This window comes from Schistocerca cancellata, chromosome 3, assembly GCF_023864275.1.
Source record: "Schistocerca cancellata isolate TAMUIC-IGC-003103 chromosome 3, iqSchCanc2.1, whole genome shotgun sequence".
Taxonomy (NCBI): domain Eukaryota; kingdom Metazoa; phylum Arthropoda; class Insecta; order Orthoptera; family Acrididae; genus Schistocerca; species Schistocerca cancellata.
Genome location: NC_064628.1, coordinates 75,150,105 through 75,287,329, shown reverse-complemented (window position 1 = coordinate 75,287,329; position 137,225 = coordinate 75,150,105). Strand labels below are relative to the sequence as shown.

Below are 137,225 nucleotides of genomic sequence, written 5' to 3'. Positions count from 1 at the left end.
ACTAGCTCAAATGGCTCTGAGCACTGTGGGACTTAACTTCTGAGGTCATTAGTCCCCTAGAACTTAGAACTACTTAAACCTAACTAACCTAAGGACATCACACACACCCATGCCCGAGGCAGGATTCGAACTTGCGACCGTAGCGGTCGCGTGTTTCCAGACTGAAGCGCCTAGAACCGCTCGGCCACTCCGGCCGGCCAACCTGAACTGAATCAAATCTACATCTACATCTATATGGATACTCTGCAAATCACATTTAAGTGCCTGGCAGAGTGTTCATCGAACCACCTTCACAATTCGCTATTATTCGAATCTCGTAAAGCGCGCGGGAAGAATGAGCACCTATATCTTTCCATACGAGCTTTGATTTCCCGTATTTTATCGAGGCGTTCGTTCCTTCCTTCAGTGACAACAAAATATTTTTGCATTCGGAGGAGAAAGTTGGTGATTGGAATTTCGTGAGAAGAGTCCGTCACAACGAAAAAGGCCTTTCTTTTAATGATGTCCAGCCCAACTCCTGTATCATTTCTGTGACACTCTCTCTCATATTTCGCGATAATACAAAACGTGCTGCCTTTCTTTGAACTTTTTCGATGTAATCCGTCAGTCCTATCTGGTAAGGATCCCACACCGCGCAGCAGTACTCTAAAAGAGGACGAACAATCGTAGTGTAGGTAGTCTCTTTAGTAGGTCTGTTACATTTTCTAAGTGTCCGGCCAATAAAAGGCAGTCTTTGGTTAACCTTACCCACAACGTTATCTACGTGTTCCTTCTAATTTAATTTGTTAGTAAATGTAATACCTAGATATCTAGTTGAATTTACGGCTTTTAGATTAGACTGATTTATCGTGTAAGCGAAGTTTACGAGTTCCTTTTAGCACTCACGTAGATGACCTCACACGTTTCGTTATTTAGGGTCAACTGCCAATTTTCGCACCCTTAAGATATCTTTTATAAATCGTTTTTGAGTTTGTTTTGATCTTCTGATGACCTTATTACTCATCTGCAAACAACCGAAGACGGCTGCTCACATTGTCTCCCAAATCGTTTATATAGATAAGGAACAGCAAAGGGTCTATAACACTGGCTTGGGGAAGGCCAGATATCACTTCTGTTTTACTAGATGACATTCCGTCAATTACTACGAACTGTGAGCTCTCTGACAGGAAATCACAGATCCAGTCACATAACCGAGACGATATTCCATAAGCACCCAATTTCACTATGAGCCGCTTGTGTGCTACAGTGTCAAAAGCCTTCCGGAAATCCATAAATACGGAATCGATCTGAAATCCCTTGTTAATAGCACTCCACACTTCATCTGAATAAAGAGCTAGTTGTGTTTCACAGGAACAATGTTATCTAAACCCATGTTGACTGTGTGTCAATAGGCCGTTCTCTTCGAGGTAATTCATAATGTTCGAACGCAATATATGTTCCAAAATCCTGCTGCATATCGACGTTAACGATATGGGCCTGTAATTTTGTGGATTACTCCAACTACCTTTCTTTAAAATTTATGTGACCCGTGGAACGTTCCAGTCTTTGAGTACGGACCTTTCGTCGAGCGAACGGTTGTATATGATTGTTAATAGGGCAGTAATCGGAACAGCACCCGATTGCAATGAATGATGAAAGCTTCAGTGATAGCAACGATATTTTACCTATTAGCTGTTACACAAAATTTTCGCTGTGTGTGTCTAAACTTATCACATGCTTTCTACAACATACAACGAAGGTTATTTTATATTAAAATCTCACTTGCTGTGAGTTTTACGGAAACCCACATCAACGAATATGGTTTTCGCAAATAAGTTAAGCAGGGGTACGACTGCAGCTGGACCTGCAGCTCTCTGCGATATTAGGTGTTGCAGAAAAACAACTCACACAAGGCAGTAAACAAGAACCTCAGGTTGAATACCAGCGTGATACAGTCCAGGCGTGTTGTGACCTGTACACCCTGACCACCTGATGCAGGAGCCGGTGGAACCACAGAGAGCCTTGCTCGCTAACTGGCGGGAGGATATCCAGCATCCACGGCAGTGTGAGCATAATCACCGCCAGCGCAAATTGCACGCGCCCTGAGGAACAAATCTGCAAGCAGGCTGGCGCATTTGTAATTTTGTTGACAGTTTCGTATAATGTCGCGGCAGTACAGCCAGACGATTTTAATAAAATGCAACACAGTTTATTGGATTCTGAATAGACAGAAACTTATGAAGCTACTTTTAATTTTAATGAAATACCACTAATATGAATATCGTGTCCGCGGAAATAGATGACAAATAACGTAGCTGGATATATGTGTAATATTTAATTATAATCGTAAGAGTACTAGGTTCTCAAAAAGAACGATTTTAGCCAAATTAAATCATTTGTAAAAAAAGTTCCTCACATAGGTAAAATGATCTGGTAGAGTAGAGAAATTCAGAATTTATATTTTTGAAAAAGCTGCATTCTTTCAAAGCAGATCCACGGCTGACATACTGTAAACTACATATTATTTATGACACAATCACTTTCGCAAGACACGGTAGTAAATGGTTTTGGGCATGTATTGGCCATCTTCTGATACTATTGCTCATGCTGCTGAACAAAAAAAAAAAAAAAATCAAATGGCTCTGAGCACAACGGGACTTAACATCTGTGGTCATCAGTCCCCTAGAACTTAGAACTACTTAAACCTAACTAACCTAAGGACATCACACACATCCATGCCCGAGGCAGGATTCGAACGTGCGACCGTAGCAGTTGCGCGGTTCCGGACTGAGCGCCTAGAACCGCTAGACCACCGCGGCCGGCTGCTGAACAAAACATTCATTACATGCATAGAAACAACTGCACGCGAGACGTTGTAGTACTACGGCTATACACGTAGATACTTTTCTGCACTGACTGTTCAAATGCACCACTTGCCTGCACCTATGGCTTAGGGATAACTTCTTTCACTAGCAATCAAAACAACTTGGTTCCTGAGTTCAAATGGAGCAATTGAATAAATTTTGGATAACAGTCATCAGAAATGTATGCCGAAATCTTCCAGCCAATCGCCTCATCAAAGAGGGAGTAGAATCGGACAGAGGTTCAGGGCACCCTCTTGCATCTGGGACAGGAAACTGCATGAGGATGCAGAAGGTAATAGAAACCACCGCATTACATACACATAATGTGTACCCACGGGATGTACAGCTTGTAATTGATAAAGTGTCATAATGATTTCTCCGTCAGTAAATATTCCGGACGAATCCCCCATTCGCATCTCCGAGATGGGACTGTCAAGGGGGAGGTGACCATGAGAAAAAGATTGAATAATCAACGTGGCGTAGAGTGTCGAAGACTGATCGTCCTCCTGAAGCTAGAAATTCTGAAAAGGGAAATACTAAGGCTCAGTCTAAATACACTACTGGCCTTTAAAATTGCTTCACCAAGAAGAAATGCAGATGATTAACCGGTATTCATTGTACAAATATATTATAATAGAACTTACATGTGATTACATTTTCACGCAATTTGGGTGCATAGATCCTGAGAAATCAGTACCCAGAACAACCACCTCTGGCCGTAATAACGGCCTTGATTCGCCTGGGCATTGAGTCAAACAGAGCTTGGATAACGTGTACAGGTACAGCTGCCCATGCAGCTTCAACACGATACCACAGTTCATCAAGAGTAGTGACAGGCGTATTGTGACGAGCCAGTTACTCGGCCACCATTGACCAGACATTTCCTATTAGTGAGAGATCTGGAGAATGTGCTGGCCAGGGCAACAGCCGAACATTTTCTGTATCCAGAAAGGTCCGTACAGGACCTGCAACACGCGTTCGTGCATTATCCTGCTGAAATATAGAGTTTCGCAGGAATCGAATGAACACATCTGAAATGTAACGTCCAGTGTTCAAACTGCCGCCAATGCGAACCAGAGGTGACCGAGACGTGTAACCAATGGCACCCCATACCATCACGCCGGGTGATACGAACACGCGCTTCCAATGTTCGTTCATCGCGATGACGCCAAACACGGATGCGACCATCATGATGCTGTAAACAGAACCTGGGTTCATCCGAAAAAATGACGTTTTGCCATTCGTGCACCCAGGTTCGTCGTTGAGTACACCATCGCAGGCGCTCCTGTCTGTGATGCAGCGTTAAGGTTAACCGCAGCCATGGTCTCCGAGATGATAGTCCATGCTGCTGCAAACGTCGTCGAACTGTTCGTGCACATGGTTGTTGTCTTGCAAACGTCCCCATCTGTTGACTCAGGGATCGAGACGTGGCTGCACGATCCGTTACAGCCATGCGGATAAGATGCCTGTCATCTCGACTGCTAGTGATACGAGGCCGTTGGGATCCAGCACGACGTTCCGTATTACCCTCCTGAACCCACCGATTCCATATTCTGCCAACAGTTATTGGATCTCGACCAACGCGAACAGCACTGTCGCGAAATTACAAAACCGGAATCCCGATAGGCTACAATCCGATCTTTATCAAAGTCGGAAACGTGATAGTACGCATTTCACCTCCTTACACGAGGCACCACAACAACGTTTCACCAGGAAACGCCGGTCATCTGCTGTTTGTGTATGAGAAATCGCTTGGAAACTTTCCTCATGTCAGCACGTTGTAGGTGTCGCCACCGGTGCCAACCTTGTGTGAATGCTCTAAAAAGCTACTCATTTGCATCTCACAGCATCTGTAGCACGTCATCTTCGTGGTGTAGCAATTTTCATGGCCCGTTGCGTATATTGGGGGTCAGTAAAGTAAAATGGAAGGAAGGCAATTTTTTCTTGTCAGACGAGTATTGTATATTGTCAAAAGCACCAGAACATTGTATAACGGGAGTAGAATTTGTTGTGAGCGGTAAGGGGGGCATAGAGTGACTTAATGGGAACAGTTCAGTCACAAAATTTGTATTATAAGAATGGACATCAAACGAACACTGACGTCGCAAGTAAAGATGTGACATTGATAAATATATGACGATATTGAACAGGAAATTCGGTACTTGAAGGCAGGTGGAAATCTAATAGTGATAGGATATTGGAATGCGGTTGTAGGGGAAGGAGTAGAAGAAAGGGTTACGAGAAACTATGGGCTTAGTAGAAGGAATGAGAAAGGATGAACACTAATTGCGTTCTGCAATGAGATTCAGCTAGCAGTAACGAATACTCTGTTCAAGTATCACACGAGGAGGAGGGTATATTTGGGAAAGACTGGGAGACACAGGAAGATTCCAGTTAGATTGCATCAAGGTCATGCTGAGCTTCCGAAATACCCAGGAAAAGATATAGACTCAGATCACAAAGTAGTAACGATGAAGAGTAGGTTGAAGTTTATGAGTCTACTCAGGAAGAGATGGCGGTTAGGTGGAAACAGTGCATCCAAGGCCTCTGTGAGGTGGAGGACTTACGTAATTACGTGACAGCGGAAGGAACAGGGATTGATTGGGAAGAGACAGTTGATCTGGTATTAGAATAAGACTTTGAAAGCGCTTTGGAAGACTTACGATAAAACTGGCCAGAAGAAATAATTTCTAAGATCATTGCGGAAAGTGGCAACAAAACGGCAGTTCATGCAGGTGTGTAGAATTTAGGGGACTGGCTATATACCATAAGATTTTCGGAAGAATATCATCCACATACCTCCGAAGATATCAAGAGGCGACAAGAGGGAGAATAATCGCACAGTCAGTTTAACAGCTCATGCATCCAAGTTGCTGACAATAATAATATGCAGAGGAATGTAAAATAAAATTGAGGATGTGTAAGAGGATCCGTTTGGCTTTCGGAAAGCTAAAGACACTAGTGCTCGGATTAAAAAGGGTGTAATATTGTTCAGTATACAGGGTGGTCCTTGATAGTGACCGAGCCAAATATCTCACGAAATAAGCATCAAACGAAAAAACTACAAAGAAAGAAACTCGTCTAGCTTGAAGGAGGAAACCAGATGGCGCTATGGTTGGCCCGCTAGATGGCGCTGCCATAGATCAAACGGATATCAACTGCGTTTTTTAAAATAGGAACCCCCATTTTTATTACATATTCGTGTAGTACGTAAAGAAATATGAATGTTTTAGTTGCACCACTTTTTTCACTTTGTAATAGATGGCACTATAATAGTCACAAACGTGGTATCACGTAACATTCCACCGGTGCGGACGGTATTTGCATCGTGATACATTACCCGTGTTAAAATGGACCGTTTCCCAATTGCGGAAAATGTCGATATCGTATTGATGTATGGCTATTGTGATCAAAATGCCCAACGGCCGTGTGCTATGTATGCTGCTCGGTATCGTGGACGACATCATCCAAGTGTCCGGACCGTTCGCCGGATAGTTACGTTATTTAAGGAAACAGGAAGTGTTCAGTCACATGTGAAACGTCAACCACGACCTGCAACAAATGATGATGCCCAAATAGGTGTTTTAGCTGTTGTTGAGGCTAATCAGCACATCAGTAGCAGACAAACTGCGCAAGAATCGGGAATCTCAAAAACGTCAGCGTTGAGAATGCTACATCAACATCGACTGCGGCCGTACCATATTTCTATGCACCAGGAATTGGATGGCAACGACTTTGAACGTCGTGTACAGTTCTGCCACTGGACACAAGAGAAATTACGATGACAGATTTTTTGCACGCGTTCTATTTAGCGACGAAGCGTCATTCACCAACAGCGGTAACGTTAACCGGCATAATATGCACTATTGGGTAACGGAAAATCCACGATGGCTGCGACAAGTGGAACATCAGCGATATTGGCGGCTTAAAGTATGGTGCGGCATTATGGGAGGAAGGACAATTGGCCCCCATTTTATTGATGGCACTCTAAATGGTGCAATGTATGCTGGTTTCCTACGTAATGTTCTATCGATGTTACTACAAGATGTTTCACTGCTTGTACTTCCAACATGATGAAAGTCCGGCACATAGCTCGCGTGCGGTTGAAGTGGTATTGAATAGCATATTGCATTACAGGTTGATTGGTCGTCGAAGCACAATACCATGCCCCGTACGTTCATCGGATCTGACGTCCCCGGATTTCTTTCTGTGGGGAAAGTTGAAGGATATTTGCTGCCGTGATCCACCGACAACGCCTGACAACATGCGTCAGCGCATTGTCAATGCATGTGCGAACATTACGGATAGCGAACTACTCGCTGTGGAGAGGAATGTCGTTACACGTATTGGCAAATGCACTGAGGTTGACGGACATCGTTTTGAGCATTTATTGCATTTATGTGGTACTTACAGGTATTCACGCTGTAACAGCATGCGTTCTCAGAAATGATAAGTTCTCAAAGATACATGTATCACATTGGTACAAACGAAATAAAATATTCAAACGTGCCTACGTTCTGTATTCTAATTTAAAAAACCTAGCTGATACCAACTGTTTGTCAAAAATTGTGAGCCATATGTTTGTGACTATTACATCGCCACCTATCACGAAGCGAAAAAAGTGGTCCAACTAAAACAGTCATATTTCTTTACGTATATGTAATAAAAATGGGGGTTCCTATTTAAAAAAACGCAGCTGATATCCGTTTGACCTATGGCAGCGCCATCTAGCGAGCCAACCATAGCGCCATCTGGTTTCCCCCTTCAAGCTAGACAAGTTTCGTTCCTTGTAGTTTTTTCGCTTGACGCTTATTTCGTGAAATATTTGGCCCGGTCACGATGAATGGACCACTCTGTATACATACCGGTTGAGATTTATTGAACTATATGAAAAGATGTAAATTAGCTACAAACTACGTCGTGCACACACTTTATTCAACATATAAATGTCACTACAGATAGTCGGATTTATCTTCGATATGCCTGCCATAATTAGCGAAGATGTGGCGCAGACGAATAGCGAAATTCTGCATGACCCGCTGAAGGGTCTTAACATGGATGCTGTCGAAGATCTCCTGAATGGCTTTTTTCAGCTCAGAAATGGTTTTGCGGTTATTGCTGTACAACTTGGCTTTAACACAGCCCCACAGAAAGATTTCGCATGCGATCAGATCTGGAGAATACGGCGGCCAATCGAGGACAACGCCAGTGGCCTGTTGGTACCCCAGAGCCAGAATGCTCGATAGATCGAGCTCGGTCTTGCAAGAACGACATCTTGTCGAAATCAGGGTCACTTTGAGTAATAGGGATGAACTAATCTTCCAATACCATTACGTGCCGTTCGGTAGTCACCGTGCTATCAAAGAATATCGCACCGATTATTCCGTGACTGGACATTGCACACCACACAGTCACCCGTTGAGGGCGAAGAGGCTTCTCGATCGCGATATGCGGATTCTCAGTTCCCCAAATGCGCCAATTTTGCTTATTAACTGACCCATCCAAATGAATGTGGGCTTCGTCGCTAAACCAAACATGCATACGCTTACTGATTCCCATCATGCCTAGTGGCCAACCGTGCGGTTTGAACGTCCTAACGCAAACCGTTCAGAAGTTATGACGATTTTATTTCATACAGTTTGAAACGTCCCCTTAGAACAATTATATATGACTGTGCTTAAACTGACAAACAATAATTTTTAGCGCAACGAAATCTGACTTTCAAAAATCCCTACAAAAGAATGGCCCTGACTAACAGTAACCTATACCTTTCACAAATCACTTACCTCACAAAAATCTTCGTTACTCGAACTACCGCAACACAGCGAGCGCCACTACTGCCAGCTAAATAAAAGATTCAAACTACTGAAGGCACTAACAACTGATAAGCATAGTTAGCAAATGAAAGATTTTGATAGAGAACAAACAATGTATTTACCTCAATAGTGTTGAAAAATCATAATATACATAGCAGTTCATGACATCCAGTCTTACAAATTTCAAAACTCCGCCATCTCTCTCCCCACATCCACCACTGCTGGCGGCTCACCTCCAACTGAGCCACGCTACGCGCTGTTAACATCCAGCTGCCCAACACCACAATGGCAGACAACAATGCAAACTAGCCACAGACTGCACACAGCACAGCCAGTGATTTTCATACAGAGCGCTACGTGGCGTTACCAATATAAAAACCTAAACAGCCTACTTACAAGTTCAGCAATTGTCACCTTGTACAAAAAAAAAAAAAAAAAAAAAAAAGTTTCAGAGGTGGGATTAAATTTCAAAGTGAAAGGATATCCTCAGTGAAGTGACAAATAATTATGTTATGTGTGGAGTGGAATGAATAGACTAATGAGTGCAGTGTACGGATTGAGAGTAAATCGAAGAAAGACGAAAGTAATGAGGAGTACCAGAAATGAGAACAATGAGAAACTTATCAGGATTGTGGATCACGAAGTAGACATAGTTAAGGGATTCTGCTATCTAGACAGCAAAATAACCCATGACGAACGGAGGAAGAGGGGCATAAAATGCAGACTAACACTGGCAATAAAGGCGTTCCCAAGCAACTGATGTGTACTAATAACAAAGACTGTGCGGAAGTTGAAGAAGAAATTTCTGAGAAGGTACAGTACTTTACAGTAGTGACATATAGAACAATGGGAAAACGGGAACAGAAGGTAATCGAAGTGTTTTAATTGTGATACTGCAGGAGAATGTTGAGAATTATGTGGACTGATAAAATAAAGAATGAGTAGGTTCTTCGCAGAATCGGCGAAGAAAGGAATATATCGAAAACACTGAGAAGATAAAAGGATAGGATGATAAGACAAGTGTTACGACAACAGGGAATAACCTCCCTCTCACTAGAGGGAGTTTTAGTGGGTAAGAACAGTAGGGGAACACAGAGATTTGTAAAGACCCAACAAATAATTGAGGAAGTAGGCCGCATTAAACCAGCCAGAAGAAAAGAAAAGGAAACAGATGAAAAAGGAAAATAGTGAGATACTTGACTAGTCTCTCGTACCATCCACTGCCCGTTTATATAAATGGGTTAGTTCCGCTCTGTAAAAGGGTAAGCTTAATTTTTTGTAAATTGTTATATTGTTTGATGGCTATACATCTGGAATCGTGTATTATGAAAATATGGACAACCTTTACAGACAACAGTAGTTTCCCAGAATGAGTTTTACTCTGCAGCGGATTGTCTGCTTAACGGAAATATCGTCGCAGATTAAAACCGAGTCTCAGACTGTCAATGGAACCCACGACCTTCGCCTTTTGCAGGCAGGTGTTTGACCGACGTCTTTTTCTTTCTAGCTATCTCCTGCGTATTTAGCGGAACTAGCACTCCAGGAGAAAAGAATATAGCGGAAGTCTAGGGTTCCAGGCCTGTGTAGTTTAACACTTATTTTGCGAGTTGTCAGTACGGGGCTAGCTATGTGTGTGAGAGGACATCCGCAAATAGGCCACATCAAGTAGGTTGTCTGTGTATAGAAGACGCCATGCGGTTATGCTAGTATGGATTTGCTCACTGACGAAACTGGAGGTGCAGGCAACATCTTTCAACATATCGAAAGCTACAGTAACGTGGTGGAAAATAGCTTTATGACAGTTAAACAGTACTCAGTTATGTATACTGGCCACTCAACAACTACATACATATCACCAATGAGAATACAGTAATTTAAATTAATTTCATCTGTGTCTCTGTCCGTGTGGAATATTTTATCCAAGCCTAAAATCTGTTCGTCTGTCCTGAGTTATAATGGGAATCAGGAGGCAATATTTTTTCAGTGTTTAACCCTGGAATTATTCAAAACCCGTTCATGCAGTTACTGGCTCAAAATAATATAAAAGCTAATATTGCATTGCACTTTCAATTTGTACAGTGGAATTACTACATATTTTCTGAATTTACGTTTGCATATGTTTAGATGGCGTTGTTCTAGTCATTTGAGATCCATGTAGTATTATTGCAAGCATATGAATAAAGTTTGTACTGAGACGAACGTAAATGCTTCACAGAGCTCTTGCCACGTCGAACTAGTATCCAGTTCCCAGGCTTCGCCGACCAACTAAGCACCGCGTGTTCCAGGCGCGGTGTGCTGACTATGATCGCAGCACACCGCACCTCGTACACTCGGCGCTCGGGGACCACAGCACAGTTACGACACCTGAGGATGGGCTTATAACAGTCCGAAACCGGTCGTGTGAAAATAAAGCAATTTACAACTGAAGCGGTGTTTTTAACCTCTGCTATAATGCTCAGTTGCGGATGTTCCGGCAACAGGATTGTTTATAAAATCCAGAAAGAAAAGATGTAACTTCCTACAACATCTTTATGAACTCTCTAGAAACAACATAAGGCAACGGTGTTGCCGCAGTGGATGCACCGGTTGCCCTTGAGGTCACCGAAGTTAAGCTTTGTTGGGCGTGGCCAGCATTTGGATGGGTGACCATCCAGCCGCCATGCGCTGTTGCCATTTTTCGGGGTGTACTCAGCCTCGTGATGCCAATTGAGGAGCTACTCGACCGAATAGTAGCGGCTTCGGTCAAGAATACCACCATAACGACTGGGAGAGCGGTATGCTGACCCCACGCCCCTCCTACCCGCATCCTCCTCTGAGGATGACACGGCGGTCGGATGGTCCCGGTAGGCCACTCGTGGCCTGAAGACGAAGTGTTAGAAACAACATAAGATACAAGGTAGACAGCTAGTACTTGACAAACAGGCTACAAGCCAACTTGTGTGAACACTTGAATACACATGTTTACTTCCGCCGGTACTTCATCAACAACGATTTCCTACATGCTCGGATGATGATGATGATGATGTTTGGTTTGTGGGGCGCTCAACTGTGTGGTTATCAGCGCCTCTGCAATTTCCCAATCTTTGCTCAGTCCAATTTCGCCACTTTCCTGGATGATGATGAAATGATGAGGACAACACAAACACCCAGTCATCTCGAGGCAGGTGAAAATCCCTGACCCCGCCGGGAATCGAACCCGGGACCCTGTGCTCGGGAAGCGAGAACGCTACGGCGAGACCATGCTCGGCAATTGAACATTAGTACTTGGGGGGGGGGGCAACTGCGATATACTCAATAACACTCATTTATGGATCTGTATTCCGGCTGATGTTAGCCTCTCAGAAGAATTTCATGATTTCCTACATGGTGTTCGTTTATAACGTGGCAGACGCTCCTAACAATAGAATAATGAGTAGATTCTCCGACAATGGACGAAACTGACAACACACACTTTATTATCATTTGTGTGTGATGAAATGAAGGTAAATGAACGTACATTGGAATAAGGACACCACCAACTCTAAAATCTAATGTGAGTCTGCGAAGGGACGTGGGAAATAGTCAGTGCACTCTCATTTCGAACTGAAAGGCAAGCATAATCGAAGGCTGGATAAAGGCGCAGTTAACTGACTGGTTGGTGACATTGGCCTAGACTGAGGTGTCTGGCCGGGAATGGCGACCTTGTCTGTATGCAGCAGGCGTGGAATTTCTCGGTCGCCGTTGCGCAAGGTCGTGAGTTGGAGCAAGCGCGACAACGGGACAGCAGCTGAGTCACGACTTCTGCAGAATGACGACACTGTGGAGTTCCCCTCAAATCCGAAAAATGGTGGGTCGTTGAACGTTGTCAGCAGTATATATTACTCTGGACTGGCTTACAATTATTTGCGAATTAATGGCGGCCATACCAGCATTTGCCTTAAGTGGTTAAAGGAAACCATGGGAAATCCGAATCGATGTGTCCAGACGGAGATCTGGAGAACTGTCCCCCGAAATATGAACCCATTGTGTTTCTGCTGCGGCCACGCTCACTGTACACATCGTCTACCACAAACATAGGTAACTGAAATAGTGACACCATTCAAGTAACATATACGTGTGACATGCACTACAGCACGGCGAACGTAGAGACGTAGGTTCGACAACACACTGAAAGCATCGGGGAGCCACACTTATTCATGAGCTCTTAACTGACGCCCACCAGCCAACAAGCTGAGTGGAAGACGTACACTTCCAGCTCGATAACAATCTAGATGTACACATTAGGATAGATCTCAGTTGAGAAACTGGCTCCCATGAGGTCACCGCTGTTTATGCCATGTTAAACTGTGCTAACAGAATTCTGGAGTAATGGGACAGTGTACTGCTTTACTAAGATACAGAGCGCCTGCGGGAATCTACAGTTATAGTAGAACAAACGGCTCTAGATGATGGTATCTGCGTGTATCGTTTACTGGTAGGACTCCATGACAAACATGTGAGGTACCCGTTTTAGCTCACGTAAAAATTCCCCACATGAAAACACAACTGCCGTGTACCTCTGTATCTCAGTGGTTAGAGTGGCCGGCTGCCATTCGGAGGGCCCGGTTTCGGTTCCCAGTACTACCAGCCATTTTTCGGTGATGGAATGACTGGAACGATGTGCATTTAGCCTCGTGATGCCAATTGAAGAGTTACATGACTGTGTAGTAGTGGGTAGATGATAACGGCAGGGAGAGCGGGGTTGACCCCACGCCCTTCCACACCGCATCCATCGACGCCATAGGCGGAAGATGACGTGGCGTCGCTCGGCACCGGTGGGCCAGCCAGGGCCTTTTCTAGAAATTTATGTTCCTGAGCCACGTGCTGCAGAGAATCGGGATGAACTATCTGTGAGTAGGCTTTTTATGTTTTCTTATTGGTAACGCCACGTAGCGCTCTCTGTATGAAAATCACTGGCTGTGCTGTGTGCAGTCTGTGGCTAGTTTGCATTGTTGTCTGCCATTGTAGTGTTGGGCAGCTGGATGCGAACAGCGCGTAGCGTTGTGCAGTTGGAGGTGAGCCGCCAGCAGTGGTGGATGTGGGAAAGTGAGATGGCGGATTTTTGAGAGCGGGTGATCTGGACGTGTGTCCATCAGATACAGTACATTTGTGATAAGGGTTGTCATGAACTGCTATATATATTATGACTTTTGAACACTATTAAGGTAAATACACTGTTTGTTCTCTATCAAAATCTTTCATTTGCTAACTATGCCTATCAGTAGTTAGTGCCTTCTGTAGTTTGAATCTTTTATTTAGCTGGCAGTAGTGGCGCTCGCTGTATTGCAGTAGCTTGAGTAACGGAGATTTTTGTGAGGTAAGTGATTTGTGAAAGGTAAAGGTTAATGTTAGTCAGGGCCATTCCTTTGTAGGGATTTCTGAAAGTCAGATTGCGTTGCGCTAAAAAAATATTGTGTGTCAGTTTAAGCACAGTCTTGTATAATTTTTCTAAGGGGACGTTTCACATCTCCTGTCGTCTGGAACGTACCCCTATCCCACATCGGTGTGTAGCATTCCTTTTTTTGCAATGTGTACGTTTTACATTTTCACGAGTGACGATGAAAATCGTGAAAATAAGAAGACAGAATTCACCAAACATCAAATTGGCGTGAAATGTAGGAGATATCGGCATGGAAATGATTAGCATTTCAACGCAGCCACACAATGTACGCTAGACAGTAGTAATACCACATAAATTTTGTATAGACATAGAGATTACGGAACAGGTTTCTCATGTAGATCGCATTTGGAAGTTGATTGCTCGTGATATAATCATGATACGCTGATGTAAGGAGGTGACACTTATTCCACATCACTGAATTCAACTGCAGAAGACTCTTTGCCTGTTGATCGCATTGGTCAGCCTTCCACGACTGCATGCGGTTACTGAACTGAAGACTCCAGGGGGAACACACTCCATGCCATACAAGATCTCAACAGCCCCACGTCACTAGCGCCAGAGAGGACATAGAGGGAGTCCATAATTAAAGTTCTATATTCAAAACACTGTAGATCATGGATTCCAAAACTTCTGTTTGTCACGCCCCTCAACTTCAAAAAATGGACATTTCGTGCCGCCGTGGAAATATTAATACAGTATTACCTACAGCAAGCACTTTAAAATGCGACCGACTAGTTCATTGTATTAGGGAGGGGTGGGGGTGTTAAAAAGAAAACTAGTAAGGGTTTGATGAGAAAAGGGTTCAGTTTCCATGTACCATCATATCTTAAACATGCGTGCGTTTATGAACTGCCACAACACCAAAATTACACAATGAAACAAAAACCAATAAAAATAAGCACTATCAAAATTCAGTTTCAATGTTATGTTTACATTTACTTCACTTTGGCTCATGCTTTTATGCAAAACGGCTGTCGGGCAGTGGTTCCATTCCGTAGGAAGTGCACGCATTTGTGGGTTGGCACCATTGATGTGGTACCAAGTAAAGACCTTCCGTCTCACGAACACGGAGACTAAACAACTCACGTCATTTTGGGGCAAGGTCTCTGTGGTGTCACCGCCAGACACCACACTTGCTAGGTGGTAGCTTTTAAATCGGCTGCGGTCCGCTAATATACGACGGACCCGCTTTTCGCCACTGTCAGTAATTGCAGACCGAGCGCCACCACACGGCAGGTCTAGAGAGACGTACTAGCACTCGCCCCAGTTGTACAGCCGACGTTGCTAGCCATGGTTCACTGAGAATTACGCTCTCATTTGCCGAGACGATAGTTAGCATAGCCTTCAGCTACTTTTGCTACGACCTACCAAGGCGCCATTACCAATTGATATTGTGATTATAAAGCCAGTACAGTAACGAGAGCTGTTCTACAAATGTGGATTAAAGTTAAGTATTCCAGAAGCTACGTACTTTTCTTTATAGCATTCATTACGTATCCTGTTTCAGACCTCACGCCAGCCTGCGTGAGGTTACAGCGTGCACTTCGGTTTCCTCAACAAAACAGTGTTGGCACTTCTGCCGACACTTCAGTCTCATCTTGCAATACTTCGCAATTCTACACAAATTTATACTGATGTTCAGGCGTTCATCAGATTTTGAGTGGTAGAGTATTTCTTACATTACGAACATTTGGAATTAGTGTTTTATCTCAAGGACATGCGGTGAGGGGTGGCGTAAGAGGTGCCGTGACAGGTGGAGTGTTTTACCTGTCTCCGGTTCGGAGTTGCCAATCGACAAGTTCGCGTGCACCTTACTAAAAAGCTACAATGGTATACGAGGGCTATTCAGAAAGTTGGGAACGTTTTGGCATTAAAAAAATCTAGGTACAAGAAATACATTTTATTATATACATCTGAAAGAGCGACTGACATACTACTTTCCCACGTAGTCACCAAACATAATGAGACACTTATCATAGCGGTGTACAAGATCTGAAATACCTTCCTCGTAAAATTCTGCCGCCTGAGACTTCAGCCAGAGAGTCGTGCCCACCTGGAGTTACACGTCGTCATCAAAGCGCTGCGTTGCAAGCCTGTTCTACATCTTGGGAAACAAGTGGAAGTTGTTTGGTGCAAGATTGGGGCTGTAGGAGCGAATGAGGCAAAATTTCCCATTTGAATGAATTAAGGAGTTCTTTAGTGCGGTTTGCCGTGTGAGATCGGGCATTGTCGTGCAAAAACAAAATTTTAGACGTCAGCTTTCATCGGTGTTGGTTTTGAACCGCTGTTCTAAGGCTATGCAAAGATTGACAGTACCGGGCAGAATTTATGGTTGCTCCACGTTCGATAAAATCAATACGAAGCACACCTTACCTATGCCAAAACACTGTCGCCCTGAACTTTCTTGCTGACAAGGTTTTCAAACATTTTATTGGTTTTTGGGGGACCTTGTGTGCCCCCACTCCATGGAGTGTAATTTTGTCTCGCAATCGACGTGTTCCACCCAAGTCTCGTCACCGGTTACGATTCGATCCAGTAATGAGTCACCATGTTTGTGGAAGGCCTCCAGAAAGGTCAACGTTGCCCCTATTCGTTGTTCTTTATGGTGCTCTGTAAGCATTTTGGGCACCCATCGTGCACAAAATTTGTGGTGGTCTAGTTTTTGCGTGACAATTTCAAACAACAAAGTCCGTGAAACTTGTGGAAAAGAGAGCGAAAGCTCCGTTATTGTAAAGCGACGGTTTTCACGAACCGTTTCATCAACTTCAGCGACAAGATCGTCAATCACAATGCTCTGGCGTCCACTCTTCTCTTCATCCTGAACGATGGTTCGACCATTTTCAAATGAAATGCACCATTTCCGGACGTAACGTTCACTCATTACGTTGTTTCCGTACGCGTCGCACACTTCACGATAAATTTGTATGGGTTTTTAGGTTTTTTGCCAACAAAAACCGTATCATAGACCGGAACTGTCGGGATATTCGATTGCAGCGCACATTTCAAATTCGAATATCGAAAACACCAGACGCGCAGAGGCATTCCCGCTGTCACGGATGGATGCCGGCTGAGCTGCCGAGAACGCACATACAAAAATATACGCGATCGGCGAGCGCTAGCGGCGTCAGATGGAAACGTTCCATACTTGGTGTACAGGCCTCGTAAATTTGACACGGTTGAAACATAGATTCGATATTGTGTGTTATACAGATAGACACTCATCTTCAAATGCGTTACTCAGATGTTTTAAGGAAAGTGAAACTATTTTAAAGGTGTTGTAGCACTAATCAGTTAGTAGAGAAAAACGACATTTCAAAAACGTATTGAGCATTTTAGGTCTCCTCATACAAATGTATATTATTACAGTTATTACGACTAGTAATTAATTACTCATTTAATTATTATAAAGTAGCCAACGCCAAACAGTACACCACGACATGGCACCACTTTCCTCGCATCTTTAGTCCCACGACACTAAGATTCTGACGATCGCACCAATGGCAAAAAGAGGTTTATCGACACGAAATGTTCAGACTTCCAGAATGAGATTTTCACTCTGCAGCAGAGTGTGCGCTGATGTGAAACTTCCTGGCTTATTAAAACTGTGTGCTGGACCGAGACTCGAACTCGGGACCTTTGCCTTTCGCGGGCAAGTGCTCTACCATCTGACTTATCCAAGCTAGGAGGTAGGAGACGAGGTACTGGCAGAAGTAAAGCTGTGAGGCCTGGGCGTGAGTACTGCTAGGGTAGCTCAGATGGCGTCGGGCTCGTTAATGTCCGTATGCGAGCTGCAGCCTTGTACATGAGTACCATGAGAAAACAGTGGATGGGCCAGGGTACATCTCTAACACGCAGCTTGCTTGAGGTCCTCCTACCTGCTTCCACCTCATCACCGGTGTCTGTCGGCCATACCGCGCCTCATTTGTCCCATATTTCGACCTTTTTCGTCGACTACAGTTACATACATACCAGTCTCCCAGATACACGCCCACCTAGGACTAAGGATTTTTACAGCCTGTTGCTGCGCTGTGTTCCCCGGAATGTGATGGAGACCAAACACCCCTCCATCCAGTGGCCCATAGTGTGGACTACCGTCCACCAGCCCTTCTTCCCTACGAACGTCCGGGCACTGTGGTATCACATAGTCAACAGGAAATTTGCCACGAAGCAGCGCCTGCACAACATTGGCTTGTCAGAATCCCCTCTTTGTCTCCTTTGCCAGCAACTGGACACTGATGAACACCGTCTGACATGCGCCTCATCGCGAGATGTATGGCGCTTCGTGCAGCAAATCATTGCCTGCTATCTCCGGGTGCCACCAGACACAGTCGAGCCTCGCATGTTTCTATACCCGGAAGACCGACATTTTCCCGCCGCCAAATGTCATGCTATTACGTGGGTCAAAGGGTGGGCGGTCGCTTATCTCTTTCATGAGGGACCTAAATCCCGCCTCGACTTCTGGACCTATTTACGAACAGCCCATGCAGCTCTCGAAAACACGCCACGTTACCGAACATTATTTGCCAACTATCTTCGAGCGGTCTTTGTTAGACCTCCACTGAGTTGGGGGGTGCCTGGCACAGAGGGCACCCATCCCTCCTCCCCCGGCGGTGTCTGAGTTTCAACCGCCTACGATCTATTCTACTTCTGATCTCCGCGGATGGGAGAGCGCGTCGCAGATTGCGCGGATTTTATTTCTTTTTGCTTTTCCTTTTTCATTTCTTTTTCTTTACCCAGAATTTATATTTCATTTTCTTTCACATATGTGTTCGCATAATTTCATGCTATTAGTGAATCTTACAAAAACACATGCAAATAAATAAATAACAACGCCTTCCACTACTGTTGATTCCTGTTTCTCCCACTTCCCTAAGCACCACAAGCTCGGTGGTGGTGAGGGGGACACTGTGGCCAGGCCTCAGGTTTCGACCCCTGCCCACTTTGCCCCCCGAGCCCCCACCGGTCCACTTAAAAAAATAAAAAAAAAGTAAAAAAAAAGAAAAAAAAGAAAAAAAAGTGGTCTGTGCGACGGTAAAAAAAAAAGTGTAAGGTAACCTCTCGCGATAAGCAGAAAATCCGGGTTCGAGTCCCGGTCCGGCAAAAATTTTCATTGTCGTCATTCTATTATACAGCTGCTGCTTGTCTATATTCGTAACTGCGAATACATTTCATGTATTTTCTACTATTCAAACACTACATCATCATAAAGGAAAAAAAAATTCACACTCTGGATAAATAAAAAAAAAAAAAAAAAAGATGGTAGAGCACTTGCCCGCGTGAGGCAAAGGTCCCGAGTTCGAGTCTCGGTCCGGCACACAATTTTAATCTGGCAGGAAGTTTCATGTTCTGGCTTTTTTTGGCATGCTACTATAAATGTGCATACTGTACTTCCCTTATGCACTTTCCTTTGTGGGTGTCAAGGAAGCACTTTTGCTTTGTCGACTAATATCTTAACACAGACGTGGGAAGAAAATGGTTTAGGTCCACTGTGTTATGTCCTACACACAATTCTATGAAATAAAGCACTCCAAAAATTACCAAATTTTTTCAGTTCTAATATAACACTTAGTTCAACCAAATTACCACATTTTTTACATAATATTCAATTTGGTCATAATTCACATGATAAAAGCGAGTACCTATTACGCAAATACAAGTTATACAACACCTCCATTATGTCAGGAAAATTATTTGAATCCCTCATGTATTTCTAAATAGAAGGTATCAAATAAAAAATTCTCCGATATACGCATTTATTCCCTAAAATGGTCAATACAAGCGTTTGCGTGGAAATTCGTTCTCTACTCATTACAGAGGCGGACAGTTTCAAGCGCGGCCCGTATTTGTAGCAAATATTGCGAAAATAATTTGTTCGAATATATCGAAATTAAGTGAAGAAAAATGGCGACAGCTGATATATCGCTGAGGCTGAGAGCAGTCTGAAACGGAAGGCAGCTCACACAAAGTGCTTCGAATGGGGGAGATACTAGACGACCGAACTACGGCCTGTCGCAAATACTCGCATGCTTAAGTGTAATAAGAGGAAAATAAAAAAATAAATAAAATAGCAGACCACTCATAAACTTTATAATATAAATATTAAATTAGAGACATATACGATTTCCGCACATATTTGGCAATAAAAAAGAAATAAATCATTGAGATGGATAAGTTTTCACATTTTTGCAAATATTTTCAATTCTTGATTGAATAGAAGAAAGTGCACAATTTAAATCACTAGGAATACTGAATTTACTTCTGTATTTCGTTTTCATAGTTACAAGTGCTGAAAATACACTTTGGCAAAAATATTTGCAGTGCTTGCTTTGCTGTGCTGAGATAAACATTCAGATATTTTACCCGAAATAATGACTTATCCATCTTCTCAGCGTCACATTTGGCCTCACAACCGTTTTTAATTTCCCAAGCTTGTTCTTGCAGTATTTCCGTCCACACATCTATGTCAATATGAACAGTATCTGTAGCACGTCTGTAAATGTTATTATCACACGAACTAGGGACGTAGGGTTTAAATATGTCACTTAGATGCTGCAAATCATTTAATATTTTATTTGTAGCATTAGTCTCCTTAAAGACCTCCGTAAAGAGTGTTTCTTCGAGAATTCCAAATGATTTGGGAAAACAGGAGTAACTGCAGGCTGCAGTTTTACGTTTCCGAAGTTACAACCTGTCATAATGCAGTGTGATTGCATCCTGGTGTTATGTTGGGATCTCCTCCTTGCAGTGAGTTCAATGAGTCGAAATCAACTGACAGATAACCCAACACAACTCGAACACCTGGTTTTCGTAGTTACACACACAATTCTTTTCGCGTTTGAATTTCCGAAAATTAAGTCACTTTATCTCCAACTTCAATTAATCTAGCTAACATATTTCCTTCTTTGAGATTCAGCGTACTTCCGTATGAAATAGCAATTTCCTCTGTTCGGTTCCAAAATATGCACAAAGGGCGGAAAAAGACATCCAAGCGCACTGTGTTTGGCTTGTGCCATGACTGTTCATATCTTCAAAAGAATTCAAATATTGCTATCATTGTATGAAATCTTTTTGAAGTATCATTAGGTCTGTAGAAAATAGCAACTCGTTTTTAATTGTTTCGTTTCGTATGCATCGAACGAAAACTAACAGTTGAAAATAATCTGCAACATCTGTACTACCGTATTGAGAAAAATACTGATTCTTTTGCGGCCTGTAGTGACCGATTTGTTATGTCTTCGGCCATATCAACACCCAGACGTTTCGTAGCGTTGCCCGAAACAGGTATTTGTGAAAGGTTTTGTTTACTTTCTTGTCCAAGAACAAAATCAGCCACTTTCAACAAACAGGGGTTGGACAACCATTTCTCCATCAACATGACTTCTCTTTGGCTTTGCTGTCAGTAGCGATAACTCATAGGAAGCTAGCTTTTTCAGAAGACTGCGCAATGGATCCAGTACTATCCAACTTCGTCTGTTTCAAAATCACCCATTTTACAGCGAAAACCTTCATCGGCCCCCCCCCCCCCCCTTCTTAACGCGCTACATTTAGTCCACAAATGCCGTTCGAGATCCCAAGGCCTCGTCGCAACATTGCTGAATACTTCATAACAAACATGACGGCTGGTTGACACCCTTGTTCTGTACACCAGCAAACATCTACGTCTACATCCAAGTGATTACTTCTGTTACTCGCAATACGAGGTGCATTCAAGTTCTAAGGCCTCCGATTTTTTCTCTGGACTGTAAAGAGATAGAAACATGCGCATTGTTTTAAAATGAGGCCGCGTTCATTGTCAATACATCCCAGAGATGGCAGCACCGTACGGCAGATGGAATTTTACCGTCAGCGGCGAGAATGAGAACTGTTTTAAATACTTAAAATGGCGACGTTTTCCTTACTTGAACAGCGTGCAGTCATTCGTTTTCTGAATTTGCGTGGTGTGAAACCAATTGAAATTCATCGGCAGTTGAAGTAGACATGTGGTGATGGAGTTATTGATGTGTCGAAAGTGAGTTCGGGGTGCGACAGTTTAATGCAGGCAGAACATCGTGTGACAACAAACCGAAACAACCTCGGGCTCGCACAAGCCGGTCTGACGACATGATCGAGAAAGTGAGGAAAATTGTTTTGGGGGATCGCCGAATGACTGTTGAACAGATCGCCTCCAGAGTTGGCATTTCTGTGGGTTCTGTGCACACAATCCTGCATGACGACCTGAAAATCCGAAAAGTGTCATCCAGGTGGGTGCCACGAATGCTGACGGACGACAACATGGCTGCCCGTGTGGCATGTTGCCGAGCAGTGTTGACGCGCAACGACAGCATGAATGTGACTTTCTTTTCGTCGGTTGTGACAATGGATGAGACGTGGATGCTATTTTTCAATACATAAACAAAGCGCCTGTCAACTCAATGGAAGCACACAAATTCACCGCCACCAAAAAAATTTCGGGTAACCGCCAGTGCTGAAAAAAATGATGGTGTCCATGTTCTGGGACAGCGAAGGCGTAGTCCTTACCCATTGCATTCCAAAGGGCACTACGGTAACAGGTGCATCCTACGAAAATGTTTTGAAGAACAAATTCCTTCCTGCACTGCAACAAAAACGTCCGGGAAGGGCTGCGTGTGTGCTGTTTCACCAAGACAACGCACCCGCACATCGAGCTAAAGTTACGCAACTGTTTCTTCGTGATGACAACTTTGAAGTGATTCCCCATGCTCCCTACTCACCTGACCTGGCTCCTAGTGACTTTTGGCTTTTTCCAACAATGAAAGACACTCTCCGTGGCCGCACATTCACCAGCCGTGCTGCTATTGCCTCAGTGATTTTCCAGTGGTCAAAACAGACTCCTAAAGAAGCCTTCGCCGCTGCCATGGAATCATGGCGTCAGCGTTGTGAAAAATGTGTACGTCTGCAGGGCGATTACGTCGAGAGGTAACGCCAGTTTCATCGATTTCGGGTGAGTAGTTAATTAGAAAAAAAATCGGAGGCCTTAGAACTTGAATGCACCTCGTAAAGTGCCTGGCAGAGGGTTCAACGAACCACCTTCAACCTGTCTCTCTGCCGTTCCACTCAAGAAGGGCGCGCGGGAGAAACGAGAACTTAAATTTTTCTGTGCGAGCTCTGACGTCTCTTATTTTATCGTGATGATCGTTTCTCTCTATGTAGTTGGTTGCCAACAGGATGTTTTCGCAATCAGAGGAGAAAATTGGTGATTGAAATTTCATGAGAAGTTCCCGTCGCAACGTAAAAAGCCTTTGTTATAATGATTGCCATTACAACTCACGTATCATGTCTGTGGCCCTATCTCCCATATTTCGCTTTAGTACAAAACGAGTCACCCTTCTTTGAACTTTTTCGATGTCACCCGTCAGTCCCACCTGATGTGGATCCCATGCCGCACAGCAGTACTCCAGAAAAAGGCGGACTGGCGTGTTGTAAGCAGTCTCTTTTGTAGACCTGTTGCGCCTTCTAAGTGTTCTGCCGATGAGTGGTAGTCTTGGGTTTGCTCTGCCCACAGCATTATCTATGTGATGTCCGCCTCTGTCGCGTAGCGGTAGCGTTACCACCAACGACGCATGGGGCCCGGATTCGATTCCCGCCAGGGGACAGGGTGTTTTGAGTCCTTTATCATCATTAACTTGCACGTTACCGAAGTGACATCAACTAAAAAGGACTTGCAAAACGGCGCCAGGCCAACAATGCCATACGATCATTTCCATTTCATCTCCATCTATGTGATCGTTCCAATTTAGGTTGTTTGTCATTGTAATCCCTAAGTTGTTGTTGTGTTGTTGTGGTCTTCAGTCCTGAGACTGGTTTGATGCAGCTCTCCATGCTACTCAATCCTGTGGAAGCCCAGTACCTACTGCAGCCTACATCCTTCTGAATCTGCTTAGTGTATTCATCTCTCGGTCTCCCTCTACGATTTTTACCCTCCATGCTGCCCTCCAGTACTAAATTAGTGATCCCTTGATGCCTCAGAACATGTCCTAGCAACCGATCCCTTCTTCTAGTCAACTTGTGACACAAGCTCCTCTTCTCCCCAATTCTATTCAATACCTCCTGCGATCTACCCATCTAATCTTCAGCATTCTTCTATAGCACCACATTTCCAAAGCTTCTGTTCTCCTCTTGTCTAAACTATTTATCGTCCAGGTTTCACTTCCATACATGGCTACACTCCATACAAATACTCTCAGAAACAACTACCTGACACTTAAATCAATACTGGATGTTAACAAATTTCTCTTCTTCACAAACGCTTTCCTTGCCGTTGCCAGTCTACATTTTATATCCTTTCTACTTCGACCATCATTAGTTATTTTGCTCCCCAAATAGCAAACCTCCTTTACTACTTTAAGTGTGTCATTTCCTAATCTAATTCCCGCAGCATCACCCGACTTAATTCGACTACATTCCATTATCCTCGTTTTGCTTTTGTTGATGTTCACCTTGTACCCTCCTTTCAAGACACTGTCCATTCCGTTCAACTGCTCTTCCAAGTCCTTTGCTGTCTCTGACAGAATTACAATGTCATCGGCGAACCTCAAAGTTGTTATTTCTTCTCCATGGATTTTAATACCTACTCCGAACTTTTCTTTCGTTTCCTTTACTGAGTCCCTAAGTATTTAGTTGAATTTATAGCCTTCAGATTTATGTGACTTATAGCGTAATCGAAATTTTAGCGGGTTTCTTTTAGTACTCATGTGAATAACTTCACACTTTTCTTTTTTAAGGGTCAACTGCCACTTCTCGCATCTTATCTAAATCATTTTACAATTAGTTTTGGCCATCTGATGACTTTACAAGACCGCAAATGACAGCATTGTCTGCAAACAATCTAATAGGACTACTCTGATTGTCTCCTATGTCGTTAATATAGATCAGGAACAATAGAGGGCCTATAACACTTCCTTGGGGAACGCTGTATATTGCTTTTGTTTACTCGATGACCTTCCGTCTACTACTACGAACTGTACCTTTCTGCCAGGAAATCACGAATTCAGTCGCACAACTGAGGCGATATTCCATAGGCACGCAGTTAGGTTAGAAGGCGCTTGCGAGGAACGGTGTCCAAAGCCTTCTGGAAATCTAAAAAAAATATGGAATCAATCTGACATCCCAGTCGATAGCACTCATTACTTCACGAGTATAAAGAGCTAGTTGTGTTTCAGAAGAACGATGTTTCCTCAATCTGTGCTGACTATGTGTCAATAAATCGTTTTCTTTGAGGTAATTCATAACTTTCGAATACAGTATATCTTCCAAAACCTTACTCCAAATCGACGTTAGCAGATTACTCCAATTTCCCTTTTTGGGTATTGGTGTGACTTGAGCAATTTTCCAGCCTTTGGGTACGGAACTATTTAATCTAATCATCACTGTATTTGCGTTTCGTCGACAAACTCACGACGAAGAAAAGAAAAAGTATTGCTTTACAAGTCAAGAGGTTACTTTCAGATCAAAAGTAGACTTTTCTAAACTGCTTGTTTGATCGCTGCTGGCTGAACAACTCTGTCCAACTAAGAATCGAGCGCCAAAGAAAGCCACTACTGGCAACAATTTCTGTATCATTAAAGCAGTTAGAAATTTTATACAGTAAACAGTTGGCACGGAGTGATCCGAATCGGGCAGACGTTCGACGATCGGCAAAGTTTTCGCACTTCTGTTACTCTCAAACGCTACGAATTCCAGCGGTCGGGTTGGATACGGTCACTTACTGCGCTTGTATTCAGGCTGATAATCTAAGACGAAAGTTAAATTGGGAATACAAAGGAAATACTGGGTACCCAGTGGGCAGTTCCTCGTAAGTACTGCCGACCGCTGTGTACTGGGTACCCAGTTGGCAGTTAGTCGTAAGTACTGCCGGCCTCTGTGGCCGAGCGGTTCTAGGTGCCTCATTCCGAAACCGCGCTGCTTCTACAGTCGCAGGTGGCCCCGACTGCGTTCCGTTTACTACGCCCCCCCCCCCGCTCCCCCTCCTACAGCTCCCCAACTCCCTCCTTGGAGGTGGGGGGCGCCATTGCACGGTTTGAAAACCAATGCCGAACACAGAGAATCACTGCTCAGAACAACGTCAAATCTGAATAGCTTATTATGGAAGCAGAACGAAGCGTCACGGAACTAAAAAAAGTTAACTAGAATTTTACTAACATCACTCCAACGCTTCAACAGCGTGTATGTTTGAGTAGGATCAGTTTTATGCAAGATGACACTAAACCGCACATTGCAGAGGCAGTGAAGCGGTAGCGGCAGACGTGTCCCGGAAATGCTGGAATTATCAGCCCTCCCTGGCCATCCCGATCATCTGAACTTAATCCGTCTGACTTCTAGCTTCAGACAGACTACAGTTTACGTGCCAGATTTGCAAACGAAATGTTGCTGCATGACGATGAAGATTTTATGGATTGTGTCATCTCCAGGAACTAACCGATACTTCATCTAAGTAGAAGTGTGAACGTACGTAATGTACGCGTCTGAAGGTCAACAAATCCCCACGAGGTGATACAGATGCAACAAGACTCCCCTACATTGACTGTTTTTTGTGTCACATCGCAGCGGAAAGTTTACGAACCTTTCTTTTTCAGTGAAGCAGCTGTAACACGTGTTCCTTATCTCGATGCGCTAATACTATAGGTGTTTCGTCAGTAATGGAAGAAGGTGAAGCACAGAACTTTATTTAGGGGCAAGGTGGCGGGCCGCCTGAGTTATTGAATAAAGGACGCAAATGATTAAGGACGATGGAGTTTGTATCGCATGGCCTCCACCTCCACCCAATCTGACGGCATGCTAGTTTTGCCTTTGGGAATTCATAAAGGTTCATGTTTGTGACCCTCCGCTGTCGGGTGATCTGCCCGACTTAAGACACAGGATTGTAGCAGTTGTCCTAACAATCACTCCAGATACACTAACCAAGGTTTGGGAAGAATCCCGCGCGACTGCTACGGTCGCAGGTTCGAATCCTGCCTCGGGCATGGATGTGTGTGATGTCCTTAGGTTAGTTAGGTTTAAGTAGTTCTAAGTTCTAGGGGACTGATGACCTAAGATGTTAAGTCCCATAGTGCTCAGAGCCATTTGAACCATTTGAGAAGAATCCACCAGTCGACTCGATGTGTACTGTGTGAGGAATGGTGCTCACCCTGAACATTCATAACTGCTTGGGTTGCTCTTTCATTTGATTTATTATTTATAATTATGAGCTGACAGTAATAGATGAAACTAAGTCTTAAAATCACGATATTCATTTCCAAACGCCCAGCATTTTGAGTCTTTTGCTTTATTATTATTATTATTTTTTTTTTTTTTTTTTTGCGGCTTTGTATTCATCTGCAATCAAACAACGAATATGAGTGCACGTTACAGTTGCAAGCAATGCGACTTCGTGCTGTACATTGGATCTTTTGTTGCGATTTGTCATATGAAGATAGCTGTTTAAAAGTGAACCATTTTGGCTTATTTAGTCTTATTGGTCGCAGTAAAGGAATAAAAAGGTAAAGCAGCGACGCGGATTAAACAAACATATGGGGTAATGTCCATTATTATTATCCGGGCTGTTATGCCGTGGTCGGTTGATGAATTATGTGTCAGTTCCCAACGTTTCTTCCCCAACTGCGGGAGACATCTTCAAGGGGGTCCGTAGCTCGATGGAAGGTCCAACACACCCACTGCCCCCCCTTGAAGATGTCTCCCGCAGACGGGGACGAAACGTTGGGAACTGACACAGAATTCATCAACCGACCACGGCATATCAGCCCGGATAATAATAATAATGGACATGACATTTCCGGCCGTGAAAGTCACCATTTTAGTAAATGGGGTAATGTCGGAGGTGGGATGCGTGCACAGTCAAAGTGTGGTCATGGCGGCAGTTATCCTAGCTACGCCAGAGCTTCGAGTAGCAGATTATTTGTTCATTACTTAACATTAAAGGGTAATATCTGACAGAATGTTATAGATTTATAGCTAACCCTGTAAGTGGAATAACTGAGATACCCGTCGATGACCAGCTCGCTTGTCTGCTTTTATGGCTTGCAGCTAATGGGAATGACGCGTTTCGCGCAGACACGTGTTATAGCGCTCTAACTTGTAATTGATGTTTCCTCTACTAGTAGTTACCTCTCGTCAATCAAGATAATGTATTCTCGGCCAGTTACACCGATTTTAATTGTTTGAAATGGCAAGGACATAAATAATGTCAGTCATTAAACTGCTAATGTTAATGATCTACTCTACACAGCAAATATCGTAATTAGGTCCGTCACGTCGAACAACAAAAGTGACTCGCAGTATAGGTAGGCATTGACCAGATATTTTTGCTAGTAACTAAGAAGAACAGACCAACGAGGAAGTGTGGAGTGTGCTCGAAAAAACACATCTTACTGGTGTGCAGACCGTGAAGTCCCTCCCAGTGCGGAAGGACGACGGTTCAATCCCGCATCCGGCCATCCTAATTTTGGTTTTCCGTGATTTCCGTAAATCGCTCCAGGCAAATGTCGGGATGGTTCCTTTGAAAGGGCACGGCCGGCTTCCTTCCCCGTCCTTCCCTAATCCGATGAAACCAATGACCTCGCTGTCTGGTCTCCTCCCCCAAACAATCCAATCCAGTCCCTCTCAGTGAAGCCTCATATTTTAAAATATTTCACTCAGAAAACGACATGTAGTTATGTTAAAATTAAATTTCACTCTCTATTTTAATGCAAATATACCAATAAATGTTTTAATGAGTGAGCAAGGCACGTAGCGCTATTCCGGCAGCCAAAACTTCATACAAGTACCAACCGAGGCAGAAGAGCGCGCACAGAAAGGAACAGCTTAAGGGGTTAGTGAAAATAATATAAAATCAAAACGATAAAAGCAAAGTAGAACAATAAAGACAATAGAAAGGAACGAAGAAGAGGAGGAAAAGGGGACACGCTGTTAAAACGTACGCATGTTTTCAGGTAACAAGAGTCTAGAGACTGCAGATTGTACAAGTAGTACAGAGGTTAATTAGTGACAGGAATGCATGGTCCACCCATTCGCGGTACAAGGGGCCAAGGAAAGTAATTTAGAATTGAAGATCGAAATGCATCATGAATGTTTATATGGAACCATAAGTTTGGACAGAACATGTTGAGCTATCCTGGTGTCTTCCCTTTGTCCCCTACCGTTTGCGTAATCGGCCGGAGAATATCCTATTTCGGACTCTTAGAAAACCATAGCTCCCTTCAGATCCTAATATTTCCTTTCTCGAAAAAACAGTTGCCAGTCCTTTGCTGCATATTTCTTCCTTTCGTGTTCTTCCCGAAATGACTGTTCCCGTGCTGCAATAAAAAATGAATTCTCTGCAAACTATCAATGAATTATTGTCGATGAAAAGATCAGGAATGTATACGTGCGTTGGTTTTTGCGGCCGTCGGCAGCCACGTTAAAAAGAAAATACCTCTCCCGCACCTCTGTTGTGGCTACGGCTTGTCCTTGCAGCTAGTGGTCTGCGTCAGCTCGCAACTTGATCCACTTGGCAGTGTAGTGAACTCATGTCTTCCACGAGAGCAGCAGCCCACATCCGATGTCTTCCGCCCTGTCAAGCGCTGGTGTTCTATAACAGGTCTAGCCTTGGCTGCTAAAGCGGAGCTTAATATGTAGCAGCGAGTTAACGGTGTAGAGTATCACTGTCTGTTCACTACTCTTAGGTGTATCAGAATATCCGCAAAATTCTTATTGGTGTCATTGTTTGCGGACAGTCTCAATACGTTGTAACATTGCCCTCAGAAGTACTCTACTGGCCATTAAAATTGCTACACCAAGAAGAAATGCAAGTTGATAAACGGGTATTCATTGGACAAATATATTATAATAGAACTGGCATGTGATTACATTTTCACGCAATTTGGGTGCATAGATCCTGAGAAATCAGTACCCAGAACAACCACCTCTGGCCGTAATAACGACTTTGATACGTCTGGGCATTTAGACAAACAGAGCTTGGATGGCGTGTATAGGTACAGCTGCACATGCAGCTACAACACGATACCACAGTTGCTCGGCTACCATTGACCAGAAGTTTGCAATTGGTGAGAGATTTGCGGAATGTGCTGGCCAGGGCAGCAGTCGAACATTTTCTGTATCCAGAAAGGCACGTACAGGACCTGCAACATGCGGTCTTGCATTATCCTACTGAAATGTAGGGTTTCGCAGGGATCGAATGAAGGGTAGAGCCACAGGTCGTAACACATCTGAAATGTAACGTCAATTGTTCAAAGTGCCGTCAGCGCGAAAAAGAGGTGACCGAGTCGTGTAACCAATGGTACCCCATACCATCACGCCGGGTGATACGCCAGTATGACGATGACGAAAACACGCTTCCAATGTGTGTTCACGGCGATGTCGCCAAACACGGATGCGACCATCGTGATGCTGTAAACAGAACCTGGATTTATCTGAAAAAATGATTTTTTGCCATTCGTGCACCCAGGTTCGTCGTTGAGTACACCATTGCAGGCGCTCCTGTCCGTGATGCGGTGTCAAGGGTAACCGCAGCCACGGTCTCCCAGCTGATAGTCCATGCTGCTGCAAACGTCGTCGAACTGTTCAAGCAGATGGTTGTTGTCTTGCAAACGTCCCCATCTGTTGACTCAGGGATCGGGACGTGGCTGCACGATCCGTTACAGCCATGCGGATAAGATGCCTGTAATCTCGACTGCTAGTGATACGAGGCCGTTGGGGTCCAGCACGGCTTTCCGTATTACGCTCCTGAACCCACCGATTCCATATTCTGCTAACAGTCATTGGATCTCGACCAACGCGAGCAGCAATGTCGTGATACGATAAACTGCAATCGCGATAGGCTACAATCCGACCTTTATCAAAGTCGGAAACGTGATGGTACGCATTTCTCCTCCTTACACGAGGCACCACGACAACGTTTCACCAGGCAATGCCGGTCAACAGCTGTTTGTGTATGAGAAATGGGTTGGAAACTTTCCTCATGTCAGCACGTTGTAGGTGTCGCCACCGGCGCCAACCTTGGGTGAATGCTCTGAACAGCTAACCATTTGCATATCACAGAATCTTCTTCCTGTCGGTTAAATTTCGCGTCTGTAGCAAGTCATCTTCGTGGTGTTGCAATTTTAATGGCCAGTAGTGTATAAACGAGACTAGTTTCCGGACGCACTCGAATGATTTAGTTCCACGAAAGTAAGGATTCACCCGCACTATGACTGCAGAAGTACAACTTAATATCACGATAACTCGTCACGGTAGTGGTTGATCTGTACTTAAGTTTTTAATGACTCTAAATCTGAAGATGTTTGTAACCCTAGCCTAAAAGTGGTAGGTTACTTACTAAGGCATCCATGTTATTTCTAAGCGTCTACTTGATGTTGGCAGCGTGCAGTGGCAGCGAGGTTTCGGGCGTCATGTCACGGACTGTGCGGCCATTCGCGCCGGAGGTTCGAGTCCTCCCAGGGGCATTCGTGTTTGTGTTGTTCTTATAATAAGTTAGTTTAAGTAGTGTGTAAGTCTTTGGATCGATGACCTAAGTAGTTTGGTCCCTTAGGAATTGACATACATTTGAACTTGATGTTAGGTTTGCTTATTCTACAATACTTTACACAAATTGCACTCTTTTACTTTAGTTATTATTCAGATGGCTTTGAAACATCCATTAAACAACAATGCTTGTATTCACTACGGGGACGAGAAGCAGTGCGACTTTGCCTTTTGCCTTTTCCGTCTAAGAAAAAACGTACTGTTAGCTAAAGAATTAGATTGCCAGCCCTTAGGAACGAAACAGAGAATTTATTTTTTCCCCATATTAAAAATCATTAAAGGAATTTTTCTTGAAATCTTCCAACTCCACTTCAATGAAAAAACGAAACTACCCAGCACAAACCTTCCTACTTTCGCACACAGCATTTCCAAACTTATTCAAGGAGAAATGGAAATGGAAATTCGGTGTGACGAGGGTGTAGACCGTTCGCCTGGTGCAAGTCTTCAGAGTTGACGCCACTTTGGCGACTTGCGTGTCGATGGGGATGAAATGATGAAGATAAGAACAACACACTACCAAATCGCTGAGCGGAGAAAATCTCCGACCCAGCCGGGAATCGAACCCGGACCGTTAGGTATGACATTCCGTCGCGCTGACCACTCAGCTACAAGGGGCGGACCAAGGAGAAATGATATCAGCTGTTAATTTTCGTGTTTCACATTAATTTTGCAAGATCTTAATTGTCAAATTAACCACTGGCTTTCGCAAAATGAGCAATTCTACACGTAGGAAAACTTTTATCTTTAAACTGTGACTATTTAGTTACTATTCAGAATAAATCTAATAGCAATTTTCAATAAAATATCAACTAACCACGTTTTCTGTATGCTAAAGAAGTTTAATTAAGACTTCTATTAGGTCACTTCAGCAATAATGGACAAATATTGCTCTTTAAATAAAAAAATGACTTTGGAAAAAGGTATGGGAGGAAGGAAACGGTAAGCTTCGATTTAATAGTAACTCACTTTATTAAAGATTAAATCAGTGTATTGATCAGAACTAAATAACAGCTTTATCACATATAACTAATGTTACTGTTGTAATGCGAAAAGAAAACGTTCTTCCCTTTTAACTGAAGTACAGATATTTAAGTAGTGAGAAGTCCAGCTACAACTGACTCCCAGTTTCTTTCCCGCTCTCTGCGAAGAAAAAAGGCACCAAAGTAAAAGATGTCAGACATTTCCTACCGCGTTCAGAAATTATCAGTCCCTCGGGAAGAGATCAGTTATTTATGAACGTATTTGTGAACATTTAAAATGTAAAAAGTTTGATAAACTACACAGCTCCGACAAAGCAAATTATTAAGCACGTATTGCACAATTATCAACAGTTAATCAATAGCCTCACAGTTAAGGCATCCAAGATATAATTGATGTTGAATCATGGTGGCAAAAATACATGGTATAATAAGAAAATGTAGAGTTGTCTGACCTCTTCTGCGCCATTTTAATATCTTTCCTTTTTATATTACTGTATTTATGTATACAGCAGGTCGGCATCGTCACTATGAACATCTGTTACAGAGATGCTTGAAATTGCAGTATGTATACCATTTTGATTACTAGAGGGACCTACACCATCGATAGTGTCAATCAGTAATAATCATTCTCAGATCTGTCGAGAAGAATTTGTCACATACGAGTTTGTAACATATGGATATATCCAGCGGGTATGACCTAGCGACGAAACTCCTCCGTTTGCTTGTGCAAAGTGTTCCGCATTGCAATTTCATGGACAATGTTTGTCATTTAGTTTCATCATATAATTTATTCTATGGCGATTCCATAGTCCCCATGGTTACTCTGCTGTTCTAAATTACTGTCAATGATTATGTTTACCATACAGTAGCCTATGCTATAATGTTTTTTCCCCAGGGTGATGTAGTGTTCCAGGTTGATAGAGCCGATCTTCACATAGATCGCATCGTCCAGGACTCGTACATTTTTTAACACGAGGCTGGAATGTCGCATCATCCCTTGCTACCACAGTCTCCAGATCTCAATATTATTGAGCCTTTGTGACCTACTTTGGAGAGAAGACTGCGTGATCACTGTGTATCTCCATCGTCGTTGCTTGAACTACGCACTGTTACGCAATTTCGCAGGAAGAATCGCATAAGATTCCCTTGAAAACCACGCAGGACCTATATTCACCCATCCCGAGACAGCTGGAAGCTGGAAGCTATTTTGAATGCCAACGGGTTTCCTCCCTCGACAGTATTATTAGACATGGTTATGGGCTATGTTTTCGGTGCTTCCACATTTTTCTCCATCCCCTGTATGTCTTCTGTGGTTAGTCTAGCGTAATGAGCGTTGGGGCACATTATGAGTACAGAAGAGCATTTAAGCATAGTAACACAAAATACACTCCTGGAAATGGAAAAAAGAACACATTGACACCGGTGTGTCAGACCCACCATACTTGCTCCGGACACTGCGAGAGGGCTGTACAAGCAATGATCACACGCACGGCACAGCGGACACACCAGGAACCGCGGTGTTGGCCGTCGAATGGCGCTAGCTGCGCAGCATTTGTGCACCGCCGCCGTCAGTGTCAGCCAGTTTGCCGTGGCATACGGAGCTCCATCGCAGTCTTTAACACTCGTAGCATGCTGCGACAGCGTGGACGTGAACCGTATGTGCAGTTGACGGACTTTGAGCGAGGGCGTATAGTGGGCATGCGGGAGGCCGGGTGGACGTACCGCCGAATTGCTCAACACGTGGGGCGTGAGGTCTCCACAGTACATCGATGTTGCCGCCAGTGGTCGGCGGAAGGTGCACGTGCCCGTCGACCTGGGACCGGACCGCAGCGACGCACGGATGCACGCCAAGACCGTAGGATCCTACGCAGTGCCGTAGGGGACCACACCGCCACTTCCCAGCAAATTAGGGACACTGTTGCTCCTGGGGTATCGGCGAGGACTATTCGCAACCGTCTCCATGAAGCTAGGCTACGGTCCCGCACACCGTTAGGCCGTTTTCCGCTCACGCCCCAACATCGTGCAGCCCGCCTCCAGTGGTGTCGCGACAGGCGTGAATGGAGGAACGAATGGAGACGTGTCGTCTTCAGCGATGAGAGTCGCTTCTGCCTTGGTGCCAATGATGGTCGTATGCGTGTTTGGCGCCGTGCAGGTGAGCGCCACAATCAGGACTGCATACGACCGAGGCACACAGGGCCAACACCCGGCATCATGGTGTGGGGAGCGATCTCCTACACTGGCCGTACACCACTGGTGATCGTCGAGGGGACACTGAATAGTGCACGGTACATCCAAACCGTCATCGAACCCATCGTTCTACCATTCCTAGACCGGCAAGGGAACTTGCTGTTCCAACATGACAATGCACGTCCGCATGTATCCTGTGCCACCCAACGTGCTCTAGTAGGTGTAAGTCAACTACCCTGGCCAGCAAGATCTCCGGATCTGTCCCCCATTGAGCATGTTTGGGACTGGATGAAGCGTCGTCTCACGCGGTCTGCACGTCCAGCACGAACGCTGGTCCAACTGAGGCGCCAGGTGGAAATGGCATGGCAAGCCGTACCACAGGACTACATCCAGCATCTCTACGATCGTCTCCATGGGAGAATAGCAGCCTGCATTGCTGCGAAAGGTGGATATACACTGTACTAGTGCCGACATTGTGCATGCTCTGTTGCCTGTGTCTATGTGCCTGTGGTTCTGTCAGTGTGATCATGTGATGTATCTGACCCCAGGAATGTGTCAATAAAGTTTCCCCTTCCTGGGACAATGAATTCACGGTGTTCCTATTTCAATTTCCAGGAGTGTAAATTTCCGATTACTAGGAAAGCACGTACGATGCTGGGTATTTGGGTGGTGTAGTTAGTACCCTATAACCGTCTGACCACATATCTCTGCTCATTTTCCGTTTTATGTTACTACTACTACGTCTCACTTCAGGTGTCTCAATTTCGAGAGACCCAGGCCAAGGAACTAATCTGGCGTAAGAACTCCTGTTTTAGCGCTTGAGCTTGGGAGACGACATCCAAAGACTTGTGAGGCACTCAAGGGTGAGATTATTTTGTAAAACAGTGATGAATGGTGTATTTACAACATTGTGTAACATCAAGTGTCAAATACGAGGGACACTCAGTAATTAAAGAGACATATTGGTCTGGAGAAAAAAGCATTTGATTTTGCAATACAATACTTTTTCAACTCTTCAACATAATACCCTTGAAGATTTATGCATTTATTTCAACGGGCTACAAGCTTTTTTATTCCGGCTGCACAAAACTCTTTATCTTGATGTCTGAACCCATTTCCCACAAACTTTTCACGTCCTCGTTGTCCTGGAACCTCTTCCTACGTAATGCCTTCTTCAGGGCACCAAACAAATGTAAATCAGGACTGTAAGGGGGATGAGGCAGTACTTTCCAGCCCGTTTTGTCGATTGTTTCACGGGGCAGTAGACCAATATGAGGACGATCGTTGTCGTGCTGGAGAATCACACCTCTGAGATGCAGGACGTCTCTCTCTCATGGCAAAGCAAGTCCGAGTCTATTGTCTGTTGATTGCACTCTGCTCTTCGAGATAATCACAAATAACTGGATCTTCAGCATCCCAAAACACCGTCAACATGACTTTTCCTGCGGATGCTTGGGTTTTCAATTTTAACTTGACTGTTCAGTTGGTGTGCTTCCACACCATGCTTTGTCTTTTTGATTCTGGCTCATAACAGTGAACCCAAGTTTCATAACTAAAATTTTGTTGAGGAAGTGCTCACCATCTCTTTCATAACGTTCCTTTAGCCCTGTGCACACTCTCAACCTTGTTTCCTCGTGTAGCCGCGCCAACCCCTTTGGGACCCATCTTGCACATGCTTTGCAGTACTTCCGCTTGTTACAGATAATGTTATGAACTCTACCAGTACTAACTTCAACCTTATCAACTATCATTTTCACAGTCACACTGCGGTCGGCACGAATAATGTCATCAACTCGACTTTGAAGTGAAGAAGTTGAAACTGCAACTGGTCGGCCAGAACGGTGTTCGTCAGTCATTGAGTCGCGACCATTTTAGAAGTCCTCTGCCCACTTGTACAAATTTACACGATTGACAGAACCTTCACCATAAACTTTAGACATTCTAAGTATATATTCGCTGGTTTCTCGCGTTCAACAAGTAAAAAATTTGTTGTTCAACTAATGTCGACGTTTCAAGCGGCCTCACCATCTTGAAATGTATTTTTGAGGTTAAAAACAAAACAATGTTGATACATCAGCTGGTCAGGGCTCATCCCAGTGATGCCAACTTAAAGCCATGTAAGTACGAATCTTGTCCTACTATTATTTTTTCCCCAGACCAATTTGTCTCTTTAATTATTGAATGAACCTCGTAGAGCTGTATTGTGGAGAATGCATAACTGTAACTTGCCTTTGAGTGTGCAAACAAGAATAACACTGACTCCATCGTTCGTATGCTGCTCAGATCAGTTTATATACCCTTATACATGTAGCAGTATTAAACGATTCACATAAGCCATTACATGACATTGACATATTGTCGCTTATTTCTGGACTCTTACCAATTACGAAAGTTGGGCTCTAATTTCTCTTCGACCCGCTGTACAGTGCATGGCGGATTCAAATAGGGACTTATGCAGATACCTTGAAGCAGCAAATTGTGTACTTTTATACGTGTAGTTTCTTAGCACCTCAAGGAATTTTTTCATACCTTCTGTTTAGTGATTCGGCAGAAAGTACTGGTATGTAAAAAAACTGCCTGGCAGTGGATGCTGCTGGACCCCGTTTCGCTGAGGACATCTGAATTTCCTCGAGGGAATTGTGCGCTTTCTGTATTCTGCTCGAACCAAACTCGGCATCCTTTTCGCAGCTGTTTAATGGTGAAGGTTCAGAATGACATTCCAGAGCTGGAAATATCTTAAGGAGTCTGTGCTGTGGTGACTCATAGCAGCCATCATGGTGAAATGGCATACAAGGTTTTACTAGACATGCTTTGCTAATTTAGTTGTCTTCAAAGACTCTACGCTTAGGACGGATATTGGCAGCTGACCCTCAACATCAAAGTAACTTATTGCTCACAGTTAAGCGGAAAGACCCGTTATTGTTTGGTTATACAGTAGTCGAACAATCAGTGAAATCAATCGCAACCATTAAATATCTTGGAGCGATTCAATGTGGAATGACCATATAAAACAAATAATACCTAAGGCACATGGCTGACAAAGATTTGTTGGGAGAATCGAAAGTGTGGTCAACCCACGAAAGAGGTACCTTACAAAACTTTGGTTCGGCCGATACCTGAATACTGCTAGTCAGTCTGAGACCCATCAGGCTGACAGACGAAGTAGAGCTGATCGAAACAAGGGCAGCGTGTTTCGTCACAGTTGCTTTTATCAAGTGCGAAAGCATCATGTAAATGCTCAGTTAACTGTACGGCAGAAGCTGCAATACAAGAGGACCGTTGTGAACCATGGTGGAGAGGTTTATTGTTAAAACTCCGTGGGCGTACTGTCCTAGAAGAGCGAACCAATATATTTCTTCCTCCTACTAACAAATAGAGATCAGAACGTAACGGTAAAATTGGAGAGTTGCAACTCACAAGAAAGCTAACAAACAGTAGTTCTTCCACCTCACCATTCGTGATTGTGACAGGAAAGTAAGAAGTAACAGTGGTGTAAAAAGTACCATCAGCCACACATCCAAATGTTTCATGCAGAGTACTGACATATATCTCTTGCTGTCACTGATATACGTGATATACTAAAACTGTCCTAACTACTTCACCTGCAGACTTTACGATGAAGCAAGTGTTATGAGTTTGCCGAGCCTGTAAATACACTCCTGGAAATGGAAAAAAGAACACATTGACACCGGTGTGTCAGACCCACCATACTTGCTCCGGACACTGCGAGAGGGCGGTACAAGCAATGATCACACGCACGGCACAGCGGACACACCAGGAACCGCGGTGTTGGCCGTCGAATGGCGCTAGCTGCGCAGCATTTGTGCACCGCCGCCGTCAGTGTCAGCCAGTTTGCCGTGGCATACGGAGCTCCATCGCAGTCTTTAACACTGGTAGCATGCCGCGACAGCGTGGACGTGAACCGTATGTGCAGTTGACGGACTTTGAGCGAGGGCGTATAGTGGGCATGCGGGAGGCCGGGTGGACGTACCGCCGAATTGCTCAACACGTGGGGCGTGAGGTCTCCACAGTACATCGATGTTGTCGCCAGTGGTCGGCGGAAAGTGCACGTGCCCGTCGACCTGGGACCGGACCACAGCGACGCACGGATGAACGCCAAGACCGTAGGATCCTACGCAGTGCCGTAGGGGACCGCACCGCCACTTCCCAGCAAATTAGGGACACTGTTGCTCCTGGGGTATCGGCGAGGACCATTCGCAACCGTCTCCATGAAGCTGGGCTACGGTCCCGCACACCGTTAGGCCGTCTTCCGCTCACGCCCCAACATCGTGCAGCCCGCCTCCAGTGGTGTCGCGACAGGCGTGAATGGAGGGACGAATGGAGACGTGTCGTCTTCAGCGATGAGAGTCGCTTCTGCCTTGGTGCCAATGATGGTCGTATGCGTGTTTGGCGCCGTGCAGGTGAGCGCCACAATCAGGACTGCATACGACCGAGACACACAGGGCCAACACCCGGCATCATGGTGTGGGGAGCGATCTCCTACACTGGCCGTACACCACTGGTGATCGTCGAGGGGACACTGAATAGTGCACGGTACATCCAAACCGTCATCGAACCCATCGTTCTACCATTCCTAGACCGGCAAGGGAACTTGCTGTTCCAACAGGACAATGCACGTCCGCATGTATCCCGTGCCACCCAACGTGCTCTAGAAGGTGTAAGTCAACTACCCTGGCCAGCAAGATCTCCGGATCTGTCCCCCATTGAGCATGTTTGGGACTGGATGAAGCGTCGTCTCACGCGGTCTGCACGTCCAGCACGAACGCTGGTCCAACTGAGGCGCCAGGTGGAAATGGCATGGCAAGCCATTCTACAGGACTACATCCAGCATCTCTACGATCGTCTCCATGGAAGAATAGCAGCCTGCATTGCTGCGAAAGGTGGATGGATATACACTGTACTAGTGCCGACATTGTGCATGCTCTGTTGCCTGTGTCTATGTGCCTGTGGTTCTGTCAGTGTGATCATGTGATGTATCTGACCCCAGGAATGTGTCAATAAAGTTTCCCCTTCCTGGGACAATGAATTCACGGTGTTCTTATTTCAATTTCCAGGAGTGTAGTTTACGTGCTCCACAGTAGGTTCAGTTGTAGATAACAGGTAATGGAAAACCAATACCGTCCTCATTCAGACTTCTTATTGCTAGAGTCCACTACACTGTCTTGAGACTACTTAGTATCTCAGTACCGAAATATAACACAACCACCACTGGATAACTAAATAACACTGATTCGACACGCCCCTCTTGTCAAATCAGATTCCGAAACTGAACGAAAGAAACTATGAAATCCTCTGACATCCAATGGTCAATGCCATATGCAAACACGTCCACAATCATTCGATAAACAATATACACGATGAAACGCATAAATAGGTAAAAGACACCATTACTACAGGTACTTCGGTATTGATAATTGCTCTCAGTAAACTGTTAGCTACAGGTAGTAAATGTATAGGTGAACAACTCAAAATCTTTATGTAAATATGGTGTGCACAGAGTAAGGAAACAGAATACCATCACTGGTGTGTGTTGACAGTTACTAGCAGTACAAGTGTAGATCCATCGTAAATAATGTATGTAATAGAAGCATGTAACAACTTGAACTATAGCTGGAGTTAAATGCTTTTTTAATTTTGATTAGTACTTGAGCGCAAATGTTTTAATATAACATTACTCTTTAGGGGCTCAATTTTTATTATCTGTCTGCTGAATCTAATGTACTGTTGTTGTTTTACCGCAGACTGTAACTGTAAATTCGCAAGTTCAAGAAAATTTATATCGTCTTTGATATCATTTACTAGTTTCGGTTTTTATGTAATCTGCTATCCGAATTTTGTTTCTGTACGACACAGCTATGAGATGGCGGCTAACATCTGTTCAATGCGTTATAGTTCCTCCTATCTCGAGATGACGTACAGTGGATGCTCTCTGGTGTCGATGCCATGATATTGTCTCTGGCAACCTGCAGGACCCCAGGGAGATGGAGACGTCTGTTTTGCTGATTAAATCAAAGTCACAAAGCTGAAATAAGATGAACACATCTTTCTGCAAAATTATACTGCCTTTTCCTGCGGTAATTCTTCACCCCACACTCGACCGTCTTTACACGGCTCAGTTCCGCCTTGAACTGCCACACTAGTTAATTGTCTATTAGAACGTTCGTGAAAATTTTTTAGTAGAAGACGTTTTCCTTAATGGGCCGAACCTACCAAAAATATTAAAGCAATATACACATGCACGAAATAAAACTACTAATCAAATAACAGTATATGTCGACATAATAGTTATACATATATAATCACAAAATCGATGAAACAATTTAAATGGAAGAAAATAAATAGTGCGCTTACGAGCCATGGTTGCAAAATACTAACACAAATTCTTCTCAGAAAATGGAAAACCTGGTAGAAGCCGATCCCGAGGAAAATCCATTTCGATTCCGGAGAAATGTAGGAATGCGCAGACCAATACTCACGTTATGACTTATCTTAGAAGATAAGTTAAGGAAAAGCTAACTACATTTGCAGCAATTTTAGACTCAGAGAAAGCCTTTGGCATTGTTGACTGGATTACACTCTTCGAAATTTTGATGGAAGCGGGAGTAAGATTCAGGCAATGAAAGGCTATATACCATTTATTGAGAAACCAGACGGCAGTTATAAGAGCCGAGGAGCATGAAACGGAAGCACTGACCGGAAAGTGAGTGAGAGAGTGACGTTATTCAGCCTGTACGTTGATCAAGCAGTAAAGGAAACCAAAGGTAAATTTAGAGTAGGAATTAAAGTTCAGAAATAAGAAATAAAAATTTTGAGGTTTGCCGATGACGTAATTCTGGAAGAGAAAGTCAAGGACCTGGAAGACCAGTTGAACGGAATGGACAGTGTCTTGAAAGAAGGATATAAGATCAACATAAACGAGAACAAAGCATTTATAAGGAAATGTAGTTGAATTAAGTGAGGTGATGCTGAGGGAATTAGATTAGGAAACGAGACACCAAAAGTAGTGGTTGAAGTTTGCTATTTGGGCAGGAAAATAACTTGTGGTGGCTAAAGTAAAAAGTATATACAAAATAGACTGCAAAAGCAAGAAAAGCATTTCTAAAGCAGAGAAATTTGTGAACATTGAATATAGATTTAAATGTTAGGAAGTCTTTTCTGACGAAATTAGTCTGGAGGATTTCCATGTATTGGAAATGAAACATGGACGATAAACAGTTTAGACAAAGAGAGAATAGAAGCTTTCGAAATGTGGTGCTAGAGCAGAATGTTGAAGATTATGTGAATAGATGAAGTAACTAATGAGGAGGTACTGGACAGGATTGTGGAGAAAAGAAATTTTGGGGTCAGAATGACTAGAAGGGATTGGTTGATAGGAGATATTCTCCACCATCAAGGGTTCACCAGATTAGTAATGGACGAAAGTGTGGGGAGTAAAAATCGGGGGACCAAGATATTAATACAATAAGCAGTTTCAGAAGAAACTAGGATGCAGTAGTTATTCGGAGATGGCTCACCCAGGATAGAACAGTATGGAAGAACTGCACCAAATCAGTCTTCGGACTGAAGACTGCAGCAACAACAACACTTAAAATTTTATAATGCTTCCTACTAGATAATGAATTAGTGGAGAGAATATATATAAATACAAATGAGGACTAGTATATATTCGTCTCTATACAGTTGTTGCCCAACCCCACACGTATAACTGAAAACTTTTTGGTTACTTTTGAGCACACCAAAGTGTGGGAAAGCGCTATGTGGTGGTTGCAGTACGATACATCTTAGAATCCACGGGCGCGCAGAACTAATGGAGATACTCTAATCCCAGAATACGCCTACGATGGACAAACCATCTGCATGGTTTGGCTTATCGATATTCATTGACCATTAGGGTGTCATAAGACTGCAGTTTCAAACAATAAACATTATTTTTATTTGTTTGTCATTATTTATTTCATTTGACATGCTGTGTATGTGAAAGCAGCATGTATGTGACGTACCAATGTTTTAGTTTGTTAATAACTCAAGATGAATGAGAGTCCGAATGGCACTGTGTAATCGTGCAGTTATTCACATGCATGGTACCACATACTTAATGAAAACAAGCTACTTCTAGAGTTCTAGAAATAAATTATTTACTTTTGTTCTTAAGACACAAAAAATATTTTCTTTTTGGGAAATACAACGTTCGGTAAATGATTGACTTAAAATCGGAACTGAGGAAGGCTAGGAGTTTAGCTTTGGTAGCGAATTAACATATTGTTTGGTGTCCTAATAAGTTTGCAGAAATGTAATTTGCTTTCGAGAGAAGTTGAGTGGTTCGAAAATAATTAGATGTGGTTAAACAATATTTCCCGAACTTTTGAGATTTTTTTTCCGGTCGGCAAAAAATAAAAAAAAATTCCACGTGGCATACTATGTAGTTGTACGACAGCACTAAACTGACAACCATCGTGTGAACCTTACAAGTGGTTCTCTGATACTTTAAGTTGCCGTTCTATTCACAGCACGTCGTTAATTCTATACTTACGCTGACTATGAGTGGGACAGTGTGCTATGTTTTTATATTCCGTAAGATGCCCGCAGCCCAGGCAGTTTTTAGCAATAGCAGATTCGCCCGGCAGTTGTAAGCGTGTGTGCCCATACACCGGTACTCCACGGCCCTGATGGCCTGACAAGTGTGTGACATTCCACAACTGAAATCTCAGCCGTGGTAAAAATTGCTGTTTTGAAGAGCGCGCCGCAGCGCGTAGTGTGAAGCAGTCGCCCTCCATTTATGGCGGTGGCGCCGCTGTGGCAATCGCTGCTTTGGTGTCTCCCTCTGGTGGGAAAGGGGGAAAGGTTGCCTGTTCACGTGCATTTAAGGGGCGCCATGAGCTCGCCAGTCGTCCTCTACACCTCGCGCCGCCTTGAACCCCCTCACCCCCCGGTTACTCCTCTCCTCTCCCATCTCCGCCCCCTGCCACGTCTTCACTGTTGTGTCCGCCCTACCCTCCATCTCTACACCCTACATCGCCTTTCCCAAGGTGGCTTCTATCAACTCCCCCTCCCGGATGATGCCCTCTCTCCCTCCATTTATCCCTCCTATCATCTCTGATCCTCACTCCCCCTCCTTTCCTCTGTCCTTTTCCCAGGCTCCCTCTTCCCCCATTCCATCCTCTTTCTTCCCCACCTCCCCTCTCTTTGCCCCCTTCTCTCCCCTGAGTCCTTTTATTACATTTCCCTCCTCTGCCTCCTCTCATTCCCTCTCGTGTCTGCCCTTCTCCCCCTTTATTAGTCCTCTCCCTTCTTGGTTCCCCCCCCTTTTTCGTTTTTTTTCCTTCCTCCCTCCTTGTTCTTCCCCTTCCTCCAGGTCCTCCCCCATCTGCCTTTGGCTTTGGAGTGTCATCTTTGTGCTGCCACTTTCGTGCAGTGTTCTACATTGAGTGTTCTACAGTGAGTGTTGTACAGTGGGTGTTCCGTGTTGTGTTTTTTGGGAAGTATTGCGAACGGCCATCATACTGTCGCTGAGTGTGCCTTTTATCTCTTGCGAACAGAAACCAGACTGTCGCCGTGTTTTTTAATTGTGTGTGTGCTATGTTACTTGTCTGATTCCTGTGCCTTTTATTAACGTTACCAACCCCTTTTTGCTTTCTGTTTTAACTTTCCGCATTTTTCCGCCATTTTACACTTGACGTCACTGTTTTATCGCCTGTTTTTCTTGTTTCTTTTCTTCTTCCGTTTTTAAAAATAAAAGTCTGTAGGCTGTAGAGCAGCGTACTAACCTGCTGCCAGCCCGCTCCCCTTCGGGGGGAATTGAAAATCAATAAAGGAAAAAAAAAACTCGCCGGTCGGGCAGTATGGATCAGTCTCTCGTCCCCAGCATGCTAGTCTGTCTCTCGTCCGCATTTGTTAGGCAGTGTCTGTCTGTCGTTCGGATCAACCTTTAAAGCCGGAAAAATGAGAGTCTTTCCACTCCACCAGTAAGAGAACTTAGTCAGTGGTCGCCCGGTCGGGGCTTAGTTCCTGCATTTGAGTCTGCGCGTTAAGCCGCCAGTCTGCTCGAGTTTGCGGTCATTGGCGGTGGGATCGATCGGTTGGACGGTCCGTCTTGAGCGTCGGCGCATGTGAGGTCGCCACTTGAGTCCAGTGGGCCGTGCCATATAACGAGGGGTAGTGACTTCGCGGTCGACACGAGAGCAACAGGAGTCAACCCACGACATCAGTCTGGCCGGTGCAAGCTGCGACGCCGTGAGACGGGAGATCGGAGCGTCTTCCTGCGTCCGTTGAAGCGGCTGACAGTGGACGGTTCGGGAGAGCGAGTGGGGGGTGCTGCGCCAGGTCTTCTCGACAAATCGCAGTTTATTAGAAGTTAAGTGATTGGTGATGTGTTGTTTGATTTACTCTTGTTAAATTCTACTTGTTTTCTTGGTGAGATCACCAGCCGTTTGCTTTGGAGTCGTCCCACCATTGTTCTCCGTTTGCCCACCCGTGGGAAGGTGGTTGTTTATCAGTTGGGTGGTCCGTTTTTCCCTTGTGGAGTAGGGGCGGGTTAGAGCAACCTGCGGTTCGGGTTGTTCGGTAATCTCCCTATCAATCTACCGTACGTTAGTAGCTGCTTCTATCATGTTTGTCGGATTTTGTGTGTTAACGAATTTATTGCTTGGAGTGTAACGGCCTAATACCTGAAACATGTTTTGGTCTTTGGAAATTTTGATATTATTGCCTATGATCTTGAGAGGCGGTATCTGTGTACTGAAGAGCATCTTAACTATTGTTTGGCCAACCTTGTAGAATTTTATATAAGGTTGCATTTCATGAGCCTTTGTTTACATGTCCATTTTAGTATATAAAGTTGCCACACTTTCTCCGTAAGACTTTTCTTAGAAGTCAAAATCAAGTTGCACCTTCGGCGGGAAGGTTAATATTTTAATTGTTAGTGTTTTGAACCATTTCCATCCTTTCTACGGGGGGTGCATAGTTTGTGTGCTTGTGTAAATTGTTAATACTCTTAGTTTAAAGTTATCTGGTGTGTTGCAGATTTGCACCAGTGTAGTCTTTCAGAGGCTGTTGTGAGCGGTCGTAACTACGGCCGTGTCAAAAGGGAGCAGCAAGGTTCTCTGCCCGAAAGCTCATACAGACAAAACTTGTTTCTTTCTGCCTCTGAATAAATTGTAACTTTGATATTTAGAGGGTGCTTTCTGATTATAATTTTAAATCTCTTTCTTTTAAAAAATGTTTTAGGCACTATTAAAGTGAATAAAATTCCCATTTGTTAAAAGGAATTTGGTTATGATTTCATCAGTTACTCCCTGGCAACTACTTCCATGCTTACATAGTGTGATGAAATGTGTTAATGTTCTTGATGAATCGCTAGTAAATAAAATAAATTCTTAAGAATATTCTTTGAAAATTAATCACGGTTCACAATCATTACTGTAGAAACCTGCCTTGAGTAAATCGAAATATTCCTTTACAGTTGCATCGTGGCTAAGAAACACGCTTCCGCAGAATACAGCCAATCTGCTAGTAAATGCTACCTGTGGAGGGCAAAAAGGCCGTAGGCTTAGGTGCCACTTCGTTATTTGCATCACTCACTCGTCTCATGGTTGGTAGATAGCGCAACGAGCCTGTGTTTGTCTTCCACCGTGACCATTTTGGCGAAATCCAATAAAACAACACCAATCGCCGTTATTTAGTTTGTATTTTTACTTTCAGGCTACCAGTTTCGACGATACATTACGCCATCTTCAGGCCTGCTTCAATAGAGTAACTTTCGTGTTACAAGATACTTTAACCGGTCTCGTAACGATTTTATGGGCATGCGTGCTCCTTGGATACCTGTCAGCGCTGGGTGAAAGGTGATTTCGAGGTTGGTTAGCTCGGCTGATAATTTTCAGGGTCTAAGATGACATGGACCCCATGAACCAAGGCAGGAAATACCCCATCACGCTGAGCTGGATGGTGACAACTATCAGCATGAAGATACAAATCAAGACGGCTTCCCAATATGCTTCTAACCTTCCCGCTGAGCAACACACCAAGGAAGAGATGCAGCCGCCCTTCTTCGTCACCATCGTGAAGAGAATATTCAGGTAGACTGACTTCAGGTGTTCTAAACAGCAATTTAAAATCTCGCTTCCGACAAAATTATCGGATACATACAGAAAAGGAAAAAAAGAAAACGACACCTGTGCTTCAATGTTTCCGACTCCAAGGCGTTCATTTAAAAGCTTGCGACATTTTAATGAAGAGTAATTGTGTCATTTTTCTTGGTACTTTGATTATAATCGTCGTTATTCTCTCTGAACTGAATTTCGTACATAATTTCGAAGAGAGAATTGATACGAATAATCACAATGCTGAACACTTAAAAATCAGGGGTGCCCAACCCGCGGTCCGTAGGCCACATTCATAGCAAAGCAAGTACCGATGCAGCCCAAGGAGAGAGCATCCATCACACGACCGATAAAGAAAATCGTTTATGTAAAGTTACGATAAATTAATATTTTCAATGTGACTCTTCCACCAGACGATACTACCGTCTCTCTCTCTCTCTCTCTCTCTCTCTCTCTCTGTCTCTCTCTGTCTCTCTCTCTCTCTCTCTCTATCCCTCCCCTTCTTTTCCCTCGGCGGTTTGTTAGTACTGCCAAGTATATTACGTGCCCAAAAGTATTAGTCTTATTTCAATGTGGTATAAGTAATGTAAAAGTTGGGCACCCATGCTTAATATCCGTAGATGTCTACAGGACATTTGATGGAGACCACTACGCATTATTCGTACTGTGTGCTTTCCCGCAGTCAGTATTTTCTCCATTATGAACGAGTTACGTGCTCATACTACGGTGCTAGCAACGTGCTTTTACCTTCTTGAAGATGGCTATATGTTCTCGATATTTGAAACTGTTTTTGTGATTTCCACTCACTTTAGGGAACGGTCCCATGTACATTCTAAATTATTAGTACTTGCCCACGACATGATTCACAGACTTGATACGAGGAATTGCCATTAATTTAGAGATGTATTTTTGCTACCAGATAGTCAACGAGCATAAAAATCCATGCTAGTTACATGGGCATTCCTTCAGTTTAATTGTCTTCTTGATATTCTGGAATAGCACACAATGAAAATATTACCATTCGTATTTTTGTTATTGACGTACGTTTTCCAGTCAGCAGAGCCAAATTCCAGATTTTCATTTCAGCGATCGTTTATGGGTTCAGATGTAAGGTACAAAGAAAAGAACTCTTGTCGGCGGTAGTGCTTTTATTTACAGAAAAAACCTAACAGTGCAGCACAGCTAGCCTGCGAGCGCAGTTCAGCCGTGGTAGCCATGACCGTAAGCCAGGCCGTGTCCGTACGCCAGTCCGTGCGCTCCGAGCAGAGCGGGGGCGGCGAGGGCGGCGTGGGCGGCGGCGCCGTTGACGATGGCGTCGCGGGCCTGCGTCTGGGCGACGGCGGTCAGGTGGGCGGCTCTGGCGGCGGCCACGTCGTGGGTGTCGGCCAGGTAGCCGCCGGGTCCCACAGCCACTGGGGCGGGGCCGTAGGCGGCGTAGCCGGCGTGGACGGCGGGGGCGGCGACCACCGCGGGGGCGGCAACCACTGCGGGGGCGGCGACGAGCAGGCCGTGGGCGGCGCCCAGGTAGCCGGGCGTCGGGGCGGCGGCGGCGGCGGCCAGAATGGCGCTCACAATGACCTGAGTGGACGACAGTGCCGTCATTACATGGAAATAGATATTCCTACAATTTATTCAAGAACCATACGAGATGTGATCAAAAAATAACTGGATATTTTTTAATTTCTTGGGCTTTTTACGTACGATTTTCAATATTCTTTTTATCTTTTTGGTACACATGTTCGTGATGTATGTACTTCTTTTCATTTTCGGCTGTCTTGAAAATTTAGTTTACTATTCTCAATCGAAAAGGTTATACATGTTTTCGAGTGTTCAGCGAATTTTTACTTTGTAAAATTGATGGGTCGTAGAATTGGCCTTATATTTTGCTTGAGAAATGATATGAATTGCAGTACCGCATCCGAAATGTGGACTGTGGCTTTTAGTGATTCTGCTAAGAGTAAAACAAGGCTGTACGACTGGTATGAACGTCTCAAAGATGGTCGAGACACCACGGAAGGTGACGATAGTCCTCGAGTCCCTACCACACCAAAAAATGGTTCAAATGGCTCTGAGCACTATGGGACTTAACTTCTGAGGTCATCAGTCGCCTAGAACGTAGAACTAATTAAACCTAACTAACCCAAGCACATCACACACATCCATGCCCGAGGCAGGATTCGAACCTGCGACCGTAGCGGTCGCTCGGTTACAGACTGTAGCGCCTAGAGCCGCACGGCAACTCCGGCCGGCCCTACAACACCAATTAGTGTCGACATTGTGGAAGAAGTAATGAAAATGATTCTGGAAAATCACCTAATCATGATCAGAGAGGTTGCTGATGATGTTAGCACATCCTTTCGTTCACACCAAGCCATTTATCGGATCTTTGAGCGCGAAACGTGTATCTGCAAAGTTTCTTCCGAAATTGTTGAATGTTGACCAAAATCGACGTCGCCTAGTCATCGCTCTGGAATTGCTCATCCAGAACTTCTAAAGAATGTTATAACAGGCCCATTCGTCCCATTGGAAACCGCCTGAAGAACAAAAACCGAAATATATTATACAAGTTCAATCGCATATGGTGATTTTTCGCAACGTTTTCTCCGATTACATTGGGATAGTAGTGCATCATGAGTTCCTGCCTTCGTATGGTGAAGAAGGAATACGACGTGGAAGCTATGCACTATTTACGTGACGCGATCCGAAGAAAACGACCAGAACTGTGGCAAAACCACTCGCGGATATTGCATCACGATAATGCTCCTGCTCACGCCTCTCTGCTTGTTCGTGATTTTGCGGCAAAAACCAGAACCGCTACGTTGCCTCAACCACCTTACTCACCGGGCATGGCCCCTTGCGACTTCTTTCTATTCCCGAGGCGTCCGCAGTTCGTGGTCTAGTGGATAGCGATGCTGCCTCTGGACCACGGAGCCCCGGGTACGATTCCCGACCGGCTTGGGGATTTTCTCTGTCCGGGGACTGGCTGTTTGTGTTGTCCTCATTATCTCATGATCATTCGGGTAGTCGCGAGACTGAAAATGGAAATACTGGAACTTGTAGGGGCATTGATGACCACGATGTTCAGTGCCCGACAAATCATCATCATCTATTCCCGAGGACGTCGTTTTGCCACCACTGATAAGATAAGAACAGAACTGCTGAAGAAACCATAACGAAAACTAAGTTACAGACATTCTTCGAAAATTGGAAAAAGCGCTGGCGCAAGCGTATTATACACTCCTGGAAATGGAAAAAAGAACACATTGACACCGGTGTGTCAGACCCACCATACTTGTTCCGGACACTGCGAGAGGGCTGTACAAGCAATGATCACACGCACGGCACAGCGGACACACCAGGAACCGCGGTGTTGGCCGTCGAATGGCGCTAGCTGCGCAGCATTTGTGCACCGCCGCCGTCAGTGTCAGCCAGTTTGCCGTGGCATACGGAGCTCCATCGCAGTCTTTAATACTGGTAGCATGCCGCGACAGCGTGGACGTGAACCGTATGTGCAGTTGACGGACTTTGAGCGAGGGCGTATAGTGGGCATGCGGGAGGCCGGGTGGACGTACCGCCGAATTGCTCAACACGTGGGGCGTGAGGTCTCCACAGTACATCGATGTTGTCGCCAGTGGTCGGCGGAAGGTGCACGTGCCCGTCGACCTGGGACCGGACCGCAGCGACGCACGGATGAACGCCAAGACCGTAGGATCCTACGCAGTGCCGTAGGGGACCGCACCGCCACTTCCCAGCAAATTAGGGACACTGTTGCTCCTGGGGTATCGGCGAGGACCATTCGCAACCGTCTCCATGAAGCTGGGCTACGGTCCCGCACACCGTTAGGCCGTCTTCCGCTCACGCCCCAACATCGTGCAGCCCGCCTCCAGTGGTGTCGCGACAGGCGTGAATGGAGGGACGAATGGAGACGTGTCGTCTTCAGCGATGAGAGACGCTTCTGCCTTGGTGCCAATGATGGTCGTATGCGTGTTTGGCGCCGTGCAGGTGAGCGCCACAATCAGGACTGCATACGACCGAGGCACACAGGGCCAACACCCGGCATCATGGTGTGGGGAGCGATCTCCTACACTGGCCGTACACCACTGGTGATCGTCGAGGGGACACTGAATAGTGCACGGTACATCCAAAACGTTTTCGAACCCATCGTTCTACCATTCCTAGACCGGCAAGGGAACTTGCTGTTCCAACAGGACAATGCACGTCCGCATGTATCCCGTGCCACCCAACGTGCTCTAGAAGGTGTAAGTCAACTACCCTGGCCAGCAAGATCTCCGGATCTGTCCCCCATTGAGCATGTTTGGGACTGGATGAAGCGTCGTCTCACGCGGTCTGCACGTCCAGCACGAACGCTGGTCCAACTGAGGCGCCAGGTGGAAATGGCATGGCAAGCCGTTCCACAGGACTACATCCAGCATCTCTACGATCGTCTCCATGGGAGAATAGCAGCCTGCATTGCTGCGAAAGGTGGATATACACTGTACTAGTGCCGACATTGTGCATGCTCTGTTGCCTGTGTCTATGTGCCTGTGGTTCTGTCAGAGTGATCATGTGATGTATCTGACCCCAGGAATGTGTCAATAAAGTTTCCCCTTCCTGGGACAATGAATTCACGGTGTTCTTATTTCAATTTCCAGGAGTGTATATTAAGAGAGTTACTTCGAAGGAGACAAAGTTGATGAATAAATAAAGACTCTTTAACAACAAAATTAACGTTATTTTTTGATCATACCTCGTACTACACTAATAATTATTCACGCTCGTATTCACGAAATCTCTCAGTCACTATTTCATTATCAATATCTCTACAAATTTTTCATATATATCCCAAAAGCAAGAATACCCTTGAAACAGAACCATGACCCGAAGTAGAGATGGCATGGGAGATCCACTGTACTGGGACGCGCTCGTCCTAATTTTATTTTTTATTTTTGTTGTTCTCCATCGTTTCAAGTTTAAAGCTGGGAAAACTTTTTGTGTTACTTGTGTTCTTACGGGTGCTCCGTCGACTTGTTTCCGTTTCATGCAAAATATTTGTACGACCGACCCAGCCATTCTCTTCAGGTTCTGCGAGTTTTGCTGTTAACTGATCTCTCTGCCAGTCTGTTTGGAGTCCAGGTAGCGAGTACACATAACAGCACAGCACGCAGCACCTGAAGAGGACGATGGGGTCGTTCGTCAAAATGCTGTGCATGCAACGGAAACAACTCGACAAAACACTCAGAAGAACACCATTAATCAATGAAGCTGTTTTAACCGGATAGGCCAAGCCTATAGTGATTTCACCATATTTACCTCAGTCGTTGCCCTTACTTTCTTCCTACAGTATTGTTATATAAAATTTACTGCGGAGTTATTTACATTTTCATTTGTTATGTAGTATTATCATTACTAGCCCTGAATAGACTACGAACAGGCGTATCAAGATGCAGAGCAAACTTGGAAAAATGGGGCTACATCAGTGCAGACGATCCCTGCGAGTGTGGAGAACAGCAAGACCCACAACACCTACTGGTCTGCAGGAAACTAAACAACCCGTGTTCGACTCAAGACCTATTTGAAGCAAATGACAAGGCTATTCAAGCTGCAGTGTATTGGGCTTCACGTGGGATATGAAAATCGCTCTGTTTCGCATCCTTAGCGCTTATCATTATATGTTACATACTTTCCTATATTATTGTAGTTAATTTACCTTATAACCATGTATTATTGTATTATAAATGCTTCTCTTGCATTGTAATATAATTTTTTTTTATAAAATGGTGATGTCTTGGATACGATAAATAAAAATCATTACACATCTAGTTATCTACTTCTTCAAACATGGCTTTTCTTCTACTTTGCTGTAAAATTTTGCCGATTTGGAAAATTTCTTTCACATGTGTGCTGGAGACAGGTTCATTCTTCCTAGGGCTCAGTCCTTTGATGCACTTACCAATTCATCAACTCTCATGACGACGCCGGCCGCGGTGGTCTAGCGGTTCTGGCGCTGCAGTCCGGAACCGCGGGACTGCTACGGCGCGGGTTCGAATCCTGCCTCGGGCATGGGTGTGTGTGATGTCCTTAGGTTAGTTAGGTTTAAGTAGTTCTAAGTTCTAGGGGACTTATGACCTAAGATGTTGAGTCCCATAGTGCTGAGAGCCATTTGAACAATTTTTTTGAACTGTCATGACGCTACAAATCTTCAAATGGTTCAAATGGCTCTAAACACTATGGGACGTAACATCTGAGGTCATCTGTCCTCTAGACTCAGAACTACTTAAACCTAACTGACCTAAGGACACCACACACATCCATGCCCGAGTCAGGATTCGAACCTGCGACACTAGCAGCAGTGAGGTTCAGTACTGAAGCGCCTAGAACCGCTTGGCCACAGCGGCAGGCTACAGATCTTCACTTTGCCGTATTTTATAATACATATTCTTACGGAGAGGTCTTGCAGAAGTATCTCGAATTCCCATTAACGGGTAGAAAAATGCCGGCAATTGCTTTCTAGAGAGCAGATGAACGATTTCGTAAGACTCAGTTACTTTACAGCAGTTCCCAAAGTCGAGGTATTAGTCACGTTATCATGTGGGTGTGTCGCCTATGGGAGTCTTCTTGATGTCAATTTTGTGCCACCAGCGATCTAGCGAATGCCACAGCTACATTAGTGGACACATCAGTCTTTCAGGCAGTAACTTGACAGTTTGACATCTTTCATGGATGCAAGGCCTTTCGACGCCTATCTCGACAGTTCTGTATCTCATTGAGATTTTGTTGTCACAGGATTACATGGTGATCAGGTTACTGATATTTCCAAGACCGGACGTTGCACACACATCATGTGGCCGGATACAAAGCAGATGTGTCCCCCAAGCGGTTGAAAGTGTAGCCTTTGCGCCAGTTTCAGAAATCAAGCACTATGTGTCGTTCCGAATGCGATGTTGTGCATTTCTTCAGACTATGCCATGAGCCAGTCATCATCTGATGAGTATCTCACGGCCCTGCGCTCAGGTATAGCTACCTGAGAAGGACATACCTTTATTTATTCCTCACATAAACCGTCGAAATGATGTGGCAACGATTCTTATTTCTGAACACATCCAACAAGTCAACATCGTTTGTCTGACTTCTCTATACACAACTAATTGTCACTATTCGTGTTTCTTATAGTTCTGTCAGTAGACTCCTACGAAATCGCTTTCCTATTTTCCTATATACGTACTATAGATTCTTTTTCTATATATCTTCAACCTTGTCACGCCATATACTGATAAGAACAGCAGTCATGTATCACGCTTTTCAAGTATATATATATATTGATCTTTCTGAATGATATTTTTATATTTTATATCGGGTTTCGTCTGTGAACAGCCGTCCTCAGATCCGAATTGCATTGTTCGCACATGTAACGCGTTAGTTTCGATATTTTAAGCATATACCATTAGCAGTTTAAGATTATTAAAAGCATATAATAGGGAAATTCCCGTGACACATATATAACTACTCATACACGGATCAGAATAAATTGAAGATTGCGACGCATCTCGATAATGTGATTGTTGAAGTTTTCCCGGCGTAATCAGTATTTCATGTGGTTCGGGTCTGCAGTCGCATGAAGTAGTCACCTTGCAACGATTTCTCGGTTGACAACCTTTCAGCCATTTTATAGTGAGTGATCACCCACACACAAAGATGTAAAGGAGCTGTACAGGGCAAGAACACTCCTCCCATATGTGGGATACTTTGAGTCTAAACTAGACAGAATCCTAAAGAAAGACAACGTTTAAGCAAACTTTCGTCTACCTACAAACACCTGTGCTCGTCTCTGCTCTGTAAAGGATTACTTGGGTTTGGGTAAGGCTGGAATCAACAAACTACATTCCAAAGTGGCAAAACGTACATTACTCGGATTTCAAGCACAGTACAGGAACGATGCGTGGAGCGCGATAGCAACATTCGCTCTTGGCAGCTCAGTAGCTCAGCCAATGCTGAGTTTTGTATCTCCTGTGGGCACGAAAATCTTGGACGCGACCAAATCCTTCGGAGATTCAATTATCAAGGGCTTTAGGGAAATGCTTATGCCATAATATCTTATTAAGCGTGATGGCGGCTTTCAACGGAACAAGACATGGAACCCAATGAGTTCTTCAATATTTTCAGATAGACGAAACTTTACCCGCCTCCGAATTATTAGTTCCGTGGGGCTAATAATTCGGCAAAGGGCGTGAATGTCATATCTGCGTTAATCATGTGCCTGCGTGTCTGAAGTGGAGCAATGTTCGACAGAGGTCGCTGAACTCGTTAGAGAGCGGTCACGCGGCGGTAACCCAAGCGCATGCGCCTTCGCGCCGATTTTTCGGTATAAACCTAATGACGTACCACCTCCGACGTAAAAATCACCTGAAGCCAATTGAACTGTTGTCGATCGAGGTACCGCGGCAAAATGCCGAACTCATCCGGCTACGGCCGCTGTGGCCGAGCGGTTCTAGGCGCTTCACTCCGGAACAGCGATGCTGCTTCTGTCGTAGGTCCGAATCCTGCCTCGGGCATGGATGTGTGTGATGTCCTTAGGTTAGTTAGATTTAAGTAGTTCTAAGTCTAGGGGACTGATGACCTCAGATGTTAAGTCCCATAGTGCTCAGAGCCATTTGAACCATCCGGCAACCACTCCAAAACTTCATGGAATCTACATCTACATCTGCATATGTACTCCGCTAGTCACCAAGCGGTGTGTAGCGGAGGGTACAATTCGCGCCAAACTCATATTTCCCCCCCTCTGTTCCACTCGCGGATCGCGCGAGGGAAAAACGACTGTCCGAACGCCTCAGTACGACCTCTTATTTCCCTTATCTTTGAATGATGATCATTGCGCTATTTGAAAGTTGATGGTAATAATATATGCTCTACATCCTCGGTAAAGATAGGATTTCGGAATTTAGTGAGCGGCCCCTTCCGTTTAGCGCGTCGTCTATCTGCAAGTGTGTCCCACTTCAAACTTTCTATAAGATTTGTAACGCTCGCGCGATGGCTAAATGTACCAGTCACGAATCTTGCGGCTCTTCTTTGTACTTTCTCAATCTCTTTAATCAGACCCAACTGCTAAGGGTCCCATACAGACGAACAGTACTCCAAGACTGGACAAACTAACGTATCGTAAGCTATTTCCTTTGTTGAAGGACTGCATCGCTTCAGGATTCTACCAATAAACCGCAATCTAGAGTTCGCCTTACCCGTTATTTGCGTAATCTGATCATTCCATTTGAGATCGTTTCGAATAGTCAGACCCAGATACTTGACTGATGTTACCGCTTCCAAAGACTGATCATTAATTTTGTACTCATAAAATAACGCCGGTTGGAAGCCCACAGAACGTAAAGTAGGTCTTGCATGGCAGTTTTAAAAACACGAAACGCTCTGACTGTGCGGTTCAAGATTAGGCAACTGTTGGAAGATAAATGGTAAGTTATGTAACATAATGATGCTGATTATTAATATGAAGTGAACGAAAGTACTCCCACTTTTACGAGCGTATGAACTGGCGTAGCACTAGGCCACGCCCACAACACAGTAGCCCCGCCTTACTCACCAGAACCTTCATGGCTGTACGGTGGGCTGGTGGACTGTCGCGAGCTGACTAGCTGAGGACTGTGCCCGGGCGCCGCGTCCACCCCCATATATACGGCGGGCGGCGGTGAAAGGCCCAGCGTCCTTCCAGCCTATCGCAGGCCACGCCTGGAGGCACCGGCTGCACTTTCCTACCACTGGACAATAGTCGGCTGTGGCCGCGGCCTTCACTGAGGAGCATGTGGATGTGGAAATCCACGGGATTTGGACGCACACTCGTACTTAGATAGTTAATTGTTTACTCGTCCATAGATCATCTACAGAACGATATCAGATATGTCAAATTAAATTGGAAATGAGCAACTATTAAAAAAATTAACAAATTATGGAAACAGCATTTTATCTTATCAAAAGTACACTACTGGCCATTAAAATTGATACACCACGTAGATGTGCTACAGACGCGAAATTTAACCGCCAGGAAGAAGATGCTGTGATATGCAAATCATTAGCTTTTCAGAGCATTCGCACAAGGTTGGCGAAGGTAGCAACACCTACAACGTGTTGACATGAGGAAAGTTTACAACACAAACTTCAGTTGACTGGCGTTGCCTGGTGAAACGTTGTTGTGATGCCTCGTGTAAGGAGGCGAAATGTGTACCATTACTTTTGCGACTTTGATAAAGGTCGGATTGTTGCCTATCGCGATTGAGGTTTACCGTATCGTGACATTACTGCTCGCTTTGGTCGAGATCCTATGACTGTTGGCAGAATATGGAATCGGTGGGTTCAGGAAGGTAATACGGAACGCCGTGCTGGATCCCAAAGGCCTCATATCACTAGCAGTCGAGATGACAGGCATCTTATCCGCATGGCTGTAACGGATCGTGCAGCCACGTTTCGATTCCTGAGTCAACAGATGGGGACGTTTGCAAGACAACAACCATCTGCACGAACAGTTCGACTACGTTTGCAGCAAAATGGGCTATCAGCTCGGAGACCGTGGCTGCGGTTAAGCTTGACGCTGCATCAGAGAGAGGAGCGCCTGCGATGGTGTATTCAACGACGAACCTGGGTGCACGAATGGCAAAACGTCATTTATTCGGATGAATCCCGCTTCTGTTTACAGCATCATGATGGTCGCATCCGTGTTTGGCGACTTCGCGGTGAACGCACATTGGAAGCGTGTATTCGTCATCGCCATACTGGTGTATCACCCGGCGTGATGGTATGGGGTGCCATTGGTTGCACGTCTCGGGAGCCTCTTGTTCGCATTGACCGTACTTTGTACAGTGGACGTTACATTTCAGATGTGTTACGACCCGTGGCTCTACCCTTCATTCGATCCCTGCGAAACCCTACATTTCAGCAGGATAATGGACGACCGCATGTTGCAGGTCCTATACGGGCCTCTCTGGATACAGAAAATGTTCGACTGCTGCCTTGGTCAGCACATTCTCCAGATGTCTCACCAATTGAAAACGTCTGGTCAATGGTGGCCGAGGAACTGGCTCTTCACAAAACGCCAGTCACTACTCTTTATGAACTGTGGTATCGTGTTGAAGGTGCATGGGCAGCTCTGCCTGTATACTCCATCCAAGCTAGTTTTGTCTCAATGCCCAGGCGCATCAAGGCCGTTATTATGGCCAGATGTGGTTGTTCTGGGTACTGATTTCTCAGGATCTATGCACTCAAATTGCGTGAAAATGCAATCACATGTCAGTTCTAGTATAATATATTATTCCAATGAATACCCGTTTATCTCTGCATTTCGTCCTGATGTAGCAATTTTAATGGCCAGTAGTGTATTTCAGTACTATTCATTTGTATCAAATCACTCATCACTGGCCACACTACACACAGACACACACTACACTGCACCGCTCGGCGCAGCACACACACACACACACACACACACACACTCACACACACACACACAAATACACGCAGTTGGTTGGAATCAGTAACTTGACGATACTTCCGCCATTCTGCCGAGTTTACCGCACTGTCCCCTTTGTAACACTTCAGCCCAGTGCCCTTGACCTACTTGATTTCTCGAGTCTACCTTAATTTTTTGTAAACCTATGTACAGTATAAATGAATTTTGTTAGCAATTAGTATTTGTGCAAATGTCATGTTTGTCGATAGAAAAATTACGAATTCTATACATCGCACCACTATAGTAGACACGCTGACCATGTCACGGTTTTTTTGTATAAAGGAGAGAAATCTACTCTGTAGGAATCAGCATGGGTTTAAAAAAAGACGATCGTGTGAGACCCAGCTCACGCTATTCGTCCACGAGACTCAGAGGGCCATAGACACGGGTTCCCAGGTATATGCCGTGTTTCTTGACTCCCACAAGGCGTTTGATACAGTTGCTCACAGTCGTTTAATGAACAAAGTAAGAGCATATGGACTATCAGACCAACTGTGTGATCGGATTGAAGAGTTTCTAGATAACAGAACGCAGTATGTCATTCTCAATGGAGAGAAGTCTTCCAAAGTAAGAGTGATTTCGGGTGTGCCGCAGGGGAGTGTCGTAGGACCGTTGCTATTGACAATGTATATAAATGACATTGTGGATAACATCAGGAGTTCACTGAGGCTTTTTGTGGATGATGCTGTAGTATATCGAGAGGTTGTAACAACGGAAAATTTTTCTGAAATGCAGGAGGATCTGCAACGAATTGATGCATGGTGCAAAGAATGACAATTGAATCTCAATGTAGACAATTGTAATGTGCTGCGAATACACAGGAAGACACATCCTTTATCATTTAGCTACAATATAGCACGTCAGCAACCGGAAGCAGTTAATTCCATAAATTGTCTGGGAGTAGGCATTAGGAGTGATCTGAAACGGAATCACCATATAAAATTAATCGTCGGTTAAGCAGATGCCAGACTGAGATTCATTCGAAGAATTCTAATGAAATGCAGTCCGAAAACAGAGGAAGTAGGTTACAGTACACCTGTTCGCCCACTGCTTGAATACTGCTCACCGGTGTGGGATCCCTACCAGAGAGGGTTCATAGAAGAGATAGAGAAGATGTAGCTCGGTACGGGCTTTTATTCAAGTTTCGAGAACATGCCTTCACCGAGGAGTTAAGCAGTATATTGCTCCCTACCACGTATATCTCGCGGAGAGACCATGAGGATAAAATCAGAGAGATTAGAGCCCACACAGAGGCATACCGACAATCTTTCTTTTCACGAACAATACGAGACTGGAATAGAAGGGAGAACCGATAGAGGTACTCAAGATACCCTCCGCCACACACCGTCAGGTGGCTTGCGGAGTATAGATGCAGATATAGATTAAGAGACTGTCTGCCGTGCAACAATAACATCGTTTGCGCGAGTGCGCACAGTCGTAGAAGCGAAGCCAGAGAAGTAGTTGTGAAGCATCTGGGTTGGCGGACTGACATACGTGTTGGTGCGGAAGTACCGGAGTGTTCTGCGTCGAAAATGTAATATGTGGCGAGGCAAATTATAAGTGGCTGAACAAGTATGTGGGCGTAGTATACAGTCGCAAGAGAAATTTGGAATTAATGAAGAATATTGTGCTGTGCAAAGATAGTCGAGTTGCTTGCTAATCAAGAAGAGCTTGTTGTCAATAATGGATTTCACAATAAGTACTACTTCGCAACACAAGCAACTCATCGCAAAGTGTTATCCAGTGTCAGTACTTCGCAGCTGTGTAATAGTCATGCAGAGGTCGTGGCTACTCTTTGGACATTATAGCGTCGTTAGTCAAAGAACAAACTTGTTGAGAGATACTTGGTTGACCTCAGTCGTTAAACACCAGCAGGGTCCTCTTCTTCCATTAAAAATTCCGAGAAAGTCAAAAGTGAAAGAAATAGTCAAAACAGACAAATCTGACAAAATGTACAGTTCGTTTTCAATCGACTGACTATTGTAATAATGGGCAGTAGTAACTATAATTGCTCATATAGTTCTAATCAAGAGTAGTTTAAAGTGAAATTCACATTTTTTGCCAAAAGCATGATGGCTTTCACGTAGCCAAACTACTTTTTTGAATTTTATGTTGTATATTGTAAATGATACTACGTGCTTTAATCTATGTTACAACTTTCAGAGTGCGGTTTAACGAAAATGAAACACGTGAAAGGACTGAGCCTGGGTTTTAAGTACACATCATTCACCATTTGCCTAACTTTCTTATCATTAAAAAACACTATATATATATATATATATATATATATATATATATATATATATATATATATATGCACCGAGCGAGGTGCCGCAGTGGTTAGCACACTGGACTCGCATTCGGGAGGACGACGGTTCAATCCCGTCTCCGGCCATCCTGATTTAGGTTTTCCGTGATTTCCCTAAATCGCTTCAGGCAAATGCCGGGATGGTTCCTTTGAAAGGGCACGGCCGATTTCCTTCCCATCCATCCCTCACCCGAGCTTGCGCTCCGTCTCTAATGACCTCGTTGTCGATGGGACGTTAAACACTAATGTCCTCCTCCATATATATATGCCCAGAGAAATTGATTCTGAGTTCAGCAACTATTAAAAGGGAAACAACAGTTGGAATACCAACAACAGTAGTAAAATGAAACAGGGTTTTTTTTATCAAACTACAACCTTTTATAGACAAGTTCATAAACCGCAAATCTTTAATGTCAAATCACGGCCAAATTTTAAGATCATTTCAACCACAGACTGCATATATTTTAACAAAGGGCATAGTTTGATGGCTCTGAACAATATGGGACTTAAATTCTGAGGTCATCAATCCCCTAGAACTTACAACTACTTAAACCTAACTAACCTAAGAAGATAACACACGTCCACGCCCGAGGCAGGATTCGAACCTGCGACCGTAGCAGTCGCGCGGTTCCGGACTGAAGCTCATAGATCCGCTCGGCCACCGCGGCCGGCGGCATAGTTTTAGAACCAGTAACAGATGCAAATACGTTAAATACAAGTTCCCATTGTTTTTGACAAGAACGTTACAAAGTCGTTCCACTGGCCTGACTCAACATTTAAACAACAATGAAGCTAAGGAGCAACGTCCGTAATTTTCGAAATAAAACAATGTAACTAATACGAAATGTCAGGACTACGAGCTGCCTCCATGTCTCCAGCCACAAAAAAGTTCTAACTTCGTAGCTAACCTTAGAATTCAATGATAGAAGAAACAAATTTCATAATTAGCACTGTGGCCTTTTCTTTCCCGTTATTTTTTCTAAAAAAGAAAAAAAGTTTAGTATCAAGGAAATCTACGTGTGCAATATCGGTCACAGTTAACAATGCGCGTCCAAAATGTATGGCGGAAATAAATCCCTTAACCACGAGATTTAAGCCACGCATTGCAGGTTATATGCTTTTCCTCTCACAAGATTGACTGGTAGCATCAACCACAATACACAGAACCCAACAGAGCGGTGATTTGACAAAATGAGGAATAACTAAAAACAGCCTGTTTGCATCTCGGCACCGCGCCTTGAAATACAGTCAGCTGTGGCAAAACCAAACACAAGGTCCGTCAAGTCAGTGCCGTTACACCCCAGCATTAAAAGAAATGGGGTGAGGCTGACACATTTAAGAAACTGCTAAACCAAAATAAAAAGCAGTTTACAACAGGAGTAGCTTCCCATAGTAATTAAAAAAGCTTTTCCAAGTTTAAAAACGTATTATAGCTTCCAGTAGTAATTAAAAAGGCTTGGCCAAGTTTAAAAACGTATTATACTGTTAAAACAAGAGGTAGTAAACTTGCATAGAATACTGGCCACTTTGGCCATTAGAATGAGAAAGCAGCAGTTACATAAAAGAACTAATTTACAGTTGCGAAAGTTAATTACTGGCGATCTCCACTGACCGCTTAGGCATTTAGAATGAAGGAAACAGAAGTTACATGAAACAGATAACACATTACCATTATATGACATGGCCAGCGGCGACGTCCTTGGTGAAGATGGTGCAGGCTGTAGAAACTCAGCTGCGATGGCACTGTCGCCCAAGGGTCACATGAGGTGGCTTATCACACTGTCTGTGACGGTAGAACAGACTAAAGCCTTGCCGAAGTCCGGACCAACGCTGCACGCTCAACACTGCCGCAGTTATAGCTATCAGAACTGTGGGTATCACAAAAGATGGTAGAACAGATAAATAATTCCAAAAGTACTGCCAACCACGGACTAATAAACCTAAACAACCATAAATTTGCAACTCCGCTCGGTTATAAAGACACCAGGAACGAGGTAGGTTCAAATGGCTCTGAGCACTATGGGACTTAACATCTCAGGTCATCAGTCCCCTAGAACTTAGAACTACTTAAACCTAACTAACCTAAGGACATCACACACATCCCTGCCCGAGGCAGGATTCGAACCTGCGACCGTAGGGGTCCCGCGGTTCCTGACTGTAGCACGAGGTAGGTGGGACAGTGAGACTCTTACATGGTTGGAACAACCACGCTCACTTGCGAAAGTTCGATCTACCCTTTCACAGGGAAGTAGGTTTCTCGGAGCCAAAATTCACACTAGAGGAGCAAGCAATAAGATGGATTCTTTCTCTTGCCACAAATGAACTACCATGCAGAATTAGATTACAGCACAGTAAATTAATAAACTTCCAGCCGCGCGTTGTAGCCATGTGTGGTACCCGCACGGTCTTGGGCGCCTTGGCACGGTTCGCGCTGCTCCACCCGTCGGACGTTCGAGTCCTCCCTCGGGCATGGGTGTGTTTGTTGTCCTTAGCGTAAGTTAGTTAGATTAATTAGGCAAGTGCTCTACCATCTGAGCTACCCAAGCACGACTCACGCCCCGTCTTCTCAGCTTCACTTCTGCCAGTACCTCGTCTCTCACCTTCCAGCTCAGATGGTAGAGCACTTGCCTGCGAAAGGCAATGGTCCCGAGTTCGAGTCACGGTCCGGCACACAGTTTTAATCTGCCATTAAGTTTCATATCAGCGCACACTCCGCTACAGAGTGAAAATCTCATTCTTAGATTAAGTAATTTGTAAGCCTAGGAACCGATTACCTCAGCAATTTGGTCTCGTAGGAACCCACTACAAGTTTCCAAAATAATCAATTCTGAAGACATCAGTGAGTTCGACACTATGTAAGACGTATGCATTGCCGGCGATGGGCGAGGCGTGACAGAATCTCTGACCAGAGAGTAGTTTTGTCGTTAGTTCTTGCTTGTCGTTAGTCTGCGCTTGTCTGCGCGAGTCGACAGTAGTCTGGTGAAGTCTGTAGTAGTCGGCGGGAGTCGGCACGTGTCGGCTGTGTGCTCTGCTCGCGACTCTGGTCGGGACTCTGGAGGATGAGTATTGTTTTAGAAGGTAAAGAAGCAGCCTTGCGCATATTTAATAATGTACGTTAATTGTAATTAATTTGTTCCAAAAAAATGCCCCAATAATAATTTTTATAATATAAAGTAACTCTTTTAAAGAAAAGCATTCATTTCAATTTAAAGCATATTTCCAATGCATTATCATTCCTTCCAAGAATAAAAAAAAAATATATATACGCCAGCATTGCACGAAGCTGTGTCGAAAAATGTCTAATTAAGAGCAGATATAATTGCAGTTTTTATTGAGGTAAGATTTTTTGCTTTTTTTATACAGAATACAGGGCCGAAGGGCAGCGCTGCTGTCCTCATCAAATTCATCAGGTTACAAAACTTTTTTATTATTTTGGTGTTTAGGAATTTTTCTGTTTCGAACTTGACATTAAATGAGAAAAGAATTTTGTGATAACATTAAATGTGAATGCATTTCTGCACACAGACAATACATGGGAGCCAATTTTGTTAAGAGGTCATAATATTTAAAAAAATCCATTTAATTATTATTTTTGTGCGGAGTTTACGCATGGTTCATATATTAAATATAAACTATTCTTTGGGGAGGTTGCACTTGGCTCATTTTCATTTTCATTTTTGTGTGGGGAGGTTACAACTAATAAAGCCGTTGTACAGACACAAACTTCCCAATGCACAATGACACGTGAGTTTAATAGATTTCAGGGCACCCTCTTCTGATTCTGTGTTTTGCCACTTCATGTTCTTATAGAATATGATCTTTACTGCGATTTGACCCCATACATTATGACGAAATGGTGGGCACTAGTTAATGGTCTTGGTTGCGTGCTCTAGGGAAGGAATGACGGTAAGATTTACCTGTGTTCAGAGGAACAGGGTGCCGATTTAAACGACTATAGTAAAAGCTGCGGCGATGGTGGACCCAGCAATGGGCGTCTTTTCTGCGGAGCGTGAGGAGACATTTCCAGACGGCCGAGTTCCGCCGTCTCTTTGGCGCCAGACGGGAGGGAGGTGCGCCAAAAAGTCGCAGCTGCACTGGCCAGCGCATTGTAGACCAGCAATAAAGCAGAGGATGGGCCCTTGTTAGGGAGGAAGCCGACAAAGGAACTGTGAACATTCTGAGAATTTCCATGGGGCAGGCAACTGAAGCCCAGACGTCCAGACTCTGTTTCAAAAGAGATATTTGTGAAAGCACAAGGCCTTTAGCGAGTTTATGGCCGTTCCTTGGAAACTTTGAAATGGACGCCACAAGGGAGATATCAAGCTGTTTATGGAGGACTGTGCTTCCGTCCCGAGCATTTTGTTAGCAAAAGACATGGCAAACGCGTGGGAAAGATGTTGCAAAGCTGAATGATTTTTCCTTTTCCTCGCAATTAACTTTAAATTCTCTGATAGGTGAAATGTTACGCTCCAGCTCGTGATTGGCTTGTGCGAAAGTGGAGGGAGTCTATAATGTAAAATGTGCTTTTGGTACTGAGCTGAGGATGAAGCGAGCAGAAAGGAAGAAGTCACTCTTGTACTGGCACTTTTGCTAGTAAAGTACTGCAGGTCTCTACCTAAACGGTGAGACTTGTGTCCTTTGCTAGTGTGCCACGTAGAGTCTGTGCCAGTCACCTTCTGGACTGTCAGAGGTGCTACTTACATCACCACGCTCACAATGGATGTACTTACAGGGTTATTACAAATGATTGAAGCGATTTCACAGCTCTACAATAACTTTATTATTTGACATATTTTCACAATGCTTTGCACACACATACAAAAACTCAAAAAGTTTTTTTAGGCATTCACAAATGTTCGATATGTGCCCCTTTAGTGATTCGGCAGACATCAAGCCGATAATCAAGTTCCTCCCACACTCGGCGCAGCATGTCCCCATCAATGAGTTCGAAAGCATCGTTGATGCGAGCTCGCAGTTCTGGCACGTTTCTTGGTAGAGGAGGTTTAAACACTGAATCTTTCACATAACCCCACAGAAAGAAATCGCATGGGGTTAAGTCGGGAGAGCGTGGAGGCCATGACGTGAATTGCTGATCATGATCTCCACCACGACCGATCCATCGGTTTTCCAATCTCCTGTTTAAGAAATGCCGAACATCATGATGGAAGTGCGGTGAAGCACCATCCTGTTGAAAGATGAAGTCGGCGCTGTCGGTCTCCAGTTGTGGCATGAGCCAATTTTCCAGCATGTCCAGATACACGTGTCCAGTAACGTTTTTTTCGCAGAAGAAAAAGGGGCCGTAAACTTTAAACCGTGAGATTGCACAAAACACGTTAACTTTTGGTGAATTGCGAATTTGCTGCACGAATGCGTGAGGATTCTCTACCGCCCAGATTCGCACATTATGTCTGTTCACTTCACTATTAAGAAAAAATGTTGCTTCATCACTGAAAACAAGTTTCGCAGTGAACGCATCCTCTTCCATGAGCTGTTGCAACCGCGCCGAAAATTCAAAGCGTTTGAATTTGTCATCGGTTGTCAGGGCTTGTAGCAATTGTAAACGGTAAGGCTTCTGCTTTAGCCTTTTCCGTAATATTTTCCAAACCGTCGGCTGTGGTACGTTTAGCTCCCTGCTTGCTTTATTCGTCGACTTCCGCGGGCTACGCGTGAAACTTGCCCGCACGCGTTCAACCGTTTCTTCGCTCACTGCAGGCCGACCCGCTGATTTCCCCTTACAGCGGCATCCAGAAACTTTAAACTGCGCATACCATCGCCGAATGGAGTTGGCAGTTGGTGGATCTTTGTTGAACTTCGTCGTGAAGTGTCGTTGCACTGTTATGACTGACTTATGTGAGTGCATTTCAAGCACGACATAGCTTTCTCGGCTCCTGTCGCATTTTGTCTCACTGCGCTCTCGAGCGCTCTGGCGGCAGAAACCTGAAGTGCGGCTTCAGCCGAACAAAACTGTATGAGTTTTTCTACGTATCTGTAGTGTGTCGTGACCGTATGTCAATGAATGGAGCTACAGTGAATTTATGAAATCGCTTCAATCATTTGTAATAGCCCTGTAGTTGTCTTGAGTCGGCCGTCTAAACATTTGAGAAATTCCGTCACGCACAGTCGTGGTACGGAGTCGAATTGGTTTGGCAGACCAGCAAACGGGCCCACCTGCACACTGGAAATCACCGGGGTTTCATAGGCTCGTAGGAACGTTCCTGCAATCCAAATGAACCGGACGCGAGACCTCGTACTTACATTTTTTGGGAACGCGCCGTTAATAACAGATTGCCACCATCCACGACTTCAGTCGCCATACGCATCTCCGCTTGATGGTGTGCCGCCTTCATCAGCAGGAGGGTAAATTATTCGCTGCTGCTGCGTAGGGATCTAACATATGTTTCTCAGCACCCTGTTCTGTGGAACCATATTTTTCTTTTTTGAATAGTAGAGTACAGATGCTTGGTGGTGGCGTAGTTTTTTGCCATAACCCGGATTCACGTGTATGAAGTCAGATAATGTGATTAGTGTTCTGGTTAATGTTCTGTGCCGATCCCCAGGTGATCACTTTGTACACCATAGAGTCCATGTTAGTGAAAGCGTTTGGAAAATAAAAAATTATTGTGTAAGGTTTCTTTCATCATTTTTGTTGTCTTGTAATGTTAATAATGAATAAATCTATTCTGATGTAGATCACAACTTCTCCCTGAGTTCTGATTGACAGTTCCATCACATTATTTTTTATTAAAGTCTAGATTAGATACATAAGTAGAAGCTTTTCATTTGCCGTCCCCTCCCAGGATCTCTTACTTTATCAGCCAAGCTTTCCAAGTTGTTGCAATGAGTGATAGTTTTTACTCCATTAATCTGAGGCACAGGTAGTTTCGAAGTAATAAGTAAATAAATTGTTTTTATCACGATTAAGAATATTTTTAGACAGACACCATTATCGTGAGTTAAGTAACATATTACAGTTTCCATAGAGTATAGCTAATCTTTGATTATTATTGGACATCATTATGGTAAGTAACATCACTGAATTACAAATTACCATCTTTTGCGTTCACAGTACACATGTCTTGTACATGTAAGCTAGTGCCTATGTGTTTTGTCAAGCTTCTGCTGGTCAAGCTTCTGTTTTGTCTTTGCCTCACGATATTCGCCTCATTTGAAAGTCATTACAGTCATTTACTGAATTAAAACTTTTGCTTGTTTTGGTGCTGACGACCGCCTCATTATGCAATATAAGTTCATTTAAACTAAATTTTGCATACCAAATTACAACTAACTAGTCATATTTTAAATTTACTACCTTTTTTTTTTTTAAATTTCGATCCGTGTTGGTAGTAACAAACACCCATGTGATAGCGATCACCTTGTAACTAACCATATTCGTCAGTAAAAAACGGCCTTCCGATTCAGTTCCTTGTTTCCACGAACTGTGGCACATTGCGTACATGTGTCCTTACAAACAGCTTAAATACACCGTAGAGTGCTGGTACGTTATACCTTGATCAGTCTGAAAAATCCGAATCACCACCTCACCACAATAAACGACATTTTGAGCCCATCGCAGATCCCGGGCATAAGATTTTCCAGTAACAACACGAAACTATGGCAGTTTACTGTAGAACGACTGCCGCTTACTCTTAGCGACAATTGTTAACCTTTCACCAATTTGTGTATCTAATAAAATGCTATGATTTATTTATGAATATTGCTTCAAATTTCAGATTTTTTTATTTTAGTTGTCTTTTTACTCTCGCTGGGCAATTTACACTGTTTTTGTTGTTGTTGTTGTGGTCTTCAGTCCTAAGACTGGTTTGATGCAGCTCTCAATGCTACTCTATCCCGTGCAAGCTTCTTCATCTCCCAGTACCTACTTCAACCTACATCCTTCTGAATCTGCTTAGTGTATTCATCTCTTGGTCTCCCCCTACGATTTTTACCCTCCACGCTGCCCTCCAATACTACATTGGTGATCCCTTGATGCCTCAGAAGATGTCCTACCAATCGATCCCTTCTTCTGGTCAAGTTGTGCCACAAACTTCTCTTCTCCCCAATCCTATTCAATACTTCTTCATTAGTTATGTGATCTACCCATCTAATCTTCAGCATTCTTCTGTAGCACCACATTTCGAAAGCTTCTGTTCTCTTCTTGTCCAAACTATTTACCGTCCACGTTTCACTTCCATACATGGCTACACTCCATACAAATACTTTCAGAAATGATTTCCTGACACTTAAATCTATACTCGATGTTAACAAATTTCTCTTCTTCAGAAACGCTTTCCTTGCCATAGCCAGTCTACATTGTATATCCTCTCTACTTCGACCATCATCAGTTATTTTGCTGCCCAAATAGCAAAACTCCTTTAATACTTTAAGTGTCTCATTTCCTAATCTAATACCCTCAACATCACTCGACTTAATTCGACTAAATTCCATTATCCTCGTTTTGCTTTTGTTGATGTTCATCTTATATCCTCCCTTCGAGACACCATCCATTCCGTTCAACTGCTCTTCCAAGTCCTTTGCTGACTCTAAAGTGACAAAATTCATGGGATACCCATATGCACATATACAGACGGCGGTAGTATTACGTACACAAGGTATAATTCATTTGAAAAGGTTTCCAATGTGATTGTGGCCGCACGACGGGAATTAACAGACCTCTAACACGTAATGGCAGTTGCCGCTAGACGCATGGCACATTCCATTTCGGAAACCTTGGGGAATTAAATACACCGAGATCCACAGTGTTAAGAGCCTTCACTTAACGACAAAGAGCGGCAGCGTTTGCATAGAGTTGTCAGTGCTGATAGACAAGCAACTCTGCGTGAGGTAACCACGGAAATTAATGTGGGACGTACGACGAATGTATCCGTTACGTCAGTCCGGCGGAATTTGGGCGTTAATAGATTATGACAGCAGACGACTGACGCGAGTGCCTTTCCTAACGGCACGGCATGACCTGCAGCGCCTCTTCTGAGCTCATGACCATATCTACTGGACCCTCGACAACTGGAAGACCGTGGTCTGGTCAGACGAATCCCGATTTCAGTTGGTAAGAGCTGTTGGTAGGGTTCGGGTGTCACGTAGGCCTCACGAATCCATGCACCCAGATTGTCAACAAGGCACTGTGGAAACTGATGGTGGGTCAGTAATCGTTTGAGCTATGTTTACAAGGAAATTACTGAGTCCTTTGGTCCAAATGAACCGGTTATTGCCTGGAAATGGCTATGTTCGGCTAACTGGAGACAATCTACAGTTATTCATGAAGTTCATGTTACCAAATATGATGGATTTTTCCGGAATACAATGCAACACGTCACTGGGCCACAATCGTTCGCGAATGGTTGGAAGAACATTCAGAACAATTAAAGAGAATGATTTGACCACGCAGATCACGCGACACGAATCCCATAGAACATTTATGGGACATAATAGAGAGGTCAGTTCATGCACAACATTCTGCACCTGCAACAATTTGGTATTTATGGATGGTTATAGAGGCAGAACGGCTCAGTATTTCTGCAGGGGACGTCCACCGGCTTGTTGAGTCGATGCCACGCCCAGTTGCCGAACTACGTCGTGGAAAAGGAGGTCCGACATGATGTCATGAGGTATCCCATGAGATTTGTCACCTCATTGTAATGTACATCTTTATTCTGTTGTAGAAGCTACTGTTTCGTGTTTTTTTTGCTTGTTTATTCTCGGTACATGTGAGTTTAGTTGGCTCATATTCCATGATCACGGATGCTACTGTTTGTGAAATAACTGCTGATGTTCTTCTTGGTGTACATAACAGGTCGGTAGATGTACTCCCAAGATGCAGTTAGATTCCCAGGGAGCTTGATTACTATTTTAGGTTGTTATTCTAATGGCGCTTTGTTGTAGTCTGAAAAATTCTTCATATTTTATGTGTGGGACCCCAAAAATTTATTCAATAGCCAAAGATGGAGAATGTATAGGAGAAGTATGTAACTACAAGGCATTATCAGTTGCACACTGATGACAGGACCTTAAGGCCATAGCACGTTTTCTTTGTTAGTGTATTTAGGTGTTCGTTCAACTTTTGGGGACTGTCAATATTAATTCCTAAAAGTATTGTGTTTGCCATGCGATCTATGATATTTTCACCCGAATTTCATTTTACAGAATTATTTTACACCTTCGATAATGATTCATGCAGTTCGTTTTCTTAATGTTCGGTGAAAGTTTGCGCTTCACTTCAGAGCGTACTGTTCGGTATATTAGACACTGACACTACTCCTGTTTCGTTTTATTTGCATAAAACTCGAGCCGTCTTCAGTAGGTATACAAATCCAAACTCTGCTGGATATAGTCTTTTTGCAGTCGATTTTTCCAGGGTTGCAGTTGCACTGCTTCATATATCTGAAGTCAGGTCCGCCGCTCGTGGTCTCGCGGTAGCGTTCTCGCTTCCCGAGCACGGGGTCCCGGGTTCGATTCCCGGCGGGGTCAGGGATTTTCACCTGCCTCGAGATGACTGGGTGTTTGTGTTGTCCTCATCATTTCATCATCATCCAGGAAAGTGGCGAAATTGGACTGAGCAAAGATTGGGAAATTGTACGGGCGCTGATAACCACGCAGTTGAGCGACCCACAAACCAAACATCCTCATCATCATCATCTGAAGTCAGTTGAAATCACTGAATAACAGACAAATTCTTTTCGAGATCTTTGTTTCACTATTTGGTACAAAAAAAAGTTTATTGCTCATCAGTGTGGCTCTCATTATTGTTGACATCACAGCTTTACTCACAAGCCAGTGCTCTCTGTGTCGTCGGCAACTGTCAATCCACATCACCATCAGATCTCGTTTCTCGGTAGTAACTACCGAAACGCGTTCAAAAATTGCCACGTTCGGTCGAGGCAGTTGCTTTTACAATGGAGGTTTGTGCTGTCATCTGTAATGGTCTAGCTCTGCGTCATAAACCAGACAGCCAGAACAATACGACCACCGATCTACTACCGATGTAAACCCGTCCAGCAGATAGCAGCGTCACATGACGAGTAGTGACTGCTAGTCAGACACACGCGAAGAGCATTTATTATCAGTGATCGTGCTGTCCGGGTGTAGAATGGGGAAGGCACGCGATCTATCTGATTTTGAGCGAGGCCAGATTGTGATGGTTGGTTGGTTTGGGGAAGGAGACCAGACAGCGTGGTCATCGGTCTCATCGGAATAGGGAAGGATGGGGAAGGAAGTCGGCCGTGCCCTTTCAGAGGAACCATCCCGGCATTTGCCAGGAGTGATTTAGGGAAATCACGGAAAACCTAAATCAGGATGGCCGGACGCGGGATTGAACCGTCGTCCTTCCGAATGCGAGTCCAGTGTCTAACCACTGCGCCACCTCGCTCGGTCCAGATTGTGATGGCCCGGAGGCTCGGAACGAGCATTTCGGATACTGCACGACTTGTCTGGTGTTCGAGGAGTGCTGTGGTGAGTGTCTTCAACACGTGGCGAAACCACGATGAAACCACGTCCAGATGTCGTGGCGTTGGGCGCCCCCCTCCCCCCCCTCCCACCCTCTCCCTCATTACGGATGTCAAACGTCTAGGGAGGTTAGACTGGTAAAACAGTCCAGCCTTGTGATCTGTTACGGAATTAACGTCAGACTTTAATGATGGACAGTGTCATAATACGCAGTGCACCGAACACCCCCAACGATGGGCCACCGCAGATGACGACCCATGCAAGCGCCAATGTTAGCACCACGATATCGGCAACTACGACTGAAATGGGCACGTGACCACCATCGGTACTGGACGCTGGTGCTGAGGCAGAGCGTTGCATGGTCTGATGAATCCTGATTCCTTCATCATTACGCCGCTTGAAGAGTGCGAATCCGTCTTCTTCCAGGGGAACAGCTCGTTGACACCTGAACAGCGGGACGGAGACAAACTGGTGGCGGCTCCATTAAGCTCTGAGAAACATTCACGAGGGCATCCATGGGTCCAGTGGAGCTCGTGGAAGATACCACAATGGTCAAGGATTATCGTGTACTGGTCGCAACCACGTACACCTCCTTCATAACGATAATGGTTCCCGACAGCACTGGCAATTTTCAGCAGGATAATGTGCCATGTCACAAGCCCAAGGGTGTGATGGAGTGGTTCGAGGAACACAGTAAAGTGTTCCAATTGATGTGATGGCCCAAAATTCGCCAGATCTGAATCCGATCGAACACACCTGGGATGTGATTGGACATGGCGTCAGAGCTTATCTCTTTCCTCCCTGGAATTTTCTGGACTTAGGTGACTTGTTTGGGCAGTTTTGGTGCCAACTCACTCCAGCGACCTACCAAGACCTCACTGCTTCCAAGCCACGACGCGTCGGCGCTCTTATCCGTGCCAAAGACGGACATACAGGCTATTAGCTAAGAGGTCATGATATTCTGGCTGATCAGTGTAATTACAAAGTATATATTGAATGAAATTATAGTTTGCACAATTTCAAAAGGGACTTAAGGCCAGTTTAAAATGAACATTGTCAGTGGATCAAAATTGTATTCTGAGATATTCACAAGCTATAAATTATTTTTGCATGCTAATCATGTTGAGTCGAGTTCGGCACTGTATCCTAGATTGCCAACACGTGAACAGTTATCTTAGGTTAGTCATACTTCCTGTCGACGCTGCTTGTAACCTGACACAGGGCAGGATTTGTACGCGTGAGCGCATTGCGGAATTAGGGTGACAGCGACGGCGAGATGGAATGAGTACTGCGGGTAAGCAGGAAGTTCTTGCTGACTGTGAAGGAACATACGACACTGATAGACGATGTGTTTACCTGGTGGTGCCTCAGCATGAGTGATCGTGGTCTGTCACACGGATGACTGCAATTGTGTGTGCGTGGCACGAACGCACTGTGCACTTATGGAATGTAAAAAAGCCGAACGCTTAGAAACTACATGTTGTCACAAAGTCGAAGTTCTTTCAGGTACTGTGTTCTGATGATTCGTGCGCCTATTCATGATTTTGTGCTCTTATGATTATCTGCCTGACTCAAACAACTCAATGGTATCCGCCTTTTGTGTGGGGTATTATAGATATTTTATTAAAATGTGTACAGCGTAAGCTTACTTATTTATTCGCTTGTGCAGGGCGCATGCGTCAGTCAAGTACTGAAGTGATTTTTTGTAACAATGGTCTGTTTCAAGTACACTGAGAGATACTGGATTCTGTCTGACATAGGAAGGAACTAGGAGGTTGATGATCTAAATGCTGGATATAACAGCGCACCGTCTCAAATCTAAGGAAGATACGCATAAGTAGAAGGAACTATTTCAAATATTACTTCTGCTCTTCGTTCACAAGTGAGTAACGAACCAAGGCATTTCTTATGTTTAGTTATGTGTCAAATAAAATCTGAAGAGCTCTGTGTAACTTACTATTATCCTTGTAGTGGTTTTGTTGAGGGTACGTGTTTCACCGCCACAACATTGTCCCAGCAACAAATCAGAAATATTATCATGAGATTCCGACAATGCTTTCGGGAATTTTTCCTAGCATAACACGAGAATTTTGTAACAGGGTGTGTTCAGGGTGATCCAGATCCCCTTACGCCGGCCAGGGTGGCCGAGCGGTTCTAGACGCTACAGTCTGGAACCGCGCAACCGCTACGGTCGCCGGTTCGAATCCTGCCTCGGGCATGGATGTGTGTGATGTCCTTAGGTTAGCTATGTTTACGTAGTTCTAAGTTCTAGGGGACTGATGACCTCAGAAGTTAAGTCCCACAGTGCTCAGAGCCATTTGAACCATTTTGAGCTACCCTACCGCTGTCGTTTCGTGCACCATGCAATGTTACATCTGGCCATCATAAACCACTTGCGACGTATTCATATTCTGTCGCTCGCGACGCACAGACGGTTAGTCCCACAAGACTGCAGGACTAATAGTTTGCGCGTAGCGAGCAAGAGAAAGTGAAATTCCTCTCGTTGTTTTTGACTGCCAACTATAACATTATGAGCTGCATAAAACGATAACGGTAGGGGCCGTTGATTCACCCTATATGTGTGCGTGCATGTAGGTGCTACAGGTAGTGATAGAAACATCATTCTTAGAGAACGTCATTAACTGAAGTTAACTATAAGTTCCATTTACGCGACCCATGGAAATCGCTTGTACGTCGAATTTTTCTTTTAGCAGAATTTTTGTTCTCTGTCATCGTTGTGTACTTTTCGTATGCCAGGCACCAGTTTGGATGACGTAACCATCGCGGTCGTGCAGCTTCTATTGAGCAAGAATGTGTCTGTTTCCTAGACACCTACGTATTTGACGTTAAGCAGCGAAAGTTTATCAGAACCTCTGTCACATGTCGTCATGCACGCCGAATTTCGCAGTGTGCAATTTTGAGGTATACGTACCGATGTCTCAAGGAATAAGTAAGCAAAAATTTACAGTTTTTGGCCAATCAACAACTTGTTCTTACAATTACTGTAAGGTCTCCCATATGAAATATGAGGAGCCTACTACTTTGTAGCGTCTCGTGAGAAAAACACGTCTATTACATCAAACATTAAGATGCACATAAGTAACTTTTTTTTGATATTTTGAAATGGTTCAAATGGCTCTAAGCATTATGGAACTAACATCTGAGGTCATCAGTCCCCTAGAACTTAGAACTACTTAACCCCAACCTAGGACATCACACAGATCCATGACCGAGGCAGGACACGAACCTGCGATCGTAGCAGCAGCGCGGTTCCAGACTAAAGCGCCTAGAACCACTCGGCCACAGCGGCCGGCTCCATTGAGATATTCGAGGAATGTAACATACCAATAATAGAAGTTGTTTATCACACCTGAGGGATCGCATAACACGTGCAAATAAAACATGAAAGCCCTGTCTATGGCAGACGCCTCGGACGAGGTTCACGGTGGAACAATGGTATTTCAAGATTGATCACGGCAATATTTACTATGTGCAAGACACCTAATAAAATGAGTGGGGATGATCTACAATCTTCAATCACTCGTAATGCTGCTGCATTTTATGAAATCAAAGTACTACGTGAAACTTCCTGGCAGATTAAAACTGTGTGCCCGACCGAGACTCGAATTCGGGACCTTTGCCTTTCTGGAAACATCCCCCAGACTGTGGCTAAGCCATGTCTCCGCAATATCCTTTCTTTCAGGAGTGCTAGTTCTGCATGGTTCGCAGGAGATCTTCTGTAAAGTTTGGAAGGTAGGAGACGAGATACTGGCAGAAGTAAAGCTGTGAGGACCGGGCGTGAGTCGTACTTTGGTAGTTCAGATGGTAGAGCACTTGCCCGTGAAAGGCAAAGATCCCGAGTTCGAGTCTCGGTCGGGCACACAGTTTTAATCTGCCAGGAAGTTTCATATCAGCGCACACTCCGCTGAGAGTAAAAATCTCATTCTAAAGTACTACGTCTTACTTCAGAGTTTCTGGTTCCCTTATTCACATTGGCTTAAAAGAAAATTAAGCAAAGCGAGCATAGCAAACACAGTAGTATTCCCTATGTGATGTGAGGGACTAAATGGACGAAGGAAGTCTGACGACGGGAATGGAGAAACCTATGGTCATGCCACGACATGTCGCTGCTTGTGAGGTCAGACGGTGGAGACTACCACATGGCGTCGAGAACTATTCACAGCTAAGTACTGTTTGGTAAAATTGTCACAAAATTCTGTTGAATTCCCCTCTGTTTTTTGTCAATTTACTATCGAGTGCAAGTTCTCCTTCTCCATCTGATCCGTTGTTTTAGCCAATAACCTAAATTCCCATTTTTCTGATGACAGGACTTCCGTAACTATTGTTCACAGTGAATGACAAAATCCGCTACAGCTGTAAAAAATACTTATCACGAAAAAGGAAAACACTACCCGGTTTCAAGACATGTGTCCCACCTTCAGGTGTCCCCTATACGTACATTAAAATGTGAGTCCACAGATTTTAATGTACGTAAGAGGCTTCTTTTCTAAGAGTCTCTGTTGGTTCTGTTTGGCTTTGATTATCTTAACCATATGGAAGGGGATTATTATTCATTTAAATGTTGCAGATGCACTCGAAGGTGAAATATATGACCTGAAACTGGGTAGTGCTTTCCTTTAGTAATAAATAATTTTTTAAACTTCAGCGGATTTCATCATCGATAACTTAAATTGTGGCGTAACAAAAATTCGTTCTTTTATAACATTACAGACAATTTTGGTAACGACATAAAATTGCTTGCAATTATTCGTGTCTTTTCATTTCAATGATTTTATTGAAATTTACTGTATCAGCTCTCATCGTGTACTTCATGTTTCCCTGTTTAGAAAGTACCTTCAACTTTATTAATAATATTTATTGTATATCAGAATGACCTTTTATTCAAAGTGACAGAATAAGTCCTATCCGAGAGCGCTGGTCAACCTATTTTTGATTTTTGTTTTTTGTTTTTTAAAGAAATTCAGGAATAAAGTTGATGTAAGAGGTCGAAATGTTTCGATAAAGGTAACCTGTGTAATCTAAACAACATGTTGCAGTTAATACTAATTAATTTAAACGTAAATACAAACTTACGAAGCTGTTTGTATTGTTTGATTCCAGATTTGTAGTCTACTAATGACAAGCCATCAATCTGTTAAATTTTTAGCTTCGGACTTCTACATTGACTTTAATTTTTGTGTTTTAGTCTTCTATTCCCAAACATGCATGATCTAATTAATGTGTTACGAGCATTGTAGCATTAGCAGGGGTCATAGGATAAGAAAAGGTGGAAACGACTGATAGTGTGTCAGCTCAAAAATGGTTCAAATGGTTCTGAGCACTATGGGACTTAACATCTGTGGTCATCAGTCCCCTAGAACTTATAACTACATAAACCTAACTAACCTAAGGACATCACACACATCCATGCCCGAGGCAGGATTCGAACCTGCGACCGTAGCGGTCACGCGGTTCCAGAACGAAGCGCGTAGAACCGCAAGGCCACACCGGCCGGCTGTTTGTCAGCTACAGTAACACATCGCACATTTGTTAATATTCTCACATTTTCGACAAATTTACAACTTCTGCTGTATACAACATTCTTTCTTAAAATTTACACACAATCCAAACAATCGCCAAATTAATAAAGCCAAACCATGATAATTATTCAGTACAGGAGTCCAGATGTAAGTAACATTTCAACATTGCTCAAATTATTAAACCTAACATTTGCTCTGGAGCCTAGCATATAATCTCGTGTTTGACTGCGACGACATTGTCGCAAATTACAAATCTTATTTGGAATCACCTGATTCCGACAAGGTATTCGGGAGGTTTCCTTAGGATAAAAGGAGAATGTAGTAACAGGAAATAACCGCCGAAATATTCTGAACTGAGAACCCATTTGCCCCACTGGCCACATGCCGATGAACTAGATTGAATTACAAACCCCTCCTGCTATCATAGGTCGGAGAAGAAAGAGACAAGTAAAAGAAAAAAGTAAGATAACCTAAGCCAAGCAAGATAACACTCTGCCATGGTTTTGAATGTTACCATTTCTGACTTGGCCCATGGAAATACACTCCTGGAAATGGAAAAAAGAACGCATTGACACCGGTGTGTCAGACCCACCATACTTGCTCCGGACACGGCGAGAGGGCTGTACAAGCAATGATGACACGCACGGCACAGCGCGGACACACCAGGAACCGCGGTGTTGGCCGTCGAATGGCGCTAGCTGCGCAGCATTTGTGCACCGCCGCCGTCAGTGTCAGCCAGTTTGCCGTGGCATACGGAACTCCATCGCAGTCTTTAACACTGGTAGCATGCCGCGACAGCGTGGACGTGAACCGTATGTGCAGTTGTAGGACTTTGAGCGAGGGCGTATAGTGGGCATGCGGGAGGCCGGGTGGACGTACCGCCGAATTGCTCAACACGTGGGGCGTGAGGTCTCCACAGTACATCGATGTTGTCGCCAGTGGTCGGCGGAAGGTGCACGTGCCCGTCGACCTGGGACCGGACCGCAGCGACGCACGGATGCACGCCAACAACGTAGGATCCTACGCAGTGCCGTAGGGGACCGCACCGCCACTTCCCAGCAAATTAGGGACACTGTTGCTCCTGGGGTATCGGCGAGGACCATTCGCAACCGTCTCCATGAAGCTGGGCTACGGTCCCGCACACCGTTAGGCCGTCTTCCGCTCACGCCCCAACATCGTGCAGCCCGCCTCCAGTGGTGTCGCGACAGGCGTGAATGGAGGGACGAATGGAGACGTGTCGTCTTCAGCGATGAGAGTCGCTTCTGCCTTGGTGCCAATGATGGTCGTATGCGTGTTTGGCGCCGTGCAGGTGAGCGCCACAATCAGGACTGCATACGACTGAGGCACACAGGGCCAACACCCGGCATCATGGTGTGGGGAGCGATCTCCTACACTGGCCGTACACCACTGGTGATCGTCGAGGGGGACACTGAATAGTGCACGGTACATCCAAACCGTCATCGAACCCATCGTTCTACCATTCCTAGACCGGCAAGGGAACTTGCTGTTCCAACAGGACAATGCACGTCCGCATGTATCCCGTGCCACCCAACGTGCTCTAGAAGGTGTAAGTCAACTACCCTGGCCAGCAAGATCTCCGGATCTGTCCCCCATTGAGCATGTTTGGGACTGGATGAAGCGTCGTCTCACGCGGTCTGCACGTCCAGCACGAACGCTGGTCCAACTGAGGCGCCAGGTGGAAATGGCATGGCAAGCCGTTCCACAGGACTACATCCAGCATCTCTACGATCGTCTCCATGGGAGAATAGCAGCCTGCATTGCTGCGAAAGGTGGATATACACTGTACTAGTGCCGACATTGTGCATGCTCTGTTGCCTGTGTCTATGTGCCTGTGGTTCTGTCAGTGTGATCATGTGATGTATCTGACCCCAGGAATGTGTCAATAAAGTTTCCCCTTCCTGGGACAATGAATTCACGGTGTTCTTATTTCAATTTCCAGGAGTGTATAATGCCCAGACAAAGCAGATTTATTCTGTTCAGGGCAGAAAATGGGTGAATGGAAATATGCAGTCTGTCTACTTTCGAGACTTATCAGTATAAGTTGTTCGATTTCTCATTCTGTCGTCTCTAAATGTCGGGTAGAAGAGACAGAATTTGTGTTTGCAAATATCATTCAGTCACAATATAAGCAATATAAGCACAAATTTTCAGTAATTTAGTTAAAAAAAATGTTCTCGGTGATAGCAACTTACGTGAGCTACACGAAACGTTGTGAAGTGTGTGAAATAAATAATTTCGTAACGAACTCCCCAACAACAAAGAAAATTCTTATAAAAAGAGTGACACAGCGCTATTATACAGACTTTCTACATGTGAGATAATCAGAAATAGTTCCTGCGAACTTTTTGCCATATTTGAGGCACACAGTCAGCTATTTTCTGTTCTTTTGCGAGTAAATGTCGTGCAGTGAAAGCTGTTCTCTGACACACCCACATTCTTTAATGGGAGACGCGGAATTTTCTGCATACTACTTTAGAATGTTGCTGTAATTCAGTAACTTTATAACCCATAAGTCTCTACAAATTCTTCCACAGTCCTACAACGAAGGCCACCTTCAGCATAAGGCAAGCAACATGTTATTACTGCGGCGACTACGGAGTACAGCGTTTAACTCGTAACAGCGACGGTAACGGATAGGATATAGGGGAAAGCCGGAACAAGAACACATCCAAATCATTCGTCTCAGCAGTGTTATACTGACAATCAGCATGAAAATTCTGTACTGGAGTTTATAAGACACGATTCGAATTACGAGTGATGACTGTTACATGTCAGTTTCGAACTGCTCGAAATTTTTTTGCGTTTTTAGAGTCCCGTCTCTACTAATTCTCCAGCGACAATATTGCTTCAGTGTTACCAGTTAGACCCGAGAATCTTAGTAATTTGTCGCTGTTTCCTAATTATTCCTTGCCTCTCCGATTCTGCGTAGAACCGATCTAACAATTGCACCAGACACTTGTCTTACATGGGCGCTGCCGACCGCCGCACAGTATTCTGTCTGTTTACCTATCACTGTATTTGAGTACGTATGACTATACCAGTTTCTTTGGCGCTTCATTGTACTAAGGTAGTGGGGATAGGTCTCTCTGCAGTGTTACAGAGACAAAAACGAGCGTAACGTTTTGGCCCAAATAAAACAAGCAGACCTCTCCGTTGCTACACAGCCCAGAATACACAAATCTGTATCTGATTCCCTGAATGGCCGATTTAAACACACATGCTCCCTGATTCACACTTCGTAGACTTTATCTGGAGCAAAGGAGAGGACGTGGATAGGCTGCTGGGTCATACAAAAAATAACTGTATATTATCACCTTGCATATTCTCTTGAACAGACACGAAAAAGCTGTCTGGAGAACTTATATGCGATACTTAAGCTGTAGCACGAAGTCAGAAGTGAAGGTCGGCTTATACAGTTACCCTGCAGTGGTAAAAAAAAGTTAATGACAGGCATTGCATAGAAGCCGGACATAGTGGTTATTCAATGTTTCCGGCAGTATGATTGGAATGAGGCATGTAGAAGCATTATGACAGTTTAAGGAAGACGTAAGTAAACGTGATAACAGTGAGCTTTTGCGTACCTTTAGGTAAACTGACTTTATGTTTTCTTTGGTATAGTTGATCACCATGGAAGCTCAAATTATCGACTGGATACATCTCTCAGAAAATATGGGCTATAGATGCGTGGCCAGATTGTTTCAGTCTACCGGCCGTGGTGGCCGAGCGGTTCTATGCGCTTCAGTCCGGAACTGCGCTGCTGCTACGGTCGCCGGTTCGAATCCTGCCTCGGGCATGGATGTGTGTGTGATGTTCTTAGGTTAGTCAGGTTTAAGTAGTTCTGAGTCTAGGGGACTGATGACCTCAGATATTAAGTCCTACAGTGCTCCGAGCCATTTGTTTCAGTCTTAAAATTAATTGTGCATTTTCAACTTGGGCTGGAAATTTATTTTTGATTTTTTTGTGTAGACAGTGATGCAGAAGTCATCATTATTTGATGGCAATCGTGAAGGGTGTTGGACGGTGATACTATAGTGGTTTCGGTCCGCGATCAATTAAGCGGATGACGGTGGTATGTGACTCATGACTCATGGGTTGTGTCTTCATATTAAAAGACTGTGCGTGGCACCGGAGTAACTCAACCTTCACGAGCAGTTATTTATGATATTAAAATTCGGACACTACGTCGTTCTTACAAAACTGGTGTCTATATTGTAATTACGTCACATATCGTTTTAAGACAAAAATGGTTCATATGGCTCTGAGCACTATGGGACTCAACTGCTGTGGTCATAAGTCCCCTAGAACTTAGAACTACGTAAACCTAACTAACCTAAGGACATCAAACACATCCATGCCCGAGGCAGGATTCGAACCTGCGACCGTAGTGGTCGTGCGGTTCCAGACTGTAGCGCCTTTAACCGCTCGGCCACTCCGGCCGGCCGTTTTAAGACACTCATAATAATTTTCTTTACTTCAGCTAGATGTAATAACAAAAAGAAAAGGTAGTGTCTGCTTCTGTAGGAGGTACGCCAATTGTGTGTAATTTTCTTATCTGAATGGAAGTTCCACCTTTGACCAACTATAATTTCAAAATACTTGCATCTTTCTATCAATTCCATGAACTTAGATGTAATTTTCTGACACTTGTTGGAAATTAAGAAGTCGTACTGCCATGTGTTGAAAACAACTAAGTGATACAGAAGTAGAGTTTCAATACCCGCTCAGCCTTCCAGGTTTAAGAATACCAAAGTTTCCTCATACTATGCTGGCAGAGATTTCATTTATAAGTTTCTTACCCAGTATCGTCCAATTCGACCTTGTAATAGGCTTCCGTTAAGCCACGACGACAACAGAACTTTGAAAAGTAAGCCACCTTTCCATGGCAGTAGGAAACCCATGCAAACAAGCAGACAAAATAGTGAAAAGTGTGTGGGACAATTTATGTGTGAACAGTACGCAGTTTTTGATGACATGGTCCATTCCGTGACGACAAGGACGACGTTGAAGACGGAACAGTTGTGTAAGTCGCAACGAATGAAAGTTGGAATCTGAGGCACAAACACGTACATCACGTAGAAGTTGTTCTGGACACCTCTTTGAGGAGCAGTTGTAAAAGGCAAAAAGTGATACACATATGATTATTTGCAACAATCTGATTCATGCACAGCGAGGCACTGTGAAGTCGTGACAGTGGAGGTCAATTGACAAAAGAAGTACTGATATTTCAGAATAAACTGACTTTGGATCAGACAGTGTTCTCGGTGAGAACCTCTGACATCGTGACTGTGTGCAACGCTGGAAGCCCAAAAAGGCCGAATCCGTAGGACGTAAAAATGGAAAATAAAATGCTGTTTCCTTGATTCCATAAATTGCTCAAAAGAAATGTCTACTATAACTTCGAACAGTAAAGTCTGATTATTACCATGCGGTCACAGTTGCTTACTCTTAGTCGCCAAGAGTACCGATTCCATGAAGAACTCTTCCACGGCAGCGACTCATTTCAGGAGCAGAAGGCTCCTTCGAGCAGAGAGGGAATCACCGTATTTGATCATTCACCGACTATGCCCCAGAACAAATGAGGTGCTTTGTGGCACGTTGCGAATATGCATTGTTACCTAAGCATAACTTGAAGTTGGTGCAGTCACATTCAAACGAAGGTCAGTGTGCGCTCCAACATGACGCTTTTAATACTTAGCTGTCACCTGTTGTTCAGGGTTACGACTGCCATAGTATTAATACCAAATAAATAACTAAATAAACATGAAAAAACAGAATTATGTCTACAGAACTTGTAACTTTAAGTCTTTGTAAACTGAGACCTGTAGGATAACATACTTCTTTTCTATCTTATGACCAAGACCGAATAAATGAAGGCACAACATATGTAAAAAATATGAAAATATACCATATGTATCTTTGTCTCATAAATTCACAAATAGGCAATAAACAACAAATTCATGGTCGCCCTCATATCTTTAAGTCCTTTCTGTTCTTACGAACGTAACACTTTAAATTAAAACATTTTTATTTACCGTGAACTGTGTAGTGGCTGTGATCGAAATAGACGGACACCAGGTATCACCAAGTTAGTGTCGAATTTAAATTCCTGTGTTTGGCCTTCGTTTTATGCTGAATTCTGATCGCTCTTGAACTCAGCAGTTTGTCCCTAATATTATTCTGAAAGATGTTATTAGTTCATTTGTAGTTATACAAAAAATCTACAAACACTATGAGCATGCCACCCTGTCTAAATAATAGGATTCACTGCCTATTATTTACAGTGAAATTACTGTGCTTTGCTCTCTTTAGATATCAATTAAAATCACGCGTTGCTTCAAATTTGAGCCTCCAAATGATTCACAAATCGAAACATCCCATGTCGCCTCTTACAGCTGTTTAACATATATATTATTTTGTTTTTCGTCCCAGCTATGCAATATCCAAGGTTCTTGACACGATTTATAATTCCAAAGGTTATTAGGAAATGAGAAGTTGCGGTGAAAGAAAGACAACTTGTCATCTGCATGTTATTTTTTATATAAATAGAGAAATTATATCACGTAACAGCTAGTGTTTTCCATCCATAATGTCAACCATGATATCCACGTCCATACGCAAGACCGTGTCCGTACGCCAGTCCGTGCGCTCCGAGCAGAGCGGGGGCGGCGAGGGCGGCGTGGGCGGCGGCGCCGTTGATGTGGGCGTCGCGGGCCTGCGTCTGGGCGACGGCGGTGAGGTGGGCGGCCCTCGTGGCAGCGACGTCAGGGGTGTCCAGCAGGTAGCCATCAGAGCGGACGGCAATATGGGCGGGGCCGTAGGCGGCGTAGCCAGGGTGCACGGCGTGGGCGGCGATCACTGCTGGGGCGGCGAGCACAGCCGGAGCGGCGGCGACGACGCCGTGGGCGGCGCCCAGGTAGCCGGGCTTGGGGGCGGCTACAGCAGCGGCCAGGACGGTGCTCAACACGATCTGCAGAACACAGAGTGAAACGCGTCTTTGAATCCCATGATTAGCACAAACAAAATGCAACGGATTGTAGCGTATTATACGAGAGGCCGGCCTAAAGTTTCTGATTCGAGAAGGTTACCGTTATGTAACGCACAAACAACAACACCTACTTTTGTGGTGGCCATTTGTGGGTATGAAATCAAATATCGCGGCTCCAGCTTCGTTAGTTTTGCCGCTAAGATGCGAGGACGTGCGGAATACACTTACGGAAAGTGCTCCGTCTTACGCAACAGTGCAGAACCGTGTGTCCAACTTCAAACGTGAAAAACGAGTGCGCCTGTCACCGTAGCTGCTGATGAAACAGTGGCTGCAATTCACGATACCATTTTTCAGGGTCGTCGAACAACGTTACAGCACATTGTAATCACATTTGGAATCTCCCATGGGCGTGCTAATGACATTGTTGTGGATATTTTGGAAATGCGAGAAGTTTCATCTCTGTGGGTCCCGAAAGACTTGAATGAAGATCCGGGACGGGAGCGTGTGCAGTTTTGTGGCCGGCCGCGGTGGCCGAGCGGTTCTAGGCGTTTCAGTCCGGAACCGCGCGACTGCTACGGTCGCAGGTTCGAATCCTGCCTCGGGCATGGATGTGTGTGATGTCCTTAGGTTAGTTAGGTTTAGGTAGTTCTAAGTTCTAGGGGACTCATGACCTCAGAAGTTAAGTCCCACAGTGCTCAGAGCCATTTGTGAACCATTAACTGCCAACTGACTGGAGAAACAGTTGATGGTTGGAGTGCTGACTCCAATGCCTGTAAAGATAGTCTGAGTAAGCCAGTTATGGTAGCCACTGATGCTGTATACATACGGATCTTGTTAACTCCTGCAACATCAACTACGGCCTGAAGATGGCTCACTGAAGCTCCGAAACTGGTAGCTAGACAATAAATAAGATCATAAGAAGGGCTGTAGGTGTTTTATTTTCTACAATCATGAAAAAAGATTTATACATGCAACAGACCAGTAGAAACCTGAAGTTTAATATTACATAATGTTCCTTCAGAAATTTAGAAACTTGATTTTAAGCTGTGAATCGCTCCCAAGAGCTCATGTTCCAAACGCATTAAGCATTAGCGCATATGAAAGACACAGACAACAACATATACGAGGAGGGTCGAAAAGATTTTAGCCTAAAAATTAAGAATGACAGAAATTTCATAATACCAATTTAGTTTTCAATATAATATCCGTGTACACTAATACACTTGTCGGCGCGCAGATAGCTTCTGCAAACCAGTCAAATAAAAGGTCTTCGATTTCGAGTGCAACTAAGCGTTCACAGCATCAATCACTAAATCATTGTCAAATCGTTGTCCTTTGAGGTCTTTTTTTAGGTTTGGGAAAAGAAAAAAGTCTGATCAAGCCAAATATGGAGAATGTGGTGGATGACGTAACCATTCGAACCCGCAGTCACGCAGTTTCCAGTGGTGCGAGGGCTTTGTGCGCCGGTGCATTGCCGTGATGCAAAAGAGGTTTTTTTCCTTATCTCTTCTCTCAAACGACGCAGTGGGGTACAGTATTATGATGAATTGATAGTTACACACTTTTGCGAGTAATCCATCATAATTACCCCTTTTGCATCTGAGATGCCATCATCTTACCGGCTGTTTGCCATCGGAATTTTTTGGGGTAGGGGATGAAGGATATTTTCATTGTTGTGAGTCTTGTTTTGTCTCAGGATCAAAGTGCCGAACCTACATTTCGTCCATTGTCACATACCTTGTAAGAAAGTTGTCTTCTTCCGCTTCAAATTGGCGGACGATTTCTTCAGAACACTGCAAAAATGGTTCAAATGGCTCTGAGCACTATGGGACTTAACATCTGAGATCATAACTCACCTAGAACTTAGAACTACCTAAACCTAACTAACCTAAGGACGTCACACACATCCATGCCCGAGGCAGGATTCGAACCTGCGACCGTAGCAGTCGCGCGGTTCCGGACTGAAACGCCTAGAACCGCTTGGCCACTCTAGCCGGCGGCAGTTAATGGATGGAGTGCTGACACCAAAGTTCTCAGATGGTCTGCGTAAACCAGTTACGTTGGACACTGATGCGATGTATATATCGATCGTGTTAACCCCTGAAGCATTAACTATGGCCTGCAGATAGCTCACTGAAGCGCCGAAACTTGTAGCCACACAATAAATAAGATCATAAGGATGGTTGTAGGTGTTTCATTTTCTTACAATAGTGAACGCCTGTGTTTCCCAAGTCCTCCAGTCAAAGGATGGACATACAAAAATTGCTTTCATGATTGTTAAACCGACCGCTTTGTTGCGCGAAATTCTACCAGGCTGCTTCCTCTTCATTTCTTTCCCCCAGTCTATGGTCTTCTACATTTTTCACCCTTCTCCTTTTTCTACAACCGAATCCCAAGCTTCCATTACATTTAAATTGTCCTGACTGCCAATATTCTGAATAATTTATTTTATCCTATCAAACATTCGTTCAGTAGTTCCACCATTTGTAGATTTAGTAGGCATGTGTACATGTACTAATATAGCTGGTTGTAGCTTTGTGTCTAATATCACCTGTGGTAATCCGTTTAATAGTAGATCAGCTGTGTTCCTATTTTCTTGTTCCAGTTCCGGCAATAGCTATATTTTGGACTTTTATTCATGACCTCATACTTCCTTGGTCAGAAACTCCGAACTTGATGAATTCTCATCAACCTTAACATACATTCCTCTTCCTCAATTTTCTAACCCACCAACATGGTGGCAGGATCTAATATTCCACGCACTGCCTCACAGAACGTCTTACACATTTTTGCTTCTCACGACATAGTTCAGAGTAGTTACTGCTTATGATCCGGAGGACGGGGGAGGGGAATGGGGCAAATTGTTTCTTCAGATCATTTTATCCACATCGATACCATCAACATTACACCATGCGACAGTGGTGAATGTAATGGGAGAATTTCACGGCGACGGTGTCGTCATAGTATATACTGTCAGGTGTGATCAAAAAGTTACCATTCGATGGCTGTACAGTCCAGAACGATATGCCAATCACCAATATAACGGTGAGCATTTACGCAGTCATCTCACCCACACACGTGGTTGAACATAAAAGTATGGTACAAAACTTTGTCTTGCTTCTTGAAAAAATCCGTAACTGCCTGCTGGACATTCTAGTCTAAAAGAAATCGTCGACACTTCAAGGCCTTTTTTAAGGGTCCGAAGGAGCGATAATCGCTTTGGAAGAGATCGGGACCACGGGGCGGGTGCCTGAGTGTCTTCCACTAGTCTGTAATGGACGAAGTTGGCCTCCCAGATCGACCAGCGTCTCATGTCGAACCTCGATCAGCACGGAACTTGGCACACCATTCCACGACGATCGTTTCCGACGGACGCTCTGTTCCACACACATTCTTCATTCTCCGATGAATGTGTGCTGGTATTTGTCGTTTGACATACAAGAAAAAAAAATAGCTACAGCACGTGGGTCCTGTTTGGAAACATTTGGTAATGACGTCGTCATAACTCACATTTCCACATTTGCCACTTGCGATGATAGCCACACTAACCGCTTGCCTACATGTCAGTGCTTATATACCCGCATCGGAGTCGCGCTACGTCGCACATACGCTGAAGCGAAGTCCTAAATGGATACTTTTGGGTCGGCCCTAATATATTCCTTGTTGGCTGATGTTACAAGACAAGATCAGTCCTCCAGACAGTTGCACCGGAAACTATGCACGGTACTGCAGGCTTTTCATGATCTCTCCAATGATTCTGCACTAACGCAACGTTTGTCTGTGTTCCTTAAACATGCATGCGTCAGTCTTGCGGCGAGGATCACGGTTTGCTGGCGACACTCTGCGGTATGATGCGAAGTCGGATCTCGAGAACAGTTTAGTACAGTTTAGCAAAGAAACAGAAAATATCAATGATGGGGTTAAAGATATCCAGTGAACGACTAAAATTTGGGAAACCAACGACCCTTTTTCTCTCACTTGTATATATGAATTAATAATTTAATTATGTTCAAGAATCATAATGTTTATCACCTTTATATGGTATATAAAGTTATATAATAATCAATACTGCTCTTTATTTCATGTTAAATATCATCATTGTTTAATATGCTTCCCATATTCACTACTATGCCATCAACTATATACTACCTACTTGTGATACTTCAACTTCTCCAGGCGTATTTTATAACGAAATAAATCTCGAGTGAACAGTCTGGTATGAGTGTGCACACTCATACCAGGCTGTTGACCCAAGATTTATTTCGTTACTACCTATTTATTATAAGCAAAGTTTGTGCCCGACTAGCAATGCCACTGCAGAGAAATGCCATTATTAAGTTCCAGACATTATAAAGTAATCGCTAAGTAAACTGTAATACCGGATTTAGTACAATGCAAGACAGACTACAGAAGGTTTAGTACAGTATTAATATTGTTGTAATGGAACTAAGACACAAGAGGGTGACAGACATGACATATCCATTACATAGAGCTAAGTGACACTCACCAGGAGTTTCATGGCTGCAATGTGGACTTTGGACGGTACCAACTGTCAACTGCGCCAGAACGACACGCCCGTCAGCCATATATACCAGAAGCGACCGTGTGAAAGGACAGGACCAGTGTCCTTCCAGCAGCGACGTCCTTCAAGTGACACGCCCCGATAGTGACGGCGGGCGGTGAAGAATGGGCCAGTATTCGCGTAATGGAATTTGACCTTGTTGTGAAATGAGGGAAACGCGTCCGATCCAAGAGAATGGCTTTTTTTAATAGTACTGTATTTATTTATTGTATTTAGGCTGTGGTTTGATTCTAGGTGTCTAATTCTCACCGTGCCCCTGTGTATGTATGTGTGTGTGTGTGTGTGTGTGTGTGTGTGTGTGTGTGTGTGATTGTGTGTGGCTGTGTGTATGTAAGAGTAAGTGTAAATGAACGACAGAGGGGCTGTGCTCTTCTGGTATGGTACCATGTTTAAAGTGATGCAAGTGCAACGCATAACGGATGGTTGCCAACAAGGATTAAACAGTCCAGTGTCGGAATGAGAATAGTTGAATTACATACAAAGTCTTAAGAATTACTAGAGTTCCTCAGTTTTCTCCCTTTTTGATTTTATCCGATGACAGAAGCAGATTTTAAAGGCACATATGAGTGCTTTGTTTAAGCAATGTCATTTCAATCACCTTTCGACTGCCCCTCTGTGATTTCTGTAATCGTTGAAATCACCATCGTTGAAAACAAGAACGACATACTGTTTTCTCACAGTTGATTTTCTGATGCAGTCTGCAGCGAACAACAGCACCATGGGTTTCACATCGGGCGATCTGGGTGTCCACATCGTTTCACATGATTCCCTCGAAATGTCCGGAATGTCCGCAGCTCGTGGTCGTGCGGTAGCGTTCTCGCTTCCCGCGCCCGGGTTCGATTCCCGGAGGGGTCAGGGATTTTCTCTGCCACGTGATGACAGGTGTTGTGTGATGTCCTTAGTTTAGTTAGGTTTAAGTATTTCTAAGCTCTAGGGGACTGATGACCATAGATGTTAAGTCCCATAGTGCTCAGAGCCATTTGCACCATTTCTTTGTCCTGGATGTTACGACGTGGTCCATTGTCATCCATGAAAATTCCAATGTTGATTGGGAATATGAAGTCCATGAATGGCTGCTAATGTTCTCCAAGTAGCCGAATATAACCATTTCCCGTCAATCACCGGTTCAGCTGGACCAGAGGACCCAGCACATTAAACGGAAACACAGCCTGTGCCATTCTGGAGCCATCGTCAGCTTGCACATGCCTTTTTAACAACTTGGGGTCCATAGCTTTGTCGTGTCTGCGCCAGACTTCAGCACTATCATCAACTCTTACCAACTGAAGTCGGGACGCATCTGTTCAGACCATGGTTTTTCATTCGTCTAGGGTCAAACCGATATGGTAAGGAGATCGGGAGAGGCGCTGCAAGCTATATCATGCTGTTAGCAAAGGCACTCGAGTCGATCGTGTGCTGCAATAGCCCATTAACGCTACCTTTCGCCGCATTCTCATAACGGATACCATACTGGTTTCTGCTGTTATTTCATGCAGTAATATTAATGTCGCTACCAACGCGAGAAAAAGGTTTAGAGGTTCCTGGAGTGCAAAGCTGCCGCAGGTACTAGCACAGACTCGAACAATAATGCAGTATTGATAAAACACTAGCTGAATTTTAAAACAGTAAAGGAAATGGATTATACAATGAAATGGAAATTCTCTGTGACGGTAACTAGTGACCTAAGTAGCAACATCAAAAAATGGTTCAAATGGCTCTGAGCACTATGGCACTTAACAGCTGTGGTCATCAGTCCCCTAGAACTTAGAACTACTTAAACCTAACTAACCTAAGGATATCACACACATCCATGCCCGAGGCAGGATTCGAACCTGCGACCGTAGCAGTCGCGCGGTTCCGGACTGCGCGCCTAGAACCGCGAGACCACCGCGGCCGGCTAGCAACATCTGGAGTAGTTCGATAGAAGTGATAAACTGTAAGGAAGTAACTCATTAACACAGAACAGGACATTGTAGGTATAGCGAAAGCAGAGACGAAGAAATAATGGATAACTCTGGACATTCTCGAGCTTAAAGAATAAAATATAACGACTTTACCAATAGTACTCTTATAACCGTCTTAGAAATGAAATTAACAAGCTATGCAAATAGGCTAAGTTAGAAAGAGCGAGAGAAAAAGTAAAGATATTTAAAAAAAACTGTCATTGTAGCTAATACAGCTTACAGGAAGATTAAACTGAGGTGCTCATCTAAAACTTTGTAAATCACTATTATGTGCTGGAGAAACGTTGGGCAGATGAAAAGATGGCCTGTACTCAGGAGTAGTCCTGACGCTTGACGTAGAGCAGAAGAAGTTGTGGCAAACCAGTAATGTAGCCCAACTCTTACAAAGTACTGAATGATCAGCGCTCAAACAAATCATAAGGTGTCGGTGTTATAGCTCGAGAGTAGCAGGTGGAACTAGATGAAATTAAAATAAATTCCACCGCCAGAGTTTTTCAGCCGATTGATGCAAATCTTTCTATCTGATTCCACTTCAGCGACTTGCGATTGAGATAAGATGAAATGGTTAGGACAAATCGAACACCCAGTCCCCGAAGGACTGAACTGAACACGGGGCCGTGCTGTCCAGAAGCAGCGATCTGCGGACTGGAGTCTAGATGGTTATTTGATTTGTTGTCAGAAGTCCACCAAACAAGTGAGTACCTCAACTCTCCTGGTATCAGTTACTGATGTGGAACTGAAGAAAAAGTTACTAAAAGTGTACGACTGGAACATAACATCTTCTCCCCTTGTTTTTTTTGGGGGGGGTGGGGGGGGGCGGGGGAGTCATCTGTCTTCTGAATGGCTTGAAGCCGCCCGCAACTAATTCCTCTCCTGTGTACTTGCTGTCAACGTCCTCAGTTATTTGTTGGACGTATTCCAATCTCTGTCTTCTCCTACAGATTCTACGTTCTACAGTTTCATAAACTAAAATGGAAGTTATTCCCCGACGTCTTAAAATAAGTCCTCTTTTCTTCTCCCTTCTTTTTGTCAATGATTTACACATGATTTTATCCTCGCTGATTCTGCGAAGAACCTCATCTTTCCGCATCTTATCACTCCACTTAATTGCAACATCCTTCCATACCAGGACATCTCAAAGGTTTCGATTCTCTTCCTATATATTTTCCGACATTCCATGATTCAATTTCATACAATGCTGCCGTGGAACCGTACATTTATTTTGTTTACATCATTGCCTCTTCGATGTATAGATTGAACAGTAGAGGTGAAAGAATACATCCCCGTCTTACAGCCCTTTTCGTCGGAACACTTCGCACTTGGTGCTCCATTCTTACTGCTCCCTCTTAGTTCTTGTACATATTTGAATTGCCCGTGTTTCCCCATAGCATAAACCAATTTTCCTGAGAATTTCGAGCACTTTCCACCATTTTATACTGTCGAACACTGTTTTTATGTCGACAAAATATACTAAGGTATCTTGCTTCCATTATCAATCGCAGAGTCACAATACCTCTCTTGTGCCTTCATATTTCCTAAAGCCGTTTGATCATCACAGAACAGATTCTCAGTTTTCTGGTACTCAAGTGAAATATGAACCATCTGAAACCAGGGGAAGAAACTGAAGCACTTTAAATGTGTCGCTAACGGAGAATATTAAAAATTATCTAGGCAGAGTAAATTCGAAAGAAAGAAGTGTTAGAGGGGAAAGATGAGGACAAAAGTATGTGGAAAGAATTTACCGGAAGAAGGAAGGGGTTAGTAGGACACCTGCCACAGAACACAGGATTAATGGATTAATTATGCGGGAGCTCGAAGGATTGGACAAGGAGAATATTACAGAGGCAGACTACATTATGTGAAGGAGATTATAGTGGATGTAGGATGTAAACATCAAATAGAGATAAAAAGATAAGATAGAGAAAGATGGACAGCATCAAACGAAAATTGGTCACTAACAATAATGGGCCTTGTAACACATGCACATACAACTTCACCTGATAATCATAATGATACAGAAGTAAAAGAATTTCTCAAAATTTTGAAAGAGAACTGAGAACATGGTTGTCGTAGAAACCTTGAATGGTTCTGTAGGAGAGCAAACAAATGGCGAGACTGATCAACGAACTGGTATGTTCTTCATGTGGGCTTTGTCTTATGTTTGTTTACGGTATTATTTAAGCAGCCAACTGCAAAAATTTCTCAGGGTTAAATACATCATTTATAGTTAAATCAATATGATTAAAATAAGTTGTGAGAGGTACAAGACAGTTTTCAGTAAGACATATTCCATCCTATTTCGAAGAAGGTAGGTGTCGAATGCTGTGAATACTACCGATTCATCAGTTTAATGGGTCATGGTCGCAAAATAATAACACAACTTATTCAGAGAGGAATGCAAAAACTGGTCGAAGCTGGCCTCGATGAAAATCATCTTGGCTTCGGAAAAAACTAAGGAGCACACTAGAAAATACTGGCATTACTACTTACCGTCAGATATTTTCATCATTTACGGGCATCACGTTACATCTATTTCATTTTAGAATATTTTAGCTGCCAAACGTCGTTGTTTCCGAGAAGGACAATTTTTTAAATTGAATTCTGAAGAATTGTTCCGAACTTCAAATCGACCTGGCACCACAAGGTCTAATGCTGTGAGGTAATGGTTTGCAGAGGAGGTGGATGTAGTTCCTAGGTACCAGTGAAACATGCAGCAACTTTCATGTGTGCTGCATTTTATTAGTTGTGTGTCACACACCTTATGGTTTGACCCAGAGTCAGTGACAGCTTCTCTCGTAATTACTTTTGTCACTCATCAGGCTTTTTGAAAGAGGCCACAAACTTGGTGCATCGTCAGCTGTTTCCTTCTCGAACGCTTTTAATCAGTAGTGAAGCTATTTTCTACTTACTGTTTATTTTGTGTACTTGTTGTTGTGCATATCTCGTTAGGCGATTTTAGAGATTTGTAAAGGAGTTAAGTTTTGGTACGTTGTTCCTTCGCACCGTGAATCGAGTCATACACACCACATTCGAGTGGCCTCATCAAACGCGTCTATCTAGGCTTACCGTTCGCCACGATAAGTGGAGCGCCTCGAGGAGTCACACTATGCACATCTGTACCTCAGTGCGTATTGACTTCTAGACATAATTCAGTCACAGAACATTTTTCAACGTGGGTTATTACAGTTTTATGAATATGCCTCATTCCTCAAAACTTAATTTTCGTTTTCTTTGTAACCACAATTATGTAGATTTCTTCATAACTTCAATTCTGTCTACATTTATTTCCTTCTTCACAGTTTCTCGTATGTTGTTGTTCTCTTTAGACCAAATGCTATTTTGGTTTGCAAGTCTCTGCTTAACTACTACAATCGATATTCATTTAAAGCTGTTTATTATAGTCAAACATAGATCTCGTTCTACAGTTATTACTCTTCACACTTTCTTACCGAATTAATTGCTTCATGACTTACGATGTGGCTTGTCAACCTATCCATTCTATTAGTCAAGTATACTACGACGATATTTTCCCCACTACTAGAATCAGTACCCCTTCATTGGTTATCCGATCTGACTAATCTTCAGAGTTCATCTGTGACATCACATTTCAGTCATGTTTCCTATACTGCTTCTTGTCCACATTTCACTTACATACATCACTACTCGCCACGTAAGTACTTTCAGGAAAAAGATTCCTAACCTTTAAATTTGTATCAGATGTTAAGATGCTTCCATTTTTAGAGAATATTTACAGCTACTACTTATAATAATTAATATCTTCTTCGTTACGGGAACTGTCAATTATTGTGCGGCGATAATAGAAAAACTCATCTACAACTACATCTGCATCCATACTCCGGAAGCCACCTGACGGTGTGTGGCGGAGGGTACCTTGAGTACCTCTATCGCCCGCATCTCGTGGTCGTGCGGTAGCGTTCTCGCCTCCCACGCCCGGGTTCCCGGGTTCGATTCCCGGCGGGTTCAGGGATTTTCTCTGCCTCGTGATGGCTGGGTGTTGTGTGATGTCCTTAGGTTAGTTAGGTTTAAGTAGCTCTAAGTTCTAGGGGACTGATGACCATAGATGTTAAGTCTCATAGTGCTCAGAGCCATTTGAACCATTTTTGAGTACCTCTATCGGTTCTCCCTTCTATTGCAGTCTCGTAATGTTCGTGGAAAGAAGGATTGTCGGTATGCTTCTGTGTGGGCTCTAATCTCTCTGATTGTATCCTCATGGTATACGTAGGAGGGAGCAATATACTGCTTGACTCTTCGGTGAAGGTATATTCTCGAAACTTCAACGAAAGCCCGTACCGAGCTATTGAGCGTCTCTCCTGCAGAGTCTTCCACTGGAGTTTATCTATCATCTCCGTAACGCTTTCGCGAATACTAAATGTTCCTGTAACGAAGCGCGCTGCTCTCCATTGGATCTTCTCTATCTCTTCTATCAACCCTATCTGGTACAGATCCCACACTGCTGAGCAATAATCAAGCAGTCGGCGAACAAGCGTACTGTAACTTACTTCCTTAGTTTTCGGATTGCATTACCTTAGGATTCTTCCAATGAATCTCAGTCTGGCATCTGCTTTTACCAACGATCAACTTTATATGATCATTCCATTTTAAATCACTCCATTGACTATTCCCAGATAATTTATCGAATTAACTGCTTCCAGTTGCTGACTGCTATTTTGTAGCTAAATGGTAAGGGATCTATCTTTCTATGTATTCGCAGCACATTACACTTGTCTACATTGAGATTCAATTGCCATTCCCTGCACCATGCGTGAATTCGTTACAGAGCCTCCTGCATTTCAGTACAATTTTCCATTGTTACATCCTCTCGATACACCACAGCATCATCTGCAAAAAGCCTCAGTGAACTTCCGATGTCATCCACAAGGTCATTTATGTATATTGTGAATAGCAACGGTCCTATGACACTCCCTTGCGGCACACCTGAAATCACTCTTACTTCGGAAGACTTCTCTTCATTGACAATGACATGCTGCGTTCTGTTAACTAGGAACTCTTCAATCCAATGACACAATTGGTCTGATAGTCCATATGCTCATACTTTGCTCATGAAACACGGCATCTAACTGTGAGCCCGTGTCTATGGCCCTCTGAGTCTCGTGGACGAATAGCGCGAGCTGGGTTTCACACGACCGTCTTTTTCGAAACCCATGCTGATTCCTACAGAGTAGATTTCTAGTCTCCAGAAAAGTCACTATACTCGAACGTAATACGTGTTCCAAAATTCTACAACTGATCGACGTTAGAGATATAGGTCTATAGTTCTGCACATCTGTTCGACGTCCCTTCTTGAAACCGGGGATGACCTGTGCCCTTTTCCATTCCTTTGCAACGCTACGCTCTTCTAGAGACCTAAGGTACACCGCTGCAAGAAGGGGGACAAGTTCCTTCGCGTACTCTGTGTAAAATCGAACTGGTATCCCATCAGGTCCAGCTGCCTTTCCTCTTTTGAGCGATTTTAATTGTTTCTCTATCCCTCTGTTGTCTGTTTAAATATCTAACATCTTGTCACCTGTGCGACAATCTAGAGAAGGAACTACAGTGCAGTCTTCCTGTGTGAAACAGCTTTGGAAAAATACATTTTGTATTTCAGCCTTTAGTCTGTTATCCTCTGTTTCAGTACCATTTTGGTCACAGAGTGTCTGGACATTTTGTTTTGATCCACCTACCGCTTTGACATAAGACCAAAATCTCTTAGGATTTTCTGCCAAGTCATTACACAGAACTTTACTTTCGAATTCATTGAACGCCTCTCGCATAGCCCTCCTCACACTACATTTCGCTTCGCGTAATTTTTGTTTGTCTGCAAGGCTTTGGCTATGTTTATGTTTCCTGTGAAGTTTCCTTTGCTTCCGCAGCAGTTTTCTAACTCGGTTGATGAACCGCGGTGGCTCTTTTCCATCTCTTACGATCTTGCTTGGCACATACTCATCTAACGCATAATGTACGATGGTTTTGAACTTTGTCCACTGATCCTCAACACTATCTGTACTTGAGACAAAACTTTTGTGTTGAGCCGTCAGGTACTCTGTAATCTGCTTTTTGTCACTTTTGCTAAACAGAAAAATCTTCCTACCTTTTTTAATATTTCTATTTACGGCTGAAATCATCGATGCAGTAACCGCTTTGTGATTGCTGATTCCCTGTTCTGCGTTAACTGTTTCAAATAGTTCGGGTGTGTTTGTCACCAGAACGTCTAATATGTTATCGCCACGAGTCTGTTCTCTGTTTAACTGCTCAAGGTAGTTTTCAGATAAAGCACTTTAAAAAATTTCACTGGATTCTTTCTCCCTGCCACCCGTTATGAACGTCTGAGTCTCCCAGTCTACATCCGGCAAATTAAAATCTCCACCCAGAACTATAACATGTCGGGGACGTCTACTAGAAATATTTTCCAAATTATCCTTCAGGTGCTCAGCCACAACAGCTGCTGAGCCAGGGGACCTATAGAGACATCCAATTACCACGTCTGAGCCTGCTTTAAGCGCGACCTCCACCCAAATTATTTCACATTTCGAATCTCCGTCAATTTCCTTCGATACTATTGCACTTCTTATCGCTATAAACACGCCTCCCCTTCACTGTCCAGCCTGTCTCTGCGGTATACATTCCAATCTGAGTTTAGGATTTCATTACTGTTTACGTCTGGGTCAGCGAACTTTCTGTCCCTAGCATTCTGACCGTTTATTAATGAGAACAGTTCTCGAACCTTTCTGTAGACTCTCCTGCAGATTACTATTAGCACATTAAAATTGTTATTCCCTGTTGCATTTTGCCTACTCCTACCTTGCCGCGTCTCAGGAGACGTCTTGACGGGCCTAGGGAGGGAATTCTCTAACCTAAAAAAACCATATGTGCATTCCACACGTACTCCGTTACCCTTGTAGCCGCTTCCGGCGTGTAGTGCACGCCTGACCTATTCAGGGGGACTCTACATTTCTCCATCCGATAGCGGAGATCGAGAAATTTGCACCCCAGATCTCCGCAGAATCGTCTGAGTCTCTGGTTTAAGCCTTCTACTCGGCTTCAAACCAGAAGACCGCGATCAGTTCTGGGAACGATACTACTGTCTTTAGTGTTTCTTTCCTAATCTAATTCCATCATCATCTGATTTAGTTCGACTGAAATACATCACCCTTGTTTCAGCTTCGTTTATCCCCATTTTTCAAGACACTATGTATCCTGATTAACTGATTCTTCAGTTTCCGCTTGCTCTTTGCCGAATCTCACAAAACTGAAATGCCAACAGCAAACTTGAAAGTTGTTAGGTCTTTCATTGCTTTGCTAAATTTCTCCTAATTTCCTATATTGTTTGTTCCATTAATAAATTTAAGAAAATGTGGAATAGACTTCAACCCAGTTTCACTCTTTTCTCAAATACTGCTTTCCTTTCATGTCTTTTCAGTTGTTGTTACACCAATTAGATTTTTGTAAATGTTTTAGGTAATCCATTGCTTTTCTGTATTTGAAATCCGATAATCTAAGAGTGTATTTCAGCTGAAACTGCCGAAAGACTTTAATAAATTTCCAGATGCTATAAATGTAGGTCAAGTACAGGAATAAAACAAAAGTTCTCTAATGATAGGCCGCTTTTTTAATCTTACACACAGTAACAAATAGCTCTGAGTACTTTGGGACTTAACATCTGAGGTCATCAGTCCCCTAGAACTTAGAACTACTTAAACCTAACTAACCTAAGGACATCACACACATCCATGCCCGAGGCAGGATTCGAACCTGCGACCGTAGCAACAGCGCGGTTACGGACTGCAGCGCCTAGAACCGCTCGGCCACAACGGCCGCTCATACCACTTGAAACCGTTATACAAATCACTACTATAGAGAATCTGTATCATTTAAAATGTGTCTATAACACTTTTACCCAGTTTGAAACGAAACTTAATATTCGCACGTTTCTCCATTTCTCCTTTCCCGAACGAAGGTCAAAACTAGTGTTTAAGATTCAGTTATTACGACCAACGTGTGAAGCTGCCGAATTTATAACAGAAGGTAATCGAAATAACACATGCATCCGTTCACAGGTGGCAACAGTAATTACACAAATACAAAATAAGTCACCTGTACTGTGAGACGGACTGTATATGCACACAGTACCAAAACGCAAACACTTATATAAAACTGGGGGAAAGAAAAACGAGTTTTTTTGTTGCTTGCTACTTTTTATTTATAAATAATTCAAATTAAAAACATAACAGCTGGTGTCCTTGCAACCCATCAACCATGATAAGCGTGTCCATAAGCCAGACCGTGACCGTAAGCCAGGCCGTGTCCGTACGCCAGTCCGTGCGCTCCGAGGAGAGCGGGGGCGGCGAGGGCGGCGTGGGCGGCGGCGCCGTTGATGTGGGCGTCGCGTGCCTGCGTCTGGGCGACGGCGGTCAGGTGGGCGGCCCTGGCGGCGGCCACGTCGTGGGTGTCGGCCAGGTAGCCGCCGGGTCCCACTGCCACGGGGGCGGGGCCGTAGGCGGCGTAGCCGGGGTGCACGCCGTGGGCGGCGATCACTGCTGGGGCGGCGACCACAGCGGGGGCGGCGGCGACGACGCCGTGGGCGGCGACGACCCCGTGGGCGGCGCCCAGGTAGCCGGGCTTAGGGGCGGCGAAGGCTGCGGCCAGGACGGCGCTCAAAACGATCTGGACAAAATGGAGTGAAAGCTGTTACTAAAGTGGTATTATTTTAAGTGCGAGCGGTAATGTGCAAGTTTTTCACTGATAGAGAAAAAATTAATTGTTCTGTGTACACTGTGTTGGTGTCTTCCCTCAATGAACATCAGTTCCAAAATTTAGAGAAAGAAGAAAAAGCGAAACATTAGTCTATCTTAAAAGAGGCACATTTATCCCACCAACAATTCTTCAGTTCTCATCACGGAACCAGAACATTGCCGAAGTAGGTTGCTCGAAGACTTATTAAGTAATAGAACCCAGTACGTTGTCCTCGATGGTGAGTGTTCATCCGAGGTGAAGGTATCATCTGGAGGGCCCCAGGGAAGTGTGGTAGGTCCGTTGTTGTTTTCTATCTACATAAATGATCTTTTGGATAGGGTGGATAGCAATGTGCGGCTGTTTGCTGATGATGCTGTGGTGTACGGGTAGGTGTCGTCGTTGAGTGACTGTAGGGGGATACAAGATGACTTGGACAGGATTTGTGATTGGTGTAAAGAATGGCAACTAACTCTGAATATAGATGATTGTAAATTAATGCAGATTAATAGGAAAAAGAATCCCGCAATGTTTGAATGCTCTATCAGTAGTGTAGCGCTTGACACAGTCAAGTCGATTAAATATTTGGGCGTAACATTGCAGAGCGATATGAAGTGGGACAAGCATGTAATGGCAGTTGTGGGGAAAGCGGATAGTCGTCTTCGGTTCATTGGTAGAATTTTGGGAAGATGTGGTTCATCTGTAAAGGAGACCGCTTATAAAACACTAGTACGACCTATTCTTGAGTACTGCCCGAGCGTTTGGGATCCCTATCAAGTCGGATTGAGGGAGGACATAGAAGCCATTCAGAGGCGGGCTGCTAGATTTGTTACTGGTAGGTTTGATCACCACGCGAGTGTTACGGAAATGCTTCAGGAAGTCGGGTGGGAGTCTCTAGAGGAAAGGAGGCGTTCTTTTCGTGAATCGCTACTGAAGAAATTTAGAGAGCCAGCATTTGAGGCTGACTGCAGTACAATTTTATTGCCGCCAACTTATACTTCGCGGAAAGACCACAAAGGTAAGAGAGATTAGGGCTCGTACAGAGGCATATAGGCAGTCATTTTTCTCTCGTTCTGTTTGGGAGTGGAACAGGGAGAGAAGATGCTAGTTGTGGTACGAGGTACCCTTCGCCACGCACAGTATGGTGGATTGCGGAGTATGTATGTAGATGTAGATGTAAGGCAAAGTAGTACATGTGTTTTAGCTTTTACATTTATTCAAAATACTGTAGCTCTTGAAATATTCTTTTCCATACCTTTAGCCCTTCTTCGGCTATTTCAAAGATGGCACACTGATATTTGCTACGTATCCTTTCTTTTACTGAACAATAGTTCAACAGTTTGTGAGTGAAAAGCATGGGAGTCGAGTTTACTAATGAGGGGCGGTATGCTCGGAACTGTGACTTTCATTTATTTAATGTGCTACCATATACTACGCAGGACTTAGACAATGTGAATAATGATCATACAATGTAGGCTTTCATAGCCGGTACTGACTTCACTTAAAACTTCCGGCCTGACACGCAGTGGTCGATGCATAAAACTTTCCCCTAACGTTTCATCACCGACTTTGGGAGACGTCTTCAGAGATAAGTTTCTTGTTTTACTTCTGAAGATGTCTCCAGCCGTCGGAGATCAAACGTTAGGGGGAAGTCTTATGCATCGAACACGACCCATCAGCCCGGAAGTTCTAGGTGAAGACTGCAAATGATGCCAAGAGAAATTTCATATAACCCTAGTTCACGTGTGTCGTCATTTGGTCTTAGTTTGTAGGTAACATGCGCACTCTCGTACAAAATGATAGATTTTTTCTCATAGTGTCACTAATTAAAGTTATGGACGACATCGATGAGTTTTCGTGTTAGAGTACAACGGTCATTCCAGAAATTTCGAGAAGTAAATAGAAAGAGGGTTGTGGCACAGAACAGAGTCGCATGAGACGTCTTAGTTAGGCCCGCATAGTGGTCCCTTTGTAACTCGCAAACATGTAACAAATAATCGGATGGGGAACCTGTACATTGTGTCATTTGTGAAATTTTTTTCTCTTTTCCTGCACTTTCATAATACAGAGACAACTGCAAAATTGTTGGTTTTGTTATTCCTTCTAAACACGTTCCGTAATACAGCCTATGGAATTATTATTATTATGGTATTGTTATTATTACTTTTAGTTTATTTTGTGCTGTTAGGCGCTTACGCATTTATTAACAAGTTACTTTTGAATAAAGTATTTCTACGCGCACAAAACTATGTTAGTCTGAAAAGTTTGAAGGATTATAATTTATGTAATATTTTGTGAAAGAAACGAGCTTTGGAATATTTCGATAGTTCGCTGTGTGAACAGCTGACAAAACTGTGTGTAGTGGTGAGGAAATTCGTTACGAGTGACTGAGTTATGGTCCGTGAAACAGAGAATATTCGTTTTTATTTAAATGTAAAGTACAGAATGACATGTGGACAGTTAAGTAGGTTTATGCGTTGATTGTCGTACGCAAATCTTGCTTGATGTATTAAGGCAAGTACTATGAACAGGCTAAGACCAAGACACGTATTTCAAGTAGCCGTTTTTCCACGGTGAGACGAACTGTGTACTCACTTGTGCTCTGGTTGCTGTTTTACAAGTTCCCGCTGAACTGACATATAGAGCGCTACGTACGAGTACAGTATGCAAGAAGTTTTAAATAACCTACTATCCACGGTCCGTGAACAGTGATTGAGGAATATAGCGTGTGTTTCGTCCTCTCGCTACTATTACGCAAGCCCCGTATAGTGGTTGCCATTATTGCTCGCTGCTGAATTAATACGCAGAATGTCACATTCAAGCAGTGAACCAAACGACATTGTAAAGAAAAATATTTTTGGTAGTTAACGAACTGTGGATCAGATACTTCAAAGTGTTTTGTGTGCACTTTAACTCTCGCCGCCTGTAGTTGTAGTGGTTTTTAGTACGTCACTCCAGAAAAAACGAATTACCTTCCTATTGATGTGGTACTTAGACAGTGAGTTCTGGGAGTAGAGGAGAAAAAGTGTTTAATGTTGAAAACTAATGTTTGGAAACAGTTCGTTATTCGCACCAACCTAATAAGTTCCTTGTTATAAAGAGCGACGAATGTAACTTACCAGAAGTTACAAATAATTTTTTTTTACCGCGTCCTGACATGTCAAATTTCGGAGAGTACAGCTACGTTGGCACATCGGCCACGGATATCGCCATAGGATTACGAGATGCAGTTAGCTGACGTAGGACAACGCCACGCTGGCTACGCCAACTCAGTGATTTGAAGTGAATATTTTGGCTACAAAAAACGTTCTCGCTACAAACAGATGTTCTTTGTTTAAACGCTCTCTCTTTCTCTTCATGTAATCCTTTTCGTTACAAATTTAATTAATAAATATCTTATTATTTTGCTACAATTGTAGGACTTACTACAACCTACTACACGTATTGTTTGTTCCACGAACCTTAAAATCACTTCCTTTAAGTTCCAACATTGTTCAAAAGTGGAAACGTGTTCCGAAGTGCAAATACGTTTCAAAGTAATGTTTAAATTCGCGAAATGGTAACTTAGCGACGTACTTAGTTTCCTACGTCATTTACTTTCTAGAAATATCTTGCAATATTCACGTAATATTCAGCTTCCGTTACTCTTCAATTAATTTTCCCGTTGAATTCTCCTTAATTCGACTGACATTTCGTCACAAATTCGAAGCGCGCAATATTTATTGGTTCGTTTCAAATTCTTGACCATCGTCAGTATCGAATTTTGTTAATAAGCAAGGAGTGGCTTCAGTCTGATCCGATGCAATCCATATATGAATGGCGAGTACTACTAATGCAAGGAACTCTATTTACCTCGTGTAACTCATGTTTTCTTATATCAATGAAATGAATTCCACATCATCAAGGAACTGCATATAGGATCCTAGAATTATTGATAAAGATGTTAGTGTAGCTCTCCAAATATATGGACGAAAGTAGAAACTCTTTCCTGCACACAGATCTCATCAATAATGTAATAAATGGTGTGTATAACATGCGCAGGTTTACACAAATTGAGGTAGGGAAGCGAAATACACATACACTGATTGATACAGTTCCAGACATGGCTCATATACTAGCGTGTGACACAACTTTTACTGTTTCAGAGGAACAGCTTCTCTTTTGTCTTACAAGGTAGAACGAACTAATTTTCACATCTGTGCACTTCAACTAAAAATAGAAATAAAATCGACCTCTCTGCTGCAGCGATTACAGACTGTAGTTACAAGTCCGTGATGATCGTCGCAGACTTCCGTAGCTTAAATACGCTCAGAAATTAATAAGAGATGACCTTCTCAAACTATTTTGCACTTCGAGAATAACTCGCGCTAGGCCAGTTCAATGACTTTAAAGAATAGTTCCTTCTGAGCAGTCGTTACACAATACTCTCGTTCTCACTGGATATTGTGATATGGATATCTCTAACTTGAATGCTAGAAGATATTTCTCGCGGTCATCAAACTAACATGACACTTTTGTATCGTAAGATATAAAAGTAGTTCAAAAAACTCTGAATACATAAAGCACAGAATGTAGTATAAGGATTTCTACCCCCAGAGGACGCATGTTTAATCGATACGTACCAGGACCTTCATGGCTGCGAGATGGGCTGTTCGGAGCTCTACCAGCTGTGAACTGTGCCGAAACTCGCGTCGGACCGAAATATATACTGCCGGGGAGAGTGTGAAAGGACTACGTCCTTCCGCGCGTGCCGTCCTTCAAAGGACACGCCCTGTCGGTGGCAGCAGTCAATAGAGAATGGTCAAGTACGTCAATAACAAAGTCTAACGTCGTAACCGATGTGGAAGAATCGGTGCTACATAGGTCACTCGACGATACACATCAGCAAAGTCATTGCAGCACCACTGATAAGCACGGAGATTACCATTTTCACAGTATTTGTTGTCCTGTAACAGGATCATACGCTTTGTTTTTAGGATTCTTCAGGACGTCAATGATTCCAGACTTATTACTGAGTTGTTCACTGACTGTCACATGTTGTTTGCGGACAACCATTTCGAGTTAATTATAGTCGACATAATTGTGTGGGGGATTCAGCAACTGTATAAATGTTTAAAGTAATTACCACTTATTGTTCCATCCCAATTGCACATTTTTAATTAGATTACATGTGTGAATCACTCTGAATCACTTTCAGCCCTAAGTAGTTGCGTCAGCAAACCATCTTGTCTTCTTAGAACACAGCACACTTATATATGGTTCTGAGTAGACAAGAAGGGTTTCTGAGGCAACTATTTAGATATGAAGATGATCCAAAGTGATCGAAACATATAATCTAATTAAAAATGTCCAACTGAAACAGAAAAATAAACGAGAACTATCTTAAATTTCAAGTTAGCATCAATTCAATTTTTACTCCCTCTACATGTTTTCAATATCACAGATGAAGGCGATATCATTGCAGCACATCATCATAATTTTGGAAGTTGTTATTTCGTTTGACTGCGATATAACTGCTCTCACTCGGAAGTATGGGAATTGTAAATGTGAAATCTATATCCTGTTGTATTTGTCTTCGTTGGATACATTTTGCATCATCTCCCACCTGCTTCCCTTTATTGCCGATGTTCTAATGAAGGTAAATGATTGAGATTGGTTATCACAAAAAACATTTACTGTACTTTATAATATGCTGTTATGGTCATCATTTTTTTAGATTATTTTCCATAGAAAACGCAGAGTGTTTGTGCCACATAGAGCAGATAAACAGTTATTAACATCTTACTTAGACTGAGAACTGTGAAACGCGTATGTATTCAGTGTTCATTGACAGCGATGGCGAGGCATGACAGAATCTCTGACCTGCGCTTAACCGCGCGAGTGTGCAGTTCCGAGTTGGACGCAGTTGTGGTACGTAGCGAGTCGCGAGAGCACGTAGTTCAGTTGTGAATTAGCAGTTGCGAGATGTACTCGGTCGGAGTCGGCTGGGTCGACATGGGTCTCTGGTCACGATTCAGGACGAGCTATATTGTTAAATAAGGTAATGAAGCAGCATTGCGCTCAGCTAATAATGTACTGTAATTGTAATTAATTTGTTCAAGAAGTGCGCCAATAATAATTCTGTTTTCAAAACAATCGTTGTTAAAAAGAAAAAGTCATTACAGTTGAATGTTCATTTCTCAATTTTTGTGTCGAGTTTACATTGGGCCATTACTTTTCAATATTTTTGTAGCGAAGGTACAGTCGCTTTTATTTCAATTTAACGATGTTCTGTGGGAGCTCAACAACATTCTTGTTGTTGTGGTCTTCAGTCCTGAGACTGGTTTGATGCAGCTCTCCATGCTACTCTATCCTGTGCAAGCTTCTTCATCTCCCAGTATCTACTGCAACCTACATCCTTCTGAATCTGCTTAGTGTATTTATCTCGTGGTCTCCCTCTACGATTTTTACCCTCCACACTGCCCTCCAATGCTAAATTTGTGATCCCTTGATGCCTCAAAACATGTCCTACCAACCGATCCCTTCTTCTAGTCAAGTTGTGCCACAAACTTCTCTTCTCCCCAATCCTATTCAATACCTCCTCATTAGTTACGTGATCTACCCACCTTATCTTCAGCATTCTTCTGTAGCACCACATTTCGAAAGCTTCTATTCTCGTCTTGTCCAAACTAGTTATCGTCCATGTTTCACTTCCATACATGGCTACACTCCATACAAATACTTTGAGAAACGACTTCCTGACACTTAAATCTATACTCGATGTTAACAAATTCCTCTTCTTGAGAAACGCTTTCCTTGCCATTGCCAGTCTGCATCTTATATCCTCTTTACTTCGACCATCATCGGTTATTTTACTCCCTAAATAGCAAAACTCCTTTACTACTTTAAGTGTCTCATTTCCTAATCTAATTCCCTCAGCATCACCCGACTTAATTTGACTACATTCCATTATCCTCGTTTTGCTTTTGTTGATGTTCATCTAATATCCTCCTTTCAAGACACTGTCCATTCCGTTCAACTGCTCTTCCAAGTCCTTTGCTGTCTCTGACAGAATTACAATGTCATCGGCGAACCTCAAAGTTTTTACTTCTTCTCCATGAATTTTAATACCTATTCCGAATTTTTCTTTTGTTTCCTTTACTGCTTGCTCAATATACAGATTGAATAACATCGGGGAGAGGCTACAACCCTGTCTTACTCCTTTCCCAACCACTGCTACCCTTTCATGCCCCTCGACTCTTATAACTGCCATCTGGTTTCTGTACAAACTGTAAATAGCCTTTCGCTCCCTGTATTTTACCCCTGCCACCTTCAGAATTTGAAAGAGAGTATTCCAGTTAACATTGTCAAAAGCTTTCTCTAAGTCTACACGGGGTCCCGGGTTCGATTCCCGGCGGGGTCAGGGATTTTCACCTGCCTCGAGATGACTGGGTGTTTGTGTTGTCCTCATCATTTCATCATCATCCAGGAAAGTGACGAAATTGGACTGAGCAAAGATTGGGTAATTGTACGGGCGCTGATAACCACGCAGTTGAGCACCCCACAAACCAAACATCATCATCATCATCTAAGTCTACAAATGCTAGAAACGTAGGTTTGCCTTTTCTTAATCTTTCTTCTAAGATAAGTCGTAAGGTCAGTATTGCCTCACGTGTTCCAACATTTCTACGGAATCCAAACTGATCTTCCCCGATGTTGGCTTCTACCAGTTTTTCCATTCGTCTGTAAAGAATTCGCGTTAGTATTTTGCAGCTGTGACTTATTAAACTGATAGTTCGGTAATTTTCACATCTGTCAACACCTGCTTTCTTTGGGATTGGAATTATTATATTCTTCTTGAAGTCTGAGGGTATTTCGCCTGTCTCATACATCGTGCTCACTAGATGGTAGAGTTTTGTAATGACTGGCTCTCCCGAGGCCATCAGTAGTTCAAATGGAATGCTGTCTACTGCCGGGGCCTTGTTTCGACTCAGGTCTTTCAGTGCTCTGTCAAACTCTTCACGCAGTATCTTATCTCCCATTTCGTCTTCATCTACATCCTCTTCCATTTCCATAATATTGTCCTCAAGTACATCGCCCTTGTATAAACCCTCTATATACTCCTTCCACCTTTCTGCCTTCCCTTCTTTGCTTAGAATTGGGTTGCCATCTGAGCTCTTGATATTCATACAAGTGGTTCTCTTCTCTCCAAAGGTCTCTTTAATTTTCCTGTAGGCAGGATCTATCTTACCCCTAGTGAGACAAGCCTCTACATCCTTACATTTGTCCTCTAGCCATCCCTGCTTAGCCATTTTGCACTTCCTGTCGATATCATTTTTGAGACGTCTGTATTCCTTTTTGCCTGCTTCATTTCCTGCATTTTTGTATTTTCTCCTTTCATCAATTAAATTCAATATTTCTTCTGTTACCCAAGGATTTCTATTAGCCCTCGTCTTTTTACCTACTTGATCCTCTGCTGCCTTCACTACTTCATCCCTCAGAGCTACCCATTGTTCTTCTACTGTATTTCTTTCCCCCATTCAACAACATTAGGGTCATTATTATTCAGTAATCTTGTGGGGAAATAACTTTTGGCACGTTTTCATTATCATAGACTTTTCTTTTTATTTTTGCTGGGAAATCAGACTTGGCTCTATTCACATTAACATTTGTATTGTCTTGTAAGAATTTGCTGGGAGGTTACGTTTAACACGATTCCCATTGACATTTAATTATTGTCCTTTTCAAAATTGCTGTGGGGAGGTTACACTTGGTTCCATTTATATTTAATTACTTTCCTTTAAATTTTCTTGGGAGGTTACAACTGGCACCACTTAGTACCAGTAAGATGGATGTAGAGGAATGACGGGCAAAGTTTACGCAGATTGATATCGTGGTCTAGAGAGTTGCGTGCCTAGGAAATGGATGAAGGATGGAGAAGACTTCCCACCCCCCCCCCCACCCCCCCTCCATCCCCCATGGTTCAAAAACTAAATTCGTAGATCCTGAGCAAGCATAGGCTGTTGCATTCTTTGTTCAAAAGGGACGCACAAAGGTCGAAGCGAAGGTTAGGAGAGATTCGTGCGTCTGTAAAAAGATCTATGCGCGAAGCTTACAACTACCACCACCACACCTCAGCAAAAGATCAGGCAGAAAACCCGAGAAAATTTTGATCGTATGTAAAATCGCTAAGCGGGTCTAAGGCTTCCATTCGGCCCTTTGTTGACCAATCTGGTGTGGCAGTTGAAGACAGCAAAATGAAAGCGAAAATTTTAAATTTCACTTTCAAGAAATCGTTCACACTGGAGACTTGTACAAACATATGGTCATTGGACCATCGGACAGACTCCCTTATGGACGACCTAGTAATAAGCATACCTGGCGTACAGAAACAACTGAAAGATTTGAGAACAAATAAATCACCAGGTCCGGACGGATCCCCATTTCGATTTTACAAAGTGTACTCTATTGCAGCCCGTTACCTAGCTTGCACTTATCGCAATTCTCACGCCCAGTTTCAAGCGACTGGAAAAAATCGCAGGTGACTTCAGTATATACGAAAGGTAAAACAACGCACACGAAAAATTACAGACCGATCTCCTGACTTCCATTTGCTACAGAATCGTGGAACATATTCCCAGTTCGAATATAATAAACTTTCTTGAGGCTATGAAACTGATGACCACGAATCAGCATTGCTTTAGAAAGCATCGCTCGTGCAGAACTCGTCTTGCCCTTTTCTCACGTGATATACTGAGAACTATGGATGAAGAGCAACAGGCAGATCCCATATTTCTAGATTTCCGGAAAGCATTTGACACGGTGCCTCATTGCAGTCTCTTAACGAAGGTACGAGCATATGGAATAAGTTCCCACGTGGTATGTGGCGCTAAGGCTTCTTAAATAGTAGAAGCTGGAAGCGGTTGTCAGGGACGATAGAAGAACCACAGAAGGGCAAGTGACTTAATTTACATATCGGATTACAATACTATAAAGTTTCTTCAAAAAGTACACGAACAGTGGCGCTGTTTACTGACTAGACATTTTCACGAACAAAGTGATACTGATCACTGTCGGACAATTACTGGCAGGAGGCGAAACACGGATTCATACTATCAACCACAGAGTAAATGTCAATGCCTACCAACCCTGTAATGAAAAAAAGCTCATGTAACAGCCAGGATCTAGGAAATTTGCAGTAATGTCATTTTGGGATGTAGGGAAACTGAGCCCCGTGCAGTTCGGCATATGTGGTGAAAGGGACCAAACTGCTGAGGTCATCGGTCCGTACACTTACACACTAATTAAACTAACTTATGCTAAGAACAACACACACACCCATCCCCGAGGGAGGACTCGAACCTCCGGAGGGAGGGGCCGCGCAATCCGCCTCAAACCGCGCGGCCAGTGAATGGTGCCAAAACTTGTATACGATTGGTAGATAAAGCTAAACTTGAAATTCGTAAAACAAATTTTGATTGCCCTCGACTTAAACGTTAATTCCAATATATATACAGCAAGGACCGAGGTATTCTAGGTGGGTTCCAGTTGCTCTCCCTTGCAACCCCTGATCTGGTGTCATAGATTTACCACATATTTGACCCTTTGAAGAGGGCGGTTCGTGGTCAACGCCTCATGTAGATATGCGAGTTCAAACAGGAGTTGGAAAAGTGGCTTCAAGAGCAACAAAACTCGGCATTCTCAGAATTTTCATAAAATAAATACTAAACGTTATGTACGTTGTTGTTGTTGTTGTTGATGATGTTGTTGTTGCCGACCGGTGTGGCCGAGCGGTTCTGGGCGCTTGAGTCTGGAACCGCGCGACCGCTACGGTCGCGGGTTCGAATCCTGCCTCGGGCATGGATGTGTGTGATGTCCTTAGGTTAGTTAGGTTTAGGTAGTTCTAAGTTCTAGGGGTCTGATGACCTCAGAAGTTAAGTCCCATAGTGCTCAGAGCCATTTGAACCATTTTTCGATGTTGTTGTTGTTGTTCTTCTTCTTGTGCGGAAGAAAACATGTACGTGTCTTAAACTGTTTGTTTACCCTCGAAACCCAAATTCACCTCCATGCTAATAACAAAAACTAAAATGTAACACTCGGAGTTAATCGTTAAAGAACACATAATTTTCGCCACAAGTCAGGTAATACCAATATTTTCTGTAGGCAGCTAAGGCATGGAAACCAAAATATATCCTAAACGGGTTAATATGTGATATGTACAGAGGGTAAACGCTACAAACTCAATTCGACTCACGCGCGGTAATCGCTTTGAGTCACAGAGGAACTAATTACACCACTTTGAGTTCTCTGTGTGTTGTATACGCTGTAAAGTGCTTGTTTGGAACTGCGAAGAGGATTGAAAATCAAGCAGCTTGTGAGATTAGACCTGAAATACGTTTTGTGAATGTGGAGAACACTAAAGTAGTCGACATACATGGTCAAATTTGCAAGATTTACGGGGAAAATGCGATGAATGATTCAGTGGAAGACAGCTCCAGAAAGAGCTCTGCATGAGCACGTCAAATTAAACACCTTTCAGTCGTCAATTTTGAACCTTATTTTGTTGGGCAACCAGTTTCAGCGTTTTTCTGCGTAATCTTGAGGCCACTGCCCGACCGATAGGAATAATCTACGCAACGCAGAGTAGCCGCGCGGTCTTGGGCGCCTTGTCACGGCCCGCGCGGCTCCCCGCGTCGGAGGTTCGAGTCCTCCCTCGGGCATGGGTGTGTGTGTTGTCCATAGCGTAAGTTAGTTTAAGTTAGATTAAGTAGTGCGTAAGCTTAGGGACCGATGACCTCAGCAGTTTGCTACCTTAAGAAATACCGCAATTTTTTTTTTAAAAAAAGAAAGAGAAATCTACCTCGCTGTGATCGAAGCGGGTGGTTGGCGGGTGATGTTTGAAGTGGTCACTGTAGCAGATATCTACTAATATCAGTACTGCTGGCCCATACTTCGTCGCAAGCGAGATAATTATAACTATACGTCGGTCAGGGACATGAAGATGGCGTAGTAAAACGATGAATCTGGTTGCCTAACAAGATAAGGTTGAAAATTGAGGCTAAAATGTGTTTCATTTGACATACTCTTACAGATCTCTCTCTGGAGCTAGTATGACCAAGCTGCGTACATCTCTGACCTCATCTCTAGCAGCTGGCACCTCTTATAGTACCTGAGAATGTTCCTCTGTAGTCAAAACTTCAACACGGAATACAGTCTCAAAGAACATGTTATCTGCAACTCAAGTCTTCGAAGAAAGCACTTGAGAATTCACGACATCCAGAAACAGATAGCCCCAGTATGCCTATATCGATATTATTTTAGAGGTGTATATGGGGCCTGAAGATGGCTTATTCAGTTACCACAACTGGTAGTAAAAATGAAATAAGTTCTCAATTTGCACAGATTTTTGGTGAATTTCTTCGTTAAATAAGAAGCTAAGCACTGTCCGGCTTGACTAGCACTTGGATGGGTTACCATCCCGTTCTGCCGAGTGCTGTTGGCAAGCGAGATGCACTCTAGCCTCGTGAGGCCAATTGAGGCTCTATTGGACTGAGAAGTGGCGACACTGATCACGGAAACAGACAATGGCCAGGAGGACGGTTTTCTGACTACATGCCCCTCCGTGGACGCCTTAGAGTGAGGATGACATGGAGGCCGGTCGGTAACGTTGAGAGTTAAAGGCCCGTTCGGACGGTGTTTGTTTGAAAGGACACGATCAGTGGCTTTCGGGCCAAGCGTAGAAGAATTACCGAAATGACTAAATTTGTTAACTATTCGTGTTCCGCCGTGGTTGAAGTGTACTGTACATGGCAAAATGGCGCTATCGAACACTAGGCAACTGCAATGCACCACGGGCCGTAGATGACATGTGTGAACGGCGGCTGCGAAGATGTTACGGGTGAGCAGATGTACAACTATTGAAGCCGGCCGCTGTGGCCGAGCGGTTCTAGGCGCTTTAGTCCGGAACCGCGCTGCTGCTACGGTCGCAGGTTCGAATACTGCCTCGGGCATGGATGTGTGTGATGTCCTTATATTAGTTAGGTTTAAATAGTTCTAAGTCTAGGGGACTGAAGACCTCAGATGTTAAGTCCTATAGTGCCAAAGCCATTTCACCATTTTTACAACTACTGAGCAACTGACAGCCCAGATAAACCAAGGGTCTTCCAACAATGCATCCTCAACGACCATTTAGCGAACGTTGCTAGTAAATTCTTGTAGCTGTGCTGGGAAAGAACCGGAGCTCCAACCCCTAATACAAAGCACTGAAGCTCAAATGGTTATAGGTACGGAATGCTGGCTAAAGCCGGAAATAACTTCAGCCGAAATTTTTTAAACTACCTAATAGTGTTAAGAAAGGATGGATTAAATACAGTTGGTGGTGGAGTATTTAGTTGCTGAACAGTTCAAAGAAAACTTGGGTCTCATTTCAAATAGGTTCCCCACTTACACAATTATAGTCAGTGGTGACTTCAATTATACGTTTATAGCCGGCGGCAGGCATAAAACGTCATCGGAAATTGTAGTGACTGCTTTCTCAGAAAATTGTTTTAGACAATTAGTTCATGAGCCCACTCCAAGCGTAAATGCTTGCGAAAGCATACTTGACCTATTAGTAACAGATAATCCTGGACAAATAGGGAGTATCGTAACGAATACAGGGATTAGCGACCACAAGGCAGTTGCTGCTAGGATGAATATTGTAACACCTACAACCATTAAAAAGAAACGCAAAGTATATCTAGTTAAAAACCTGATAAAAATGCTCTTAAAGCATTTTTAAGAGACAGTCTTCACTCCTTCTGATGTGATCATGCCAGCATAGAAAAGATGTGAAGTAATTTCAAAGAAACAGTATCGGCGGCAGTTGAGAGAAATATACCACATAAATTAATAAGTGATGTTACTGATCCCCCATAACACACAAAACGGGTCAGATCGCTGTTGCAGAAGCAGCTAAAAAAGCGCGCCAAATTTAAAACAACGCAAAATCTCCAAGATTGGCAACGTTTTGCAGAAGTTCGAAATATAGCGTTTACTTCAATGCGAGATGCTTTTTATAATTTCCACAACGAAACTCTGTCTCGAAATCTAGCAGAAAACCCAAAGAGATTCCCAAATACATTCTGGTCATAAATAAAGCACACCAGCAGCAGGACGCAATCAATACCTTCTCTGCGCGATAACAACGGTGAAGTCACTGATGACAGTGCCACTAAAGCAGAGTTATTAAACACGGTTTTCCGAAACTCCTTCGCCAAAGAAGACGAAGTAAATATTGCTGAATTCCAATCAAGAACAACTGCCAAGATGAGAAACATTGAAGTACACTCCTGGAAATGGAAAAAAGAACACATTGACACCGGTGTGTCAGACCCACCATACTTGCTCCGGACACTGCGAGAGGGCTGTACAAGCAATGATCACACGCACGGCACAGGGGACACACCAGGATCCGCGGTGTTGGCCGTAGAATGGCGCTAGCTGCGCAGCATTTGTGCACCGCCGCCGTCAGTGTCAGCCAGTTTGCCGTGGCATACGGAGTTCCATCGCAGTCTTTAACACTGGTAGCATGCCGCGACAGCGTGGACGTGAACCGTATGTGCAGTTGACGGACTTTGAGCGAGGGCGTATAGTGGGCATGCGGGAGGCCGGGTGGACGTACCGCCGAATTGCTCAACACGTGGGGCGTGAGGTCTCCACAGTACATCGATGTTGTCGCCAGTGGTCGGCGGAAGGTGCACGTGCCCGTCGACCTGGGACCGGACCGCAGCGACGCTCGGATGCACGCCAAGACCGTAGGATCCTACGCAGTGCCGTAGGGGACCGCACCGCCACTTCCCAGCAAATTAGGGACACTGTTGCTTCTGGGGTATCGGCGAGGACCATTCGCAACCGTCTCCATGAAGCTGGGCTACGGTCGCGCACACCGTTAGGCCGTCTTCCGCTCACGCCCCAACATCGTGCAGCCCGCCTCCAGTGGTGTCGCGACAGGCGTGAATGGAGGGACGAATGGAGACGTGTCGTCTTCAGCGATGAGAGTCGCTTCTGCCTTGGTGCCAATGATGGTCGTATGCGTGTTTGGAGCCGTGCAGGTGTGCGCCACAATCAGGACTGCATACGACCGAGGCACACAGGGCCAACACCCGGCATCATGGTGTGGGGAGCGATCTCCTACACTGGCCGTACACCACTGGTGATCGTCGAGGGGACACTGAATAGTGCACGGTACATCCAAACCGTCATCGAACCCATCGTTCTACCATTCCTAGACCGGCAAGGGAACTTGCTGTTCCAACAGGACAATGCACGTCCGCATGTATCCCGTGCCACCCAACGTGCTCTAGAAGGTGTAAGTCAACTACCCTGGCCAGCAAGATCTCCGGATTTGTCCCCCATTGAGCATGTTTGGGACTGGATGAAGCGTCGTCTCACGCGGTCTGCACGTCCAGCACGAACGCTGGTCCAACTGAGGCGCCAGGTGGAAATGGCATGGCAAGCCGTTCCACAGGACTACATCCAGCATCTCTACGATCGTCTCCATGGGAGAATAGCAGCCCGCACTGCTGCGAAAGGTGGATATACACTGTACTAGTGCTGACATTGTGCATGCTCTGTTGCCTGTGTCTATGTGCCTGTGGTTCTGTCAGTGTGATCATGTGATGTATCTGACCCCAGGAATGTGTCAATAAAGTTTCCCCTTCCTGGGACAATGAATTCACGGTGTTCTTATTTCAATTTCCAGGAGTGTAGATATCCTCGGTATAGCAAAGCTACTTAAATCACTCAATGAAGGCAAGGCCTCCGGTCCAGATTGTTACCACTTAGGTTCCTTTCGGAGAATGCTCCATATTTAGCAGTTATATACAATCGCTCGCTCACAGGAAGATCCATACCTAAAGACTGGAAAATTGCTCAAGTCACACCAAACCCAACAAGGCAATTAGAAGTAAGACGCTGAATTACAAATGGTTCAAATGGCTCTGAGCACTGTGGGACTTAACAGCTATGGCCATCAGTCCCCTAGAACTTAGAATTGCTTAAACCTAACTAACCTAAGGACAGCACACAACACCCAGTCATCACGAGGCAGAGAAAATCCCTGACCCCGCCGGGAATCGAACCCAGGAACCCGGGCGCAGGCGCTGAATTACAGACCCATATAACTAACGTCGATTGGCAGTGGGGTTTTGAAACATATACTGTGTTCGAACATTTTGATTAGCTCGAAGAAAATCATTTATTGACATAGTCAGCACGGATTCAAAAAATATCGCTCTTGTGAAACACTACTAGCTCTTTACACTCATTAAGTAATGAGTGCTATGGACAAGGGATGTCAAATCGATTTCATATTTTTAGATTTCCAGAATCTCACAAGTGTCTTCTAAACAAACTGCGCGCCTATGGAATATCGCCTCAGTTCTGCGACTGGATCCGTGATTTCCTGCCAGAAAGGTCACTGTTCGTAGTAAGAGACGGAATGCCATGGAGTAAAACAAAAGTAATATCCAGAGTTCCGCAAGGAAGTGTTACAAGCCATCTGTTGTTCCTGATCTATATTAACGACACAGGAGACAATATGAGTAGCCGTCTTAGATTGTGTGCAGATGATGCTGTCGTTTACCGTCCTGTTAATTCTTCAGATGACCAAAACTAACTGCAAAATGATTTAGATAAGATATCTGGATGGTGCGAAAAGTGGCAATTGACCCTACATACAGTACTAAAAAAAACGCTAAATTTCAATTGCGCGATAAGGCACAAAAAAACTGGAGATTGTAAATTCAACTGAATACTTAGGGATTACAGTTACAAATAACCTAAATTGGAACGATCACATAGATAGTGTTGTGGATAGAGCGAACCAAAGAGTGCGATTTATTGGCAGAACCCTTAGAAGGTGCAACAGGTCTACTAAAGAGACTGCTTACGCCACGCTTGTACGCCATATTCTGGAGTATTGTTGTGCGGTGTTCGAGGTGTGACTGACGGATGACATCGAAAAAGTACAAAGAAGGGCTGTTCGTTGTATATTATCGCGAAATAGGGGAGGTAGTGCCACAGGCATGATACGTAAATTGAAGTGGCAGTCATTATAACAAAGGGGTTTTTCGTTGCGACGGAACCTTCATACGAAATTTCAATCACCAGTTCTCTCCTCTGATTTCGAAAACATTCTGTTGGCACTCACCTCACGATAAGACAAATCTGGGCTCGCACAGAAAAGTGCCTCTTTTTCCCCGCGCGCCGTTCGGCACTGGAACGGTGGAGAGACAGCTTCAAGGTGGTTCAATGAAGCCTCTGACAGGCACTTTATCGTGAATACCAGAGTAATCACGTAGATGTGGATGTAAACCAGTGGTTTAACATCTGAATCTCGTCCAGTTTTCATAAGTTTGTAATGATGCACTATATCTATGTTCAACAGACTGATTTGCTTAACGACCTTTGAATTGTCATGGGTTTAAAGTGAACATATATCACGAGGCGGCGTGTTTCGCCTGGGCGAGCGAAATGTTTGTTCCTTGACTCAGCGTTGCTCCATGGCGAGCGAAGAAAAGTAATTAAATCGATATGTGGGAGGACTTTGTTACAAGACAGCATAACGAGAGGACGTGTAGGAAGTGTGTTCGGTGAAACAGACATTGTTAGCCGCCATATTGCATTATTATTATTATTATTATTATTATTATTAATATTTTAGATTCACAATCGATATGCAATATTAATGTGGAGTTTAGTAACGTCCATAATACAGTCTTTTGCTTTTCAAAGATAGTTGTGGGTATTTAATTTTGATCAAAAAATTCTGTAATGAACTATTATGTACTACAAGCTTGTATAGGACCTCGAACATTTCGTGGTCGATGTTTGCTGTAGAACCTTCTACAATAACACTGTCAAGTGCATAGAGAAGGTTTTCTCTGCTAAAAGGATTTCACTCGCAGACAATCATCGACCGACCAAATGCGAATGGCAGAGTTCCCGTTCCAGAAGATAATATAGAAGTTTTCTTTCTCTTACATTTCTAGAATATTACAGGCAAACGTCGCAGTCGGCAGCTGCTTCTACACAATGAAAGTAATTTGTCTACCTTTACGAAATTACGTATGCTGTGGGAGGAGTCAACGCCTATAGAGACAGCTTCCTTCACAGACATACCAACAGAGACACTGCACACACTAGTTCGATAACAACGAGTTTAATATTACCAGCAAGGAAAACGTTAAATTTTTCTCTTAAGCAACAATAACATAGTAAAACTGTGTCGTTTAGTACAACAATGACGACTGCCGATGTTATTTAGCATATTATTAATATGTATTCACGAACTACTGTTACCTCTGCCCGCAGCAAGACTGAATTAGCTGGAGAGAGACGACTACGAAATCATTGTAGCGACGATGTGGGTCGCAAACAGGGAATTTCATACGCATGAGCGACTTTGACAAAAGGCGGATAGTTATGGGTCAGTGACTGGGAAAGTGCATATTGGAAAAGGTGAAAATGGTGGGCTGTTTGCTAGATACAGTCTGATTCATCTGTGGAATGTCGTGCAAGGACGGTAAAATCGTGAGTGGGTGACATAGTGTCGGACGTCCACGCCTCATCACTGAACATGGTCGAATACTTGCGCTTTTTGTAAGACAAGACAGGCGGTGATCTGTAGCCGACCATGCAAGGGATGATCGAAGGGCTCGCGTTGTTAAAAAGATGTCTGTGGATATCAGTGACTGTATGCTGGCCGCTATTTCGATTGTGTAAGAGGTGGGTTTCTTCTTAAACTCACTTAGGGGCCTGAAGATGGCGTAGTATAACGCTGAAACAGGTAACAAAATAAAATAAAACTGGAAATATAGAGGGGTGAAGGCAGTTTTGATTCGACATTTTATACTTGAATGTCGACGTTCCGTAGCCATCCTGTATAAGGATGGACGTACAGAGAATTGTTAGGTTTATGATGATAGTGTGTGGTTCGTGGGGCGCCCCACTGCGCGGTCATCACCGCCCGTAAAAAGTCCCAATTTTTACACAGTCCAATCTGGCCACTGTCACGAATGATGATGATGAAATGATGAGGACAACACAAACACCCAGTCCCCCGGCAAAGACAATCCGCAAACCGGCCTGAAATCGAACCCGGGACCCTGTGATCCCGAGGCATCAATGCTAGCCACTAGATCACGAGCTGCGAACCTGTTAATATCTTGTCAGCCTGATATGTAAAACTATTTCTTGAGAGAATTTTGCCTTCACGTTCCCACTTATTCTTTGTTATGTATATAGAATGAGTCACCTAAAACTTGCACCGCAAATATCGCGGAAATGGAAAGTGCTATTGAGGTGCGGTTTTCACAGAATGGACTCGTAGTTAAGGGCTTGTACTGCTAGCCAAGACACAGATGTAATAATACTTTGCACGTGTATTTTTATGCAAGCATACAATTAATAAATAGCACAGTGCCTATCTGACTTCAACAAACTAAAAGAAGGTAAATTAGAATGTCAGTAGTGTTTGTGGAAGGGGTCCAGTGCGAGTCGTTTGCGAGATATCGTATTTCAAACAGTTTCCATAACGACACATGTTTGAACCATTCAACCCGTGCAGTTGCTAGGTACAATGTTGTTATGTTTGATTACAGTGTGCTTGATAGTCAGTTAGTGTGTGACAGACGAAGTAGTAGGTCGTGAGTGGGCGATGGGATTTACCAATGCAGAAAAAACAGACAGAGCCGTAGAGTATGGAGAGTGTAGGAATAATGCAGTTGGTTCTCATACGGTATATGCGGCATGATTCCCCAATAGACGTCAACCATCTTGGCAGTTATTTATAAACCTCTCCAACCAGTTACATGGAAGTAGTAGTGTGATACCTAGACAACGTAAAAGAAGGAACCAAGTGACCACGGATGAGGAGGAAATGAATGTTCTTACTGCTGTTGCAGCTGATACGCACGTTAGCTCCCTCGCAATTGCTCGAAGAAGTGGCGTGGGTCAGGCAAGTGACCTATGCATTCTCCATCGACATCGATTACGTTCCTGTCACTACCCTCTTCATCAAGAGCAGCATGGAAACGATTATAAGAATTGATAACTTCTGTACATAAACATTACGATAGGGTAGTCCAAATGTACCATATATCTTGCTGAGTGATGAAGCCACATTCGCCAATAATGGCCAGGTAAACCACCGAAACATGCACTATTGTTCTGTTGACAATCACCTTTGGCTTCGTCATGTGGAACGTCATCGTCCATGGGGTGTAAACGTGCGGTATGGGATGGTGAACCATCATCTTATTGGCTCGTTTTTCATAGATGGACTAGTGAATGCGCTCGAGCATCGCTGCCGCCTAACGGACCATCTTCCACGGATACTAGAAGACGTTCCTCTGCTCACTAGGAGGAATCTTTAGTGCCAGGTCACAGAGCACGAAGCACTACGGCATATATTCACTAATTGCTTGCAAATCGTTGGATTGGCGGACCTGTACCTTAGCCGGCCATTTCACTGATTGGACGCTCGTACACTTCTTTATGTGGGAAAAGTCAAAGAGGTTGCGTACAAGGATATACCAACTTTTACCTAATTATATGCAACGATGTAGTGCTGCAGCTCACCCATGTCCGCTGAAATGCTAGCACTTGTGCATCAGTAGTCGTTCCATACCGGACTGGAAGCGTGTGTTGGCGCTGCCTGTGGTCATTTTGAAAGCAACCTGTGATGGTCAACTGCCTCGTTATTGGTCAGAAACCACATAACTAGTGTATACACTTTCGTTGTTATTTAGTGTGTGTTTTCACAGGTATTGTACAAGTGTCGGTGCAGAAACTTTTCAAAATACGATATCTGGTAAACGATTCGCACTAGAATCCTGCAACAAACAAAACTGGAATTTTAGTTAATCTTACTTTTAATTTTGCAAAAACATACGCTTTCTAAGTGTTATTACGACCTGTTAATTGGCTAACAGTACGATTCCATGACTACCAATTCATTCTGTAAAAACGGCACATCAACAGAAGTTTCCACTTTTACAATATTTGTGGTGCAAGTTTTAGGCGATTACCCTGTATATATGACAATGTAAAACAACATTCCCCTTTAAACAATGGTGTAATCTGAAGTGAGCAGACGTAATATCCGGAATAATTAGTGTATTTATGTCTTCCTCTTATTCTTTGTATATTTTCTTTGAGTTAATAACATTAATTTACCATTAGGTCGAGTATTACTAATGCTTTCAAAGTATGACTGCTCTTTGATGCGTTGTAGGATCTTTTGCAACCAGTCCCACCTCTTACACGATGTGTTCTATACTGATTGTCGCTTGTTATTTCAGTTCTGTCATGTGCTTCATCAAGAAACTTCGAGACGCTTTTCTGATTTGGTTATTGAGTTAAATGGCGAGGTTGAAGATTTATGTTGGTTGTACTACATTGATTACAATTTCAGAGTCTTAGTCCTCAGTATGTAGTATATGTTGTCTATTATACACTCCTGGAAATGGAAAAAAGAACACATTGACACCGGTGTGTCAGACCCACCATACTTGCTCCGGACACTGCGAGAGGGCTGTACAGGCAATGATCACACGCACGGCACAGCGGACACACCAGGAACCGCGGTGTTGGCCGTCGAATGGCGCTAGCTGCGCAGCATTTGTGCACCGCCGCCGTCAGTGTCAGCCAGTTTGCCGTGGCATACGGAGCTCCATCGCAGTCTTTAACACTGGTAGCATGCCGCGACAGCGTGGACGTGAACCGTATGTGCATTTGACGGACTTTGAGCGAGGGCGTATAGTGGGCATGCGGGAGGCCGGGTGGACGTACCGCCGAATTGCTCAACACGTGGGGCGTGAGGTCTCCACAGTACATCGATGTTGTCGCCAGTGGTCGGCGGAAGGTGCACGTGCCCGTCGACCTGGGACCGGACCGCAGTGACGCACGGATGCACGCCAAGACCGTAGGATCCTACGCAGTGCCGTAGGGGACCGCACCGCCACTTCCCAGCAAATTAGGGACACTGTTGCTCCTGGGGTATCGGCGAGGACCATTCGCAACCGTCTCCATGAAGCTGGGCTACGGTCCCGCACACCGTTAGGCCGTCTTCCGCTCACGCCCCAACATCGTGCAGCCCGCCTCCAGTGGTGTCGCGACAGGCGTGAATGGAGGGACGAATGGAGACGTGTCGTCTTCAGCGATGAGAGTCGCTTCTGCCTTGGTGCCAATGATGGTCGTATGCGTGTTTGGCGCCGTGCAGGTGAGCGCCACAATCAGGACTGCATACGACCGAGGCACACAGGGCCAACACCCGGCATCATGGTGTGGGGAGCGATCTCCTACACTGGCCGTACACCACTGGTGATCGTCGAGGGGACACTGAATAGTGCACGGTACATCCAAACCGTCATCGAACCTATCGTTCTACCATTCCTAGACCGGCAAGGGAACTTGCTGTTCCAACAGGACAATGCACGTCCGCATGTATCCCGTGCCACCCAACGTGCTCTAGAAGGTGTAAGTCAACTACCCTGGCCAGCAAGATCTCCGGATATGTCCCCCATTGAGCATGTTTGGGACTGGATGAAGCGTCGCCTCACGCGGTCTGCACGTCCAGCACGAACGCTGGTCCAACTGAGGCGCCAGGTGGAAATGGCATGGCAAGCCGTTCCACAGGACTACATCCAGCATCTCTACGATCGTCTCCATGGGAGAATAGCAGCCTGCATTGCTGCGAAAGGTGGATATACACTGTACTAGTGCCGACATTGTGCATGCTCTGTTGCCTGTGTCTATTTGGCTGTGGTTCTGTCAGTGTGATCATGTGATGTATCTGACCCCAGGAATGTGTCAATAAAGTTTCCCCTTCCTGGGACAATGAATTCACGGTGTTCTTATTTCAATTTCCAGGAGTGTATTTATGAGTTTCTTTTGTGATGCCGCATTGTGCCTTGTCGTGTATGCAGACACCAGAAGATGATCTACTAACAACTGAAACAAGTTGTGTGATAAATTTTGGAGTAATACAGCTGTCAGCAGTCGTTTCCATTTGGGTTGTTGAAGCATTTCGTCTACTGATCGATCCTACAGGTATCAAATCTTGCAACACGCCTCTCAATTACATTATCGTCTTCCTTTAACCCGAGGAGGTTGGAATCATAAACACTAGAGCTGTACTCGACAATTGGTCCCACTTACGTTCTTCGTGCTGATTAGTTTAAACATGATATGCCCTTTCCTAGAATTCTCCCAATAAATTTTACTTTTGTCTTCTCTACTATCTAAATTACGCCTAGAGATTAAATCGACAAAATGATCCGGTCTTCAGACCTACTTTACATCCAAACAGTACGTTTCCAGACATTTGCTAAGCATGAAAACTTTGTCAACTAAGTCCCCTTTACAAGCCACTGAAGACTGTAATAAGAACTGTACAACATCCGGTGTGGTCGTAAAATGGTCATATATCTTTGGAAGTAACAATCTTGTACAGGTAGAAGATCCCGCTCATGTTTCGTAGACTGTCTTATCTGGTGGTGTCGTAGGAACCCGAAAGCCGGTTCACAACGAATTATAAAGTAAATATTATTCCGGAACATTAATACAGTGTATTTCAGTTTAGTATACATGTTCTTCCACGTACCAGCGGAATATTCCATGAATATTAATGAGACGTTTTCAGATGTACTGATCGATATGGCACAGTGATTATCCAGTAGTAGGTTTTTCGTGCTTCAGTTGCATCAATTTATGCGAATGTTGAAACGGTTATGACTCTTGTGATACTGACAAAGTCAATGTCTTATCCTATTCTTGCTCTGCCGAGCTTGTGCTCCATCAGATCTAATTGTCGACAGGATGTCAAATCATCAATATCCTCAATACAAAAAAATGTTCAAATGTGTGTGAAATCTTATGGGAATTAACTGCTAAGGTCATCAGTCCCTAAGCTTACACACTACTTAACCTAAATTATCCTAATGACAAACACACACACCCATGCCCGACGGAGGACTCGAACCTCCGCCAGGACCAGCCGATCCTCAAAACAGATATCGCATTATCACCCAGTGTCGAATATTTACAAGAAATTAAAGTATCAAAGAAATCGTTTCATGGAATTATCGGACGCATTAAAAGTTCACACAAGTTATTCTGCGTATCAAGTGGTACTGGCACTCCTGGAAGATAAGAAACAGTGGAGAAGTCGCTTGGGTACAGTGCTGAGAATTAATTCCCAGAACATGAAACTGGAGTGAAGGCCGCGTTCTGAATCGTCCTGGATAGCTGCGCCAGTAAAAAAACGCCCACGTAATACAAGCTTATGGTTCTCCGCTCCCGGTAGCTGAGTGGTCAGCGCGACAGACTGTCAATCCTAAGGGCCCGGGTTCGATTCCCGGCTGGGTCGGAGATTTTCTTCGTTCAGGGACTGGGTGTTGTGTTGTCCTAATCATCATCATTTTATCCCCATCGACGCGCAAGTCGCCGAAGTGGCATCAAATCGAAAGACTTGCACCAGGCGAGCAGTCTACCCGACGGGAGGCCCTCGTCACACGCCATTTCATTTCATGGTTCTCAGTACCATCCCGGGATGTATTTGAGCCGTGGGTGGCTCGTGTTCCCGACATCTTCTATTTTACACCCTGATTTTAACGTACTTCCACCTCGCTAGGTTAATTTAAATTACTACTGAGTTGCTGCTTTGCCTGACCGTGAGCGGCGTTAGCAGCGCGTATCGATATATCCCCTCTCGCAGTAACTTTGCTCGACTGCTATTACTTTCCGGTCGTTGTCTGTCGTAGGAGAGTTGGTCGCAGTTCGGGTTGCGAGTTCGGGTCTGCTAGTCAGCTAGAAGACGTCTGGACCGCAGTCCGGACCTGCCAGTCGGAGAGTTGCAATGCGTCACTAGGGCAGTCGGGTTGGAGCAGTGAGGTCTGCATCGACATGGCTCGCCCGACCATTGTCCGTCACGCATCACTTGAGCCGGGCCACGGTCTTGGTGGATCGTCGGTCGGTCGTCCAACCCGACGACGCATTTGGCCTCGCCTATCGTGCATGAGTCGGCTGTGTGTGTGTGTGTGTGTGTGTGTGTGTGTGTGTGTGTGTGTGTGTGCATCGACTCCAGATTTGGCTCGTGTTTGCTTAGTTACTGTTGGGTATCGTTCAGGTCTTCGTGCAGTGTTTGTCATGTTGTGTGCGTAGTTTGTGATCTGGATTGACAAGTTATTTTAAATGTCGTCACGTATTGACTGTGAGAGGTAGGTCGTCTCATCTGGCGAAGTGTGACTGGTTCTCTGAGTGCTTTTGGGCCCTTTAAATTACCATATTGTGGAACTTGGGTTGGTCCTTTCCTGGTGCAGGGATGTCGGTTAGCCAGTGGGCGTGTTTTCTCTGCACGGTTGGGTCCGAGCCAGTATTTCCTCCGTCGTGTGTCTGGAAGTGAGTGGGAGACGCACCAGCAGTGCAGTCGCGACGGAGCAGCAGTCGCGGACGGACCAGCAGGCAGTCGATCGGTTGGTGCGGACCAGGGAGGACATCTCCGTCTCCGTGCGGTGCTGTCGCCTGGGTCCGCTGCCGGGCCCTCCGCAGTGTCGCAGCATGTGTGGTGCTGTCCGATCGCCACGAGCCTCGTGGTTCACCGACCCAGGACGTCAAGGCTGAGTAGTAGTTTCAACTACCCAAGCCACGTCCATTCATGTCGTGGTGGTTCGTTTCGGTGGTTCGCTGTTGGGGAGATTTGGTGTTCGTATTCTCATGTACCGATTGGTGGCAAGTAAGTCGTTGTGTCGGTCGGTCTGTGGCTGTCTCCTTATTGGGTTCCGACGGATCAAGTATAGTTGGGCTCACCACCTGTCTCACATAAGTGATTGAGGGCAGACCGACCTCCCTGGAAGGCTTCTTAGTGCCTCCGGTGTTTAATTATCTCTTGTCAGCCATTTTTAAATTTAGGCTTGTGGTTATTGTTTGTTTCTTAAAATTTTGCAAAATTAATTTTTAAATTTATCTTTCAAGTTTGAACACTGCGGCCTTGTGCCTTTAAATATTATGGTAATATATTTTGAAATTTTGAAGTTTTATTGTGGCCCTCAGCCATTGGTATTGCTCCTTCCATATGTTGTTTCTTTGAATTATTTTATTGCTATCTTAATGAAATTTTTATCTTGTTGACTTTTAAGATTTCTTGTTGTTAAACATGCTGGCCTTCTGCCTTTAAAGGTCTATAATAATATATTCTGAAGTTTTGAAATTTAACTGTGGCCCTCAGCCATTTGTGTTGCACCTTGTGAACGTTGTCTTTCGGGTTTTAAAATTATTTTTATTGCTATCTTCATTGAATTTTTGTTTTCTTTAAAGATTTCTTGTTGGCCTTCTGCCTTTAAAGGTCTATGGTTATATCTTCTGAAATTTTGGAAATTAATTGTGGCCCTCAGCCATTTGTATTGCACTTTGTGTTTGTTGTTCTTCGAATTATTTTATTGCTATCTTAATTGGATTTTTATCTTATTAAGATATCTTGTTGGAGGCCTTCAGCAGTGAAACAGTCGCTAAATTACAATAAATGACAATTAGAAGCCGAAACTGACTTCAACCCTTGGCCCTTTTCACAATCCTATTACCTGTTCTGCCCAGCGGTTTAGCGGGCGTCTTAGTAGCATTAATCTGCTAGGAAATTTCAGATCAGCCCTGATTTAATGATCAGAACCATTTTATAACGTGGCGCAGTGGAATGGAATAACAAACAAATACTCAGGCATCAGTTTTATTTATAAATAGAACAAAGTGAAAACGTAACAGCTGGTGTCCTCACAGCCTCCTAGCCATGATAGGCTGCGCCATGGGCCAGACCGTGGCCGTAAGCCAGGCCGTGTCCGTACGCCAGTCCGTGCGCTCCGAGCAGGGCGGGGGCGGCGAGGGCGGCGTGGGCGGCGGCGCCGTTGATGTGGGCGTCGCGGGCCTGCGTCTGGGCGACGGCGGTCAGGTGGGCGGCCCTGGCGGCGGCCACGTCGTGGGTGTCGGCCAGGTAGCCGCCGGGTCCCACAGCCACTGGGGCGGGGCCGTACGCGGCGTAGCCGGGGTGCACGCCGTGGGCGGCGATTACTGCTGGGGCGGCCACCACGGCGGGGGCGGCGGCGACGAGGCCGTGGGCGGCGCCCAGGTAGCCGGGCTTGGGGGCGGCGACGGCCGCTGCCAGGATGGCGCTCATCACGACCTGGTGAAGGAGGCAGACATCAAACTCGATAATTTGAGAACCGGATGAGAAAACATTTTAATGAAGTCATGTCAAAAAACAAATAAAATTTTACACCGATTTTTTTCCAAAATATTATATTCCTGCGTAAACACATACAGGACGGCGAAGCATAAGTACCTGCACGAATTTTGCTTACGAAATTCAGAGGAAGAAATGAGCACAAACTGACACCATCTACTGAAGTGGATCCCCCATTCGTTAAGAGTGGGTGATAGTTGTGTTACCAGCCATCAAGATTTTCTTCAGTTCCGCAAGTCGTAATCTGGTACGATAAGTTTGAGACTAGGCACGAATAATTTTCTCCCCTGGCTTGTTCCCCGTCTCTAGTGATCTCGTAATCGACAAGTTTTTAAAAACTCGTTTCTGCCTTCCTTCCACCATTAGCGCTGCATTTAAATTTACTTGGAGTCACTGCTAGGAAATTTCTGGGAACACTTCTCGTGGAGGAATGGCTCTGGGCCTTTACATCTGAGGTCATCAGTCCCCTAGAACTTCGAACTTCTTAAATTTAACTAACCTAAGGACATCACACACATCCATGCCCGAGGCAGGATTCGAACATGCGACCGTAGCGTTCGCGAGTTTCCAGACTGAAGCGCCTACAACCACTCGGCCACACAGGCCAGCGTGGAGAAACAGCCGTCTGGTAAAAACAGTCTTGACCGCAGCGAAACATTTATTTACAATGATTATCGGTTTTCGTGAGAACGTGGTCATCTTCAGACCATTTATACGATGATGGTAGGCGGTGTCGGTGAATGGAGCAGGTGTTTTGACTCCACGAAGGGCAACTACCATTTTTGTAATCACTGATAAGAGCCGGATGCACGACTCTGGTCGTGATTATGTCGACCGCCAAGTGCTTCCGGCATTTATTGAAAAACTGTTACCGTGAACTAGACATTAACGTCATTCTTATAGTCCTTTCTAAGCTTTAGTGGGCCATTGACGGGAACCCTGTAGCAATCCAGCCAGTACTTAACATCAGTTCAGTTAGCGTTATACAGTTATCTAATTCGACGGCCAGGTGTTTTCTCTCCAAACAGGAGCGACAAGGTGAAGCACGCTGCCATTCCATTAGAGGTTCCCCAAACTGTTATCTTTGATTTCAGTGTCATGTGAAGGTGCCACTGACCGTGAATTATCCTTTCGTTTCGCCACAGTTCGCCGCTTTATTAATTGTGGCTGCTCAAATGGCCTAGTCGGCAGGAGGGATTAAGCTCTGTTGAGTAAACACACTGAGTGCCCATTGTATCTGTATTCTTTCTTGTCAATCTATTAGTTAATCATGCCATTACACAGCTCATGGAATAGTGCGTCCGAGTTGCTCGAAATCGGCTCTGATTAAGACACCATTACCAAGTTCATAGCAAAAGGACATGGACTGAATATCTTCTGCTATACTCCTCATGCAATTGCCTTTCTCCACAATGCATTTAAAAATAACTCCCATTACAGAGCCATTTGATTATGAAGTACAAATACCAGTATTTCTGAACAGAAACCAAAATTTTTAGCTGAATAGTATTTTGTCCTATCGTCTCCATGGCGTCTTCCGAGGGCGGAAAATGACGTACTAAACTGTAAACTTATTATTGTTCGTACTAATGCACAGTAATCGTTTCGTCGCAACGAGTATAAGATGAAACTTCAGAAGTATTTCTGTACTGAACAAAGTTGTTTCGAAACATTGCGTAAAAGCATCGCACAGGATGTTGGTGTGCATAAGGTTTGGTCCCAGATCTCTGCTCCTATCAGTCTCGTAGGAATTCGCTTTGAACATTACTGTGTCCGACTGGGTCAACACGAACTCGCTGGCATGTATCGATATGGCCGTATTTAAAACCATTTCCGAAGGGGAAACCTCACTCAACGTAGGTTAAAGTAGGTTGCCTTCAACGTGTGTTTCGGTGGCGCAAGTATTAACGGAGATGATCTTAGATGTAAAACAGTTTGCTGTTCATGTGATATCAGATCTCTAAAAAATGTACGTACAATAAGATGCACTTGTAGCCCAATGCTAGAATCCTTCATTCCGCAACATAGTCGTTGCCTGAAGCGCATTTCTCTGAGTGGAAAACTATTTGTGAGAATTTAGAACTCTAATGTATAGTGCGTCACAACTTATGCACCAAAGGTGTTTTCTGTTTGTAATTTAAATATAACGGATAAATATTTTAGTGAAAATGTCATTTATACCTACTGGGTGGTTTGGGATTTCCCATTCCCTGTTCTCCTCCGCCGTGCGAAAATATCCTGCTCCCCTACGTTTTTCCATTGCACTACTAGGTTTCACAAGCTCTCTAGTTTATTCAAGTTACATGCACAATCTACGTTTTGGTTACATTGCACTGGTGGAGACCTGATTTCATATGCCTTTAAGACGGTTTTTGCAAACATTTGAAGCGATCCTTTAAATATTTTTCATCTGAATTTATTTAGTTGTAAAGGGAAACAAAGAATGAAAATACCTGTTGATTACATATGCGTGCTGTTCGTTCTTGAACGAGGAGTTAATGTTCAGTAATGACACAACAATAGTTCGTCTAGAGCTGTTGATAAATTGAAGGTCTACGATAGTTACTGTACTGGATCACTTTGAGGGCGTGATACTCACCAGGACCTTCATGGCTGTACGGTGGGCTGTTCGGGGCTGTACCAGCTGTGAACTGTGCACAATGTGACAGCGGGCCGCCATATATAGCTGGGACCACGGCGTGAAAGGGCGCACGTCCTTCCGTGCGCAGCGCCTGCAGGGGACCACGCCTGTCGCCGTAGATCTCGGACACAGCCTATACAATACATTCCTCTCCGGTAGAAAGTGCTCAAGACACGGCCGCGTCCAAACTCTGACCTTGCTACTGTGCAGACGCGGTTAACTCTCTGACGAAAGCGAAGAAAAACAGAGCCTGTGGTTTTACGCTGACGCTGCTGATCTTTTACTTACAAGGGTCGTACCGAAAGTAGACACCAACAATTTTTAAAACTTTTAATATTTAATTTTTAGAGAAGCCAAGCACAACAGTGTAATTTACAGGATTTTCTCTCACTCTTCAAAATGGTCTCCATTTCCTTGCACACATATTTTCCATCGTTCTGTAAGTTTCACAATACCCTCATGACGGCACTTCGTACCAGCTGCACAAAGACACTGACGCACAGATTTCTGAATACCCTCCAACGTTGTAGTGTTGGCTCCGCATATGTTCCTTTAAAGGAAAAAGGATGGTAGTCGGAGGGTGCCAAGTCAGGACGGTGGGGAGCATGTCTACATCTACATGTACGTGTTTACTCCGCTATTCACAATAAAGTGCCTGGCAGAGGGTTCAATCAACCACCTTTAAGCTGTCTCTCTACCGTTCCACCCGGCTGGTCCCGGCGGAGGCTCGAGTCCTACCTCGGGCATGGCTGTATGTGTCTGTTCTGAAGATAATTTAAGTTAAGTAGTGTGTAACCTTAGGGACTGATGACCTTAGCAGTTAAGTCCCATAAGATTTCACACACACACACCGTTCCACTCTCGAACGGCACGCGGAAAAAACGAGCACTTAAATTTTTCCGCGCGAGCCCTGAGTTATCTTCTTTTATCGTGATGATCATTTCTCCCTATGGAGCTGGGTGCCAACAGAATGTTTTCGGAATCAGGGGAGAAAACCGGTTATTGAAATTTCATGAGAAGATCCCGTCGCAACGAAAAATGCCTTTGTTTTAACAATTGCCACTCCAATTCAAGTATCATGTCTGTGACACTACCTCCTCTATTTCGCGGTAATACAAAACGAGCTGCCCTTCTTTGTACTTTTTCGATGTCGTCCGTCAGTTCCGCCTGATGCGGATCCCACACCGCACAGCAATACTCCAGAATAGGGTGGACAAGCGTGGTGTAAGCTGTCTTTAGTAGGCCTGTTGCACCTTCTAAGTGTTCTGCCAACGAATCGCAGTCTCTAGTTTGCTCTATCCACAATATTATCTATGTGATCGTTCCTATTTAGCTTATTTGTAATTGTAATCCCTAATTATTTAGTTGAATTTACATGCTTCAGATTCGTGTGACTTATTGCGTAATCGAAATTTAGCTGATTTCTTTTAGTACTCGTGTGAATAACTTCACATTTTTCCTAATTCAGGGTCAATTGCCACTTTTCTCACCATACAGATATCTTATGTAAATCATTTTCCGAGTCGTTTTATTCATCTGATGACTTTACAAGAGGGTAAGATGTGGAAGATGTGGAAGAATGTATCATCCAAAGTTTTTTGTCTGACGTTTGTGCTCTTCCGTCAATAAACATGGGACCTAACGGGCACAAACTTTTCTATAACATAAGCTTTGAATCATTTATTGCACTGCGCCATGTCCTCAAATTTTAGCAGCGGTTTCATTCACTATAACAAGCCTGTCTTCGCTAATGAGCTCACCAAGTCTTTCCTTGTTGCGTTCCCTGGAGGCAATTCGCAGGTTACCGCTATAAGGCTCATCTGGGATATTCGTTTTCCATCCCTGAAATGAAGCACCCTTGCAGACATCTCCATAGGTACGTTGCTGTCTGAGGTAAATTTGAGGAGCAGAGTTTCCTTGTTTAAGAATGATTTCAATGATATCACGCTTCCGAAACGAAATATCGATTTCCTCCATTTTGTAAGTACTGCCTGTAGTCGCGCGATACACGCTAGTGACGTCACAATATAAGCACACGACTCGGAAAGTCTGCAGCACAGGTAGCAGAATACACGGTATGGATCATAAGGAGTATGCGCAGTAGCAAGCCATGCCACTGACATGAGAGTGAACCCAACCAGCGCTCAGAAGCCCGCTTTTGCCATGTTGTTGTTGTTATGGTCTTCAGTCCTGACATTCGTTTGAAGCAGCTCTCCATGCTACTCTATCCTGTGCAAGCTTCTTCATCTCCCAATACCTACTGAAACCTACGTGCTTCTGAATCTGCTTACTATATTCATCTCTTTGTCTCCCTTTACGATTTTTACCCTCCATGCAGCCCTCCGGTACTAAATTGGTGATCCCTCGATGCCTTAGAACATGTCCTACCAACCGATCCCTTCTTCTAGTCAAGTTGTACCACAAACTCCTCTTCTCCCAATTCTATTCAATACCTCCCCATTAGTTATGAGATCTATACATCTAATCTTCAGCATTCTTCTGTAGCAGCACATTTAGAAAGCTTCTATTCCCTTCTTGTCCAAACTATTTACCGTCCATGTTTCACTTCCATACATGGCTACACTCCGTACAAATACTTTCAGAAACGACTTCCTGACACTTAAATCTATACTCAATATTAACAAATTTCTCTGCTTCAGAAACGTTTTCCTTGTCATTGCCAGTCTACATTTTATATCCTCTCTACTTCGACCATCATCAGTTATTTTGCTCCCCAAATAGCAAAACCCCTTTACTACTTTGTCTCATTTCCTAATCTAATTCCCTCAGCATCACACGACTTAATTGGACTACATTCCATTATTCTCGTTTTGCTTTTGTTGATGTTCATCTTATATCCTCCTTTCAAGACACTGTCCATTCCATTCAATTGCTCTTCCAAGTCCTTTTTTGTCTCTGACAGAATTAGAATGTCATCGGCGAACCTCAAAGTTTTTATTTCTTCTCCATGGTTTTCAATACCTTCTGCAAATTTTTCTTTTGTTTCCTTTCCTGCTTGCTCAATATACAGATTCAATAACATCGGGGATAGGCTACAATCCTATCTCACTCCCTTCCCATCCACTGCTTCCCTTTCAAGCCCCTCGACTCTTATAACTGCCATCTTGTTTCTGTACAAATTGTAAATAGCCTTTCGCTCCCTGTATTTTACCCCTGGCACCTTCAGAATTTGAAAGAGAGCATTGCAGTCAACATTGTCAAAAGCTTTGTCTAAGTCTACAAATGCTAGAAACGTAGGTTTGCCTTTCCTTAATCTTTCTTCTAAGATAAGTCGTAGGGTCAGTATTGCCTCACGTGTTCCAATATTTCGAAACCGATCTTCCCCGAGGTCGGCTTCTACCAGTTTTTACAATCTTCCGTAAGGAATTCCCGTTAGTATTTTGCGGTTGTGACTTATTAAACTGATAGTTCGGTAATTTTAACATCTGTCATCACCTGCTTTCTTTGGGATTGGAATTATTGTATTCTTCTTGAAGTCTGAGGGAATTTCGTCTGTCTCATACATCTTGCTCACCAGATGGTACAGTTTTGTCAGGACTGGCTCTCCCAAGGCCATCAGTAGTTCTAATGGAATGTTGTCTACTCCCGGGGCTCCGATATAGGTCTTTCAGTGCTCTGTCAAACTCTTCACGCAGTATTATATCTCCCATTTCATCTTCATCTATATCCTCTTCCAATTCCATAATATTGTCCTCAAGTACATCGCCCTTGTATAGACCCTCTACATACTCCTTCCACCTTTCTACTTTCCCTTCTTTGCTTATAACTGGGTTTGGATCGGAGCTCTTGATATTCATACATATCGTATTGTTTGGTAGTTGCGTTTACGAGTGAAAACAAGGTTACTTACGGCAGCGTGAATTTTTAGTAATAACTGGAGATTGATTACAGACCTACGCCGTAATTATCAATATATTGAAGTTTTTTAGAGTATGTTTTTAAGTGAATGGTTTGCTGCGCGATAGTCAGTTTTACTAACCACAACAGTCAAATTAGTACACTAGGAATTAAGTTTCATATATTTCCTAAAAACAGTGACATGAAACGGAAATGGATAAATGCTTGTAAACGTGCAGATTCGTTTTCAGTTGAAATTGCGTTTGTATGCTCAATACATTTCACTGATTCGGATTACGAACGGGATTTGAAAAGGGAACTGTTGAATATTCCTTCGAAAAGCAATTTTTAGGACTGATGCTGTTCCAACTCTAACTCTACCATATTTGGGTTATCATAATGAACCTAATAACGAGAGAAACATTCGGGCACAAAAGTGAAGTTACTATACAGAAGTAGAAGATATTTTACAGGTAAATATATAATAAATTAATTAAGAATTTCATCTAGAAAAAACTTTAACTTTGAAAATAAACACTGCAGTCCTTGCGATAATGTGTGCATATGCCAACAACTGCAAATTATGGAAACAGACATAAAGGGCCTTGGGCAAAGAAATGGAGGTTTATGTGAGCCTCTATGACGATGCAGCGCTGTGTTACTGAATAAAGTGTTTCAAAAAGCGATTTGGGGCTCTTTTTAGGACCGCCAACAGCAAGTGGTTATGAAGGAACTGTGTACTAACTGGTCATCTGAAGATATTGCAAAGGCAGCGGCCTTACGTTGCCTATCTTATAAAGCGTTTCCTTTTGCCAGAGATAATTAAAATATCCCCTTCCTAGTCAATTCGTTATTAGTAAGAAGGCTCAGACAATTTAGCGTCCGAAAAGGTTTTATTGATTCGGAAAAGGCGTAGTTTGAAGGCTTCACACTAGCGTTCCACCGTCGATAGAGAAATATAGTCTAGACTAAGCTTAATAATAATAGCAATAATAATATTACAAGGAAGATCTGGATTATATTCACACCTGCGTATGAATTAAACAAGTGTACGCCATGTGCCTAAAAGCTTCAATGCAATGCGGCGAGGAGAGAAGTTTCACGGTGACGTCACAGCTGACAGCCTGCCTGCGCGTTACCCCTATCCAATATCAGCGGTCTATAGATAACGATCCTGCAGTCGTTTTTGATACATAGTTGGAATCTGAATTTTAACAATGGGTTCCTTACGAGTTTCAGCACGCCCCTCGTATAAATCGTGGACTAGAGCAGGAAACTTTCGTTACTCGATGACGTTTTGATATTTCATTGAGTATTATACCTGTTTCAGTCACAGAATATGTGCAGAATTTAAGAACAGCTATTTGTTCGATATACATATCGTATCCACCACCCGCATTAACGGCGGAATTCCTTGCATATTAGCCGCAGTGAGAATTATTTAGCACAGTTCTATAGTGAACCCTCCGTTTTTAATGTCACTGCTTAGGCATCAGCTACGACAAGTTTCAAAAATGGTTCAAATGGCTCTGAGCACTATAGGACTTAACATCTGAGGTCATCAGTCCCCTAGAACTTAGAACTACTTAAACCGAACCAACCTAAGGACATCATACACATCCATGCCCGAGGCAGGATTCGAACCTGCGACCGTAGCGGTCGCGCGGTTCCAGAATGGAGCGCCTAGAACCGCTCGGCCACTCCGGCCGGTAATGCTGTTGTACTGTTGCACTGTATGAATGTAGCTTACAGTGAAATGAATAATCACCATTTGACCAGGAAATTGGTTTTTGAAACCATTCTGTGGTCTGCACTGGCACAGGACTGTGATCAAATCTAAGAGCAAGTATGTGCAGATGAGAGCTATTTGTATCCTACCGTTCACGTCTACAATTTACTTTATAACAACTAAAATGTACTACCTGTTTGGAAACTCGTGAAACTACTGCTCGCAAACATAAAGAAATTAATATTTCGAGGGAAGCACCGACGTAAGTCGCAACCGCACATTGAAATGATTCAATAGGCACCTTCAGTGCTGATACACTGTAGGGTACATACCTCTTTAGGGAATACAGCAAACGCTGCGAGTAAAGGAGGTAAACAGACAGAAACGCTACTTCGCACTGTGCGGTAAGTTGAGAATTTGGGTCGGACAGCAAGAGTGCTCGAATACCCGGCAGTCTGCCCGCGGCAGTGATGCGGATCGGACTTTTTTTTACGTCCTTGAAGCGGAAGTTCGCGCGCGTGGCTGTTAATCTATCCGGTGTATTCGCAGGTTTCGAAACCACCGATTAGAATGGCAAATGTGTACCGAAAATCTACTCTCAAGATGGTTAGAATGAATATGCGCCACCGTAAGCCTACGAAACTGAAAGGTTCCCACGAGAAGAAGTTAAACGTGTTTACAACGGACTTATTGGAATACACCTCTCCATAGTAAGCAGTGTTGTCTACGTTACACTGATTAATGATACAGTGTGTGTCAAATCATTCGAGATACTGAACATGGACTCAAATTTCGTCATTCTGTTGGGTACGTCGGAGAGGTAACTATTGATCATGAAGGACTGACAGTTCGAAGCATATGCATCTTCGAACTTCCCTTCGAGGTTCCGTCCGACTTGGTGACTGATGCCCTAAGCCCATATGGGAGAGTTCTTAGCCACGTGGAAGGAAAATGGTCCAGCTTCACGACATATCCCGTTCTCAATGGGGTGCGACAGATCGGAGTAGAACTGACACAACATGTGCCCTCATACTTATCGGTGACTGCAGAGCAATAGTTATCTACGATGGACAACCCAAATAGTGCTCTGGATGTAGGAAAGAAGGCTTCCTCCGTTCTGAATGCGTGCAGCGGAGGATTGTGTAAGTTCTAACAGGCGAACCCGTGCATACATCGACGCCGACGCTGCTTACACCAACGTACGTGGACGCGTTTCTGCTACACGTACTGAATTTCAGAAACTTTACTTTTTTTGCAAACTCCATCTCCTTTAAATCACACATAAGAGGACTCTGACTCATTTATTTTTCAATGATTCCTTGTCTGACGACAAAGGCCATCGTACACGTAAAATACGACTGACCCCTGTCCCGGCTGGACATTTCGTTCACTTGAAATGTGCACATCTCTGTTATTAAAACTTTCCAGACCTACAACGGCTTTCACTGTATCACCAGGATTAAAGTTTCTGAAACCTGAATGCAGTGCACCTCAGGGAATCTCAGTGCAGACGCTTAATCAAAGGCACTTGGCACATAAGTGAATGACGCCTCCCGACATATCCGACGACATTGCAGTCTTGGCTGGAATGTGTTAAGCCTGCATTGCGCCCAGCGTTGATTGCGTACGAAAGGTAGCAGCTCATGTGGAGGAATTTTATTTCATGATGTTCCGCGAACTTTCTGTACAAGCGCCTTCACAGGTTGGGAGTTCTGCTACAAAACGAGCTCAGGCCCAAATAAT

At 44.0% G+C, this 137,225-nt stretch overlaps 2 protein-coding genes across 4 annotated transcripts; both read right to left on the bottom strand.

Moving 5' to 3' along the window:
- Positions 1 to 48,026: 48,026 nt before the first annotated feature.
- LOC126177019 (cuticle protein 65-like) lies at positions 48,027 to 129,993 on the bottom strand. 3 transcript variants are annotated; one of them, XM_049924248.1, is made up of 2 exons: positions 129,854 to 129,900; positions 48,027 to 48,474 (listed from the first exon to the last, which is right to left on the bottom strand). In XM_049924248.1, the coding sequence occupies exons 1-2, from the start codon at positions 129,863 to 129,865 to the stop codon at positions 48,097 to 48,099; spliced, it is 390 nt and encodes a 129-aa protein (XP_049780205.1). In that variant the 5' UTR covers positions 129,866 to 129,900; the 3' UTR covers positions 48,027 to 48,096. The 3 variants fall into 3 exon arrangements, with proteins under 3 accessions (XP_049780205.1, XP_049780206.1, XP_049780204.1); XM_049924249.1 differs by lacking the exon at positions 129,854 to 129,900 and adding an exon at positions 56,483 to 56,545; XM_049924247.1 differs by lacking the exon at positions 48,027 to 48,474 and adding an exon at positions 126,729 to 127,194 and having other exon boundaries at positions 129,854 to 129,993.
- Positions 84,239 to 89,262, bottom strand: LOC126177023 (cuticle protein 65-like). Its single transcript, XM_049924254.1, has 2 exons — positions 89,218 to 89,262; positions 84,239 to 84,692 (listed from the first exon to the last, which is right to left on the bottom strand). The coding sequence occupies exons 1-2, from the start codon at positions 89,227 to 89,229 to the stop codon at positions 84,315 to 84,317; spliced, it is 390 nt and encodes a 129-aa protein (XP_049780211.1). The 5' UTR covers positions 89,230 to 89,262; the 3' UTR covers positions 84,239 to 84,314.
- Positions 129,994 to 137,225: the final 7,232 nt, after the last annotated feature.

Coding starts and splice junctions, on each gene's coding strand:
- LOC126177019 (XM_049924247.1), bottom strand. CDS start 129,934: ATGGCGGCCCGCTGTCACATTGTGCACAGTTCACAGCTGGTACAGCCC. Junction 127,195..129,853: donor GTACAGCCATGAAGGTCCTG/GTGAGTATCACG, acceptor CTCCTTCACCAG/GTCGTGATGAGCGCCATCCT.